We start from the raw sequence: 144179 nt of genomic DNA on the forward strand, positions 1-144179 counted from the left end.
ATAAGCGTGATGCTTGGGGGAGAAGCAAACAAAACAGGAACAGCAAACCTGTAGATTGCTACAAATGTAGCGACTGCTAAATTTCACTGTAATGTTGTCTTTAATTTAAAATGATCAGCAGATGGCTTGCACAACCTGTCAGTTACCAACATACTGCTAAGAGCAATGAAAGCTTGCAGCCATTCCTAGACTGGCTCAGAGGACACTATTAAATATTTATCAGTCTTTCCATATCTAAGAACTCATGGAATTTGCTCACATTACGGGAAAAAAAAAAAAAAAACCAACAAACAAAACACAACAAGAACAAAAAACCCAAATGCAATTGCAGAGATCTTTCATTAGTGAGTTTTCCCAGTGCCAATTCTGTGCATAAACACAGACTTTAACATTAGGGAATCTGGCTTGAAGTTTGGGTTGCACTGCTGGAAAACCACATCACACACTGGCACTCAGAAAGAGGCGTGCTGGAAAGAAATTAGAATTCCCAGAGGTCCCACAAAACCAGTGCTTAGAAGAATAAGAATTTCAATCATTTCGTGTATTTTAGGCCTCTGGAATACTGAAGGGTAAATACCCAAAATTCAGATTAGTGTGGCAAATGCAGAAGTACAGCTTCTACTTGTAGGATACTAGGTTTTTATTTTGCCACTGTGCTTTTATTTCCTCCAGTGTTCCTGTGCAGCTGGGCTTCTTCACTTAACAGTTTAACTATTTTCGCCTTTGCTACTTCAATGCAGTCTACATTTTTTTTTTTAAAAGTGTTACTGTCTGCATTCATTGCAACATAGTCCTTGAAAAGCGTAAGATTGAGAACTATAAAAACCATACAAATGCCCACAGTTGATCTGTGATGGTATGACTCTAATAGAGTAAAAACTTGATTTTCCATTAAAGGTACTTAAAAAGTCCCAGAATACTAAAAAAAAATAATCTGATCAGCATAATAATAGTAGGCAGGGTACTTAACCATCTGATTGTAGGATAAGAGAGAAACAAATAACTATACAGGTTGTATAATTTTTTTGTTAAAAAAAAAAATATAGAGGCACTAGATTACAAGTGTATATTTGATATTTATAGCTGACAATCTATTTCACTTGCTCAGAACTACCCAAGGAAAATGTTGACATTTGCCCTGAATCCCTAGTTCTCTGTGAAGGGGGAAATGCGACGCTTCATTTGTGCATTAGATTGTCTAGGTCCTGTACTATATAAAATACAGATTAGAGAAATGTCTATATGTGCCAGCATCATGTTGTAAGTGAAGACTCTTCACTGGAACAGAAAAAAACTCAGAAATTCAACCTTTTACCTGAATACTTTTGATTCAGGTGGTTCACAGAGTATCTGAAATACATCTGTACAAACACAGCGCTGAATTTTAAAGAGGCAATAGGAAGAAAAGCAAATAAAATCCGTAAGAATGAGGGTATCGTCCCCAAAGCCTGGGGTTATATTTGGTCATAGTATATACACTTTCCCAACAGAAAGTCCTCTACTAACAAAATTTCAGTCTTTTTTAAACCTGTACCATGCATTATTTATGGTGTTATCATTTCTTCCTTTTCCCTGTCCAATTAAGTATTCTTGAACTTTACAGTGTAGCACTACATTTTCTGTTGGGTCTTGAAGGATTTTCGTGACTGTGCTCATGAATAAATTCAGGAGCATAAGAAACTGAGGAACTCAACAATTAGGTCATAGGAGATTTTGTTTATGTTTTCCTATGTTTTTCATCATAACACAAACCACCATGTTGGTTCCAAATCAGAGAAATATCCATTTGGGCAGCACAGATAAAATGGGTATAATCTGACATTTGCAGACAATAGCTGGATTTCCACAATGTAATGTGAAATATGTTCCCAAGGCCAAGAATTTCTTGAATATGATTTTGCCTTTGTTGAGCTCCAGTGTGAAGTAACCCATATTCATGAAATCTTGGATATGAATTTTCATCAGCTAGAAGCAAATAGAGCCACTTTTGTCATGCTAAATGGTACCCAGATCCACAGACACTTCACATAAGCTTGGCCATCAGTCAGAAGGTCAACAACTATCCCAGCATCCATCATCTGAACGTGTGCGTGCTCACATACACACCTGAATGAGCTGCAGATTCACTCCCCCACATACAGATAACAGTCAGAAGCAGTATTCATTTTAAAAACACGTTAGAAAGGGAAATGCCAGGGTCTTTTACTTGGTGAGCAATGAAATACAAGAAAATGAGGAAAAACAAATAATACTTTTAAGGACTTGAGAAGGTGTCTGGTCATACTTTGTAGGTATATTACATGGTAATTATAGTTGCATATAAAAAGCAATAGAGCTAAAAAGTACTAAAGAAAATGGAATTTTATTACTTAATGCTGTATTTTCCTGGAGTAGAAATACAGTATTTTTGTTTAGATTTATGTAGGAGGTGCACACTATTATGGGTTATTTCATTAATTTATAAGGAGAAATTTCTAAATGGATTTTGTTTGCTAAGTCTGCATGTCTGAAGTTTAAAACCTGTTCTTCCCTCCCCTCCAATATTGCAAAAAAATAAGTGAAGATAAAAATATAGATTTAGCAACAACATCCCTTCTGTGGCCAACAATTTATTAAGGAGATGGGATTATTTATATTTTCACATTTTAATTGCACCAGAAATAGCTAACAATATCCTATAATTGAAGTGATATAATCCTTGCTAGTAGCTGCAGTCACTACAGTGAGTGTGGAAAGCCATGCTGAAAAATAGTACTTACAGTATTTATTGAACTATGAAGGAAATTTAGGTAATCAAAATTGACTGGTTTTATCCAATAAAATTACTTTGTTTTGCTTGTGGTAACTTAAAAAAGGGCTGAAGTGAATCTTCAGAAATTACTAGGATGTGAAAGGACACTTGCATGTACAGTTTTGACCTCTCCTCTTGCTCTTTGCCCATTAACGTGTCTCGTCTGTTTTTTTTAACATTCCAAAACTTCCAGTAGATTTTAAAAAAAGACATGGATGTGAAACTCATTAAAAACCTTAAAAGGTGGTGGATTAACTTCTAATACACATGCAAAATTTGTCAACATTTGGTATTTAATGTATTCACCCATATCAAAATTCGAATGTTTTTCTCTTTTTTCTATTTTCTTTTCCTATTTTACAAATGTACGCACCCAGTCATAAGGATAGCTGTTTTATATTATATGATCATTGTCCATTATTGCCTCTTAACTTTCACAAATCCACCAAGTCATTTAGAGAGCAGCATGTCATTTTTATATTAGTGTTCAATGTTCATTCAATTTCTAGTTTGCTTCTGCATGTAGACAACAGTACCTGACAGTCGCCCTGCACTATAAATTGGTTTAAAACCTTGATTAAAACATTTCAAATGGCATGTAAGCAAAAATGGAAATATTCATTGGAAGTTAAATTTCAGTATTAGTCAGTTGGAGGGTGAGAAAGGGAGAGAAAAAGTCAATCAACATTGAGTTTTTCCCTAAAAAGAAACTACATCCACAAACAAGGCAACTGGGGTTGGGAGACTAATTTAAAATTAGCCTAGTAGTCTCTTTTGTGCTAGCACAAATATCACTGGCTTTCAGATACCATTATAATGACAGACTAATTTAGAACTGGTTGCAAATATGTGTATTGTATTGCTGGAATAAGTTTATTTTTGAAGCCATGTGAATCTTCAGAAATTACTAGGATGTGAAAGGACTCTTGCGTGTACAGATTTGACCTCTTCTCTTGCTCTTGCCCATTAATGTATCTCATCTGGTCTGTCTTTTAACATTCCAAAGCTTTCAGTAGCTTTCAAAGCTCAACTTTTCTCAAAGAAACCATGCTGCTTTTCCTTTTGCCTCCCACTCTAAACTCTGCACAAGCTTGCTAATAGATTTAAAGATATACTGCTCCAAAATGGTCAAATGGTACCGGACTGAAATTCAAATGTTAATGTTTCATGAACTGCCAGGAAAGGAAACAGCGTCTGTATCTCAGTGGAAATCTGGAATTTCTTGTAAGTGTTTAATCTTGGTTGTCAACAAGATGTTGGGTCATTGACTTGTAAAGCCTTGAAACAAAGATATTTATTTTTAGACATTTTAAATACATATCCTACTATTTCTCCAAGAACCACACTTGCTAACTTCTGTAATTTAAGTTTTAAAAATTGGTAGAAACAAGGTTTTTTCCTAAAAAAAGAGTCACATATTCTTATTATAGCAGAACACTCGTTTCAATGACACTTGGCATCCTTTTTGTAACCCACTTTTTAATTGCCTTGTTCACAAATAACTCGGGTCACTTCAAGAAAAAGCCAAAAGGAAGTCTGTTTCATGTCCATTCCTGAACAGTATCTAAAGCTATAAAATCAACGCAGAACATACTAAGAGCAGGATTATACAGTCTGAATACTTAGAAGCTTTGAGAACTTCAGATGTAGATATGGACTTCATTGCCTAACGTCAGGTGTCAGAGAGAAAAGACTGATATCTACATTTTTGAAGATTCATAGTGCTGAGAGGGAAGGGAATGAGGTACACACTGGGGGCCCCCAGGACCTTGAATAAGTACTCAGATCCAGCATGAAATCAAAATAAATACATGTTTGTGTACAAGCAGCAATACAGAAGCAGAAAACACACAAATACTATATTTTTTTATGTACCAATATTCTGCAGAGAAATATATATGCACATGAACACTGACAACTTTAACCTAACTAATATGAGTCCTGTATCCAAAACTAGATCTCCTTTTTCCTACTGAAATACAACTAATAGTTTAACATGTACTACATAGATATACATCACTTGACAAATAGGTCATTATATTGTTAAATTTCCATATGAAAACAAAGGAGATGAGAAACTTTCAAAGCACCTTTTCCTTTGCTTTTCTAACTGGCATTATCTGTTCAGATCATGATAGGTAAAGTGAAAGAAAATGAAACTTCTGAAATTAAGTTACTCTTTACCTTTGTAGCTGTCCCCACAACAATCTGTCATCCAGGAGCATCATTAACACCAGACATGTTGCACCGACAGAAGACATTGTTTATTGCATGGGAAGATAAAAGATTTTAATTAAACCATTTAAGCACACTAACAAATATAATAGCATCCCAGAAAGGCAAGGGATGTTGGGGTGTGGGGGAGGGAGTATTATATTTACAGACTGTCTTTCAAATTTCCAAATTGCAGGGGAGGGGGGAAGGAGATGCTTAAATCATATATCCTTAACCTCTTTGTAGCCAGTCCAAGAAAATTTCTAAAGCTCTTTGCGTCCCTGGTAAGCATTGATTAGTACTGTACTAATCTTTGTCTTTGCCCCTTCAAGAGGTAGCTCTCACAATTCAGAGCTGCCCTAGCTATAAAGCACTAAGCAGCGCTCTGCACAGCGCCACAGAGCAGGAGGGAGGTCGCCGCTCCATGCTACACACATCTCCCACCACATCTTAGAAGTCCTCAACCACACTCACCACACCGTGACCCAACACAGATGAGGTTCATGCTTTGAATGAAGATATCTGCTGACATAAACAACTAAACATGACTTCATCCAGTGGCAGAAATGCTTCCTCTGTTTGAGCCACTGCCACATGCAGTATCAGCAGCTGGTCTCTCCAACACAAAACAGTCAGGAAGGACGCGTTCTTACAACATAGATGTAGCATGTACACTTCACAGTAAAGGATCTTCATGGTATTGAATCTTCATAATACTGCTGCTTACCTAAATTACTACCACTGTACATGGTGTTCCTCTCCTACTTGCAGTGACCTGCCAGCACCTTAAAGTCTATCTTTTTTCAGCCATTGATATGCAGCAGTCATGATCTTGCTGATGGACTCAGTGATTACCAACTATTAGTGATGTTGCTTACTGTGGCTGAGGTAACACGATTCAAGCAAATTAACTGCTCATTTTCAAGATGCCTACAGATATATACGCGCATCATTTTCATGACTGTATGATTATAGAGTATCTATACCAGATAGCTATAACCATTGTGATTATTAAAGTGAAGCTAAACAGCAGAACTAAAGCAATGCCTCAAGAATACAAACCAGTATCAAAGAAGGTACAGAAAATCTATCTCACTATACAGGGGGTACTTTCAAAGTTAAGTAGCTCAACAGATTTCTGGGTGGGCATATGAAATTGTTACTTCAATGTAAATGTGCAAGAAGCTTATGATATGGTTTATTTCCAAACAGAAAGTGGCCAGCCATGGGAGCGTTTGGAGCTGCCAGGCATGTATAAAGTCACATTTGGTTTCTGAATTCAGCAAGGGCATTTATTCTTATCATTAAGATTAGCCACTTCTAGTTCACTTGATGAAATATAAAGTGCTTCCAATTAGGCACATGATCTTTCTTAATCTTTCAAGAATACTCTCATGTATAGGTTTTGCTTTTAGGATTGCTGTTGCAGTTTTAAGATTGCTGACCGCTTCTGCCGTAGTATTTGCTCTGAGAGGTGAAACTATTCTCACACCCCTTCCGTACAGCCTTTTCAGGCTCAGCTGTTTCCCAGCGCTTCTTGTTATAATTAGTGTTTTTGTCCAGATGCAGGAAAGCGGAAGGCAGCTCCTTCTGCAGTCAGTGTCAGCAGGGAGCACTTCTGCACGGTTCCCAGGCCCTTGGCCAGCAGGGGACAGCTGAAGGCCCAAAGTCCCTCACTTTCTGGAATTCTCTAAGAATGATCCCATTGCGCCCAACATGCTGAGACACCTGCAGAGTCTCTCTATTCAATTATTTGTCCTGTATAGCAGCATTTAAGTAGGATTATGACTTAACTTTCCCCAAGTAACAAGGGTCCTTGCCAGTCTCACCTATCAGTGACACAAGAATTGATTCCTGCTGTGCTATTTCCTGCTGTCATTTTCAGCCTCCCTCATCAGAGCAGGATGGAAAACCTTAATACCCAGAGAATAGAGAGAACTTTTGTTTTTCAATCCAGTGCACAGAGCATCTTCCACTGAGAGCCTCTGCCATTGTTTCAAGACAGTACTCTTCCTACAAAATCAATATTCAAATACTGGAAATGCCACCACTACAATTTTAGCTTCTGCCTCCCACCGTTTCCTCAGTAAGCAAATTAGATTAACTGAAGGGACAGTTTCAAACCTGGTTAAAGGGTCGATCCTCCCCCCTTCTACCTTTGCCACGTGTTCCCATTATACACACACACACTTTTGCTAGCACTAGCTGTCACTTGGCTACAAAGGTGGTGCATCAAGGTTTTATCCAGATGGACACTTTTTGGTATGGTTATTTTTCAGCCAGACCACTTCCACTAATCCAGCTCACCGCACACCTGCTGGTGACAGCATGGAGGAGGTAGAGGAAGCACAGTGCCCAGAGAAGACACATCTCCAGGAGGTTTAAAGCAGCTGTGAAAAACACAGCTTCAGTGAGAGTTTTCACACAAACCGACAACTAAAGAGGTTGCTGCCAGGGACACAGATGGGTCTCCTCACCAACAATTTTCTTCCACCCAGCCCCCCGCCCCTTTCTAGCCATAAGCGTTCCTTGGTTCAATGCCCTTGTTTCATTTGCAGCTGATTCAACTCACAAAAGGGTCAGAGAAGCACCAGAGTCAGCACAGGGATGGCAGGCATTCCTCTGTGACAGGAGTCGAGGGAGAAGGGAGGGAAGAGGACCAGCGTTTTGGCAGCCAAAAGCCACTAGGACATGTGGGCCATTTGTCCTGCATCTGGACAAAAACATGGAGCTTCCCCCCAGCCCTGCCTGGTGGCACCTTGCTGGCATCAGGGACTGAGCATCAGAAGGGCTCCATGCTAGCCACATTTTATCAAACACCCACCCAGAAATAGGACGTGAGGTAATTAAAATAAAACTTGCTCAGGTTATGTGGGGGCAAGAGACTCCGTCAGAGGTAGGGAGGATCCTGGAAGAGGCCTTGTACTCCCGCCTCAGCAAGCGCCTGGTGCACAGGCCATGGCAGAGAGGTCTGCTCACTTAAGGATATGCCAGGTAGAAAAAACAGATTGTTTAGGTCAGAAAAGATAAACTAGAAAGAAACTGCATGTAACCACGGGGCCAAGGGAGAATCTTGTTTTCACAACAGCATTGTTTTAATAAGCTAGACACAGAGGGGCACCGCTTGACTCAAATCACCTGCATGCAATTATTGGAAGGGGACGCAGGTAGCTGGAAGCAGCAGCTGGGCTCAGATATGGTTCAGCCCTGTCAGAGGGCAAGATTATTAAAAGAACCTGACAGTGTAACTCCTGTTAGATGTCACTATTAAAGTGCATCCAGAACTGGTCAACAGCCTAGTGCACTCCCACCTTGGGCTGAGCCCTAAGGAAAGGTCAATTCCTAAAGCACCAGTTCTGCTTCCAGCAGAGCCCCATTCTGAGGACATTTCTGCAGCGTGTCCTGTTCCTTGGAGATCACAGTTCACTGGTATCTTGACTACAGACTAGAAATATTTTCCAGGCCGTTAATTCTTAGATGTGGCCAAAAATGGAACTTTGACACTTCAATATTTCCTTTTGTTCTGAATCAGAATGAACAGTTGCAAGTTTCCCATAAAAGTAAAAATAAAATGGTTTTGGAATCACTAACACAATAGCATTGACATGCCTCATTTGGGCCTTTTACCTTATATTACAAACATCAACATAAATTAATTTAATTTTGCCAAAATTTTTTATACATTCTTAATCATTGATGAAGAGAAAGGAGTTCTGAAAAACAATCTGTTTTAATTGATGGAGCATATTTAGAGATAAATGGTTCTGCTGGAAGACTTTCAGCTGGCCCTTCTGAATTCTCTTTTCTCAAAAAAATAATAGTCAGGCTTTGTAATCTTGCAGCCCACATCAGCAGCACATTCTGCTGGTTTTTTCCTGAGGCTAAATTTCTAGTGGTCATAGTTGTTATTTCTGTATGTAGTGACTTGTTTCGTTTTTCAAACACTAAAGCCCATTTTAATTTGCTTAAGCACATAGCAGTGCATCATTATAAAGATGTGGGAAGTGGTTTTATTTTCTGTGTTACGGTAAGCGTCCTTTCAATAAGGACATGCAAATATAGAGCTCAGCCCACAGAGCATTACACCGTCAGTGAGAAAGACAGTATAATTTTTGAAAGAACCTTGGAAACCTCTTATCTCTCCATCAGGTCAGCCTAAGACTAATGGGGACACCCACGTTCTAGCAAAAATAACATGAACTTTTCCATTGCATGTGCTAAAAAGACAGATTTATGTTGCAGAACATAAATGTCTCAGACCAAGGCTAATTCTGCAGCCAGCTTTCAGGGAGGGAACCATTCATTCAGCATGTGAGATTGAATATGGCAGGTTTAAAAAAAAGTTTTAGACAGCCAAGTGTGAGCAAGCAGCTCCTGGGGTATAAAACGGTCTGGAAACCCCGGGTCATAAACAAATAAATCATAGGCAAACCCACTCATAACATATATGAGAACAAAGCATCAACTAGTTTAATCTTTCATTGGAGCTCTTTCAAAGTAAAACTGGTTAACCTTAAATGTGTGCACTTTAGGTATTAATGCAAAAGGCAGTTCCCTCAAACTAATGTATGTAAACCACAGGGATTCACTGAGCTACTACTGCAGGAAAATATCTTTCTCTCAAAGCAAAAACAAGTTTCTAACATCTCAACAGTTAAATAAGTGTGGCAGGGTATGTAGTGCAGACTCCTCAGCCTTGGACTTCTGGCAAAACCATACAGTGCATCAACGCATATAAAACCTAATCAAATAATTCATAAAAAAAACTTGGTTTTCACTTGAAATGATAGAGTAGCAATATTACAAACAGATCTCCATCAATGGTGCTAAAGTAATCCTAACTTTCTTAAAAGATATAAAATACTCTATGCTCTTTCCGGGACGTTATAGATCTAGATCTCAAACTCCCATAACACGCTGAACGCAGCTTTTAGTAAAACAACATCAGATGAGCAGTTTTGTTTAACTAAAACCATGCCTGAGGACAAAATAGCAGCAGCACTTCCTGATAGCTGACAAATCCACAGTGGACCAAGAAACCCATCCCCAACGGTCCTATTTACACCAAGCATTTCCCGAATATATTCCCTTGCTACTAACACCGCTCCCACCACAACTTCATTTGTACTATGTGAGGTCTTATATAAGCCAAATGCAGAGACGGCTGCTGTGAAATCTTACAGATATCATATCCATCAACAGTTCTGGCACTACTAGCAGGACTTATGCGTTCACTTATTTGGAACAGCACCAGTGTCCAAGCAGCAGGGAGAAGCCCCAGTGAATAGAGACAAAGCCAGAGCGACTCTGCACATAGCAATTGGCCTCGTGTCATTGCAACCGCTCCCACACTCAGATCTGAAAGGTCAGAAGTATGTTAGAACTGTTAAGCGCCCGCAGTGGATTACCAGCTTCAGGACAGATAAATCTGCATCCCCAGCTCTGGCTGGCACAACTGTTAACAACTAATCTTGTCCTTACAGAGCAGCTCTGCAACAAACAGGATTGCTGCTTACCTCTGCTCTCACGTTAAAGCAATGGGCTCGCCTATCTGAAATGACAGCAGCTGTTTCTTATACCACTTCTATAACTGTGACTTTAGTTTCATTCCAGAATATCAACATTTGTGTTCAACAAATACGATTCAATGTGTTTTGAAAGTAACCAAAATGGAATGATAGAGGCAGGCAGCATAGCATGATTCACCTCAGCCTTGAAACTGCATAAAGCTATGTTTCACTAGAATTATGCTACCAACATTTTTTACCTCTGAGATATTCACAACAGTTATTATGAACTGAGGAGACTGTAAAATAAATATTTACAAACAAAAATCAGCCAATATAGTTTGACAATTCTTGCCACAAACTGCCAACCCTGAAAAAAATAAACTATGATTTTTATATCCCTCCCCCCCCGCCCCCCCTTATTTTTGCCCATTTCTAATTACACTTTCACTAAAGCACGTTCCCTTAAGATTTGTCTGTCTTCACCCAGCCTTCTGTTGCTGATCTCTTTCATTTTATTGTCTGGAAGATAGTTTTGAATGGTGCTTTTAAATTTGCCCACATTCATTTTAAATTGCATCACTTGACTATGAATATGGCACCCCAAAGCCATATTTTTAAATAATTTAAAAAATAATTACTATTTCATTTTTGCATAACTTTGTTTCCCCTCCCCCCCCTTTATTACTAATTTATCCATTATGTATATAGTAGCAGTGGAGGCAAAGCTAAATTAAAGCCTCATTGGGGTAGGTATCACACAGAGTATTATCAATGGTTTTTCTTCAAAGACACTAAAATTGGACTAAGCTAGACAAAATGTGGAAGAAAATAGAAAAGAAAAATATTTTTTTTAAATGCTATTTGAATAAAATTATGAATGGGAAACATAGGTATCAACCATGACTCAGCAAAACAGCTAAGCACAGACCCCAGGAAATGAACATATCCTCTTGCCTTCGGTGGGAATGATTTAAGCACATGCCTGTGTGCTCTGTTGATTCAGACCCTGCATGTCTTGCCTGAATTGATCTCAGTTTTGGCCATGAAGTCCTGCTTCCCCTCCCAGAGAAGCTTATGCTTATGAGTAATGCCATACCTGAGACACGCATCACAGCTCGGAAGCCTGACTTCTCCTGGTTCTTCATAACAGGTCTAAAATTGGTAGCTGCCAAACAATTTCCTCAGTGACCCAGCCAAGATTCTTTAACCCTTATCCTCAGGTTTTTGGATGAAAATATTTTAATCCAAATGCCCCTTCCAACCTTTTCCTCTCTAATGAAACTGCTCATCAGGATGACACTTCTCTAGCAGGAGTCCACGCATCCATAAAGGCAAACAGACACCACCACCTCGCTTCCCATGAGTGAGATATTAACTAAAAGGAGCAAGATTTAATTTGAAAGGCTCTCTAATGCAAAGAAGCGGGATGTGAATTAGGCTGAAGTACAGGGAATTGCAATTTCAGTATGTAATATAGTTACAACCTGATAATCTGCTATGCAAACTGCTCTCACTTATAAAGCCACTTTGCACACAAAGTGCTGTTGCTACCACTAGATGTCAGTTTTACACACTTTAAAAATGGATAAATACGTTAAAAATAGTAATTCTCCATTCACAATAAAAACCTATTTCTTTATGATGCCATTATTTCCGGATTGACCTTTGATTTTAAGGATTCCACATTTTATTTACCACCTTCTCTTCTGCTTTTCTGCCCCTGTGGGGCACAGTTCTCCTTTATCTAAGAAAAAGCCCTAAAAAATTTCCACTATGTATTTATTCCATGATTTACTGAGTCCGAGACAATGACAGTTTTTGCCAGATATCACTATCAAAAGTCTATAGCTCAGGTTGTATTTCTAGAGGACAGCACTGAGATCTTATTTTTATTCCATAGGGATATCTTTATATTCCATAAAAACATTTTTACTAAGAAATGCCGTATTTTCTCCAACTAATTACAGATAGTCTACTATGCCAGTCAATAGAGGATATCTTAACATGTATTATTCCAATTCTATGATTGTTCAGATTTATTTTTTTTTTACTCACATTGACTGCCTAAATGTAGATAATTTTTATTTACACACCAAATTTCTGTCTCTCGGAAATGAAAAGTGTAGCTGTAGATTCATCCTAATCCTGGCTTCTTGCATGTCTTTTTGTCAATACCAAACAGATTCCATAAACATAAACAGGTCTTAACATAAAGAAGTCGATCATACTGAATACAGAGCTTTTGTAATATATTATGGATTTACTTTGCCATAACAACATGAAATCGCTTTACATCAAGTAAATCTGGATCTTTACTTCCCCCCAAAAAACCTGAAGAAAATTAGGAGGAAGTCACACTCATTATACCATAAAATATTCAAATATATATAAAAAGGTATTTTTTATATATATATAAATATATACACACAGACACACACAAAAAGCAACAAATTCATTTGACAGCAAACCTCTCCAAACTGGTCCATGCTCAGAACTGGCAATGTTACAGAATGTAACTCAGCATTATTTTAAAGTAATGACAAGACTGTCACCTTACATGCAGCTTTACTGTTCAGATATTGACAGCTTACCCTGCAGCACAGTATGTTTGTTTATCAAAGTCAAGGGAATCCCCTCATCCTCATTCACATCAAAATTTGACCTTTTCAGACTCTTACTGATCCTTCAGAGCTCTCCTGGATTGTTCAGGTATTTTATTTGTACCTGCAGCCACAACCATCTTATACAGGTGCTTAGATACAAGGAGGGGCTGAAAAGGAACGAAGGGGAAAGAAATGTGCTTATATGAACTTCAAAATATAGTTGAAAGGACTACATCATACAATCAACTATATTAACAACCTTCCTCAAAGACATCTAAAAACTTTTTTGAGGCAATTACTAAATTAAAATATCCCTTAGCACAACCTCAGCTAGGAACTGTGAAAGCATGACAAAATAATCTCCAAAGCAAGCCTGGAGGCCAAAAAACATCAGGTCCTATAACATCCAACAGCTGCATTTGTGACTCAGAAGCCTTCCTTAGAGAAGTGCTAAACCTGGGGCAGGTGAAGCTGCCATATATGCTACATGCTGTGTTACAACATTTTGTCCCATCTAAGAGCCACGTTCCCTTTACCTTCCTATTACACTCAGTTTCCTCCAAACCAGACTCCATTTGCATGCTGACAACCCCTTATATCCACCTACCAGTCATCCCCTACATGTCCCCAAGTCTTCAAAATGCCATCAGTCCCACCCAGCCATGGCATGTAAGCCACATGCACACGTGCTGGCCATTTGCGAAGCACATGCACAGAACCAGAGCACCTCAGACATGCCAGCTCACCGTGTGTGTTCTGCACAGTCCACAAGCATGAGTCAGCCTAAACTTTTCCAGACAAAAACGCATAAAACCTACTTACAGGTCTGCAGCTCCAGATCATACAGAGATTTAGGTTCTCTTTGCTTTTGATGTAAGGCTTCCCCTTCCTCAGCACCCATGCTGGCAAGCACCTACAGCAGGATAGGCTCAGATCCAAGACATGCCTCTGCAAGTAAAGGAGCGGGAGACACACCTCAAACACTTGCACCACTCCAGCATTTCTCCCCTTCCACAATGCTACCTGCAGAACAAAGCTGGTCGGCTTGATTTGCAAGCTAAGAGTTTTGGTTATGCTTAGCTACTGAGAAAGTTGGTGTCAGGTGAATGAAGCAGCCAGTAGAAAAGAGGAAATCAATAGTGGGTTTGAAGAGAACATAGTTTTTATATGCTTTCTAAATTGCGCTCTAACATGAAACTGTAAATACAAAAAACCCAAACACTCCAGTCTGTCCCTTTAGTTCCTCATTGTATATTTGGCAACTCAAATCCCTCCAGGAAAGAAACTACTTTAACTTCTTCTTTATCACACATATTCATTTGCAATATATTCCATTCATGCCAATATGAATCACTAACAATGTATATCATAAGCAACAACAGGAGCAATGGATAATTAAAACCTGGAAGAATTAGTCATCTTCTTACAGAAGCTACCATGTAATTTCAAAAATGTTGAGTTTGCAAGATATTTTTATGCTCTTTCCTATGATCAGGATTTTGTTGCAGCAGCAGCTCTTAATTTCAATCAATGCTGCAATTTACTAGGAAAAAAAAAAGAAAAGAAAAAACAACAACATACAGAGTAAGAAAAGACAGCTTTCAGCTGGACCAATAGATGCCGATCTCCTCAAACTTCAGGGAGGCTCATAGCTTAATCCCTTTATTGAAGGTTTTTCAGGAAAAAAAAAAAGAAAAAAGGAATCAAATTAAAACTTTCTGTATAAAACATTCACCAGTATAAGAAGTGCTTAAATCCATAGCTTCCTCCTCTACCAAGCTCAATTGCTAGTTTAAAAAAGCACTTGATCTGACCATACACACAGCACTTGCCTGTGTGGAAAGAGCTACTTACGGCAGAGCACTGCTTGAGCAGCACATTCCAGCAAACATAGCTTGGAAGGGCACAAAGAATTACACAAGCCATTTGGCTGCAATCACCAAGTAATTATACCTCAGCAATCTTAATACACACAAATAAAAAATCTATTTTGCAGAAAAAAAGAGAGCGAACGAGACTCAAATCCTTACAACAAAAAGCATAGCTGCTTCCTCCACTTATTTAGAAGGTGCAATAATAGGGGAGGAAATGGCCCTAATATTGATGGTCATTGATCTGCAGAGGCAATTTGGTGAGTCATCATTACAGCTGACAAAGTCTGAACGAGCCCAGATGGGCCTGTGTGTCAATCAGGCAGCTCAATATAGTTTTAAATTTCCTTGGGAATTTGGTGATCTGCTAGATCATCTGCTTATTACCATATACTCTGCATGTAGATATGCAGCTGCTTTTTGTTACAGTATAATTACAGGCTAAGTATTAAATGCAGGGTGTTCTCTAGTGTCTGAAATGGCATATTTTCACAACAAATATATCAAAGAAATGCAGAGATTCACTTGAATTTAAATATAGACTGAGGAAATATGTATTCTCTGAGATCTTAAATGTTTTCCACTTGTTCTCCTTGTCTCACACACTTATTATTAATGTCTCATTTTGTATGCTTGATACAAACTCATCTATCATGCTGATGAGGTGGTGAGACAAAATGGTTTGGAATGGGACTGATGGCTGGGGGGTTATTCAGAAAACCAGATAGAGCTAGGCAAACATCAATCATATTACAATGAACTCAGTGTCACTGAAGTCACCGGAAAGTAGTCATTTCAGAGATTTCACATCCATTATAGGTGTGTGTAGGAAGTCTCAGGAAAGAAGCAAATTCATTTCCTTTGCCTGACACAAAAGTAGAAGGAGGGTTAGAATTGCATCTGTTAAACGCACGTTTTCAGCCTGACCTATCCCCTGTTGAAATGTATGCTGAGAAATAGAGCATTTTAGTATTAGCAGGTTTCTGGATTGAATCCCTGCAATTACACACTTGATCTGGGTATAATCCAGAGATTTCACTGGAAATATTGCACTAAAAGAGAATCAAGAGAATCCATAGATTTAAAAAAAAAAAAAAAAAGAAAGAAAAAAAAGGTTTAATTTAGACTAGTTTAAAACTCTGACTTAAGAAGTTCAGCCACAAGCTGTGTACTAGCTTGAACATCAGAAGTACTTCTGCTGCTTTAGTGCGGTGCATGGACTCTGGCACATTGAGGTGAAAGGTATATGGAGCTAACACCAACTGTAGAAATGATTTGGATAAACTGTTTCCAGTATAGTGCAGCACTATAATGGGTGCTGTATGTGCCAAGGTGGCAAACTAAAAATTCTATTTCTTTTTCATTCCCAGTGTTTCATAGGTTGAGGAGTCACACAGAAGTCTAGCACAACAGGTAAAACTGGGACTTAATAGTCTCCCAATCATTGTTAAAGTAATCTTCCATTCAGACAATTGTTGTACTAATCCGTTGATTTCAGAAAAAAACCCAAAGAAATTCTGTGGTGGAGCTAGCGAGAGACTATCTAAAATAGCTTGCTTATCGCTTCTTTGAATGATTCATTAACTAGCATAATTTAATCTGCCGCATGCCTGGTTAAATTCCAGTTTAACAATGTAGTGTGTGCTACCAGCTTTCCAGAAATGTTACAACAGGCCAGTAATAAAAAGTTAAGCATTAACCAAGATGAGACAACAACGTAGCTACAAAACTAAAAAATATTTTTTAGGGTTTTGCTTAGCTCACTATGAAAAATGTCATGACATGCAATTCACTTAATGGATTGGTCTTGATTAAATTGATCTATATCTAAAATACAAAACCTGTTTTCTCTCTTTTCAGAATGTATCAGATTATGAGCTGAGCCGATTCAAAACAATGCACCAGCTGTAAGTTTCTCATTATTTTCTGCTTCCCCATTAAATGACTAATACTCTGTTGTACTCTGACAGTTTCTCTGTTAATAAATAAGGAAAAATGAGAACTGAAACCTCCTGCTCATGTGAAGGGCATTAATTGATGGGGGGTGGAACTTCCTCAGGATTAGGACCCTGGAAGGTTTACAAAAACTGTGCTTCAGATCAGCTGACAAGAAAGTCTGTTCTGCACCAGCTGCTGGGTGATACTCTTCCTCAGAATGGACAGGGACAACCTTAATATTAGGAAAAGTACAAGTTCAACTTCTTCCAGAATACAAAAGCTCTTTACTTGTGTAGTATATGAGGTCAAATTTTCAGAATTGGTTCATCTGCTGCTTAGCAACCAATTTAAGTGATCTGATTAACAAAGTGCTATGTTGAAAGTAATTTAAATAGAATTTGGAGTACTGAATAAGCAAATTCGGGTATAACAGTTAGGAAATGCCTTCATGTAATTTGTGACAAATCAAGTTCATTTAGAAGGATATCCCTAATGTTAAAGTATATTAATTCTCTTGTATTACTGCACAGAAATAATATTAGGGAGTTTTCTCTATGAGCCAATGAAACCAAGTGGTTTGTGAAACCTAGTGGTTGTCATTATTCCATGTAGCATATTTTTTCCCGAGCTGGGAAAACATTGTATCTAGTTACAAAACCAGAATTGTTTTTTGAATCCCATTCTATTGGTAAGAAACTGGAGGAACTTGGAGGGATTTTTACCTGTTAAAATCCTACTCCTATTGATAAGAATTTGATGAGATCATAAGTTATCGTTCTTCTGGGTTTGTTCTGATAATTAACTAGGTGAGTAAGGAAAATATCAAAGGACTTTCTTGCAAAGTAATTAAGTCTAATGGGACAACGTTTTGAGAGAAAATGTAGAGAGCATGAATGCAAAGTTACCCTCTATTTCTGTGATATACGTGAATCTGATCTACTACAATATCGGGGCAAGCAGAAATCTACTGAACTGGGGCCAAGAGTTGTGCTTCTACTGATGTGGGTTATTCAAGCTTTGGATTCTGAAACCGTATATTGGAATAACAAAGGTGTTCTGAAATATGAATTCTTTTGCCAAGTACAAAACAAAAGACCAGAGATGACCAAGATGAAAGTAATAAAACTCCTGAAATGCACAGTGTGGATGTCACGTCCTTAGCACCAAGTTTCACTCTAAAATCTGTTGCTCTAACATCTTACTGCTTGCTATCGCAAAAATTACCTGATTTTCTAGCACTCCAACAGTTTGCATGTTTTCACTAGGAAAGGCCTACATTGATCCACCTAAACCAGATGAACAGGCCTGTTCCTACAGCAGGTAATCCCCAATGGATCAAAACACTAAGGATAGATAAACAGAAAAATACTAATCACCACACAAGGTGAAAGCAAAGTTCTGTGTTTCTCCTGGCAGTGGCCAGTGCTTCAGGTCTCTGCCTGTTACGAAAGTTTCTTCATGGGGCTTCATTAGACAGAAGCTGGGTCCCCTGACATGCCACCATCAAAAGCTCTTTGCCTTTTCCATTCTAGTTCTCATTAGTGCAACACTTGAAGTTCTTCCTTTCTGTAAGAAAGATTCTGAGTCTAGAAGTGTGTAAATGCTCTGTGAACTAAAACACACAGTTATTCTACATTCTGCTATGAAATCCCGTCACAAATGTACCAGGAGCAATCTGCAGTCATGCAGGGGTATAATTCCCCGACTTCTGCACCAAATTCCTCCACTAACTCAATGGAAGGTGCTTTTCCCTGTAGTCAATCCTATACCTATTCTCTAAGGGGGAAAAGATAACAGGTAGAAAAAAGACAAAATGTTTTCTCTGGGAAGAGATTATGATAGTAATTCTGTTTTAATACCGCGAAATAAAATTTTTTTGCACTACACTTTTCATGAAGGCTCTTATTATATTCTGTTATTTCAATTAGCATTGGCTTTGATGGCCTAATGACAGCCTGATGTAAACTAGTTCTCATCAACACTTAAAGCCACAGGTCTACCTAAATTGCTTCTGAGCACCTACTGAATATAGAAGTGAAATTATCAAGGTGCAATCTCTACTAGTGTCCTATCCTATCCCTGAAATGCAATAATGAAAGATTCCTTCCCCACTTCCCAAAACAATAACAGAAGAGAGGTGCTGCTTTCAAACACGGGACAGCAGAGTACTGAGGCACTAGTCCAAACCCTCTCTGGAGCTGGCTGCCAGGGTTGTGCAATAAACTGCTCTCACGGGTTTATATGTTTTCAACAGTCCTGACATCATGTTGAAATCTTGAACTTTGCTTAAAGCCCTTCCTCCTGCAGAAGCCCCATCGTAACTTTCATTCCACACAGCAGACTCGGTTGATACACCTGCACCCTGAAAGTCTGGGGTAACCCAAAACACCAAACAAGTTTGCTCTCAAGAATGGCAGTACAACAGCACTTTCCAGATATTTCCCATTGGAGAAGTCTCAAACATCCCACTGACTACAGTCATGGGCTCATTTATTCAGTGTTAAAATTTATCCCAGGAAGAACACTATATAGCGTATCACCCTACATTCAGGAGTACTCTTTAAGAGAGTGCAGATATTAAAATTAACCTCATACCACAGATGTTTCAGAATACTGGAACTTGAGTGCTTTCCAAACACGCTGTCTTGCTATCTTTACTTAATATTTTAATAAGCAGTGCAAATAAGATTGGTATTTACAACTGTATTCAGCAAAACTGGCATATAAGCTATAACTCACTTATAAACATCCATAATCTAGAAGCACATCTTGAGAAAGAAATGTAATTACAGCTTAATCACCTCAGTGTAGATAGTCCAAGACTTATAGCATCGGATGTTTACGCAGAAGCTGTTTCACAATGCTTTCAGCTTACTCAAGTTTCACTTTCCCAGGGACCGTGAAATTAAAAGGCCTTCTTTATAGCTAATGTGATTAGAAATTCATCCCAAATCAAACTCAGAATAAATTTTGCTCTCAACTCATGATCTCTGGGGACAGTTTTCCAAAATCAGGACTGGAATCTTTCATCACAAAACCAGTGCTCTCTATCACATGTGCAAATTCAGAAGCCTGTTCTGGCTGTGTCGGATTGTTCAGTAAATGAGAAATCTTCACCTGCAAATCAGGTATGAGATGTCAAGTCTTGAGTTTACCATTTGTATATAGCAACATGCCGGTACGGAAGATCCTGGATACTAAGCGAACTGTGATAAGGAACACATAATTATGGTGTAGGCAGCATTTAATCTTTTCTTGAAATAAACATCTACCAATTTTCACTGTTGTGAAAAATGTTACTAGTTTATTTTACTAGGATTTTATAGTAGATGCAGAAAAAATTGCTATTCATAAATCAAGTAAGGGTTCTGTAATTAAGATTGATTTCTAGATTAGTTTCTAACATCTTTCTTTTTTTAATTGGTCATAATTTTTAATAACTCCAGATGGAAATTTTTCATCCTTGCCTTCCAAGCAAAGGAGATGTCTTTTCCTGAGACATGTGAATAAATTCTCAATTGTAAGAGATGTTACGTATCAGGAAAGTACCTTTGTAATGCTGAGATGTTCCCCTTAAAATGTCTGCACTTCCATAATTCAAACTGCAAGAACTAGAAACATTACACATTAGCTCCTTTTTCATCCTTCCTTCACTTGCATTTTTTCTTTTATTTCTTCAGTAAGGAAGGTAAACAATCTAATATGGAAAATTCACCTTTCAGCTTTTTCTCGGCTATCAACATTTAAATCCATGGACAAGTTCTCCATACACCAGGTGGAAAGGCCTGGATCCCCTCTTAGCCCCTTTGTAGCTGTGTCAGGAGAGACTTTCTAAGGCAAAATCTTTTGGAGTGATGGTCCCCAGTAATCAGTACGCCTGGATTTCATAAATGTGGATTTGAGACCTTGCTCATCTTGAATAAACTCAGCTAAATTATTTTAGCATTCCCTGCTTCCTTTCCCACCTGCACTGTGGATATAGTAGTATTTCCCTATCTCACAGGGTTGCTATAATGGAAAAGCATGAGGAATTGCAGTGTCTTTACTTAATATAGTAAGGCAAATGGTACAATTGCACTGCAGGTGAAAGCTGTGACTTGCTTCCCAAGGTCCCATCCACCAGCTGTGATGCCACAGGGCCGCAGGAGTTACATGTATTGGGGTTATCTGAATATTGTGGATACTACTGGCCAAGCAGTGGCCAATACTGCCATCACTGCAGCCGCCAGACAGACCTCTGTGCTCCCAGGGGCCACTCCAGGTTTGCAGGCAACAAAAGAGGACGACGGTTCAAAGGGCAAACAAGCCTCCGCTGGCAAAATTAATTCTAATCTACTCTTGAGAAAGATTTACATCCATCTTCTCTCAACAATTTAGTCAGGCACTTCAGTGCATTTTAACTCATTGTCCATGCTTCTAGCGAGAATCATTGTCTCAAACACTTGCATGCATAATGCATTTCTTTCCGTTACATTTTTACTTCTCATTTAAAAGACAAGAAAATTGAAGCCATTAACATTAAGACAATAGTTAAAATTAAGAATAAAATAAAAAAGAAGGCAAGAAATAAAATAGTAGACTTCTAACAGACTACAATGACACTCAATTTTCACATGTAGAGAATTTTCTAATCCTGTTTGGAGAAGGGATTACATAGGCATTATTGTTAAATTTATTCTAAATTACTAAATGTAGGCTGTGCAAAATGGTACTTTCAGTTTCACTTTGAAATATTTTGATTCCTTGCTCCTATATTTTACTTCAGTGGATTACTTTGTCTAACCAAAGACAAATCCTAACGAAAATACTAATAAAATCAATGAGATTTCTATGAGACTTAGACTGTTTCCTTAAGAAATAAAAAAGACAAAGAGCTTTTGCTGTCTCTTTAAGCAAGATGCAGCAGTACAGAGATCTTGTGACCATCTGCATTTGGACTCCCCTCACTCCAGAGAAAGCTTGAAGCTGAAAAAGCAAAGGTGGTAGATGACTTCTATCCCAATACTTAGTGAGCAGGAAAGGTTTTCCCCTCTCCTTAGGATATACCATAATGGATTTTTAATTACTCTATATCCTTTAAATACCAGTGCTGACTCAGGTTGAATATTTTATATCTAAATATGTAGATTTAGCTCCGTGCATTCCTTCATTTTTGATGTAGCTTAAATGCCACTTTAAAAATCTCCACTTATTCCCAAAACTGGAAAAGGCCAGGGCTGCAAATTCAGAAGATACATCTTCATACAGTGACCTCCCAATAAAAATTATACCTAAAAGAGCCCAAAAGAGGTTTCCAGTACATAACCACTCTAGTGTCACAGAAACATACTTCCTTGGTAGCTATATACACTCCAAAGAAAAAAAAAAATATCTGAATTTTACTTTAAATCACACTTTTATATATTATTTACTCGTTTTTAGCATAGAAAGGCTACGACAAAAGTCTATTCAGGCATCAAATAATTACAGAGGCAGCCATTGCCTGCCCATTAGAATTAATTCTGGATATTCTGTTCACAGGAGGATCTAGGAAATACTTGCTCAGCAAAGCAACACCATCTTGCCTCCTTTTACAGCAGCAGACAATATTACACTCCTGCAGCAGAAAGGGGGCAACAGACACTTGCATTACAGCAGTTTCTCCTCCATCCTGCCATAAGCAATTGAGACTTTTGCAATGACACAGGTTACTTGAGAAGAAGGAAAGATGCCCTCACAGCTCAGGAGCATATTGTGTTCCAAGTTCTTCTAGGAAGCTCATTTCTGCTCTTGGAACTAGACTGTTCACTGTGCTATCTTGGATCTAAAGCCAGGAAAAACTGGCATTCTGACATTATTTTTGAAGTGTTTGGCCAAAGCTTAACAACGAAAGAACGGAAAGATCACAATGTTAAACACCCCGTGCCACCACCACAGACCGCATGGATTTGAACCTGAAACAACATTTAATCATAGCACCTTCCCCATCTCAGCTCCACGTCAAAAGAAGTACATAGTCAGGTGAACACAGACAGACACCTTACAATGCTATGAATCTATAACTGGGCATTTTTCTTAGTACTAAGGCAATCCAATCCAGTCTTCCAACCAAGCTTTGCCGTATTTTTGAGCTTTGCCAAGAATGTATGATAGTCTATGGCAAAATACGCTGTTCACTATTTAAGTCAATAACATTTGATACTTTTCCATAGATAAACAGTGAATTTGTATTTTATGCAGTGCTTTATATTGAAAATAATACATAAAAAAATTGTACAAGGAAGAAACTATTTCTGTACATCACATTCTCCTATGACTGCAACCACACAGAAGACATTTTCAAACAATCTTTCTAAACTGGACACGAACATGCAAGGTGGAATTACATTAATGGTGTTCTAGGTAGGATGAAAACTAAAGCCAATATAGAAGCCATTCAAGCTAGCAATATGTCCAGCAGAAGAGCAATGTATATCACCTTATGTTCAGTCCTGTGCATTGTGGCTTTTAGATCATGCGTGACTTGCCTCCTGTCAGCCCACCATCTGCTTATAGTTAGCAATTAAGACAAACTCAGAGATGCAGTACTTGGGCGAGTACTTAGCTGTTTTGCAGCATCCCTTAAGATTTTAAATGAAGGATAGTTTAAGCAAACACAATGTCTAAAAAGCCCCTACTTCAGTGGCCTTTCTCACTAAACAATTTCTTCAACTGCAGTTGTATAAAGATACTAAGTAAAGTTGACAGGAAATAACCATGATTACAAGGCTGTCTTTGTTACCAAAAATAAAGATGTAGCTAGAAACCACATTTGTCAGAGCTTATAGAGAAAAAAGAGACACCTGTATACAAGAATAATTGGACATCACCAGAGATTGTAAATAAAACAGCATTCCATCTTTGAAAAAGATACTACAAATAGTAGCAATCCAATTACCTCAGAAGTTGAAAATATACAAAAATACACAAAATACATAAGTTCATATTTTGTGATCAAGTCCCAATATCCAGATATTTGCTGGGGTCTTACTTCTTTCCAAATGGCAACGGTGGCAGTTCAGATCTTACCATGCTACAGTAGTGGAAGTGTGGTTAAAGTGGAAACTAACTCGGGAATGTTTTAGTTCTTGTGGTTCTGTGGACCATATTCCTGCCTCGGGCTGCGTAGAGAGAATATACATCAAAATGCTTTCTTTATGCACGTACTCCTGTTAGACTGAAGTATCACTATTGCAATGACGAGGAATGCCTCGCAGTTGCAGATACATTGTCCGAGTTGGAGGGTTTTTTCTATTTTAATGAAAATTGCATCCAGGAACTCCAATGAAATAAAAGAATTTTGTCCTTTTTCACATCCGTTCTTACTGAAAATAATCCTATTCTCAAACAATTCAAATACCAGTTGATATTATCCGGAGGTCACCAAAGAACTGATAGGATATGAAGATGGCTTGATGCCTGCTATGGAAACCAGTTTCAAGTTGTCTGAGTATCTTCCATAGCACATTTTATCCTCCCTACCCCAGTTAGGAAAATACAGAGAGAGTCACAGAGGTTGCAGTCATTGCTGGCTTATGTCTGCATAGATAATAAATAAATCAGTACAAGCTGAGAACTGTCTCCAGAGTCTTCTCCTCTCTTTAGCCACATGATTTTCCATTACTCGCTGTTCTGCAGCCTGTTGAGGATAACTTCTAAATTAGAAAAATTTAGAATTAGTCAGCCTTGCCCAGTCTCCTTTCTTGGTACCCTACCATGCTCATCCATCTATGGAATGCTGTTGGAAGGGTGTTAACAGTATAAGTATAGACGCGTTTCTTTAAGATTGAAAACACTTTGCTCATTTTTAGGGACATTAAGCAATATAAATAATAGACTCTTTTTGATAACAGTGTGACAGAGTAGTGCAAACTGATACTAGATGCCTATTAATGCTCTTTGAAGATCAAAAGTGGATCAGCCTCTGAGAAAACAGCATGTGCTGGTCCAGCCATAGGGACAGCCAGGTCTGTAACACTAAACCTGTACATTTTAGTGAAAGTAGAAACATTTATCTTAGTTAGTACTCTAGACCAGCCTAAATAGCAAAAGAATATCAGTCGTGGAGCAACTCAAGTTGGGTACCAACAATCAAAGAGACAAGTCACCTTTTTAAGACACAGACCCAAATGACCTGTTTATGTTTGCACACAAAGCCAGAAACAGAACCAGAAATGGAAGCTGTTGCCCAAATCACAAGCGTGTTCTTCACCATCATCATATGTCTGGACAGGAACTTTTCCCTCCACCCTGTCAGTTGATGTGCTTTCCTTTTCTCTATTACATGGCTGTACTCAGACCACAGAGAAGAGGTTGTTGTAGTTTCGATTCACTGGTCTTTCTTCCCTTTTAGAAATTCATATTTGGCAGTCAGAAAGTGCTGCACCTGGGACTCAAAACTCAGAAGAAAATAACTTCTGGCTCATTCAAGCAATGAAGTGTGAAGGACTATTAATTTATACTCTCATTTTAGCAGAATTCCACATGTGCCCCAGCTAAAGCACAGACCAGGCAGAAAACAGAGCAAATGTCTTGTCTCATTTTGATCCAAGGCTCCAAACTGGAGTCCTCTCAGTTTCTGAAAGAAATACAATATTTCATTTACAGTGTGTTATTAACACATATTTATGATCTCTGCAGGAGAGACATTTCATTCCTCTTGCTTTAGACCAGCCTCTGTGAAAACAAGTGAAAATATAAGCTCTTTTTGCTTTTGTGTGAGCATGCAGAGCTCCATTCATTAGTTCATACGTTTGTGCTGTGATGGCAGGTGGTCTGTGCGGTATTTCTAAAATAATGAAGGAAAGTATTAAACCCTCTCATTCAGACTTTCTTGAATTCAGGAATGAGAAGAGAACAGGCAAAGGGATGAGATAAGATACTAAGCCATGAAAACTGCAGTCCTTAAAATTGGGGTCAGCTAGGCAAGCAGGGTAGCGAAGTTACAAGATGAGCTGCAAGGAGAAGTGAAGGGCCTGCGGCGGGAGGGACCTGTTGCAGCTGCAAGCCAGACAGTTGGTGCTGCGGCGACCAGTCACTTGAAACAGCTCTAGGAGAGGCTGTTCAGCGCAGCTGGCCTGGCAAAAGATGAAGTGCAGTTGGTAGGAATGCCGCAGCAGCCCTTTGTGCAACAGCATTCAATACCTGAAACCCAACAGCCTGCATAGCTACAGGTGGCAACCCATAGCTTTAATATATTTGCCAAAAATATGTATTTCAAAGATTTCCCCCAAACAAACGTAGAAATTGCATTCAGCACACAAATAAATACCTCTTTACTCGCACCTTCCTCATAAACTCCCCTTCCAAGAGCAATGCCAATATGAGGAATGTAGAACTACCTTAGTAACACCACAGACATTGCCATGATGGTACTTGTGTATATCTACATGACAGATGGTATTAACACCCATCAACATATGATTCAGAGCATCAGAGAGCCACTAGACAGATCACCTGTAACCACCTAAATACAGACAGTATCATAATGCACGTATTTGTGAAATTAAGATTCACAGGCAACCTTCATGCTACCTTTCTCTAATTTTCAGTGCTTCAGAGCACCTGTACACTTGCGGTGGGTGCAGCGTAGGGACTGAGGAGCTAGCACCAAGCACAGGAGCTGCTCAGCTGCCAGAAGCAGAGAAGCTGCACTGCCAGATGCTGTACACGATCTGAAATGCCCTGTCTCAACATGCAGCTCCGTTACGTCTTGTTCCAGAGACTGCTCAGTTGTCACCAGCTCTGGCACCGTGCTCCACCGCACAGCATAAACACTCTTTGACTTTACAGTCTTGATGTTTGTTTACAATTCTTAGAAGTAAAATTCAGATATGCTCTGAATTCTTGAAGAGGTGAAGTGTTTTCAGGCCAGACTATGGCCCATCTCTTGCCACACTAACAGGAACATAACGGCAGCTTCCCTGCAGCATGTTACAGTTTAGGACTACTCAGACCACCTCTCGCAGGTTATTTTATCAAGCTTCTGGAGGACAGAGGGATGAAAGCACATTCTCCAGAGTAGGGAGGCAATTCAGTCTCCTTGCCCAAAGCTGTCTTGGTCTGGGCTGAGACTGCTGTTAAAAATTATAATGGAACACTGTTGCCTGTTATTATTGTTTTAAAAAATATTTTATTTTATTCTTCCACAAGCCATGCCTGATTTTTCAAAGTCTGACAATCTCCTCCTGTTCCCAATAGTCAAGAGTTCTAAGGGGAAAAAAAAGAGATTTTATGTATTTTACAGTCTTATACTGGCCTTCCTGTTTTCCACTCTCCTCCACCGACTGCCATTGCACATTTTAGGTACTCTCCAATGATATCCTTGACAGAACACTAAGTCTCAGTTTCTTCTTCACAATTCTGGCACTTCAAGTTTCCCCAGACACCTGCTACCACAGCTCTGTCATTTCTCCTATTTAGTTCCTCACTGCCCAGTTTCATGGCTTTTTATTATTTTACAGAGCTCTCAGAATACAGACAATAACCTAAAAATACCTTACCATTTCAGTTAATTTGCCTTACCATACATTCCATAAAAGTAATCAGATCCTTTTCTAAATCCCTGATCTGGCTGATACAATTAATTACCTTTATCAGTATATATCTTCCTTATCTCATGCTTCTGACTTCAAGCAATAATATTCTGAAGAGAATACAAGGGAATACAAGGCATATCCATGCTATTCCTTTAATGAAAAAATAATACAGTTCAAGATCACAGAAGTAAAAGGATTGTTTGCATTGCTTGAAATGTCAGCATGAATATCATCTATATTCCTTTTAGATTACTGGTACAAATAATGTTTAAGAAATTATTCATAACTAGATGGTTTTTGTCCACACATAGATTTAAATATACTCTGAAAAAAATTGCAAAGTCAAATATTGCCTGTCATTATTTTTTCTTTTTAAAGGAACAGAAGTACAAATCACACGTACAGTCTTACAGGTATTCTCTACTAGCTATTCCCTTTCCAGGGGTTTATTGAAAATTACAGATAAAACAAAATTTCAACTATTTCAGCTTTTAACGAAGCAGTACTAAACATGAAATGTATGCCTCCGTCACATCGGTAATTTATTGGTTTTTAGATTATTTTTTTTTTTTAAAGAAAGAAAAAAAGAAGTGGGTCTAAGAAAACAGTGAAAAATAACAGATGTAGTTAATTTCAGATCACAGACCAGAGCCCCTACAGATGATGTCTTTCTAGCAATACTTCTCTACCATCATCAAGGTAGATGACATAGGATCAGATCCCCTGTTAACCATAATGTATAATGGGAATAAATTTTTCAGGACTAAAGATCTAAATGGTCCAGAACCACACTAAGACAAAACCAACACATCAGTATATGTCTATACCTATCTTGCACCTTGCAGAGTCCGCAGAATGGAACACCAGTTTCTGGGAAAAAAACACTTTGTGTACGGACTTGAAGTGTTGTTCATTGACAACCAATGTACCAAGAACATTTTGAAACGCAGCCTCACGGCACAGCTCCAGCAGATTCCTGGGCAGTCTTAGAATTTATTCTGTACCAAGCTCAAAATTTTGCTCCTCTATTATGGCATTTCGTTCTACTACAATATTCTTGAGTATTGACTTACTTATATTTAAGGTAAAGCAATCCTGCATCAGATCAGAGGTCTAATTCATGTGACATCAGCCAGCGTCAGGTGCCAAAGGAAGAAGATAAGGAGGTGGCAAATGGGTGTGGGTGGGTGTCTCTGTATGCATGCACGTGAACAGTACATCACTAGCTGAGTTGGTATAACACCCCAGTGAACCATGCTGAAACAGGTAAATTTACACTTTGAAATTTGATTCAGGAAAGTGTTGGTGGTATCAGTTCCACGAGGAATAAGAATAATAATAGAAATCTATAATTTCTTTAGAAGCTTATGATACTTTCAGGAGTCTTTTTCATAAAAGGGGAAATTCTCCTGTGAACAGAATGATGAAAGTTAACCAACCTTAAAGAAGGCTTAATCTTGGAAGAAATCACAACCCTTAAGGAAGAGATATCTTAAAAACCAATAATTTCTCTCTGGAAGACTCTATGGTATCACTGTTGTCTTCCTATTTGCTAACTAACATAAACATTTTACAGCAAAATCTATACAAATAATATATACCTTGTCAACAGTTTAAAATTAAAAATAGTGCATAGCAACCTAGTCTTCACTCATCAGTCTGTTTATAAACATATATACTTCTCACTCAAAATTGTTGTGGCAAGAACAAACAGGACAATTTCAAACGTATAACAAAGGTCCCCAGGCAGACACAGAGAAGGTTTAAGCACCCAAGTCCATGCTGCAGATGTTGGTAAAGTGCACTGGTGTCCAGAAATGAAAAATCTCATAAGATTATGTATAATCTCTATGTATATTATTTCTAAACTACCAGTCAGAAACTTTCTTTAATCCCAAAATATTGTAGAATGCAATCTCCTCAATCCAGTAAACTTCTTGTTCCCTATTAAAACAACATATAATGAAAAGAGATAATTGTTTATGAATAAGACTACTACGTGCTACTGCAATACAATGAATATTCAAATTTACATATATGTGTTTCTTTACGTGTAGACTTCTATCAAATTTTCATTCTTCTTTCACTTCTCCCCAAGTTCCCTTTACATTTTAAATCTGAAGGGATGACCAAAAAAGTAGAAACAGTTATTCTGAAACCCAGTGTTTGCTACTAAATGTAGATTCTTTTTTTCTCCCAATATACTCTGAGAGTAGAAAGATGCAGGCTCTTATGACCACAAACTCATGAAATAACTCTTAAATACCGTACTACAGCAATAAATGCTTCAAATTAGGATACATAAAAAATAATAAAGCACTCTGATATAGCATGGCACTCCTATGCATCTGCTACAGTTTTGTAGTCCTAATGCAATTAAAGCTACCAACTGTGTAAACATAATATTTGCAACGATTCACAAAATTTTCAGTTTAGCCAACAGAAAAATTTCAAGGCTATCGTTACAAGTCTGAGCAATTTTTCTCCACAGAAGAGAGTATTCCATTAAACTTTATCTCATTTCACAGCCATATAGCACCTTTCATCATAAAACGTTATCTCTTTATTATTTCAAAGTTTGCTTTGCTATCAGTACTTTGCTACTTAGTTTGCTACTTTTTTAATTAATAAGATAACAATTTGTTTCTTTAGAAAGTCCCCCGTCTCCTTGATCACTGTCTTTTTTTGAAGGTGGTATTTCAAATCCACTATATTTTTGGGTGAGAAGGACTTCCGGAACTTTTTCTGTTCAGCAACATTTCTGCTCCCAGAACATGCTGTTAGGCAATTCCAGTTATCCAAGAAACTGAAGAGAGCAGTCTTAAGAAGATGGAAACATATGACGCTCAAGGCCAGGCTTGATGAGGCTCTGAGCACGTTGAAGATGTCCCTGCTTACTGCAGGGGGGTTGGACTAGATGACCTTTAAAGGTCCCTTCCAACCCAAAACATTTTATGATTCTATGAAAGCAGAAAAGACTACAAACAAAAGTATTTTTCCTGTTCCTAAGCAGGAACAGAAAGATGCTCAGACAGAAATTATTATTGTCAGTGAAGCAGTTCAGGTTTACAAATTGTGCCAGAGAAAAGATGCACCAACCATTTTCCTTGGCTGCATGTATTAAAGTTCAGTGCAGGAAAGAAGCGGTTTAAAAACTATTGTTTTTTCAGCATTTTCCAGGTACTGAAGGCATCACAATATGTGTAAACAGTATCAGCACTATACAAAAATAAACTCATTTTAAGACATCCCTTTCATTTTGAAATTTGAAAATTTTGGGCAACCTTTTGTCTGTGTGAGTATACACACCAATTTTGTCAGCAGGGACACAAACATTTTTAGACCATTCACTCTCTAGGTCTGAATTCTGACTGATGCTCGGTAGGCACACGCAGAAAGGAAGGATGCAAAACACTTCTCCTCCACCATCCTCCTCTGCCTTGTGCAAGTCTCATTCTCCATGCCAGGGCCAAATAACCCTCTCTGCTAAGCACACCCACTAAGGCTCTTGGGTACCCTCCAGCCTAAGTCAACACCCCTCACAGGAGAGCAGACTGCAGCACAGGGAAGCAAACTTGTCAAAGACTTCATCCAATTGCAGCAGGAGATGAGGAGGAAGGAGAGCAGGGTATACAACCCCCAGAGAAAAGTCAGAAACAAGAGTGTCTTGCCAGCATGCAAAGAAGCCCGTGCCCCTACGCCCTCCCTTCTGTGGTTGGGATCAGAGCTAGATTACAGCTGGCCAGTTACGAGTATCTCCGTTGCAGTCACCCTTGACTGCTGGAAGGGGATAAGGTTTGCAGACCAAGCAGCAGCACTATTCTTGAGTCACTGTAGCTGTCTGTTGGCTCCAAAACAGGCCGCTGCCTCCAAGGCAATCTGACCTCAATTGCTTTCAGTTTAACATCACATAATTATTCTGTCTGAAGGAGCAAATTTTGTGTTTTTGTGTGCATGTGGAACAGATGACAGTAAAACTGAAAAGCAGAAGTTCAGCTTTTTACACAGCGGGTTTGTCCCCAGAGAAATAAAACACATTTTCTCTACAGGTGCTAAAATGAGTTTGTTCAGAAGCCCCTTCATGAGAAAATCCAACTAAATTTACTGTTTTCACATCTTTGCCTACCCCGCAGTACATGCCTACACGTACAACCCGTTTCCTCCAGTGAGCCTAAAGACAAACCCAAATCCTGTTCAATAAAATTTAGACTTGCATTTTCAAACGCATTTCCTACTACTATTACTATATGAACAACTTTGAACCCACCATTTAGTACCCAAAGTGATAACAGATTAAAGCTTTAAGATTTCTACGAGTTGCTAGGAGTCTTCCAAAATTGGCACTGTTGCATTGAGCCATTTGACCCACGGTGAGGACTCACAACTTCTGAAAATTAGTATTATTTAAAAATACTTGGGACAGAAAAGTACCTTCCTCTCATCTGCTAAGACACAACTAAATGCCCACGTGTAACTTTTCCTGTATGAGTAGTGTTTTAATGTAGTAGTTTAAATGCTTATACTGGAAATGGAAAAAAATCCATTCAAATAGACTAGTTAATGAGAATCTGAGAGCAATGCCTGGAAAAAAGAGAGATGTATTATTTTAAACACGAAGCAGCAGTGTTTCACCTGTTTATAGCAATCAATAAGTAATAAATACAGAGAACGTCATGAGAAATCATGTTCCATAAACTCATGGTTTCCAAATACCAGCTATGGGACACAGAATGGTAAGTTAAGTAGGCAGTGTATCAACCAAAATAGAAATCAAGGGGAAACAAAACTACATCTAAATTGGCATAGTTTTAAACAATAGAGTTTGAGTGCTCTTTTGGCGTGGTACCAAGTCCCACAAATTTGCATTCAGACCCATATGATCAAGCACAAAACCTTCCCGGGCAGCATGTGACAGTCTAGGGCTAACCCTCCATTTCCCCTCCGCTCTTCAGCCCCACGGCGTATTGCTGGGACATCTTCCTATGGACATTCTGAAAGCAGATCAATTATATACAAAATACTTTAAAATAGCAGGCCTTTAGGAAAAATTCAAACCTGCAACTTGGCTACAGATTCCAGTTCAAATTCAGGTGGTATGAATTTGGGCTGTTTTCCAATTCAGATGTAGGTGGTTTCAATTTGGGCTATTTTCACTAAACTTCCACAGCCTTGAAAAGCAGAACTGTAGCAATCATTTAGTGACTTTCATGTGAACACAGACTGATCAAGCCAAATTCCTGCTACTGACCAGCTACATTTGCATTCACATTATATTGCTTCCGTGGTTGGAGCTCTCTCCTTTACTGCTATCCCAGTAGAAGCATGAAGTCACAGCTCAAGCAGTAGACTCAAATTTTAAATAGGGACCCTTACATATGAATAAATACTCTCTTTGAAGCAATTATCAGTCTGAGAGAGGTTTAAGAAAGCATGTAGATATGGGCTAGGTGAAATACTATGACCTCCAGACAGTAAAATCAGACAGACATTTTGAAGTGAATTTTCAATCATTTTACATATTGCTCAGGAGAGCTTACGTTGCTGCTCTTTTGTCAGGACTTCCTGAAGAAAAGCCAAGCAAAAGCTCAGGAAGCTGTCTTTTAAAGAGTAAAATGTGCAACATCTTGTGTTTCCCCACATTCCCCAGAAGTGGCGAAGTGAAAATGAAAAAATACACTAGCTACTTGGCAAGACAGGTTGTACATGAAATCCACTTGAAGAATTCTTTCCTATAAAGAACAGTTGCATCCTTGACTCCTGAGTACTTCTAGGAAAAAATTTTGGCACGGTCTTCTCTATTGATGTTGGAGACAAAATTTTGTTAATTGAGAAGGGGTTAAGAAATAGGTTTTCTAGCATGACTGAGAGAAAAAGTAAGTCTTATATGGTCATGTTATGAATAAAATTGAAACCTGGTTATCAAACCGATTGCTTCAGATCAGGTTTCTCAGCTGTTTTATATACATTGAAGGTACTAGACTGTAACTATGAGCATTAATGTAATCTGTAAAAAATAGCTTCCTCTTGAAATAGTCATGCATAGTTCATTGAGATCCTTTGATGCAGCACTGTCTCCTCAAAGCATTAAAAATAAAAATAAACATTAAAAAGATTTACTGCAAACTGATGTTTTAAACTAATCTATTTACAGATCTTTTTATTCATCTTCTCATTGCTAAATTTTTATGCTACATGACACAGTTTACAATAGTCTGTTTTTTCTTTCAACTGTGTGAAATCCCAGAAGTTCAGAAATGGCAACTGAGAGCCAAGGCTGTACCTATTGACTGGATGGGACTTTTCACACTCTTTCCTGCAACTTGATTGCCCATCTCTCCTGGGTGCCACAGCTCCTGTCCAGGACACATTCCTAGGGTTTCTTGTCACGAGAGGAGGCTACGGCAGATGCTGTTGCTTCACTGAGCCTCACCCCGTTAGGCAGTCAGGATGTGGCTTCAGCTGCCAACCCAGATCAGGAACTCAAACAGGCCCCTGGGTTCCCTAGACTAAACATAGCCATGATCTGTAATCCGCATTTAGACAATGGCATGAATGGTCTCCATAAAAAGCTGTTAGCATCAAAGCTTAGGAATTTAAAAGGAAGATATGTACAGATGATATTTTATATAACATTTAACATTGTAGTATGAATATTAGTGATATTCGTAGCTTCACCAGGAATCCCTGACAAACCCAAAATCAGCATACAAACCATGTACTGGAAGGTACTAAACTAGAAAGCATTAAGTTCAGTGGAAATCAGAAAAAGCAGTGATGAAAGGAGTCAGAGAGAAACCTTCAGCCAAGAAAATCCATCAGTCTCGTCAGTGATAGCAATCAAACTCTGGATTTTGCCTAATGGTTTCTCTGCAACGATTGGCTCTGTATGAAGATGCTTGTTCTGATCTAGGAACACCACTTACCAAGGACTTAAATGCTTCAGACGAGTCTTCCAATCCCTTGTTTCTGTGCAACAGGAGTTTTCTACCTACTCTGGGAAGCAAAATCAAACCATAAATGACCCTAACAATGGCGTATAGAAAACTGGAGCCCTGAGCAAACAGGAAATATCTGGCAATTCACAGCAATTTTTGACCAAATGAAGGTAGGATACTCGTAGTCTCAGACAGAGTTTGTTCCACCGAGTCTGGTTTTGCCCATGCCTCAATGACCTCACTGCTCTTAAATAGAAACCAGAACACGCCGTCAGAGTGAGGCAGCGTGTACAAGGAATGAGCCGGTGGGAAATAAACAGCAGAAAATAGCAGAGGGGGGAAACAATAATTTTAGTTTCTGAACATACAAGATAAAGAAGTTGCTTTCTAAAATCTTTTTATTTATGAACATAAATGGAGACTTACACGGTCATACTGGGAGAGGATCTCGGAGGCAAACCCAGACTAAGCCACAACGCTTGCAGTGATGAGGAAATGATGTCGCAACAGTTAGTGACATTTAGGAAATCTGTACAAGCATTTAGAAGGTCTTTTCCAAAATTTCAATGGCATTTTGAGCATCAAAAATAGAAATAAAAAAGCATGCCTATTCTGTGAACCATCCTGCCAAAGGAATTTACTGGCAAATCCTGCATTACCTGTGTTAAGTAATGGTGTCGGGAATTTATGCTGTATCTTTTGTAGCCATTCACAGGAAAATAAAGTTACCGGCTATCTACATCATCACAAAAATGGCAGAGTCCACATGAATGTGGGTTCTTAAAACATTAGATAAGAAAATACCATTTAGGTAAAGGGCTTGAATGATGACGCTCCAGAAAACCAGTACTGTGGGAACACCTCTGCAAAAATGCTCATCCAAGACATCAAGATATATTCTCCTGGGATACCATTATGCCCCACACCCCTGGGACCTGTCCCTCACCTCAGCTGGGCAGCGCAGGCTGGTCCAGGCTGCCAGGCCACATCTCAGCAGGCAGCAACACTTGCAGGCTGGTTGCCATGCCTGTCCCCATTGGCCCCAGATGTGCCAGGGAGCAGGGAGGTGGCACATGCATCCCTCGAACCAAATTCCTCTCTGCCAAGAATGGCACTTTTGGCTGGGGAGGGGTTTCACATTAACCATCACTGATCAAAATGCCACCCACGTGGTAAAACAAATCCCAGTTCCTCTTCGGCATTGTCCAAATGAGTGTATTAGGTCAAAGAGGGACAGTTGCTGGGGTTACAAGTACAAAAATAGCATGACATTATGTTCGCTGCGTGGCTCAAACCTGCCACCGCCTCCAGGCCCTCCCGGGGTTCCTGAAGAGGAAGGCAGGGTGTTTTCTGGAACAGGGGTTAGTGAGGTCCTTGTCCCCCCTCCAGACAGGGCCCCCAGAGACACTGTTTTGGGGTGATGAGTAACACTGGAGGGATGGAGGAACTGCTGCCACTCACCTGCCCCGTCCCTGGGGTGTCTTCCTTGCCAGCTCCAAACTTTGGCTTGCTCCTCTCCATACGGACTACACAAAATCCCTCTTGAACACAGACAGGATCATTCCCAATATGGGCCACAAGTTTGGACTCTGAAACCACCTGTTGGGCAAAAGAAGAGGCCTAGGGCTGTTTGGAAGCAATTGGGTGTGTTCTTCTTTATTTAAGGTTTTTCTCTAGTGGTTGTCCTATCTTGTAGCACCCAACCAAGCTTTCTCATCACCAAGGTAGATGGCCAGATAGGCTGAGTTGGAAGCAGATCAGAAAGACCTAAGCAGGATGTACTCGTTTTCTGGTGAGGCTACACTTTTTAGATCCAGATGTTTTTGATGCATGTACATATTTAAAACAGGGAAGAGAAATTTCACTGTAACTAGAAAGGCTTCTTTTGACATTTGGAGAGGGTAGTTTCCTTCTCTTAACTTCAGGACTTTGCCCTGCACTTGACTCTCCATTAGTTTCCCAGGAACAGCATATTCCAGGAGAAACCACTCTCTCAGATGCCTTGGGTTTAAGATAACTGTGGAATACTGTGTCCTGTATATGCTTTTTCAGGAGGAATTGGCTAATTTATTCTTTGCCTATGTTCTGCAGGAGCGTAAAGAACCAGCACAGGCCACATCCCCGGGTACTAGTGACCTCTGCTAATTCTTGGCCAGGAGCCTTTCTCCCCAAGAAAAAAATCCCACCGTCAGTGTGTCTTGGTAGGAATGGATATAATGGGAAGTAAGACATGCCCTGTGTAAGCATTCTGAGGGCCAGGGCTGTGAGGACAAGCATTTACCTCCTTTCCCTGTGCTGCATTACAGACAGGTAAAAACAAGCCCTCGTGGAGTAGTAGGAAAGGATTGGTTACAAACTGCTTGTAGCTATTGAAGCAAAGCAGGGATGTGTATTGGGCCATGCGTGTGCATGGAAGAAGCAAGCAGGCTGAGGTATGACCGTTGGGCAGGCCACACGGCAGATGCCACAAAACCTCACGAACAAATCTTGTGCAATGGAGACTTTCATAGGAGTAACTTCTTGGCAGTGGTACCAGTATAAGCAGTCACACACCCTATTCCTCCCACCCTGTGCTGCACCCTCACAAACACCTGTGCACCAACCAGCTCAAGGAACCGATGCAGTTAAACCCCCCTTTTTTATGACTTTTTGCTAGATCGTTTGTAGCGGACTCCTTCCCCAGTCTGTTTCACTGCACAGCTACACAAACCCTTGGGCCAGCAGATCACAGGGATGAGAGATCCTGCGTGAGCCGCACTGTCACCAAGCCCTGAGCACAGGGGACTCAGGGACTGCCCTGAGCACAAGGCATCAGCAGCGGCCCCCTTACCGGGAGCAGTGAGGTGACAATGCTGCGAGGACAGGCGTGGAAGCCCTCCACGCTGGGCACTGCAGAGCATTGAAACTAAACCTGTAAACTGTTGAGTCGGGAAGAAACAAGGCGAAACCAGCAAGGCAGTGCAAATGACAGGCTGCCACCAAAGATCTCAAAGGGAAGCGGTCTGGGATTTCTGCGACAGTCAGGCAAGAGGTATTTGTTGTCTAAGAGAAATCACTGCATGAGCCTGCTGAGCAAATCCCGTATTCTGATACATGTTTAGATATAGCAGGAAGACCAGATAAGCAAAAAGTAAAGCGGCACTGTGATTTATTTACACCCTCTTCTTCACGTTGCTGGAGTGTTAATTTTAACTAATTCAAAATTCATCTAATTTTCAAAATAACTTTGAGGGACTAAACTCGCAAAGATGTCCAGCTGAAAACCAGATACAATGCAGGGCGGAATTCCAAAGATTTGTATAGTAAAAAACATTCAACATTATTATGTTATTCCTTAAAGCCCACAAACTTTAAGATATCACAAAAAGGGCAATTTGTTCATGATGGGCCCTCCCTAGAGAAATCCTGTATGCAAATTACCAGTGATTTCCATGTTGAAAGCTCAGAGACCAAAAACATCAGCCATGCCAAGATCAGAGCAATACTGTTATCAAAGACACAAATCTCATGGCAGGCTGTTTCCCCACAGTCATCTGCACTAACCAGGAAAGTCTGTTTTGCCGCTACATTTTCACAAGAAAAAACTATAGTCAGTACAATCTGGGGAGGAGACACATCGACATGAAAATCTATACTAAGTGGCAACGAGAATCTCCCCAAGAAATAATTTTGGGGGTCCTCAGAACATATTGCACTTATCAAAACATAGCAACATGATGCATATGGACATTTTTTAAAAAAGAATGAGTAGATTTCCTGCCTAGAGCAGCCTTAGTTTATCAACTAAACTGCAGACAGGCCAAAGACACAGAAAGAGGCCAAGAAGAGTCATCCTCCAAAGGTGCAGAACTCAAATTAATCAGCAAGGGCTGAACATGAATATCTGCTTATATTGCCCCCCAGACACAACCAGCTACCTAGAAAGTTCATCTCTAAAGAGGAAAAATGGTTGAGCCCAAGATTAAGCAAAAAAACCCCCAGATTTAGATATCATTATACCCATCTCAGCTGCCTGCATCTTGGGTGAGAACGGCCTCAGTGTGTGCCCCTATAAGGATCTGTGTTTGCTTCTGCCTTAGTTTAATAGGGTGAGGAATTTTTTATTTTATTAATTTTTTTCCCCTGACAGTGATATTGAAAAGGATGGGGATAACAAGGTGAATTTCTCTAGTTTTGCTGGAGAACCTCTGGGAACGGAAAAGTTCCCAGGGCAGCGTGTTGCTCCCTGGCGCATCTTCACCGGGAAGCGCAGAGGAGTGGGGAGAAGGATGGAGCCGGTCCCGGCAGCCTGCGAAGCCACCTGGGGCCGGACGCTGAGTCTCATCTCACTCCAACCCACTGTAAAACCGGGGACCCGAGCTGCCGGCTCACCTTCCGCCGGGGCCGGGCCAGCGCTTCCCCAGGGCGCTCAGAAAGGTCTAAAGGGAGGAGGGGATTAGGGAGGTCTCGCGTTTCTGTTTCCAAAGGCTCCACCTCGGCTCCCGGTTCCGCAGCCACCTGTGCGTGTCTCCGGACGGGAGACGGGGCGGGGGCGGGCGGCGGGGGGTGGTCCGGCCCCCTGCCAGCGCCTGCGGGTAGGACGGAGAGAGGCTTCGGCACCCCGGCGATTTAACCCAGCGGAGGCACTCCTGGCAGACAAGTTTCCGCCGCGCTGTGAGACGCGGCAGCAGGAGGAGCCCAGCCCGGCCCGGCGGGAGGAAGCGGCCGCGCCGGCAGGTGCCGGGTCGGGACGACCGCGGCGTGTCCCGGCGCAGCGCGGAGCATGGAGAAGCTGAACAAGCTGACCGTGCCGGCCGGGGAGAAGTTCAGGTAGGGGCTGGTCCGTGCTGGGTCTCGCCCGCGAGTGGGGAGCGCGGCTGTGCGGGGGTTGGTGCGGCGACGGAGCTCGGCGGGGCCCGGGCGGGCGCCGGAGCCGCTTTCCCCGCGGGAGTCGGGGGACACGGGGAGGCTGCGAGGCACGAGGAAGTTGGCAGAAGTTGGCAGAAGTTTTAGAGTAAAAGGGCGTTATTGCTGGTCGCCAGGGCGGCACAGGGAAGGGCGGAAGGTAAATACAGGTCTGGAGCGGCGAGTCGGGCGCAGATTTCAAAGCGAAGTGCGTGTCTGCTTCATCGGCAGCGAAAAGAAGAATGTTTTTAAAGTGTTTTCAAAGCTGTAAGAGTATAGTCTTTGACTCACTGAGGTATATAAGGCTTATGCAAATTAGAAAAACTTAATTAATTGCTTAGTGGTTTAATCACAACGTCCTATGTCCTATGGAGATGGCAAAAGCCATCAAGTTCTGTAATATTTCCTAATCTTCAAAAGAACGGCTGGAATAGAGGGAACTGGAAAATGGGAAATGTTCCTAAGTGAAGGAGAACAATGTTAAATACAGGGCTTGAGAGGAAAAAAGCAGAAGCTGACCATTACTGAAGTATTTTTAGTGTGATTCTCTTGGTGTGCTGGTGGAGTTGGCAACTCGAGGCTCTTTCATTGTGACTTTTTTTCTGAATAGTTAAAATAACTCACTCAATAGTAATTTGTAAACCATTCTGAAGTCTCTCTCGCTCTCCCCAGAAGCCTTCAAGCAAATGAAAATAATCCCTTGTAAACCTAATTTTGATGGAACAGCATTTCTTGATACCTGTTGAAATACTGGGGGAAGGGGAGGGAGGTGCAGCATCGAAGAGCTGCAATGACCCTTCTATTCCTCAGCCAGCACACCTAATAAAGCCTAACAGACTGCATCCTATGGCCCAGCCAAGAACTCCGCAGAAGGCTCAATGGACAGGGGAAAGAAGACAGTGAATTTTCTCATTGTCTGCAGTTTATCACCTTCAGTAGTCTAAAATGGACTAAATGGTGTCAGGGCTCAATGTTGGTCTGAACTAGCTATCTGAAGATAATAAGCTGAGTGACGTTATGGAAAGCTTCATGCCATCAAGACAGTTACTGGTATGTAAAGAAGTAAAACACACACTCTCTGCTCTGAGGAAATCGTAGCTGGGATGCACATTCTTTGCAAATGATTAAAGCAGGATCACTTTCAAGTACACAGAAGTGGGCTACACGTGAGGGTTATAATGGTCCACAACTTGTTTGTGAACTGAGTCAAAAGCCCTAAACCAGAAAGGCAACCATCACAGCCCTGCTACATCTTTACACTGGCTGACACTCTTCATCTTGTCTGAAGTTTTAATACTGTTGTAAAATAAGGAAGAGGAGGAGGTAGCTCTGCTTTCCTGTGTTATCTTGAAATATTAAAAGCTACTCTTTCTTTCCTCCTCATGGCCCTAGTTGTGCAAGGAACAGGGGAGCACACATTTCTCAAACTTGTGAGTGTTCTTGCTACGTGCAGTGGAAGTGCACTGGAGCATGCTTCACTTTGAGCACGTTGAAATACCTCCTGAAACAGAAACCTCGGTGTTTGGCTACATGATCTTACTTACAGTATCAAGATTTTAAAAACTTAAGGCAGAACTTTCCATGAGTACATATTCATAGTATAAATTTAGGGGAGAGGTGCAAATATAGGAAGAGATCGGCGTAACATGGCGGCAGCTATTTTTTCCTTCTTTGAAACAGCCAAATACCCCTTTGCGCTACTTGACTTGTTGGCAGTGCAGTTGACTTCCTAATACAGCCGCCTATCTGCATGGAAGACACATAGATGGTTCGGAGTTTGTACTGAACGTTACGTGAACTAAAAGTAAAGCCCTCCTTCTTCCATATGCCAAGATGCAATGCCGAGAAATATTCCTACCAAACATAGTTTCAATTGGTGTAATTATAGTTCACGTTTTTCTAAACACAGCTTTCTTAAAATTTCTGCTTTGTAGCAGCAAAAATTAAAGTAGCACTGCTGTTGAGTCAGTGTCTGAGAGTAGAGCTTTTGATTTTTTTAAGTGTAGACCTGAAAAACTAGATATTATGTGGTTTTGCCAAGCTCGTCTGTTCTCTGTGGGTATATCTGAGCTTACCAGACCTAGCTTTTTATTGCATTAGCAAGTCTTAGGTCAGATCTGAATTCTTAACATATTCCATTCATTTATTTATTGCAACAATAAGAACTATAAGTGTTCTTATGTGCCTCTTTAACTACCGTGTTGTGGTACAGACGTTATTTGCAGTTAAGCCACTCAATTAACTTCAGTATTAGTTGGACAGGAATGATGGAACTTTGTGGAATTCCAGTATTATTTTTATATAATGTTTGTTGTGAAGTGTGCACAGTATTATACAAGTATTCCCTCAGAGTACATTGTGTGTTCTAATTGCTTCCATATAGTCAGGAAAAATTAATTCCAAGACTTGTCGTTTTTTATCATCAGATAAATTAATTTATGTGGTGCATACAAATAATTTGGTACTTTGAATGGTTTTCTAAAGTGTGAGTACTTGAGCAATAGCCATGCTGCCACGGCAGGCTCTAGTGTGCCTTGATTTCAGCCTGAACTTCAGAAAAAAAAAAAAGTTATGCTGCAGACAAATGTATAGATAAATAGATGCAGTCATAATCAGGGATGGTAGGTGTCAAAAGTAACAGGAAGTTAGCAGCTCAAAAGATACAACACCAAACTTGCAGACTCTTTTTGGTTCAGCTTCCTTAGACTATGAGCCTATGATTCCTGGTCTTTAAGTAACTTCTAGCTGCAATATATGACTCTGCTCTAGCATCTCTTCAGACTTGCTGCCCTTTTTTATTATGACCCCAAACCTTAATAATGACCCTCTGCTCATAGCTGTCTTTAGCTGCGTATCACAAAGTCTTTTTCAGAGGCATCATTACCATCACCACTGCAGTGATGGGCAAACCATGGCACAAACCAGAAGTGCACCACATGCTTTCACTTGCCTAAGGTCATGCAGCCAACAACTTCCAGATTGCAAACAGACTTTTCCAAGAGCAGAGTTTCGTGTCTGTTTCAGATGACCTCATTAATTTGCAGCAGTTCTTTCCCCCTCAAAAAACCCTTAAAATCACCATCTCCAACCATAAATCCCAAATGAAAAGCAAGGGAAAAAGAGCAACTGACTTTTTTTCTCGGGTTGGACAAGTGTGCCCATTTACTTGCAATATCTTGTTTTGACATCCCTTGCTTAAACAGGAGGATTTAAGTCCTAATTCTGTTAAAATCAAGATGAGTTTCCTCAAGACCTGAATGTCTGCTGTTGTTCAGTTGTAAACTGAAACCTTCTACATATAGGATGTTGTATCATAGGGGATATTTACTTTTTGAGGAAAATGAATGGGGAATATCTGAATATTAGTTTTGCACTGTAAGAAAATATTTTTATTACAGTAGTCCTACTAATTCCTGTTAATAGTCAATTGTAGCAAACAGACTTAGAAACTAAATCTGTTTTTTCAAGTCAAATTTTAACATAGTTTATTGCATCAATGGATACGAACAGGACAAAAGAACAAAAATAGACTCAAAGGAAAGAAACTGGAGTTTCAAAGTAAGCTAGAGAATGCCCCCTATGACAGAACCGGGCACCAAAGTCCACATCCAACTTTAACATTTGTTCCCCTTTTTAGTTACATAGACTTTGGAGGAAAGGCTATGCAAATCCCTTGTTATGCATATGTTGCTCAGTGGTCTGAAGGCCCAAATCAGAACTGTTCCACATATGAGATTTTTCTAAACCAACTCCTTCTAGTTGCTCATCACTATCTCTTCTTCACAAGTCATGGCCCCCTTGCTTCTCCTCTTCTACCTGCTCTATTCTTCTCCTCTTTATAGCACAAGCCTCAGCTGCCTCCGCTCTCAGGCCCTAAGGGCATAATGACCATGAAGGTCCTGTGGGTCACCACCCGTTGCTACCTCCAGCAGCCTTCTTTCTCGGCTTCCAGTTTCTCCTGACAACTTTCCACTGCACCATAACACTTTGTCACAACAGCAGCTTTTATGGCGTGCCCACGCTTTAGCCCAACAAAATGTAGTAAAGTCACATTAAATCACAGTGCCGACTGTATGCAGTCTTTAAAGTTGAATTTTGCAGGCATGGGGGAAAAGGAGATCACCTGCTATATTTGCCGTACAAACAGAAGTTCTTTCTATATGATTGTTAGGTCCGGTTTGCCATACAAAGCACGGGATTGTGGTTAAGTGATGAAGCTGTATAATCTTTTTCCTCAAGCTTTCTGTTAGTTTAAACAGTTCATGAATCTGTCTCACCTCTGGACTTTGGAATGGAATGAGATACAAAATGCAAACTTCCCCAAATACCACTGTAAAAATCCCTTTTTTCGCCTCCAGTGTGACTTCTCCAGTCAAGTCTTCCTGTTGCTTCTCCCTCCACCCTTGCTTTGGCATAGCATAGCTTCCACCCCATCTATATTTGTCCTCCTTTCTTCCCTTCTCTCTGCACAAGCATTTCATGATAACAATCCCTTTAAAGTTACTTTTTTTTCTTCTCTCTCTTACTATCCTTCTTTCCAGCTATGTCAGCCTGCCTTCATCAAAAACAACCAAAAAACACTACTTTTTTTAAACCTAAATTGCCACATAGTAAATTATTCTCATACAGAATTTCCTGCCTATGACGCTGTTTATAGAAAAGCATGTTTAAGTGTGAGCTACCTATGTTTTAAATGAAAATATGTCAATGTGGACAAAATGATGCGGTGTAATATTGAAACTCTGGTCAAGAGCCCTGGTTTAACCGCTATGTAGGAGCAGCGTAAGAGTATAGCCTGTTCACAAGATCAGCAATGCTTATATAGTACCTATAGTTTCACTCTACTTGTACTGGCAAAACTAGTCGGTTACTGGCATGGCTTATTCCAGCACTGCCTCATACGCACACTCTTCCAAATAAAATTAGATCCTGTAGTGACACTGTAGTTTTGCCAAAATAAGAGTAGGAGCATTTGCCAACTATAGCAATCACAACTAACATCGTGTTAGGCCTGTGACTGTCAGTCATTCAGCAAAAGCTAGTAATACAGAATGGCTCTAAAGACTAGCTTTTTTGTTTTAAAGTCGAATAATAAATGACCAATAGCCAATCAAATAACCCAATAAATTAATTTTCTTAATTTTCTCTGAAGGGGACAGGGGTTAAAATATATTACCTCTTTATTTAAAAATAAGTATTGGTTTTAGTGGCTTCCTTGCTCACCCTGGAAAATGCCTCTGCTATTTGATTACCTCTCTGAGAGCTGTCTTGACAGTCTTGGGAAACAAAGCTTTTGTAGGTCAACAGTTGAAAAAGTTAATCAAGAGTAATGGAATCAAGTTTTAGTTCTGCTTCTCGTGTATTTAGTTTTGGAAAATCATTTAACCTGATCAAAAATCCTGACTAACCATATTCAGGTTTGTAAAGGGCCAGACAAGGTATAACTGAAACGCTTTTAAATATCCTAAGAATTCCATTGGTTTTGCTCTCTGTTTATAGCATGAGTGAAATCTGGAGTTTCAACACTGCAGGGATTTCCAGCATTGTGACCAAACCGAGGGGAGAAAAAATAAGATTTCCATTGTCTGCAGAAGAGAAACTTGTAGAGTTGAGATCACTTTACTTAACGTTGACACTGTTACATTAACTGAAACTTTTAATACATAAAAAACGTGAATGTTTCCTTTTAGTTTGTTGGACCAGTATAGTTCAGGATTAAACTGTGCTTCTCCACTGTAGCACAGTGTCCACTGTGTGCACGCTGCAGCGAGGGAAACTTGTGACCCAGTTGTGACCCAGACCCAATGTGATGCATTTAATAGAAATGCCTCAAAACCACTTCTTTCATAGGTAGAATTTTACCGCAGGAATCAGTTAAAAGTAATTTTTTTAGCCATCTTCAGATGGCTAAATCATCTTTTGCAGATGATTTAATACTCTCTGATCATTAGAAAATAAAGAACGTATCTGCTTGCTATGTAGTTTTTTTTCTTATACATTTTCTGTGGTTTTTAAAATGACTGCTGCATTAGAGGACTGATTTTAGTTTTAGATAACATCTTTTATAGTCTAAGTACCCTAAAGCATGTTACAAGGTGATAGAAAAGCAAATATCTATTTTAGAAAGTAAATATCACCGTCTTTATGCACCCAGTAGACAAGAGAATTGGAAAACTGATGTAAAAGAATGACTGAAAGTGACAGTATTTTCTGATTTGGCTGTAGGGACCCATCTTAGATTTCTGGTAGACTGCGGAGGACTTTACATACCGTGTAAATAAGTTTGTTTTGTGATGGCCATAGTAAAGGACTGAGAGGTAAAAGAAGCTTGGAAATTCTGTTAGCATCTTTATGCCTAATCTGTTAGTATACACATTTTGGACAAGTTCATTTTCCAGATGTAAGCAAAGCCAGACATGCAATGCTACAGGTTTATGACCTCAACATAAATGATATACTACACAGTAAATACTTTAGAATGAATTAAAACAATGCATCCTGAGGCAATAATATGAAATACATGAGTATATATTTTTCAAGCTTAATGCAGGGGCAACTGGGTGAAGTAGGCTATTAATACAAGTGGCTATACTATATGGCTAAATGATTCCTTTATGTTTTAAAATATAGACAATCTAGGCATCTATGCAAGAAGCACAGAGGCAGCTAAGTGCTACAGAAGCAGTAATTACACGGCCGGTTTAACTTGCAGTAAGTCTGAGTTGCTGCCAAAAGAGCAGGTCCCTTTCTTCCACCCTCCCAGTGCCCCTGCTCGCCCTGCCACTTGTCTCTGCCCTCACACCGTCACAAGGGTTCCCATGAGCATGTGATGAAGCTGGATCTGATCCTGCTGATATCTAAATTGGCAGTAGAAAAAAGCAGTTAGTTTCCCAGCTGGAAGTTCCATGAGTCAGCATAACTGGGTAAGCTCTAAGGGCAGAGAAGAGCAGAATTTCCCCTTTCAGTGGCAGCCCAGGTGGGCTCCATTAAAGTGGCGGTATAACACTAGGGAACAAAATACTTCTCCAAAGTTGGAGACAGACTTCAGTAGAAAATAAACAAAACAGATATATACACAAGTAGCCTCTATTAGATCCCTGCCATTGCCACTTCTCATAGAATAGTTTGGGTTGGAAGGGACCTTTAAAGGTCATCTAGTCCAACTTCCCTGCAATGAACAGGACATCTTCAACTAGATCAGGTTGCTCAGAGCCCCATCCAACCTCATCTTGAATGTTTCCAGGAGTGGAGCATCTACCACCTCTCTGGGCAACCTGTTCCAGTGTTTCAGCAACCTCATAACAAAAAAAATTTCTTCCTTATATCTAGTGGAAATCTACCCTCTTTTAGTTTAAAACCATTACCCCTTGTCCTATCACAACAGGCCCTGCTAAAAAGTTTGTCCCCATCTTTCTTACAAGCACCCCCCCTTTAAATACTGAGGGGCCGCAATAAGGTCTCCCCAGAGCCTTCTCTTCTCCAGGCTGAACAACCCCAACTGTCTCAGCCCGTCCTCATAGGAGAGGTTCTCCAGCACTCTGATCACTTTTGTGGCCCTCCTCTAGACCTGCTCCAACAGGTCCATGTCATTCCTGTGCTGAGGTGGAATGTGTGAGGTCATTCCTCCTGCAGAGCTGGACAAAGCACTCCAGGTGGGGTCTCAACAGAGCGGAGCAGAGGGGCAGAATTACCTCCCTCGACCTGCTGGCCATGCTTCTTTGGATGCAGCCCAGAATATGGTTGGCCTTCTGGGCTGCAAGCACACATTGTCAGCTCATGTCCAGCTTTTCATCCATGAGTACCCCCAAGTCCTTCTCAGCAGGGCTGCTCTCAATCCCTTCATCCCCCAGCCTGTATTGATACCAGGGGCTGCCCTGACCCAGGTGCAGGACCCTGCACTTGGCCTTGTTGAGTCTCATGAGGTTTGCACAGGCCCAATTCTTGAGGTTGTCCAGGTCCCTCTGGATGGCATCCTGTTCTGCAGGTGTGTCAATTGCACCACTCAGCTTGGTGTGATCTGCAAACTTGCTGAGGGTGCACTTGATCCCACTATGTCACTGATGAAGATATTAAACAGTACTGGTCCTAGTGTGGACCACTGAGGGACACCACTTGTCATAGATCTCCATCTGGACATTGAGCTGTTAACCACTACCCTCTGGATGTGGCCATCCAATCAATTCCTCATCCACCGAACAGTCCACTCATCAAATCCATATCTCTCCAATTTAGAGAGAAGGATGTTGTCAAAGGCCTTACAGAAGTCCAGACAGATGACATCCATAGCGCTTCCCTTGTCCACTGATGTAGTCACTCCATCATAGAAGGCCACTAGGTTGGTCAGGCAGGACTTGCCCTTGGTGAAGCTACGTTTATATCCACCTCTATGGTGGATATAATCCTTCTGTAGCTTGAGCAAAAATGCTTTCAGACCAAGTACAGCAGTGTTTGTTAGTCTTCATCAGATGTGTCAAAAATGTGTCCGCTATCCTGTACCCCTGTCATTTTTAATTCTCAATAGGTGGTAAAATCACTTCAGCTAAAGGGAATTTAATGCTAAAGACATTCAGTTTAATAATATATAATAATTTAATGCTAAAGGCATAAAATACAATATCTGCAAATTTTGCTATAAATTTACATGACTTGAGCAAAAATACACAGAGGAAATCAGTTGCTATACTTCAATTACTAATCGGTAAGAAAAAAAATTGAAAGCCAAAAAAAAGTTATGCTTTAGAGAGGAACAAGAGAGAGTTCCCCTCTCCTTCCAACTCGGGCATTTCCAGAGAAACTGCCTGAGAAGGGAAATATCTGGTCAGAGATTGGAAAGGGAAGTACTGGGGCATAAATGACAGTTTAAAAAATATGCTGAAAGTCCAGCTATGAACAGAACTAATAATGCAATACTTTTAAGAAAAGCTTTGGTTCTTCAAAAAGCAATGCAAACTTATAAAAATCCTGAAATTAGTGATTCTCTTAATTTCTTACATCTACTCAGTGTGTCTGGAACCTATACACATAAAAGCTACTGTCTTGGAACAATCTTAGAGACTTGTGAATATTGGGCAGCATTAAGATATCTGGGGTTATTTAGTCTCTAGGAGTAGGCTAATGGGAGTGTTTAAAGTTTAATGCCATATCTAGAAGCTCTGCTCTGTTTTATTTGGCTGTCAGAGCTATTTGGTAGAGCAAATGCAGACCATTATGCATATAAATGCACTTTTGGTTTCAGGAGAAGAGTTAAGAGGCTGTTTAGAAAAGCCTCCCTTTTCTCCGGTGCGCACAGTACCTTGCCTTCAAACTACTGAGTCCACAAAGTTTTCTAGCTCGTAGAAAAATCACACAGTTTTTTCTATCCTTTCACAGTCTGTGAATTTACTGGATTAAAATCACAACATTAGAAATGTATTTTAGTAGCAGTCTTAAATGACACAAAGACACTGATGAAGACTGCACTCAGATCCTGAAGTAAATTTATTCGTCTCATGTCAGCGCTTATGTGCCCACATTAGCAAGACCTTAATACAAAATTTAAGTATTTACCTAACTTTAAGGTACTTGAAGTTAGACGTGTGCTTAAATATCTGGATAAATCTTGGTCAAGACCATTACATAGTTAGATATAGACTTCTTTGATGTTCTTCAAAAGGTCACCAGAACTAAAATGGCAGATTTGAAATTCATAGAAGAGGTAAAAGCAGAGGAAAAACGGAACTCCTCAGTCTTTTGGAACATCAAATCCAAGTTAAGCCTTCAGCTTTCTGTCTTCAATTCACTCTGTTTTCTTACTTTTTCATTTAATTTCATGTTCTCCGTGTGACTGTAACACACTTTCAATCTACATGCCTGCAGGAATGACAGAAATTTTATCTTGCCCTTCAAAAATGCTTGTAGAATTGTGACTAAAAGTAATGTTACCACTGACAGGCATAATTTTCTGGGTCCATACCAAGTCCTGTCTTTATTCACTTCCCTGCAATGACTTTGTGCTTCCTCTTTTTGGTGAAATATAAAAACCACTTTACTCTTTTAAATTTCTGTCCTTGCTCTCCTTCACCTACAGGCTGTAGGGTACTCGTCCTTCAGGGAGGTACGATGCTTAGTTAGTTTTAACTGGAACAGTATTTCAGAGTAACCTAACGCATTTAGCTTCCTTCTGCTGCTTGCAAACCATTCAGAAAAATGGACTAAGCCTTGTGAATGTAGCTTCTGTGTGGATTTTGTGTTTTTTAATGCATCAGCTCACATCAGACAGCTGGTGCATAAAAGGGATCAGTTAACCAAAAAGACTCAAAACAGAGTAGGTCAGTTACAGAACAGAAAATATCTTTTAACTCTTTGTGTCAAAAAGTGATGTGCGATACTCACTTAGCCTATCATAATAGCTAATTATTCTCTGTACTACTTAAAGTATCGCTATTATCCAGTTGGGAGAAAGGGGAGAGCAAGCTGGGGAAGAGGTGTCCAGACCTGAAATGCCTTCAGCTTTTATTAAGTATCTATATTTAAAAAGCTATACTAAAAACTGCCTGGCCGTCGCTTTCAGGTATTCAAAAACAGCTGTGAAGCCCCCACAAGCAGTAAAGAAAGATAATAGGAACCAGGTCTACTATACTCCTCTGCTAAATAAAAGAAAAAAGTAATTGCAAAAAAATACTGTATGATGTAAACACATGAAATCTTTGGTATTACTAAAATGTTCATACACACTGAGAACAAGCCTCAGCCTTGATCTAAAATGAGGAAGCAGTTGCACCAAGTGTCCTTAATAGGGCTTCACTCTTCTCAGTCCCCCCCAGTAAATCTGCATAGGTTCTTTCAATGAGCAAAATTCCCAGTCACCTCAAAATAATTATACTATTTAATTTTATGTTAGGACTGATTTGTGTCAAAGATGTATTATGCCTTTACATGCTACATTTTTTCATTTACTCAGTCTATATTAGTACTTACTAGTACAAGAGAGATTGACAGCTTCTTTGTGAAGATTATGTAGAGGGCATATGAAGATGAAGAGTATAATCAATATTCAGCCTTTGTGCTTCTCTGTGTACCATGTAAACACACACCTGCTCTAATTATGTGGCTTGTTTTTAGACAAAATAATGGATGATTGAAAAGTGAGCAGAATAGGATGTTGCTCAGACTTAAAAAAAAAAAAAAATATAACAATTAACACTCTTGAGGAAACTAAACTATTTATAGTCCTCTTCTCTTGCTCATGTCACGAACACAGCAGAAGACAATTCGTTGTTCCTGGTTCCTTGCAGATAGGTGTCTGTAATTGACTTCTGCCCATAAGCAAGCCTCTCTCAGCTTTTTTTCACGTGTTTGAGATATCGAGCCTTTGATCTTTATCTGTAAAGCTGCCTTGAACGGATGGTTTGATGTCACAGATTACCACCTCCAGTTCCAGACTTCTTTCTCTCCCATCATGAAAAGCATTGCAGGGGGTGGGCTGCGATAAGCCCCTAGAGTGGATGAGGGCCAGTAACCCCCTACCCAAGACCAGCGGCAACTGAAGCATTTTATCTGATTGTACCTCAAGAATTCAGCCATGTCTTTATGCATTATACAAACGTAACAGACATAGAAAACACCAGCTCCAGCGCTGCCAGCTGATGCCAGCCTGTGTTTCACTGCAAGGGAATTCTGCTCTCGCTGTTCCAGGTAGCATATGACTTAGGGGCGTGTGCAGGTGGAGATCTGAGGCACTTGAAGGAGGCCTAACGAGAGGAATTAAGTGCTTTCTGTATTTGGGAATTTCCTTTTGCTTTCTACTAAGCAATTAGAAGGGCGGTGGAAGGTGGGGAGAGTTGTTGTATATAATTAATTGGGTTGTTTTTAAATGCACAGAACTGGGAAGTAATAGGAAATCACATTTTAGAAGACACTCATCCAGTTCAGAGACCCATATTCTTCCATAAAGACTGTGTCGGGAGCACTGTGTTAATGAAAGCCTATTGTAAGAGAGGTGGTTCTTGTCCAGTTTGAGAAGATTGTCCAAGATAAGAGCCTTCAAGCTTTTAAAAATCCCAAGCAGTACTCTTACAAACCCCCTTCTAGGTGAGCAGGTTTCCCCTTTGTTCAGAAACAATAACTTTCTTTCTTAATTTGGTCACCTGCACACCTGTTTATAAAACTAAAAGCTAATAGAAACACAAAATAAAGTCCAGCTGGGGAGAAGGTGATGGAATAATTGTGCTGTGAGAAGCAGTAAAGGAGGGGGCTGGGCATGCTGTTCCTTCTTTAGTTTCATGTTTTAATGTGTTTTTTTAAAATAACAGAGTCCCTGTAGTAATTCTTAGTTTTCTGTTCTTTAATTTTTGGGTTTCGTCTTATAATAACTTAGCTTTTATTCTCCAAATTCCATTAAATTCTTCACTTTATTTTCTTTTTTTTGTGGTTCATTTCTGTAAAATTTTATAGCTGAAGGAGGTGGGGTTTTTAGGGGTGTTTTTCTTCTAAGTCTAAATTTGTGCTTACTAAATCCCAGTCTAGGTTTCCAGTGCTAAGCATTTGAATATGCCTGAAAACCAAGAAATAATTGCCTTTTTTTTTTTTTCATGTGATCTGTTATGCTGCCTTTCTTAAGACAAAAATGAGGGTTTCACCTACCTACCGTCTTAAAGTGAGTGGAGGTACTAATGATCTTCACAAAATGGGACTTTCTAGATTCAGAACTACAAGGTGCCCTGTCAGTGAGAAACAGATGTACCCAAAAAGGTATAAGAACTGAAACTGGAGTTCAAACTGACTGATTTAGTGTGATGATTTTTTTTTTAAATTATTATGCTTTTGAAACCAGTTCAACTTATCAGTTAAAGATCTAACTGATATTAGGAGGAGGAGAAGGAATATACAGGCCACTTAATATTGAATGTGTCAGTATTGTTTATAAGGCTTCCCTTGCAGACCGTCTGTCTGAATATCCTGTTCAAAATTCTGCCCTTTTTCTAACTACAGAAATTGGTCCCAGAGTGCAGATAGGAATTTTTCAAGAGGCACAACAGATAATTCAGACAGTTGTGTAAGCACCAGAAACTTAAGAGGTATAATTCTAGTCCTCCAGATAAACAGAAATAAGTACGCTTGTAATATAGAAAACTTCCTGTGATTCATTTAAAACTGGTTTTTGTTTTGCTACCACTCCCTACTGACGCTGCAGTCAGCCCTGTTTCCAAAAGCATTATCAGCACCACTCCCAGCTGCAGCACACACATCTGTGCTCGCGGCCAGAGGCACCCAGCAACTGCGCCCACTCTCCCCACCACGGAGACCACCTAGTGCCCTCTTGCAGCAGAAGGGTGTCACTTGCTATGGGGCTGTCCCTCGCCACATGCCGAAGGCAGCTGTACAGCTAAAACGCTTACAAGCGGTGTGTGTGCTGAAGGTCCAAAGTCCGGGATTTTCTGTGCACAAGTTGGTGAGCTGTGCTGTTGGCGCACGTAGGAGATCCCTCTCCATTCTCAGGAACAGGGGGATGCCATGGCCACTGTGGAGCCATTCATGCTGACTGCTCTGAGCCATAATATATGTATTTATATAATATATTTTTGCAAATTTTTTCACAGATCTACAATACTGCTAAATACAATTTCTCAAAAATTAGTCTAAACGATGGGAGGCTTCCTTATTACGCAGCTCTGTCTGAAATTAAGACAGACTCCTCTTTCTCAAGTCTGGAGACTCTGTACCTCATCTCACATCTGAGTTGATGTCACACACTTTATTTTTCATGTTTTTTATATTTTTCTCTCTTTTTTTTTTTAATTATTTTAACTTTGCAAAGCTTTTGTGAGATAGCTTGTGGGCAAAAGAGCCAAAAGCTTCCAGCTGATGTTTGAGAGTGAGGATGTGTCACAGGCCAGGCCCACCCATCGCCCTTCACTTGACACACATTCCTCATACGCTGAGCTGTGACCAGATCAAAGAGAAGGTGGCTTTCTTTCATTTTGTTTTATCTCAAGGCAGTTCTGCCGGTCCTTGAGCACAGCTAGGTATCTGTGACACTGCATGGTAAATGCACAGTGTGTTTCTCAAGCATTATAAGCTACATGCTGCTTGTTAATAACCATTTGTGACCCTTCTTTCAGGGTATATTGTATTTGCAATGGTAAACCTTTCCGCCTTCCCTTACATACGTCTCACAGCTAGTGACCCCTTTGTCAATACATCTGATAATCCTGAATTGCTGGAGGTCAAAATTGATAAGATATGAAAAATAGCAACACAGGGCTAAAAAGCGTTTCTTTTTAGGATTCATTGAACAGTCCTTTTTGCTATTCCATCCAACGTGTAAATTTCTAATGTATTTGTTAGAAACCTAGAACTTTTTAGAAACACGTACACCCAAAACTTCCAAACTTCTCATCTGCATATTTGAAAGCCTATTCTGTGCACACTGAGTTCCTGACCAAAAGGTCGTATCCAGTCTATACCTGTCACAATTAAACTAGGTCTCAAAATAGCTATCTGTTGCTGAAAAGTGTTTTCAAAGATCAAGTGACACAGACTGCACCTTTATCTGCAAGCCTGATTTTGCACAAAAAGCTCTCAATCAAGTTGAATGAAGAGTTGGTGCTTGTAGTTAAGAAACAACTCTTAAGTTTGACCTCTTAATTATCTTTAATTAACTGCAATGCAAGGTAAAACTAACATTACTTCTTTTCATTTACAGTATTAGCTGATTGAGGTCCTTGAATATTTCTAGTATCTGTTCATCCCAAGAAAACAACTAGAGAATAAACATTAGTTGGTACAAGGTCCTGACTCAGCCGTGTTGTGAGGAAGGAAGGTTGTCGTTACATACCTGAAGCAAGGGCGGTCTGCATTGGGCCATTGAGCCTCTATTTCCTAGATACTCTCAGGGCTGCTGCTCTGATAAGCTCCTCCTACAGTGAACCTCTTTACTTGCAGTATTGTCTGAAGTAAAGTATTTGAGAGTCAGACAAAAAGTAGTTTGAGAACTACTTAGATATGTAGATCCAGGTAAAATGTTAAGTGTATAAATGTGCTCTCGTGCTTCACTTTTCCTCGTCACCCTGGAATGGCCTTCAGGCTTGGGTTTGAGGCTCTTAAGATTTGGAGAATCCTCTTGCTGTAGGCTTTGCTATCTGCCTCTCATCTTTTCTACTGTCTCTCTAAAATCACAAGTCAAGACAATTCTTTGTAAAACTTGTCAGTAGTAGCCTATTATATCGGCTGGCATCTCAAGAAATCTCAGCCTCCAGTTAACTGGACAGACTGGTTTTTGCAGCTTGTTCAACTTCACGGGTCAAAGGGGATTTCACTTGATCTGAAGATCATCCGTGCTTGATGACTTCCTACACTCACCACTATACAGTGCACTCGTTATCTGCTTACTCTCACGGGCTTCATACAAGTTAAGTTGTCCGGATGTAACAAACTAAGTATTCTAGCAACTCCTACAAGAACTATGTAACTTTAAAATCTGAAAAAATTTGCACAAAACTTATTAGACACTCTCTATTCTATCACAATTCGTAATTACAAAATGAAATGGCTTCAGAAAAAGAATAAGAAGCAGAGATTTTTAAGAAATTTGATTATGCAAAAATGGGAATGTTTTGATTTCAGCCTATCTGTATGGGGAAAAATAACTGATGGCACCAGTAGAGGCACATGTGATTATCTCCAATTTAAATGCATCTTTTTTTAAAAAAAAATGGAAGTATGTGTTACAATGCTCTTTTAAACTATAGCCTTATTCAGCACACATGGAACACCGATGATAGTCTTATCAGTTCACTTAAATATGATCAAATGAAAAGCAAACTGTTCAGGGTACTTGTAGTTATAATTTTGGGGTGGGTTTTATTTGCAGGGGGGTGGGTGGTTTAGAAACCAAAGTGACAATATAAAATAAAATCAGTCATGTGAAAAATGAAACACCTTTTTTCAAAATAAAGCCATAATTTTACCATTGTAAAGATATATGAATGTCAGAGATGAGCAATAAGCAATATTCAGATCTAAATCTACATTAGGTTATTTTTTTTGTTTGGGTCCTATCTCTAACAAACAATAAATACCGGAAGAAAAATAACTGATGCTTACGTGCACTGCTAATTAAGGGCTGACAAGCCTTTTTGAAAAGGACAGAAACACTTGCAAACAACCATTCTCCCCAAACTAGAACTAAACCATTTAAATCTTCTCTCATTCTTTTCATTCCTCATTACTTTTCATTTATAGACACTGCCAGGTGCCAGCTGGGGCACAAGACAGAAACAGTAAACTGCAGAAGATGGCTATTTGTGATGTTTCAAGCATAACCAGAAGCTGAATCTATTACGAAAAAAAAAAAACCCAAACCCCACAGAAAAGCAGAAGTTCTTCTGAGATCTTCACCCCAGATTTGCAGATTTAATGTGTCTGGTTAGTTTAGATAATAATCCAAGCCATTCTCATAGATGTAGTGCATTGTTGCAGGGAATCTCAAACCATTTTGCTGTGCACCTGTTTCTCACATCTATAAGCAATATTATTTTTTTAATATCAGCAGGTAACACTATATTCTTTTGCTGTAAATTAATAGTATGAGTTTTGATCAAGAGCTGATCATGTGCTTGTGAATTATTTGTCAGTTATTTTCATGATTCTTTTTTCCCCTGAGTTGAGAACCTAAAAAGAATAGGTTGAATTGTTTTTTAAGTAAAATTGGGCAAAGATTTGGGGTTTAGGAATATCAGACCCATGACCTAGCTTGTCAGAGCAGGATACTGCATGTTGTTGTATTACAGGGCTGCTGAAAATGTGGAATATCCTTCAATTCCAGCTGGTACAGTGAAAGGATCAGATTTTTCTATTATGTTAATAAACATCATTAAGACTAAAATTAAGATTTGTTATTTATTTCAGGATTCCAAAAGCTTACAAGTAGTGAGTTATTTAACTTTTTTTTTTGGGTGAGTCTCATAAAGTGGGGTTCATTGTCACTACCTACCACAATTGCTCTAAAATGGTTAGCAGAGGTAGGAAGGTCCCTCTCAGCATAAGCCTCATACTCTACTGCTACGTGATGCCTTGAGCGGCTGCATGTCTGCTTAGCCTGAACCATGGACCGCAGATAAATAACCACATAAAGATAGTGCAATTATTTCATGATTTTGTTTAGCTAATTCTCATCTAATTCCAATTTCCATTGAAAAAAGCTATTTTAACTTTTAAGAGGCAGTTGTCATTACTAATGATGAAGCTGGAAGATAGTTTCTTTCTAGCAAAGCTCTTTGTTACTCAACCTTCTGCATAATAGAGTTTAAAGAAAGCCTTAAAAAAGGAAAGAATACTTTGTTCGTACTTGTCTTTGTAAGTAAAGTTTCCAAGAGTCTTTTGGTAGCCTGATGGCGCATCAGAGTGCGGTGGGCAAGATTATAACGTGGAATGACATAGACAACTTCCAATGAAGAATGGAACAGAAAAAAATTTTTAAGCCCTCTTTGAAAAATATCATTGTTTTCCTTTATTGGCTGTGATAAAATCTTCAGCACAAGTCTAATAAAAGATACTTAGTTCAGGTGAGCAGGAAGAACGTACACTGTGTCAAGAAACTAAAAATATATATACATTCTATATATGTTTCTGGTTTTACCAGACTTCAAGAGGTTTCACAGTAAAATGAGTCTTTTGCAGAAAGTTGTATCTTGTGTTCCTGACAGTGACTTGATTTTATGGTGTGGGTTTTTTTTTAAAATGAGAAAGGAGGCGGGATTCTAAATGATATTTGCTGAGTAAAAAACGAGATACTTAAATTACCTTTATTATAAGTAAAATTTAAATGAGGTCAGTGCAGCTAATGAATAAAAACAATCTTTGATTCCAGATATCAGTCCATGTAAGTGGAGTCCTGAGATCATGAGTTTTTACGGCTCAGTCATGGATACTCCAATTGTTTCTCAGATGGCCTGGGCCATCCTATTATAACTGCAAACACTATGGGAATGAGGTAAACTGTCCGCTGATAAAGTGACTCCTGTAAGGTCAGAAATCAGAGGGCATTCCCATTATAGCTGTGGAGCATTGTAAAGTCAGTTCTCAACAAAAGGTTAACATTCAAATATTCTAAACTATTAATTTAGGCAATGATGTTCTTTCCTGATGCACTTACTCTAAAATTGATTGTTTAAACAGCACTTAATTGTATTAAGGAGAAGGATAACAAAATCATGCCAAGGAGCCCTGTTAAAAAGGGAGGGAAGCTTCATACACAAATGATTTGGCAACTAAACTACTTATTGAACATACATTAAGCATTTTCGATGTGTGAAATATTACTGGAAATGCATTTCCTGTATTTTTCTTATTTTATATAAATGTGTGTTTAACCACATGGTAATTTAATGCTGGCTTTGTTTAATATCCTACAGGAAGCTTCAAAAGATGGTGCATGACATCAAGAAAAATGAAAGCGGGATAATAAACAAGTTCAAAAAGTAAGTTTGAAACGCCAACCTTTGTTTTATCAATTTGGGGAAGTTCCGATTCCTAGCAGAGTGTATAATACTTTAATGACGGGACCATGTTATTCTAGAGAGATGTACTTCAGCGTATGTACAGAGCTTCAGTCCAGACTGCAATGTGCAAAATTGTCATCAGTATTAAGAGTGTCACAAAGTAGTGGCAGAACTGGCCTTCAACAGGACGTTGTGTTTGTAGTCCTGAAAAACAGCATTTGGCTAAAGTGCATTTTTCTTATGTATTCTTTGGGAATGATCATTGCTTGTTGTTTAGGTGTGTGCCTTTCTCCTCAGGCTACCTGCCGCCATAAAGTTTTAATTTGAGCTCTACCTTGAACCAACTGGTCAGATGTCATAGTTAGAATTCCCATAAAAATGCTAAGTCCTCCTGTGTTTCAGTCCCATAAGACAAAACCCAGCATTACCTAACATCCTTATTCCAGTAAGAAGTGCTAAACAGCACGCATATTGATGTCACGTGCATATGAGGATCATAAAATATTCATGTGTATTTATACATAGAAAGAAATTCCAGTAATTCTGCATCCTTGTCAAATGAATACACCATTCAGTGTTTCCAGTCAAACATCTATTTAAGCCAATTAGCTATTTAACATACTTTTTCTTTTTCTTAATGCAATAGCTCATTTGCATTGAACTTCCATTTGGATGCGATTTTCTCATTCAGATGGCTGTCTTTACATGGGTCATTGACAACAAAAGTACAAAGTACTTTTAGAAGTTAATTAGTACACAGTATCTGCAGTGTTTCCAGGACAACCATAATACATTCTAGAAAATCAGCTGTCCTACATAAGAGACACATATAAACACTGTTTAAAAGTGTTCTTAAAAGAGTGACCATGACAGCTCAGATCAAGGAAAAGAAGTAGTATTGTTTGAACGAGAGCTAATTTTAGGTATATACAAAGTGGTCAGTAGGCTGGTGGGAGAGGCCTAGGCTCTGACTGCTTTGGCTATGGAAGAGCTTGGGAAAGCTAGGCTGGCTACAGCTACTGGCCTGGCTGCCTGCCCCCAGGGCTGGTGTTTGTGGGGCAGCTGTGGTCCCTGGCAGAGGAGGGGGATATGCTTCCAGGAGCAGCAGCCACCACCTGGCTCACCCGTTCCCCAGGCAGGAGTGACCTGAGGTTGCAAGCCCTCCTTTGTGGCCTCTTTATCACAGATGTGTTTTTGCTGTCCACAAACCTTGAGCAGGCTCTGATGGTGACACCTAATATATCAGATAGATTCTTGAGACAGCTTTTTCCCTTTACTCATTCTCTGGCGCTCTAGCACTGCTGCAGTTTGCAGTAAGTCACAGTCACGTGGTATACGTACTTGTTATTTCTGCACAAAAGCAAATCTTCCCTTAAAATGACCCTCTTTAAACAACTTGGATCTTTAATTTAATCTAAGCATGCTTTTCTTTTTAACGCATTGTGTATGTAAATAGACCACTGTGTTCAGAGGTCCGTCTGCAAAAAACGCATAGTTTCACCTGGGACTTGCGCACAGGGCAGAGCTTTTAGGTTGTCAAAGGTTTTGGTGGGTTTTGGAGGTAGGGGAGATGAGGGGCATCGGGTGTTTTTTGTTGTGGCTTTTTAATAAAGGATGGCTTACTACTTCACAGTAGTAGTTTAAGTGTAGTTAATGTTAATAATGTTGTGGTGGGACTGGCTCAAATGCCTCGGAGAGGAAAGCAGATGGCAGAAACAATAGAAGCATCTCAAAATTATAATTTGAGGTAATAAATTGTCTCCCATAGTTGCCAGGACATGAATTCTGCTGTTAATCAGTATTGCTCTGACTGTGTGTCCTTCCCTGAGAGTAAGAGGGGAAGGACAAACAAGGGAAAAACAACAAGAACTAAATGTTGCTGAAGCTTGGAAGGTCAGAGGTGCCATCATTAAATGTCAGATACAAGATTGCTGCTATAACGCAGCAATTCTTTTTGATTCTCTCAAGATTAAGAAAAAAATCCACAAAAAGAACAGGCTCATAAAAACTCTCTTAATGTATGACTGCAGCACAAAGCTCACATTTCACCGCCCCCAGCTATAAGAATACAAATTGAGATGTAAAAAAAAATCTTTCTGATACTTCTATGATTCATCTAAGCCATATTAATCTCTTCTGCAATTATGAAGATCAGAAATTTATTTTTTTAGAAGTTGAAGAAAAAATTCTTACATTTGCACGTGACTTGGGAACTCGAATCTTGAACCCAGCACATAATGAGACTTGCAATAAAAGCCTGAGTTGACAACGCTGATAAGGACCTGTACAAGAGATGCCAAGCTTTGCAGAATTAGAACTGGCTGTATTCGTCTGAATGTGCCCTCTGGGGGCTTTTGTTTTATTTTAGTAGATGCTGCTTCTAAAAAAAATGCAGTTATCCAGTTGATCACTTCCTCCATTTCAGTTAAAGGATTACTTTATTTAAATGTCAAGGATCTGAACATGACTGAAGCAGGAAAATTGTACAAAAAAACTTGCTTTATGTAGCACAGATTTGGAATTTGTCTATATGCTGGAAAAAACATTGTTTTGTCTCAAATTCAAACCTATTATAAGTAGAAATAATCTTAGAGAAATCAAATAATGCACTTGTTTATCTCAAGCCTACAGTTTTCACACATGTATACTCTAAGTCTCTGCTACTGAAACTGAAAGAATCATGAAATACTCATTAAATACATTTGACTTATTACCAGTATTTGTTAAGACACTTGTAAAATCTAGATTGGCTCTTGATTGTGCAGAAAAGTCAGACAAGTTCTTGCATCAAGTGGTTTGCTCTCCAATCGAGTTCATCTGTGGGGTGCCTCTGGGGAGGGATATGTCTACCCTCCATGTGTGTCTTAAAGGTGTGCGGAAAGCAGTCTGAACAGTGGTGCTAACAGGAAACTACAGATTGTTTCTTCATTGCTTACAAGTTCCTACTTGTTTATTCCCTGTCCTGACTCAAAATTTTCTGACAGTAAAAACATTGCCTGCTGCAGGCTACCATTCACCTGCTCGCCCTTAGTCACATGCAAGACTGTTTACAATATGGGAGTCCCAGCTGCTGTGAGATCATTATGCCAAAGAGGATTATGTACCCAGGTGTAGGAAGCACTAGGTATAGCCCAAGTTGTGTAAACAATGGGAGCTGGGAGCATTTTTTCATACTCACATCCTTGGTAATACAGAACAGGGAAGTAAGAGAGAAATCATAGGTTTCTCCTTGCAGGATGGTTGCCTATGCTGGAAACGCACTGTAAAGATGTAGTACTCATCTGTAAATGATAAGCTTTAAGCCTCTAGGCTTTGTTAAGTGGAATCCTAGCTCTGTTGAATTCGATGCTAAAAGTCATACTGCATATACCGCAAAGTCAGGATTTCACCCTAGAGTTTTGGTACGTGCTGGCCTAGTGTATCAAATAAGAAACTAGAAGTTCTGATTAGTCATCTTACTGCAATGCCCCATCCTACCAAAGCTTCCTTTGCAAAGCCATCAGAAATCATACAGTTGTAGTTGTTAGTCTAACTGCACACAATCCAAATATGTGCGTTTCTTGAAATCATATTTGCCATGTGACCTGAAAAATGCAAAGAAGATATATCTTCACCTCATCTGCTCTACCCAGTTTTTTAATTGGATAAGTTTTTATTTCAGATTTGTCTGGTCTATTTTCCTGTACCATTTATAACTTAGGTGGTAACTTCAGGCAGAAAAATGGAGTTGTGTCACTTAAGGTCTCTTCAGCCTGCATAGCTGCAACTAGAAGACATCCATCATCAAACTCATGGCAGAGGAAAAAGTGGTATTTTTATGAACTAAACAATGAGAGAAAAGTACTAAAATCAAGCTGTAGCACACTTAGAAACATAAACCAGGGAAAAGTATAATACCTAATTTAACTGTATTCTGAAGACTCATGAATTTGAATGTGTAGCTGGATAGAATGTTTTGAGTGCCAGAATTTTTATTAATATAATAATATTTCATCAAAGTGAAGATAAATAAATCGCAGCTATATGCCATTTTACTGCCACAGCACACTGTAAAGAAAATGTGTGGAAGAGTACTAATAATACTTTTAAAAAAAAAAGTTTCAGATTAATTTTATTTTGTACAATCACATACTTCCAAAACTGTAACACACTATTCCACTGGGTCATGAGAATACAGCTTGGGAAAAGTTTATCTGTCAGTTGGATTTCACCTGTTAGGAATTCTGGAAAAGTTTTTGGCAAAGTTACAGAGAATCACAAATAGTTCAGGTTGGAAGGGACCTTAAAGATCATCCAGTTCCGACCCCCCCTGCCATAGGCAGGGACACCTCCTAATTAATTAATTAATCCTTTAATCACAAGTATGATGATCTAGTGCATTTAGGGCTAATAAATACTATAAATACTCAACTCAATAAAGATGTCAATATAACATCTGTAAATCCTATTAAGCAAATATGGTTCCTAAGAAGGGAGTGGATTCTGTACGGAGTTAACAACAGGAAAATTGGCTACATACAAAGGGCTACTACTGTGTATGTTTAGTTACTTTTCTGGATGCTGCAAAAAGTGTTGCTAGAGTCAAAAATCCAGACCTCTGCGGCAGTTTATTGACCAATTCTCCATATAGTGCAGGAAAACACAACAATGTGATATTAACTTTAAGTATATGATTAATACTTTCATTTCGTATCGGAGTCCTTACATGACTAAAGTTAAGCACATGCCTAAATACTTCGCTAGATCAACCTCAGTATGCGGCAGAGGGAGAAATCTCAGAATATATTGTACTTTAAAATAGTTTATTCTCCTAGAAGTTATCGTGAATTTCTGTACATTGCATTCTGTTCTTGTGTGAGCTGCATCTAGATCCCATTATGTGACATGTCTCAAATGCTACCTGGTTATTTGTTGAAGCTAAAATGTATATAGTAAGATGCTTTTAAAAACCTGTAAACATACTCTCACAAATGTACTTTGATTTTATTGAGTCCTTTAGAACTGAAATTTCTTAGGGATATTTCAAAATCTCCAGAAAATTACTTATTCTCTACTAAAATTCAGAAAAAATGCTGGTCCTGTTAAAGTAAATGAAAACTTGAACTATTTAATTGTGTTCTATCACAGCTAACCCAGAGATACTTCACCACCTGTAACATAAGTCCAGAGCAGAGTAGCACTAGAGTATTTTACTTGGAAATTGCATTTGCTATAATTTTATCTAACTCTGGTAAAAGATATGTTAGGAAATCATTCTTTCTTCCACTTGAATATGTATACTCAGTTGGCCGGCATTTGGTTCTTTCAGTCCCTTGTCATTAACTTCAGGGGAACGGGACAGAGCCAGTTGTCACTCTGCAAGCATCTATGCGGATAACGACATCGGGATGTGAATCAGCTAGGTAACCACTCCTTGGCGTAGGGGTTATGTCTGTTGAGCTGGGTTGTACATTGGGTGAGTTCTGGCTCTTGCAAAGCGAAGCTCCAATTGACTTCAAAAGAGCCTGGATTTCAGTTCCGGCACTCAGTAAATCATACCAGTACAGTGAGAATTTTTTTTAAGTGGATTTGAATTTTAGAATAAGTAACGTATTTGAAGGATTTCTAAGAAATATAGATGTGGTCATAAACTGTTTCAGCTCTGTGACAGAAACATTATTTCTTTTTCTTCTATTGATATTCAGGTTCCAAAATGAACAAGTGGCCTTAATTTGCAAAACTGGGAAAGATACTTGGGATCGGTATGCTATTTCAGAGCCGCACGATGGCATGATAGGCTGCTTAGACACAGACCTCTGTTCTGTGCTTTGTATGCTTTCGTATAACATATTTACATTTTCTGTCGGGGCCACTGCCAGGATTTACAGGGCCTGGGACAAAGGGTTGAAGTCTTCTGCTTAGCAGCTTGGAAACACATAATGTGGCTTAAGCCACGTACTTTACACTGCGACCCAGACATCCTCTTCCTGGTCCTTCAGTTCCACTATTTTCCAAGTCTCTGCCATCTCTGAACAACTCACGATAGATGCGTTGCAAAGTACATTAATAGATTTTGGTCTACCCTCCTGAAGACCTGAGATCTGCCCTGGCAGTGGCCCTGGGTTTTTCTTTCTAACATGCCTGTGCTAACCTGGACAGGAGACAAGAGCAAGGCTGATGAGAATGCTTTTTAATTTACTGTTCGTACACTGTTATATTGTGCTGCGGGAAGTTAAAGACTTGGAGGAAGCAGCTATCCACCATAAGTGTTGTTAGTAAGGAACAAAACAGGTAAACACTTTAAAGAATAATGTACCTACGTTGTTTTTTCTTTGGTTTTGGGTTGGTTTGGTGGGGTTTTTTTGAGCTTTAGCAATGCCTGCACAATTTATTCGTTGATTCATGCATGTGCATGTATTCTTTTTTTATCCGAACAACAGAATTCCATTAATTCAACTCAAAAGTAGCCAAAGCATTTCTCAAAACCGATGGGGGAAAGTTTGCAAACTGATGTGTTAGTGCCACACCTCCGCCCTGAGGTACATTGGTACCTGAGCAGTGACACCAAAGCACGTGTCAGGACCTAAATACTGAGTGTCAAATTCTTGTGGTAAAGCAAAATTTGTAGACATCACTATTGCTCAGAGATCACAAGAAAACATTTTAAATTCTTTTTTTTTTTTAAATAATTTGCTTATTTTTGCAAATGAATTTGTTAGGACCTCATTGAAGAATGAATAAAGCCATCAATTCAGGGGATGAAGGTTCAGGTCCATGGCGATGTCCCATCAGTGCTACAGGGAGGCTTTTACACAATGTTCAAAAGTCACTTTGAAGAATCATTTTAATATAAATTGTGTTAATGTTTTATATGGCTACAGAAAGCAAAGGTGTTTTTTCTCTTCAGATCCATTAGTCTGGCCTCTGATATCACACATGCACCATTTGTTTTGACTTTAAACCCAAATTCTTCTCTGTTTTTACAGGGTAATAAAATAATTGATATATCAACTGACTGTAATTCAGTGTCTTCTCTGGACAGCTGCAATTTGCCAAACAGGAGTATACATGTATATACACATACATATGTATGAACAGGAGTACACACATATACGTGTACACATATTACATATATGTATACTTCCATTTTGCTGAAAAAATATATATGCACATACATATACATACGTGTATGTGTATAGCCACAGAGATCCTTTCAGTATTTCTACAAATTATCTTTTGATTCACTTGGTATTACAAATACCACTATAACAGTATTCACTAAAAAAGGAGCATAACACCATGAAACAAAAGTAAGTGGAAACAGAATCTGTCCACAAGAGACCTGGTATACATGTAAACATCAATTAGAAAATGAAGTGCAAGCAAATTGATAGTTATAAAAATATGGCTGGAGAGTGCTGCACCACTTTTTTTATGCCATAGTCTTAGCAAGTCTCTCTGAGGCTGAACAGATTTTCATCTTCAGATAGCTGTGCGTTTATCGCTGACCCCTCTGTTATCTATTTCTGCATTGGAAATGAAGAGGAGAGTGGGTGGGCGAGGAAGCTGTTCTTTCAAAGTATGTTCTTAGCCAAAAAAAATTTTTAAAAATCCCAGATTAGATTCTAAATTCTTATCTGTTTCTAGCTTTTCAAAGCATTCTCCTGCAGCTATTTGCTAAGCATCTGTGATGGTAATCTGTATTTCTTCAGCTGCAGGTATCTTTTGTTATCAGCTCTTTTTATGTGTCTGGCTAATGCTCCCTTCTAGTGAATGTTACTTATTAGATCATAAATGTAATAATTATTGTTTACAGGCTAAAAAAAAAACCTCCACCAAGTCTACCACGAAGGGATTATGCTTCAGGTAAGACTGTATTAATGTAAATTTAAACAGCAGGTCTGTGTATGTTTGATACCTATACACCTAGCAGTATTTCAGCTATACTTGTCCTCATAATTTGTTTTTAATGAGAGTACAATATACCATTATCTGCAACTCTGAAGGTAGCTCACACCTCTGAAATGAGAGGCAAGGAAAAGGTATCAAGTTGTCCCAGAATGAAGAAAGAGTAGCAAGTACTTACTCTTTCAAAAATCAGTATTTACCAGGGTTGTGCATGTAGGCTGCTCTAAAAATGGAGGAGAATTCACATCCAGTCCTCTCTGCCAGAAGTTGTGATGTAGAAATAAATAGGGAAAAAAAACTGAACAAATGGATCATCCCAGATTCAGAATCTTAATACTATTAATGTGACAGTGGTGACATCATGAATTTTATTAGAGGTAGATGGTATCTGCTTATCATACAGCACTGCCCACAAACTAGTTCATGCCCATTTTTACAAGTTAATAGCTATCGTGTTAAGGAAACAGCAATATGAAAACTGAAGCAAAGAGGACAGAGTTTAGAAGTTACCAGATTGTTCTATGTTTAATGTAAGTACTTGTAATTAGTGTGCTGTCCTGGAGCTTTAACTGAGAAACAAGAAAGTGCAAGGCTGAGAGGTCAGCGATAGATCCATTACGTAGAAATTGTTACTCCTACTTAAAAATTAGATGCATTAGCAGGACACTCTGTGTAAAGTGCATGCTCTGCTGTTCAGACCATGTGCACATTGGCATTTTCTAATGCTTTTCCAACAGCTCTGAAACAATTTATCAAAAATAAGCAAGCAGGCATTTAATTTACTATTCAGTCTAAACCAGATGTGTTGCTCTGAATTGTTTAGGAAATTTTGACCGCTCTTTTTTTTGAACTGAGTATGATTGATTTTTAAAAATTTATTTATTTATTTCTTCAATCTATACTTAAGATAAACATTTATGTTCGCTATTACATGTCCTTAAATAACTCTAATGCTTGGTTTAGAACATGCAGACAATGAAGAGGAACAATGGTCAGATGATTTTGTAAGTACTTATTTTGGGGTAGTAAGAGGTTACTGTAGCAACAAGTTCAGCACAAGCAATAATAATAGTTTATTTTTGAATCATCTACTTGTGGTTGAACTTAATACTACTGAAACGTTATCTTATTTGTTGTATCAGCATTATTTAAAAGTAGCCACTGGTCTTTAGCTACCTCAATTTTTTTACACTCAACTTAGCAGTACACTCAGAAACACTGTCAGTGGTAGCCATGGATGCTCAGCTTTTTGGATAAGTAAGCACATGGCATCGATTTGAAGGACTTCTCAAACTGAACAGTAATTTCAGAAACCAGTAGTAAGATCATCTGTTTGGGAGAGGGAGGGTGGGAGGGGTGAGGATGGGAAAGCCACTTCTTCCTAAAAATTAAAAATTTCTGATAAGACTTTAGAGAACATTAGAATGAAGCAAGCCGTGGTCATCAGCCACGTAAAGTAATGGTACAGCCATTAGCCTGAAGTGACTAGTTTCCTTCTGGAGTTAGATCCCGAATACCCTTTTAATAGGAAAGGGAGAGGAGGTGACAGGACACATCAAAGAGTGACAGCCAGAACTAGGAAGGAACTGTCCTGTGAAGGAAAACAAGCTGTTGGTCCATAATTTGAAGACTGAGCTCTTGGTGTGAAAGGACTCCTTGGAGATAGCAAGGAGACAGGGAGCAGGAAGCTCCTGGGAGGAGCAGAAGCAGGGGGCAGGCGGGAGTGCCTGTTTGTTTAGAGGGAGCACTAAAAGGGAGTGAACGTGTCCTTTGAAGGATACATTCTCGTAACTTAGTTAATTGTACTCCTGCAAGGATACTTGTGTCATATACTGCTATGAAGGTGGAAGTATGTTATGAGATGAGAAATGGGAAGTTCTGCCTTTCCAGGACAGTGATTATGAAAATCCAGATGACCACTCTGACTCTGAGATGTATGTGGTCCCCAGTGAAGAGAATCCTGATGACAGCTATGAGCCACCTCCAAGTGAGCAGGAGAAAAAGAAGATTCCTTCTGCATTCCCTATTTCTAGGGGTGAATACGCAGGTAATTATGGAATAGTTGACTATGTCAGCCTGATAATTGCTTATTTTCCAGTACTGGAAGAGAAGTGGCCTCAAATGGACTAACCTGTCCTTTCCTCAAGAGTTTTCTTTTAATTCTGACAATCAGGTCTTTAGCTTTCAGGGATATGATTTGTTATTAGAGCATGAAACAGGTTAGTATTGCTGGTAGCAGTGTTTAGAATTTTAAAACAACATGTCCTAGAGACTTTGCTAGACATCTACTAACTACAAAATTCAAGCAAAGGTATGGGAGATATCACTAACTTGGCTCCAGATTCATCTGCGTATTTTAATGCAGGAATTCATGTTGAAGATTAAGCACATGATACTAGATAGGTCCTTTAATCTTTTCTGTGTCTGAAATCATTATTCCAAAAGCAGTAAAACAGAGGACAAAGCAGCCCAAATATTCACTCCATATTGTCCTTCAAGATTGGTACTGGGGAGGATAAACATTCTGAAAAACAGGACAGGATCAAGATTTTATTTACATCAGTCCAGCACAAAGGTGTTTTTTGTTCCTGTTTTGATTCTTTTCAACCATGGGCAGACTGCGCTGAAATGAATGAAAGTTGGTTTCAGTTAGACGAAGACTTGAGCCATTGTGAAAAGAAACATTGGCATGATGCCTGCTCTCATTTTTGTATGATACAAGACTGTTACTGGTTATAGAATAATCATCAATGTGCTAAAATACCATATATGTACTCATAGAATTCATAAGCATTTCACCTACATGCTCTTTGAAAAGGGGAGGAATTTTTAAAATAATACCCCAGAGGACCTGGCATGATTTGTGTTTCAGTCCCACCCTTTGTGCTGTGTAACAGTTGTTCTCCTTATATGTCAGATACATTCTTTCTCACTTCCTATCAGCAAAGTTCATACTAACTAATGCTACACCACCCAGCCACCACCTTTTCCCCAAGGATTTAAACAGTTGTTCATACAACAGTCAGTGTCTAAGCACCCTCTGCAGCCTGGCAGAGAGGACTAGGTTGCTACCTTGAGCGATGAAATAGGACCAGTTTGCTCACAAGTCTCAACATCAGGACCAAAATAAACTTAGGTCTGCCTCTTGAGCTGAGCTGCAACTACAATAAAAACTTGTTTGCACGGGTAGTAGAAAACGGTCCAGAGGCTAATGTGTAATTTTTACTAAAATAGTTGTTTTCTTCCATATTAAAAGATAATCGCACCAGTCACCAGCAGCTTCCTCCCATCAACAAACCTCTCCCAAGTACACACAGTCCAGCCATGTCCAGACCTAAGAAACCATCTGTGCCATCCCTGCCGTTGCCATCTCCTGCTACAAAACCAAAAGTACCACCGAAGCCTAAGGAGTGTAGTGATGATGAGGTAATGTTTATAGATGTACTTGTTTTGACAGTTTAAATGACTGATGACCCCGCACCGGTCATAAGATAGACTACACAGCAATGACATGGCCTGGTCTCCTTATTAGCCTCTACAGTACAAATCATTTTGTACATCATAAGCAGTGACCTGCAAGTACCGTGCTGATTCCTAGGGGATATCTGCCTACTTTAGGAGGCTCTTAGGCCACAGAATAGTTTCTGCTCATCCATAAGAAGCTGCAAGCAATGGGGAGAGCAACCTCAAATGCTACCCCAGGCCCAAAGGGAAGGGAGGGCTTTTATCCACCAGTCCAGAACTGGAGTAATTTGGTAAAGGGTTTTCAGTCTTGGAGAATGTGATCCACATAGGACGATAAATGTCTGAAGCAACAGTCATTGTGAAAGAGCAACTATTACAAGCTGCTGCAAGGGCTTCAGTCCCAACAGTTTGTTGTTATGATGGAGGTTTAACTGTTAGGGTTTTTTGGTTTTTTTTATCCTGCGTTTCTCATAGGATAATTACATTGTGCCAGTGGACAATGACGACGATAACTATATTGAACCCACAGAAAGCAGCACGTCGCTACCTACAAAATGTGAGTTTTAGTCATTTAAGCTAATAATTATTGCCTTGTTAGGAACAGTAGTGGAAAAAAAAGGATCAAATTAATGTCTGTTTCTAGGGTTCAAAAAGTGGAGGTGCATGTATTAAAGAGAACACAGCCTGTAAAAAGGTAGTTGGCTACTTTGGCCCATGACAAGGCCAAAGAAAATTATTTTTAACTTTATTGGAAGCCATGTTTAATTCCTGTGTCTCTCACTCAGCTGTTTCAAAGTCCAGCCCTTGTACAACCAGGAAGCCTTTCATGGTGTGTGATCTCCCCCCTCATCCAAGGGAGCCACAGCATTAAAATTCTCTGTTAGCTGAAGTGCCTCAGGAGAAGAACAAGCCTTTTTAGATTTTCAGTCAATAAAGACAGACTCTGATTCACTTTTTTACCTGACTATTTGAAGTATATTTAGCTGGAGAGTGAAATTAGTACAGTCCAAAGATGAAAAGTAAACAAAGAAGAGTATGTAGTTCTGCTCTCTGACATTACTGACAGTATCAAACCTATTCAGCAAGGCATGAACACTGAATAAAGTTTCCCTCTTAAAATGAGAGCTGCTTTCTGCCTCAGTTGATTTGTTGAAGGTCACACAAAAAGGCTATCACATGGACCTACTTAATGTTTATTCTTATTGTATAAATGCTACACTGTTAATTTTTAATATTTGTGTGTGTATATATAAATAAGTATGTATATAAACACAGATCTATGAATATATATGCATATGAATATGTTTTTAGCTCCTGTGAACAGATTTATGAAGACGACAAAGTCAGCCCCCCCTACTTCTCCAAAGCCTTCTCTTACTTCTGATATGCAAGGTATGTGGAGTTTGTATCACTGCAAAAATAATCTAAGACTGAGGAATATTAAATTACGCCTGATGTATTCAAAACACAAACCATACAACATACTACAGTAAAACAAATATATGTTGCCCTTTAGGTTTTTCTATGTTGTAGCAGTTGTTTTGCCTAGCTTAAATAGTAAATCTGTTTTAAGCATGAGTAAAACAAGTCATTTGCCCCAAACTAATTTGTTTTAAGTCTTTTGCTCTAGCAGAGGAATGCAAAGGGATCGATACAGCAAAACCAATTATAGGAATCAGTATGTTAGTAATCCCATTTCAAGACTCAATACTTTAGAACACATCAAGATTTAACCTTAAAGAAATTCTGTACAGGCTGATGTTTTTGCATGTCCTGTGATAACAGTGTTCCTATTTAAGTTCTATAAACAGCAATTTATTTGGAAAAAGAAACAAAAGCAGAAGCAAATAAGAGGAATCATATTTGCCTTTTTAAGTGCAGGTACACTTGCTTAATCTTCTTTAGTTGTGGTAACTCTGAGTTGTTTTGCATCCTCATCATCTCATTAATTGCTTGGAACGTAACCTTTACAGACTGATCACACAGTTCTTTAAAAGTCTTTGCATATTCATTAGCAATGTGTTTAGCTTTCACGTCGTAAACTACAAAAGTTTTTTCTGAATGACTTAAGATTTTATGAGTTACTTTTCAGAGATTTTAAAGTGTCCTTTTCAATTTTAGCGTTTCTGTAAATCAGTGTCAAGCAACAACCAGCTCCTGACAGATGTTACTAAAAAAAAAATAAAACATCTCCCCCTGGTGGGAACTCAGACATTTTCTGGCGCAATAAAAGCAATGAAGCCTGACATGAAATTTGTCAAAATATGATTCAATTTTCATTGAAGAAACTGGACATAGTCAAGTATGCTGGTGCTTTTGGCTTTTAATAGCTGTGAATTAAAATAGACCTGTGTGACAGAGCTCAGGGCTGGATGCTGGCCACACAAATGAGCCAGCTTGTATTTATGATTCACCTGATCTTTCTCCCTGAGAGTCAAGGAAGGGCTAAATGCTACCACAGGTGAGACAACACGTCTTTTCTAAACTGTCCTACTTGCACAACACAAGTATTCATCTTGCTTTGGGGGTGGAAAAAAACAAAAACGACAACAACAAAAAGACTGTGGCGTAGGGAGAAGGTTCATTAATACAGTTACTGTTTGCCAGACTTCCTGGGACTTTTCCTGAAGATCTCACTAGAAGACCAGGGGTGTAGCTATGTCAGGGTTTTGGAGGCAGAATCAAGCTCTGAGCAGAATTATTTTTCCAGAGGCAGAAGTACAATCAATACAAACTCTGATCTGTTTTTCTGGTAACGTGCAGTACCTTTTTGCTAACCAAAGAACACAATTTTTTTCCTCCCTATCCTACAGAAGTGTACGAGGTTCCTGAAGAAGAGGTAAGGCCTTTCTATAGTTTATGACTTGCATTGCCCTCAGGCAGGGCACAAATGTGATTGTGTTTAAAAAAAAAAAAAAAAAAAAAAAAAAATTATGATAATCAGCCTTTCAAAGGGGGAAAAATGGGAACAAATCTCTGTCTGCACTTAAAACTTTTTGACACTTCCTTGACAGAAAAGCTGGCAAATTAATTCAAAAGGTCTGCAGAACAGAACAAATGGGAAGGGGCTGAAGTTTCCCAGTCCTGTGTGATAGCGATGCAGTCTGGGAAGCAGCAGCCTGAGAGAATACTTTCCAGAAGCAGAACTGCAGCAAAGAAGGAATGACAGTTCTGACACAGTAATTTTTTTCCCACTTGCTGGTACTGACATGACATGTGGCCAAAGCACTGTGCTCAGGGCTTCACAGACTTACCGGTGGTGACTTCTTGCCTCTCCCATCCTAGTGCAGATTACCAGGCAGAGTTCTACTAGAAATCTATACCACAATGCTAAAATAAGATACTGCTGTAATAACATAAATAGGATCATACAAATCCATTTTACGAAATCAAAAAGTGGCCAAATAATTCAGTGCATTTTCTCTTACAGGAAAAATCATCACCACCACCAGTAATCAGGTAACCCATTGCTATGAATATTTATGCATTATTTAAAACTTGTCAGAAAACATATTTTCTCATTTAGATACTCTTTGATAATTCTCTCTAGAAGATATGCATATCGTAACTTTCTCTCTTTAGATTATCTACACAAAGATTGTATGTGTTAATTTCAGTAACTCAAACATAACACATATTAAAAAGAAATCTCTTAAGGGTACTCTTTAGAATTTTGAGGGGGTAGGGGAGGAGAAAAAGAGGTTGCCTTTGTATGCACTGTTATTAAATATAATTTTCATGTTGTATTACTAGGTTCACTAAGCCACCTCCCTCTATGCCTGCTCAGAATACAGAGCACTCCCACATGCACAGTATGACCAGAGTGTCACCTAAGCTGGATGCTTCCAGGTAAGTCAACAGCAGTTTATATCAATAGGAAATATTAGCAAGAGACAAAATTTTCTCATCTCTATTGTGTAGCCTTCGGAAAATAAGCAATTGTCAGGACACACAAATATCTAGGGATGTTGGCACAAGATAAGAATTGAAAGTTCTCATTTCCTTGCAAACTTTTGTATTCAAGCCAGTGTGACAAATGGATACTGTTTTCTTGAATATCCCTTTAGGGATCTAGTGCAGGGGTAAAACATCTCTGGAAGCCAGTTTAAAGTCCTTTTACCCATCTCTGCACCCTCACAAATGAGATGTTTTTGCAGGGGATGGAGCACAGGACTGATTGTAAAAAAAAAAAAAAAAAAAAAAAAAACCAACCAAACTGGACGCAGTTAATCCATGATTTGTGTTCCAAGTCTCTGGAGGAAAAGAGGCAAAGGAAACTTGTGTATGCAGCCTATTTCATTCCTGTGTCCCCAGAAGTGTAGGAAGTGGCTTCATAAGCACTGTCTCATCTCTAGGACATTGCTCTACAAAATAAGCCACATGCCCCAGGAAGAGTAGGTGGCACCCACAACACTGCGTCATGGTGTTTGGTGAGGTCCTGTGGACGGTTGCGGGGGACACGAGGTCCAGAATAGAAGCTTTTCTAGAGTAGTTGCACACCAAGGGCACAGCATCACCACCACCACTGCAGCAGTGCATAGCTGCAATTAAATCCATTTACTGCAGACCTCCTCCTCTCTAGATCTTGAAACACCTATCTGAGCCAAGCAATTAAATCAGTAAATCCTACTCATCTTAACTTATTGTGTATATTTTCCAGAAATATTTTGCCTCTTCCCAGAAACCGTCTTCATCCAAAAGCAGTGAGTAATTAATGTTACACTATAAAAGAATGTGTTAAACCTAGGCTGTTCTGTGTTCTATATAAATAGATGGTTGCTTTTTATTATCTGGATTAAATAACAGAAAAAGATTACTCTGAATGTCAGATCGATCTAATACTGCAATTGTGGCTATTAATCTTTTGGACAAGAGGTGCATTGGACATCTGTATCGATCCAAGAAAAACTTCAAATGTTTTGATATATGTCTGGTTCACAAAAATAATTTCTTGCACTAAAAAATACCAGTTGCACTCCAGGAGCCCTACTTTCAGTAACAATGGGCAATTTTGCCCAATCTGAGGCACCTTCCTTGAGCCTCATTCCACTCAGATGATGAATGATTAATACTTTCTGAAAATTGAATCCTTCTAAAATGTCAGACAGGATAGCCTGAGTAACCTGTATCACTAGAAAATGCAGTCTATGAAGGAGTAATTGCAAGCTTTGTGTTCCTAAGGCTGTGTTTAAGTCATTCCTCTTCTTCCTTTACTCTTGCTGCCAGTCTGTCCCATGTGCTGGAACAGAGGTTTTCTGAAGCAAACTACCTCGAAACTTGTCTACCTGCAGCAAATGGGCAGAAGCAAATGCATAAAATGTTCCTTTTCAGCCAGATTAGTTCCATAAATTGTTCTGCACTGTAGCTCTACTAACAGTTGTGCCAGCACAAGAGAGGGTGCACAAGAAACAGGGTGACAGCAACTGCATCAGCATCTGTGCCAAAAGCTATGTGCCTCAAACTCTGTCCCAGCCCAGTGGTCTGAATTGTCCCTAAGAAATAATCAGTCTATCAATAACTACCTAGAGAAGTTAGACACTTAAAATTAGGAATTTGGGATCATACCACAGCATTAGATGTTACAGTAACATAATGCAGGTGGTATAAGAACACCTTATAGTCTTACTTTCAATCCTGAAATTTCTAGATATACCAAGTATTTGGTGGGGGGCAAGCAGGATTTGCATACCTCTACATGGTTTTATTTATCAGATTTTCTTAACAATATAAGATTAGGAAAAAAAATCCTTCTGAAGGGAGAATATTGGACAGAAATTCCACTCTCTGATCGGCATTAACAAGAATATTCCTGCTTCAGAACAAGCTCGACTTGCCATATTGCAGCTGAAACCTCTCCATTAATTCATTCTCAGGGCTCACTTCTGAGATAGGTAATATCCTAGCTTTGCAGAGAATCAAGAGACTATCGTTTTGCTGGGGCCACACACTGAGTTGGTTACAGCACCAAGGATGGAGCTCCCAGACGAACACTCATCTGTACAAGGGGTGTATTCAGATGACCACGCACACTGACAAAGCAAAGCAATAACTGAAACATCTGTTAACTGCCCCCACTTGATCCATTCTCAACACCAACCAGCACTGATCATGTTAACAAACTGTAACCCTTGTTCCTCTCAAAGACCTGGGCTGACTGCGAGAAAAATTTCTCCAAATGTCACGCCCTCAACTGTTTGATGGTGGATTACACCCCTCCAACCAGAGAATGGATGCATTTGTGAGCAACATTAGTGAAAAGCCATTAACCTGATGGATGAAGATGGCCAAATTAGTAACTGGTGTCTCTTTGAAAGGTACTTATCATATGGGAGTCTGATTCCCTAAAAGACAAGAAGTGGGAGCCAAAAGGAAGCACCTCCAAAAGAAGCCAGGAAATGAGCTGGATTGTTTCCATTCTAGCATGGTGAAAAGACAGTCTACTCAGTATCCTCTGTTCAGTGGAAGATGTATTCCCGGTATATTCAAATCCGCCGCAAAATTTCTGCTTTCCAGCTCAGAAATGAAACATGAACCAAAAGGTCTCACTGCAAAATTCAGGGCCAATTTTCTCAATACTGTAAGCAATCCCAAAGTTACTAGAATGTTGAAATTAGATAGAAGTTTGCTAAAAGATTTCAAACGCCGTCATAAAAGCCGATGAAAAGTATTCTGGATATGCATTCTGTACAAGTATTTCTTTAAATGTTGCTACAGATTACCAAGATAATCGTATTTATTTATGCACTTCACATTTAATAATAATTGGTTTTTTTAATTGCTTCTTATCAAATCTAATGTATCTTTCCATTACAGGACCATGAAGCAAAAAATAATGACGAAAGTAAGTATTCTGTATTGAAAATATCGCAATATGAGAAGGTTTTGTCATGGTGACCTTAATATAGCATGTAGTGAAGTGTGTCACTGTAAATGTTATCTTTAACAGTCAGCAATAAGCAAGAAATAGTACTGAACTGTCCTCTAGTATAATCAGAGTGAAAACATGTCAAGACAAAAATTAAACCAATGGATATTTTTTACTTTTATTACATAAACACTGAAATGGCAGTGAGGAAACCCTCTGTTCAGGTACAGCTAATATTGCATACAAATTATGTTGTTTGCATCTCTAGATCACACCTTCAGTAACAAACAAGAATCCAGATTTCCCCCTGGAGCAGCTCCATCTCCATTACCGAGGGGCCTGTGAGTAAAAAATTATAAAACTATGCCTTTGATAGGGATGGGGTTAATTACTAGGTGTATTAGGAGCTAACTCCCATCCTTGCCTATGGCAGTCGGAATTCGGGAGTAATTTTTATTCATGAAAGATATCCTGACAAGGTAAAGGCAAGCTATTCTTTTGTCACATCTGGAGGAATACTGCTTGCATGCCAGCGGCGTTGCCCTTCACTGCCTGCCACGGATGGTGGCTGCTGGCTGGCATGCCTGATTTGATCAGGTACTGCAGCAATAGCATGTGCATTGGCTATAAATGCAGAAGGCTGTGTTTTTCATTAAAACTCTTCTGTCCCACCCAAGTTGTCATCTTAAGCCCTAGACAAGAGTTGTAGCTTCCTTGCATGTTATAAGTATCTTTTCTGAGTACCTATGTTACATCTGATACCCTGATTCCCTCCCCGCCCCCAACTGCTACAGCTATCCAGTAAGGAGATGTATCCCATCTTGGCCAGAAACATCTTGCGAATCAATGAACCTGATGCTTAGTTGCTAAATGAATTAATGTATCTGCTAAGTAACAATACTCTTTTTCTTTTCTTTTTTCCTCCAATCTGCAGAAAGAAAACTTCTAATGCAGTAAATTCACCAGTAAGTTGACTTGTAATTACATAATCAATAATTTTACGGGTGATTTTTAATTTACGGTAAAACTTAATTTCATCATGACTTTGGGTACAACACAAATGTATAGAAAGAATAGGGGAAAGGGTTATAAAGAAAGGAAATATTTGGGTGTAGTTATATGAACTAAGCAGCAGTGAGAAAGCTCAAGTAGAAAAATATTTTGGTTAAAGGGACATTTGGATTCGGTACTCTAGGATGTAACAATAAACACAGTACAAGAACTGAATAAAATGAGAAATAAACGGAACACAAGCCATTCAGAAGTATTCAGGCTTGCATACAGGGAAGATGGATTTATTTTAAGAGTGACAGCTCAAGAAAGATGCAGGATTTTATGAGAATTTGTCAGAGGGTTTTTCAGTAAGTATTTCATCACTAGAAGAAATATCCCAAAACCTCTTGTGGGAGACAGTGACAGAACTGGATGAAATTTTCAAAGAAATTAACTTGAAAAATGTTTCAAAACTGACAGTTTATTATCATTGTTTCAAAGTAAAATAAAAAAAAAATGAAACTGGAAGGTTGGGTGAGTTTTTACTGTGAGCTAAAGTGACAGTTTAACTTTCAGTAAAAAGAAACGTGTGTAGACATTTGTGAGCATAGCTTGACAAAGATGAAAATACACAAATTATTCCCAAGTATTTGGGATGGACTCTTAATTTTTGGACTTGAGATAAGAACAAACCGTTTGTTACACCATAAATTTACTGATGTGAGGTTAAAAAAAAAAAAGCATGCATCTAGATTTTACTTTTGTCCATTAATTTATACACACAAACTGCGATTCCTTCCAAATCTACTTTGCAAAATCCCAAGCTTCAAGGTTATACAACTGGAGGCTCTTCACAGAATGGCCATGTCCCTACCTCCTAACCTCTCCAGGATGCTGTCGATTCTAAATGTAAACTAGTTCACAAAAAGTATAAGATAAACACTTGCAGTACAAGTGACATTTAATATTTAGTTTCCTTCTCTTTTATTGCAGAAACCGTGTTTACCTTCCAGAGAGACCTTAACGGCAAATGAAGGTAAATTATCTCCACTATTGTGAAGACGTTAACATTTATCAGAATTTAATTTTCTTTTTATTAAAAACATGAAACAAACAACACCACATTCAATTTATTCTAGGTTTTTGAGGGGGGTTTGGTTTTAGCAGTTTCAAACTGGATCTGGCCAGCCCTAGTTGCACTGAATATCATTGTTCTCTAAAAGCAGTCACAGTAAAACTATTGAGGTTACTGGCAGGGTAATGCACGACATAATGGACCAGCAATGTGCTCCATAGCCCTCAAAGTGGAGAAGGGGGAAGGGAGGCGAAGTGCGAGCGCATCATTCTGAACTCGGCAAGAACCACCTCACGCAGAGCCGACTCCTGGCAAGAGCCAGTTCCCTCCCACAGGCCGAAAAGGCATCTCGCCTCTGTGCAAGGCGGCAGCTCCTCCAGGCAGAGATCAGCGGGAGCTGCTGTCGAGCACGAGGGTGGGAGGCAGCCTGGCAGCCGCACCTCCCATGGCTGCGCTCCGTAGGCAGCCTGCCCCAGCGTCCTCCCTCATCCCACGCGGCTCTCCTCTCCAAAGGCAAGTCTCCCACTGAGCTCCTGCAGGCGTTCAGAGCCGCAGCTATTTGCCTAGACATTTGGTGAGATGCCACTAGTTAATAAACAAGCAGGGTGGCAAGCTGCCACGTAATGAAAAAAAACCCAGTTATAATAATAAAAGAAAACCTCCTTCAACTACTGGGACTCTCTTATCTGGGACAATATGTTTCTGAAGAAATCTTGACTCTACAATTTGTTTTCCCAAACTACAGAAAAACCTACAGCAGCAGAACGACGACGAGGTTCCAGCCATGATCTTCTGCTTCCACCCCTACCAAGTGGTGCCCAAAAGTAAAATCCCTTTTCATCATCTTTTGAATATTTCAGTGTGCCAGCTCCTACTGCTGGGTCTGAAGTTCAAAGAGGAGCACTGTCTTCTCTGTAGCCTTCTGTTGCTTTTTGAAAGTCATATTTCTTGCAGCCTCACAGTATCAAAAAATAAAACCTGGCAAATGCATCCATATACTATAATCCATATACTATAATCACCACCAAAAAGCATATATAATCGGAGGATATAGCCTCTAATTAGGTGATGGGAGATTGAAACCAGATGTTTAAATTCCTAGTTGTCAGTATTAGTGGGATACAATTTTTTGAAATACCTGTATCTGGCCCTTATTTCTCAATGGACAAATGGGTGAGATGGAATACATTCTACCACTGCATGCTTCAAATACACAATTTTAATATTTTCAGAACTGGTTAGATCTCCTCAAGTCTTTCTGTAATCTCTTGATATTTATTTCAGGTCTTTGCTCCAAAAGCCCTCAATTCTGCCAAGTAAGTATAATTCATATTTTGAATTAAAATGGGATTAACTTGTAATTTCAAATTAATCTTTGAATTAAGACTGTTTCAAGATGCCATGCATATTCATTAGTGTGGAATTAACATTTGTCTCTAATGCATACAAAGAGGAGATCAAGTATCCAGGGGCTTAGCTCGGATAGTAAAATTAAGGGACTGTGGTGGGGTTATTGTGTAAATTGATGGAAATTGGGTGTTTCACTGCTGTTTGTGACTACTGGAAATTTCTACCAAAGGCAGTTCGGGTCAGTTCCCATCATAATAAAGACTCTATCCATCTTCCTTGCCACAGAAGAACCCTAAATATGACATTTTTGGGCTGGTCCAGGCTTCTGCCTAGAAGCCAGACAGATTTTTATTGCATCCAGCCATTTATTCTTTCTCTACAGGGGAAAAAAAAGGAAGGTATTTTTATAATGGCAAATGCTAAACCTCTGTAAGTAATACTTTTAAAGAGGGGACTTCGTTTCAGTTCACAGTATAGAACAAATTAGGTAGTATGTATATGAACTCTCTTTGCACAGAACTGTAAATTAGATTTAACGGTTTGCTAGTCTCTTGTTACCAGACGTTTGTCTGACCTTCCCACAAGCCCTTTTCTGCACTTATTTCAGTCTGAACATATCTCTTGCACTGTAAATGGATGAGAATTGCACATAGAAATCTGCATGTGTTGTAGCTTAAACTTTATATGCTATTATAAGTAATTCTCTTTCCTGAAAATGTTTGCTTGATGTATGTTGCAATTATACCTCCTATGCTGGGGGAGTATAATAATGGTTCATGTTCATGCAACAGACTGATGTTCTCAAGTTTGTCTGTTCCTGTCACACAATTGATGTGCTTCAACTTGTAGTATAAATTGTTACTTATCCCTCAAGTGTAACTCTATTCTTCCGGGTTATCTGTTGCTAAATGATGCTCTGACTAGTAAACTTCCTTTAATACACTCTTATTTTGTGCCAGGTCCAATCACAACTTAATCACAAATACAATTGCTCCCGATCACTAATGTTCCTTAAGCATAACCTGACACTTTTCCTTGTCAACATACAAGCTTAGTGCTACCTTTCATCTTTCTCATAAAAAGTACTAATTTCCCTGACGGCACAGTATCAAATGCTCTACTGCAGTCCAGAGCAAGTACAGCACCATATTCCCTCTTTGCAAAACTCTGCTACTTTATGAAAGAGCTATAGCTTTTTATCTACTTGGGTAAATTTCAGGTTTTCTCTTTCTAGTTGTACCTTTACCTCTAAATCTTAATGTTCTTTCCTTCAAATTCTCTTCTAGGGCCTTGTGTTCTGTGGAGTCAGACAAAAAGGCCTGTAGTTGCTCAGGTGACGCTTTCCACTTTAAGTATAGCAGTTATATTTGGTATTCGTTAATCATACAGTACCACCCTGACCCTATTTATTTAAAATAATTGTTACCAGCCCTGTAATTTCATGTCCCAGTCTTTAAGATTTCTAGGATAAAGATTATCTGGGCTCACCAGTTCAATTGTACTAAGCTGTTTGAGTTTGTTTCCAATTCAGTTGTGGAAATTTCCATTTCTGTACCAGAAGTCCTATTGATTTAGTACCTAGATTATCTTTAAAATCAATAAAATTCTTACTGCAGACTGCCCCATTTCTTTCCTTTTTTACACAGCTAAGGAATCTCTCATTATTTGTTTTAATTTTCTTTTGTGAAGTCTAATTCAGCCTGACTTCTGGCAATTCTTACTTTATTTATACAGCGTACTTTTCAGCTGTAGCTTTTGCAGCTGGTCAGTCAAAAATTGACAGAAATACCAAAATTCTTAATATTGAATGGCTTTCTTCAGGTGATTATTCATTCATTGAGAGCTGGAACTGCTCCTTACAATGTACTTGGAATGTAGCTTCCAGACAGTTGCATCTTTACTGCAAAGAAGTTCTAAACCTACTTTATGCAGGTGTCTTTGAGCTCTCCAGTGCAACTAATTATTTTTTTTTTTAATTCTGAGTCACTGTATGATCTCCTCTATAACATTCTTATTGCTTTCTGAAACCAAAATCTAAATCACAATATTAGTGAAGATTTGATAAAGCAGTCTGTAAAGTATCATGTCCAGGACTAGGTGAATGCTAACAATCCTAGAAGCACTTCTTTTTTCCCTAATAAGTAAAACAAACAGGACATAAAACCTCCCATAATAAGAGAATAAGTAACTTTCTACAGTCATCTTCTCTTTTACAGATATCAATCTGTACCCAACTCTGATCACAAGTACCTAGAGTGGACACCTATACTATCTTTGGCCAAGATTCTCTTTTATCAGAAAACAATTATCTATACTTATTTCTCATATCTCTATTATAACATTAGCATGCAATACTACTCAACCATTTTCATTCTAATTTCTTAAACTCTTCGGCATCTGTGTTTCAGCCCTAATAGCTATTTTCTACTATACTTTATCACAGTTCTAATAAGCTTCATAGTCTTTCCTACTAGTTCTGTCTCTCTAAGTTGCCTAGGCTTCTTGCACACGTTTGCAAACATTTCAGTTGGATTAAATCAGTGAAAAATGATCTCTGAGCTACATTTGTTTTCCTGACTCCCTCATCAGTATGAACACCTCTCACACCAAACTGAGTGGTTTTTTGCACTGTTGTCCTGCATTTTCTTTATCCATTGCAACATTGATTCACTTGATTGTGTCTCTTTTTTTTTTTTCTTATGTATTAAGTCTAGCTCTGGCTATTAACCAAGTTGTTAAGCAAACTGTTTCTCCCTTTATAAGCAAGGCTCCTCCTGAGTAGGCGAGTGTCCCAGGCGCTTATATAGAGCTCATCCACATATAGTAGATAGCTTTCCTGGTGATACCAAAAGCCAAGCATTTCCAGATCTTTCAAAGTCCTTGTAACAAACCAGCATAACATACAGCATAACAAAACATCCTTTGAAAACTTAAAAATGTTGTTCTCTCTTTCTTTTCTAGAAGTGCCAGAAGCTGCAAACCGTTCCCTGGGTACTTCCCCTCACAGCAGCATTTCATCCATTTCAAGTACTGCAGACCAGGTATAATGTTAGCTAAATTCATATTACAGAAATCTTCTTATACTTTACTTTAAAGTAGTATTTCCACCCCTCTCTGAATAAAAGTCATACTCCTTTGCGGAAGGTATATACATTCCCATTTGCAGTGAAGATTTTCTGTGGTACAAATCATTTGAATGTTTCCTTTCATATAAAAATGCTGACAACATATAGCATAGGAGAGCTTTAACTGTAGAAAAATATGTAAATAGCATTATACCAAACTTTAGCTTTCTACCAGTCACTTTAAACAAAACCCAAAAAAGCTTCTTAGTTTCAGGTCTTCCCGACTCCCCAGTTCATAACAGAATCATAGAATCATTTTGGTTGGAAAAGACCCTTGGGATCATCAAGTCCAACCATCATTTCCACTCTACAAAGTTCTCCCCTACACCACATCCCTTAACACCACATCTAAATGAGTCTTAAGCACATCCAGGGATGGTGACTCCACCACCTCCCTGGGCAGCCTATTCCAGTGTCTGACCACTCTTTCTGTGAGGAATTTTTTCCTAATGTCCAGCCTAAACCTACCCTGCTGCAGCTTGAACCCATTCCCTCTTGTTCTATCACTAATTACCTGTGAGAGGAGACCAGCACCAACCTCTCTACAATGTCCTTTCAAGTAGTTGTAGAGAGTGATGAGGTCTCCCCTCAGCCTCCTCTTCCTCAAACTAAACAGTCCCAGCTCCTTCAATCGCTCCTCAACTTTGACATCATTTGAAACATGTGCGATATACTTGTCTAGTCTCTGACACAGATGGCTATAAAGAGTTTTCAGCTGCCTACTTTTTTCTAACGTATAGGCATACATACTGAGTCCTGAAAAAAAATAACGTGCACCAAGCAGATACAATGAAGCCATCTGCAGCTATTAGCATTAGCCTGCACTGATGTGATGTGCTAAGAAATCCCAGAAATTTCTAGGAGGAAACGGGGATGCTCTGCTGTCTGGCCCAACACAGCAGGCTGCAGAGGGTAGAACCACTTTTATGAACGTTGCCCTATTTATTGCAGTTTGGGGTGTCAGCAGAGTTTTAAGAAAGTCACAGCTGCCGCTCTCAGAGGATGCTGTGATGCCTCCCCCCCCACCCCCCGACATTTTTTTTTGTCTCTCCCAAGTCCTACTCCTTGTTGTTCCTTTAAACAGATCTCTTCTCATTACAGTTACTGCTGTCAGTTTTACAACCAATTCTTTTTTTGGTGTTTCGTTGCAACATTAAGGTTTGAATAATCTAAGCAAATGCAAAGTTATTTTCATTTCAGTGCTATTGTCTTTACTCTCATTTTGGATGAAGGGAGACTACAAAATGCCGGAAGCCATTCTTATTAGCCTAGTAGTCACAAACAAGGTAAAAATAGTTCTGTTGAGTGCAAAACAAAGGCTGTATTATGCACAGCCAATAACATTAAATGTTCTAAAGTATGACATGGCAAAGATAATATAACAGGGAAGAACACAAAGGACTTGAAGTTCTGGAAGAATCCTAATGGTATGTCATACTGGATATTTATTATAAAAATTGCTTTCGAATAAACAATCCAGCAGACTTTAAATAAACAGCTTGTAACAATTACATTTGCAGCTTTTCTGTAACAGCCATGGGCAAAACCAGAGCTTAATAAAACATCCATTCTGTTTTTTTTTTTTAAAAAAAAAAAAAAAAAAAAAAAAGAAAATATATTAACTGTTAGTTAGTGTTATTTCCCCACCAGTTATACAGTGGTATCACTTGCTATAGCATTCTGCACAATACAGGTGCTTGCAGACATGATTCATGCGCATAAGGCTTATTATTTGTTTGGTTCCCATCCACTTTGACAGCAGCTTCCAGATTACAGGACACAGACAGTGCTAGAAGAAAGGTCTGGGGGCAGTTGATTTCCTTGTTCTGCTGAACAAAGATTGGTTTCCTGGCCTCATTCTCTAAGTGGCAGACTACCTTGCGTACTTGCAATTCCTCTCATCCTATCTTTTTCCAATGAATAGTGTGACTGGAGAAATACATGGAAGAACTTTGGAGGTAAAGTTATGTATTATACCTTAAGCCAATCTAAGGATTTAGTGCAATGCCCGCAAAATGGAGGCTCTGTCCTCACTGTGAGCTCTCCTCCCAGCCACAGGCTTCTCTGGTGTTCCTCTGATCCTGCAGTGGGCTTAGCTAACTCATTAAACTGACTGAAAAACAACCTGGCAGTCAAACACAAAACAAAACAAAACAAAACAGGCAACTCTTTTTTTTTTTTTTTTTTTTTTTTTTTTTTTTTTTTTTCCTGTGAGATTACTAATGTGAATTATCTCACTGTGGGATCAGATGAGCCACAAAATGAGCACAAGGGAGAAGCCAAGACATTCCCTTTTTGGCAGTGATAAGCCAGCTAGGGAACTTCATCTTTAACTTGTTTTGTACAGAGGTGACAAAAGTTGTGTGAAAATGAATTTCATCATTAAGCTTGTTACTAAAAAGTTGGAGCAAAACTGGTCAAATGCCCAGGAAGATCTGGTGACCCAGAAATATTCATTAGGAAATACTCTCAGCACTATTTCTATAGCCTCTCCACTCACTTCAGTTAGATTATTTTTTTTTTTTTCATCAGCTTCCTCAGCAAGAGCTCACTTCTTATGATTGCTGGTTTTATAACCTGCTAGTTAATCTTCTAGCTATTGAAGTCTGATAGGTCTCATGTTGCTTTTAATCCTGTCCTTCCCTTGAGTATCATTTCTTTTCATAATTCTCTAAAATCCCCCATACCTTTCCCCTGAACTCCACTCCTGTTCCCAAATGTGCACTCGAAGCTGCGTCTCTTACTACCCAGTTTTCTACCGCTTTTTCTCTTGCTCAAATTGTAATTTCAGACCACTCGTTCCCAACTGCCATCACCTCCTCCCATCTTTTTATCTTTGTGCATCCTTTGCTATGAGAGCTTTTATCTTCTAAAACAGAATCTACCCATCTTTAGGGTGCCAGTCTTTCTACCTTGTATCTTTGGGTCTGCACCTATGCCCCCACCCACGAAATGCTTTGTCCCATGTTTTCCACCAGAAGAACAGGTTAAGTTCAGTTACTGTTCAGAACGCTGCCAAGCATTTAACAGAATGGAGACGAGAAGGATGATCTTGGTGAGGTGTTCACAGGGGATAACATACAGAAATGAGGCACCCGAGAGATACATTATGAAATATAAGCTGCTCTTGTATGCTGTCACAGAGGTAATCCTTCTCCACAGAAACATGGTTTTATGGCTTTTAGATAATGGCACTGTTTCAAATGTAAGGATGTATTCAGGCTCAATCCAACACAGAACCAGAACTGAATCCCTATCTCATGTCTCAGGTGAAAGCACTGGGGGCTGAAGTGCTGTATTAGTAGAGAAAAGACATTAATTATGCCTCTGTTTTGTAGGGCTCCATCCATTTGTCCTTAGTTAATAACAATCAAAAGAGCAAAAGGAGCACGTATCTAATCTCCATGCTGTCCAGATGAAGGCAACCACGATCACGTTCACAACTAGCATTAAGTATATGCTAAACTTCATTCCCAAAGCTTAGATGCCTACCAAATCTGGCACATCATCGGCTAGCCCACAGCTGACAAGCATTTAAATTGTTAATGGTCAATTTATTCCTTAACGCTTCCTGGACACCCTTTTCAAATTCGACTAGAATAGCTTCCTACTTTAAAAATACCAAACTATCCTTCAGTTGAACCTAACTGCTTTCCTCAGGGCATCTTTCTCTCTTCTGTCATATATCAGCCTTCTATCACACATCTGTGACCACTGTTTTGACATGCTAGTTTTTCTTTGTCCTACCTCTGTCCAACAAAAACAGCAAGCTCCTGGCAAAGAATTTTCTAAATCCTGTGTTTTCAAAGTATTCTGCATTTGAGTTCTTCACAGCTGTCATTCTTTAGTAGTAACTCCCCTACAGGCCATATTCTTTCTTATTATAATTATTACTTTACAGGTGAAACGCTGTTTCTCTCTTTCTAGGATGCTGGTGTTCATAGTAAAGCATGGTATGCTGCTACCTGTGATAGGAAAACGGCAGAAGATGCATTGTACCGATCAAATAAGGTAGGTCACCTTTAAAGAATGTCTATTTTATGAAAAAAACTTCAAATAAAAGAATCAAAAGACAACTAGAAGTATTCTAAGAACATTAGTTGTATTCTGAACAGGTTAAGAATACTGTGCCAATGCAAATACTGTCAAACATGATGTTATTGTGGTGAAACTAAGACAAAGTTGCATTAGTGTAACTCAATGACTGGTACACTGCAGAGAAAGCTACTGCAGACTAGAAAGCTGAGGAAGATCCGATAACTCGTGTGCATCCATTAAAATGGTAGGTAAAGCCCCATGACTTCTAAATGATCTCCACCAATGGCTCATAAAAAACAGCTATTCTTTGGAAGGGCTGATGCTGCTATGCATTTTGAAGTAGCAACACTATGCATTTAGGTTTTTGGAGAATTTGAATTCTCTCAACTATTCGGTGTACAAAACCTAGTGTCACAGAAGGGAACAGTAACATGTAGAGTTGTATCCTCAGCATCAGGTACAGTTCCACTTCTGCCCAACTCCACAAAGCAGGATCAATGGGCAGAGCACTGGGGATATCACCAGTGTAGGCTACTGCTAGCTAGTGAGCGCTGGGCTACCATGTCAGTAGCTGTAGCTGCTCGTCTTCATCAGAGTGCTTTTTACAGCTCTGGAGAAACAGTATCTCCACCTCTCACTGCTTTCTTGCCTACCTACTGCCACTGATAGTAATATCATTTCCTAATAATCTGTGGACCCCAAGAGACTGCTGCCACTGCGTGTTTATTTCTTCTTTCTTGCTCTGGTTGAGAGAGAACAGGCAGAAGCAAAGGTGACTCTTAAATGATGCTTTTGTGAGCTACTGTTAGACAGCAGGAATACATCCTACTTTTCATCTCCTCCTGTACGGTTTTTCTAATGGGAGAAAAGGGTTTAATGCTAATACAGATTAAAATATTAAACTAAAACCACGCTAACTTCTTGGAAAAAACAAGCTGAATACACTTACTACTTTTCTTTCTTTAGGATGGATCTTTTCTAATACGAAAGAGTTCTGGACAGGATTCACGGCAACCATACACACTAGTTGTGTTTTACAACAGAAGAGTATACAATATTCCTATACGATTTATTGAATCAACAAGACAATATGCGCTGGGCAGAGAAAAAAGTGGTGAAGAGGTGAGATGATCTGGTTTTTGTTTTTTTTTTTCCTAACAGTTTTCAGTTAATACTTTTCATAAGCAAGGCTTAGGATATATTGCACTATGACCAAAAGGATTCTTCATGTACCAAGACAAAAGTAACCCTGTATAACAACTGATCTATCAAGCTAGAGAAACCAGTGTAACATCAGCTCCTGCGTACTGTCAGTAATTCAAACCACAGATCAAGTTAAAAACACACTCATAGAACTGTTTTGAAAAGTTATCAGGATCAAAGCTGCAGCTGCTAGATAAATTCTCCAGCTGTTCACAGTCCTATAATCACTATCTACTTAAGACTCTACTTAAGTTTCTTGGAAAATAGTAAAGGAAGAACAGCTACACTAAAAAAAAAAAAAAAACCCAAACAAAAAAAACCCCACCTCTATCAAAAATGAGTGTGACAGTACTTTTAATCCTATGTAAACATAAAGAAAATGTTAAACTCCAGCTCTAGAGTGCAAAAATCACTGGTTGGCTATTATGCCACACAGATAATTACTCTGACAGCAAAATAGAAACTCAGAACCCAAATGCCAATAAAACCTGCTTGTTATCGCTGCACAGAGTAGGCTTTTCAGGGATATGAAAGTAGGCTTGCCTTAGCCTAATTATCTGCCACCCAGGCAAGGGATTTGAGGTTACAGAATAAATAATAGCCTGGAGCTCATCTGGCCTTCAACAACGGGTCAAAAATGACCTCAGGAGTGAAAAGAGAAAGGTAGTCCAAAAATTGTATTTTACCAAAGACCAAAAGGAAAAGCAACAGACCTAGCAGATTCTGGGTATTAATTTACAGTGACAAACATTAAAATTGCATAACTAAAGCAGGCTTCATTGATGGCTGACTGTACCATATTACTCCTGGAGATTGCCTTCCCTCTAACTGAGGTAGCTGAACCACAGATGAAGCAGCTTCCAAGCTGCCAGTCTGCAGCCTGGTATGTATTAAGGTAAACTGAAAGCGGTGTCAGTTTAATATGCCATGTGGCAATGTCTATGGTTCAGTTTGTGCGGGTGGCAATCACAAATGGAAAGGAGCATGAGATGAGACAGCTAGTGGCCACAGTATCTTCCATTGTCCAAATTTAATCTCTTTATGACTAGAATCAGGACTAAGAGCAGGATCACCGCTCTTACTAAAAGGCAGAGCATCTCACTTGGTAACAGTCATAGCTCTACTCTCTTTAATGCTGGCAGAAGAGAAAAAGATGATGCAGTGATTACTGTCAATATTAGAGCATCAAAGGAAGCCAACACTAATTAATTCCTCTTTTCTCTATCCAGCGTTTTGACAGTGTTGCTGAAATAGTAGAGAATCATCAGCGCACCTCCCTGGTTCTAATCGACAGCCAAAACAACACAAAAGACTCAACAAAACTGAAACACATTGTAAGAGTTTCTTAATCAAACCGACCTCCTAAAATGAAGACTTATTTTAATCATTTCTGTCAACATCCCAAAACATGTGGATCGGGTATTAAAAGAAGAAAATCCAAAATGATGGAAAATACTTTTTTTTTTTAAGAGCATCTACTGAATAGTAAGAGATGCAGTTCATAAAGTTCAACCTCATGTCACTTTTACCGGAAAAGCACTCATATTTAACAGAAGAAGCCAAAGCAGATCTACTTTCATCTGCGATTTTCATCTGTGACAACACAGGTATTCAAAGTTGTGTGAAGAACAACTGCATACCACAGCCTGGTCCTTTGACTGCTATTTAAGATTTCCTGTAGGACATTTTCACTTTAAAAATGACAATACCCACAGTGATCTGCTCTTTCCATTTGTTACATTTACCACAGATCACTGCTTTCAGCAATTTCTTTGTAAAGTGCACAGTCCCAGAAGCTAGAGCAACTCGACTTAATGTACTGCTGTGTACAAGCTGGAACTAGGACTGTACTTCATGTGATCAGTGGCAATAGCGCTGTCTGAATGTTTTAGATTAATGGACATGTGTTGTCCTCTTCCTTGGCTTTACTCTGTTTCATTAATATTTTTGTTTGTATTTTCAAATGTGCAAATAAAGTTAAATATATTGTAAAGTCAATGGTGTATGGAAGCATTGCTGGATCATGTTTCATTGCATCCTTCCACCAAGAAAGCATCACTTCACTGTCCTTGAAGTTTTAATGTATATATTTGTATGTGCTCCTTCACAAGTTCCATTGTTATGAAAACTATTGCTATTTACAGCTTTAGCACATGTATTTGCCTACTGTTGGTGACGCAAGCACATGGCATCACTGCTAAACCAACTACCCACTCAGTTCTTGCAGAATTATTGTTTACAGATACACACACAAAAAAGAAACTTTTTTTTTTCACCAAGTCTGTTCTATCATAGCGGTTTACATATTGTATTATTGCGAACAAAGTAATTTCCACAAAGATTAAAGTGGTGAAAATTAAACTGATGAATGTGTAAACTGCACCAATGGAAAAACTTTTAGGAACGGTTGTTAATTAGTTCTAGAGGCGTTTGATTTCACTGGACCTGAAAATTCATCCATCTTAAAGGCATTTTCAAAAACTGACACTCTGTACACACCTGCTTTCTTCTTTTTGTTTCAGATTAGGCAGCGTTCTCTAGGATTATCTACGAGGTATTTATGGCAAGATTGAGCCAAGACTTGCAGTTTCAGCAAGTCACTTAGAGCTGTGTTGTGACTTGTATTCTGCAACTACATTGTGGTTTTGATCATTTACTTTTACAAGTAATGCACCTGTCTTCTAGAAAGTACTGCACCTACTTTTCATGGCTACCTACCATACTATGTCTCAGTTGCTTCCCTCTGCAACACAGATAATAGCCTAGACGCAAAGCAAATGAGACACTGGCAAGTAAGAACCAATATATACAGACATTACACAAGCCTGCTCATGAGAGACTATTCACAGTACTACATAAATGCTATGTTTAGTATATTGTTCAGTTGGTATTAATTAGTATTATACTAATATTGCACTTAGTATAATGTTTAGAATGTAAGTCAAGGCCTCAAAATTAACAAAACTAGCCTCTGCAAGCTTAATTTACTCCTCCTCTATGTCTATTCTGATATTATTTAGTTACGTGAAGCATCACTTTACAAGGTTACCACTTCAGGGAATACTCACAATGGAAAACACTCTGTGGAAAAAGCGGCCATTCGATATTTAGCTTCTTTGCAGTCATGTAGACTCCTTGCCTTATTCACTGATGGTACTGCACAGTATTTAAACTCTGTTCTTAACACAACTCCGTTTCTTGTTAACTTTTATATGTTGCTCCTCACAACTGTGTCTACGTTCTTCAAACATTTCTTTCTGAGTTAAAGTATTGTATCACCATCGTTCTAGAACTGGAGACGAAAAGGCATAAAAAAAGTGAAACTGAAGTGTAACTATAGGCTTCCATGTCAAAGACTAAGATTCACTTTTTTAAAGTAATTAGCAAGCCTTTTCATATTCGAAGCACTGTTGCTCCTGCCTCTCAGCTCTAAGTGCTCAGCATTACATACTACTTTGTGGCTGATCTACAAACAAATATGTTCTAGATAAACATATAACTACTTTCATTCCCAAACCCTTCTGTTTTTTTTTTAGCCATGTTCTACATCATTACAGGGGTACCTTAACCGTTTCAACAACAAAATGAGGCACGGATTCCATAGGCAACACCACCTTCCACAAAATAATCCATTCATCCTGAGCTAAGAACACACTGGGCACAAAATAAGGCTCGGGGCAGGAGGAATCTAACTACAAACAAACACACCAGTATGTGATCACCTATTTTACTATACTGACAGTTTTACACAGAAAGCAGACTGGTTACTCTGCTTTCCATACCCAAGCTAGATCTTCTATAGCTTGGGCAAATTGTGGTGTAGGTGTATTTTGAAACACTATTTTAGCTGGAGAAGAGAAAGGTTTGAGCAAGGGAAAATACAAGCTGCATTTTGCATGGATGTAAAATAAACTGGCACTCAGGATGGAGCATGCCATGTTAAAAATCCCAACACTATTGATTCAGCAGCCAATATGGAATCTAGGAAATAGTAACTTGGTGCCATCCTATATCTGAAACTTTATCTTGCAACTGTTGCAGTGCCACCAGCTGCCACTAGTTACTGGTGTCAGGTGTTTCCACCAGGTAGCAGGTATGTCACGTCTGACCTCTGACAGACATAGCAACACACTCTCCCCCCATATTTCTTTGATATTGTTAGCTAATTTCTCTTCCATATAATTTTCATTAAATTAATAGCGGGGGGGGGGGGGAACCAACAAAGGAAAACCTAAAACTAGAACTAAAAAAATTGGCTTTAAACTGAAGTAATTCTTTGGTCTGAGAACTCAGGGCAAATTATCATATTTACTAATGTACAAAGGAGCGGAAGTGTTATCTGCCTACCTGATACAGAAAGGACAGTACGAGGCCTGCAAATCATTCCTGACAATGTTGTTCCATGAAAGGAGTAAGAACTTGCAGTCTCAAAAATCCCAAGTGTTCAGACATGCAAGTTACAAAACTACATTCCTCCTTCAATCTAAACCACCAGCAGCAGGCAGGGATTCTTAGGAGCTGTTGTAAAAAAAAAAGGTCTCACATGACAACAGCCCTGGAACAAATACTGAACACAAGTTTTTTGTTAAAACATTGGAATTACTAAGCAAAGGAAACCCTGACTTACCGATGAATACACATCTTGCAAAGAATACAGAACAGGATAGATTTTAGGCCTCTTTTAGGCCACTTTACACAAACACATGAATGCTGTACAAATAAGGCTTAGGCCAAGTATATATTTACAAAACATTTTCTCAGAGGAAAAACACTTGTCAACCCTGCACTTGCACCTATTTCTGTATGTCCCAAAACACTAGAACCAAGTTTCGGTTTTCTTATCTTGCTACATGTGCAATGTTACAAGCTGTCTTAAAATATTATGGTTCCAAAGTCAAGCCTCAAAATCAAGACACTTTTCAAATCAGGTTACCTGTGCAACCTTAATTTGTCACATCAGATATATCCATTACAATACAAGCATTAAATATATGATCATTTACTATTTTTCCATGTAGATTCATATATTTCACTTGGTTCACATGATAGTTCAGGGATAAATCATAGCTGTGTAACCAAAGACTGCTGTTTGTAGGGTATTTGTAAGATACCTTTCCCATTTACTGAAAATGCTGAGAAATGCGCAAACATTGCAGGAATTAGCCAGTCAAAAGGTAGCCTCATATTGCTAAAGCAGTTGACCATTTCATTGAAGAACTGTATATTGTCCCTGTACTATCCACTGTGATGCTGGTCAGATTGTTTAAGCCAGACTTTCTCCTGATGATGATTAATTGTGATCTTAATTTCCTGGAAGTCTCACTTGAGATTCCTTGAAATCTGATTTGCAGAAGCGCCAACCTCTTAGGATCTCAAACAAAGTATTATGGAAATGCGAAAAGCTCGTAAGAAAAAAACAATTATATATCCATAACAGTACTTGAGCAATATGAGCTAAATAATACAAGGACATAATTAAGGGTGGGGAAATAAAATACTAAATCACTGCTCAAGAGGGAGCAACAATTCTCTGCACTGAATGAGATGGATGTCTATGGATAAAGTGACACATGACAATGAATTAAGATTGTATAAAGCAACCTTATTTCAACATTTTCTAGCTTTACAATGTTCTTTTTCACAGTATTGTTTAAGGTTACCCAATTCATAGGAAAAGAAGCTGGAGGGAAAAAAATTCCAATGACAGTTGTCACTCTCATGACTCATTGATATAGAGAAACCCTAACTCTACAGCGCAACTTCCACCTCAATGCTGTCAACGAAAATTGGTCATCCTTGGTGAAGTTGCACTGAGTAGGTTTTAGCAACAAACTCCACAGATATTTCTGCCAAAGAAGGCAATGGCAATGTCCAGAATTCAGGGGTTCAATTTCGGGTTTATCAGCAAGCTGAGGCAGCCAATAGCTCCTTCCAGTGAAAAAAGCTTAAAACGGTTTTGTCCTTCCCTAATGCTGTTTCTCCAGTGTGTCAATGGCGCCACACAGTTTGGTGGTGTCGGCAAACTTGCTGAGGGTGCACTCAATCCCACTGTCCATGAATCTGACAAAGGCGTTTAACAGCACCAGTCCCAATACTGACCCCTGAGAAACGCCACTCATCACTGGTCTCCTCTTTCTAACGCAGTTCATCACCACTACGTTAGTCTTCTTCAGAAGTTCCTAGCCAAATCCATGTCAGAGCTCAAGCCCATTGTGCAGCACAAAATGATCTGATTTTGATACACGCACCAACTGTAGATTAATTCACCCGAACTATGCTGCCTTGACTGTCTCAGGTACTTCAGTTGACTCGCATACAAAACTCACTAGCTACACACATAACTCACTAGCTACAAGGCTAGTGTGCATCTTCCTGACACATAAGAAAAGACCCCACATATAGCTACTGAAGTAGTTTTTTTAAAAATAATTTTCATTATAACACTTTTTAAAACACAACCTAAGTCGAATTGTGTTACCAGAATCCCTGTAACATCCATAAAAGACTTCTAATTGTTTCACTGGTAGCAAGTCAATCTTCACTTTCACCTTATGAAAACAGTCAGAGAGAACTACCCCGGGCTTGCATACAATCTAAAACCTCAGAGATTTAAATGCCCCAGTTGTCTCCAAGTCCAGTATTCAATTTTGACAGTATTTCCATCAATACTTAGGGAAGGACAAACCTCTAAACATAATTACTGTAGATAATAAGGACCTTCATTTGTATACTCTCAGTCACTATCGATAAGGTCTTTTGTTTACAGACTTTCACATACACATTAAGAAATGTAAGGCATATTCTCCCTTCATTGTTATCCCAAAAAAATTTAAGTAGGAAGCAAGCAGGCTCCTAGGAACACTACCCAGTAAAATGAAGGAGGAATAACTTAAGCCTTGGTTTTGCCAAACCCCTGGTGCCCTAAAAGGACGTTCATCTGAATAAACAATAGTAGAAAATACTATTTATTGATTATGGGGACAAATTACATCCACCTGGAATAAAACTACAATGCAGCTACAGGCCTGAAATGGTGCTTTGCACTTCACCATATCCTGGCCTTACTACAGGGTTTGTGGCAGACATAGTATAAAACAAAATAGAAATATTTCCTATAAATGCTCACAGTCATATTCTGTAAACACAAGTTATAGCAAATTTAATAGTGACAGAGTCAATACAGATTAGGAATGTTCACCATTCTTAAACACCATATACATTATGAATATATATACTGTATATTTTCCACTGATTCCATTCTCAGGCTCACCGTATTAACACAATCGTAACATGTTTTATTAATTTATATGAAAAATACTTCACTAAGAAAGTAGACAAACTGCACAGAAATAGTACAAGTGTCATGTGCATAGCAATATAGCTTAAAGCATTCACATATGGCTTTGTTTAAATGAAACTATTGGGGAAATGGCCCTATATGGACCTATCGTTACACAGTTGACATAATGTAAACTGCTTCACATCTTTTAGGCACTTGCTAACAATAGTGTTCAATCCCTGAAAAACAAAATCAAGAGCTAACAAGTGAAAATAACAAAAATCCCAGGATAACAGCTGTCTGTAGTTGAAAAAATTTTAAAAATTGGTTTTAGTAGTGCATGCACAGAACTGAAAAATAGGGAGGGGGATAATTTCTGTGCAAGAATTATACCAAATAACTGAAAAATATAAAAATATTTACATGTTTAGGTTTTTTTTAAATATGTACAGAACAAAAGCCCTGAAGACTCCTTCTATAGAATAAAAATATAGGACATGATAGTAGTAACAAAAAATAATATATATTTTTGTGGAATTGTATTTGCAGTTAGTTACAAGTTATCTAAACCACAAAGCTCCTTGATCTATCTCAAAGCTCGATGGCAATAGAGAATCTGCTCTTCCTTTTAAAATACAAGCACTTTGCATCATTTTTAAACACTTCAGTTACAATACTGAAATACAAACCAAAATGACTTGTGCATCCCAATTCAATTGATTCTCTTTTTAAAAAGCTGTAATGTATGATACTGAAGTTTTATTTTCTTAACTGGTCATCATTACGTTAATGAATTCCAATCTCGAGTAGCCTCCATCAGGTGCCTCTGTCCATGTCCTACCCAATTATCCTGATTGTCAAATATTCTACCGCAAAACCAGCAGCTAAACTTAGCTTTCAAGGTATTATCAGAGGTAGTTTTCACAATCTGATAATTGTTTTTGCTAGTCTTTTTCAGTGTCAATTTTAAGACAAATCTTTCTTTTACAGGGCTAATCGGTTTTATTGTCCTGTGCCTTTTCTGAGAAAAATCATCAGTAGTTACATCCAAAGGATTGCAAAAGGCTGGCTGCAGAAGCGCTTCAATAGTTCTTTTTGACAATGAAACCTTAAGAACGTGTCCCTTAAATTTAGCAATGGTTTTCATTACATTTACAACTTCTGGAACATCTGCATCAGGATGGTTAAGCACAACAACTGGCTGATTTCTCCGGGGGCATTTTACAAGCTGTTTAGAGTTAAAAGGAAGTAATTTCAAAGTCCTCACAGTTTCTTTTGATGCCCTTGGTTTGTAAGGGCCACCTGATTCACTAACAACTTCAGCTTGATTCTTTTCCTTACACTTTCTGTGCAACATTACTTTCTTTCTTGGAGGTTCTGGGCAATTATCCTTACTTTTCCGTTTGAAATTCTTGTTTCTTTGCACACCCACAGTTTCTGAACTTTTAGACACAGTTCGTTTTAAACGAGGTTTTACTTTTGCTGTTCTGTTTCGGGTGCTCCACGTGGACTTCTGACTACCAAAGTTATTCCTGTTGTTAGCAGTTATTACTTGTGTACTCTCCATAGAACCTTTTTGCAACTGTGTCCCTGCAGACTTAGTAGAATAAACAGGTTCTACAGGAGGAACACAACATGCTGGATTAGAGCTTGCCAAAGAGGCATTTGCTGGCGTTAACCTACCTGGTAAGATTAAGGCATCATTAGAAGTAAGACGAGTTTGTTTCTGTGCTAGTGCAGGAGTAAGGGACTGCAAATTATCCAAGTGTAGTGAGGGCACTGAGTTGCTTACTGACTGAGTGGTATCAGCCAGTGTATCTGAAGTCTTAATTTTCAGCAAAAGCTTTTGTTGCATGGCTCCAGTTTTCTTTGGTTGACAATTCTGATAATGAGCGTTATCCTGAAAAACACTATGTTTATGAACTACAGGCTTGTTTGGTGTCATACATTTCAGAAAAACTGCCTGCTGTCCATCAGGCAAAAGTGCATAAACGTGTTGTTTCTGTTTAATTTCCTGTTGATTTACTGACTCCAAGGAACCAAAGACAGCATCCTGATGCTCTGATAACATCTTCACAGAAGAAATTCCTTTCACAGATGTCTCCGATGAGTTTGCAATTACAAAAGATCCTTTGAATGGCATGCTATTCGATGAGTCATTTGCTGTACTACATGCTCTCCTATTGCAGGAACTTCTTACACTTCGGAAACTGTCATTTTTCCCCTCCACTTTTGAAGCTGGTATGGTTATTTTACCATATTCCCTGGATGCAACCTGCCCTAAAACCTGAGAACTATCACTAGGGACATTTGCAACTGTTCCAATTGCCCCGCTAAAAGTCAATATCATTCCAGGTCCTTTATTTAAAACAAAAGATGTTGGTACACCTTTAGTTACATGCCCATCTGACAAACTGGTTGATGGAAGAGATTTTCCTGAAACCACCTGTAGTCCGGGCTGGTTAGCGAGGTGCAAAGGAACAAAAAATCCCGATGAAGGGGACTGAACTAAAAGGGGTTTCTTCTGTTCCTGAAGAACTGGTGAAAAGCTGCTAGGATTCTGGGTTGCAGATAGTATTTTGTCTTTTACTAACTGCTGTGTTACGATTGCATCTGTATGAGTTTTTAGCAACGTACCAACACCTGGAGTTCTGGATAATTTATCCATTCGCTGCGAATCAAATGACGTTCTGGGCGCCTGTCTTTCTCTCCCACAATGCGTACCTTCATTTATGCCACATCTTGCATTCAACTCTCGCTTGTATAAATGAAAGTCTACATTAGTAGGAGGCCTCTGAAAACCACATGCAGTTGCTGAGTTTTTTATATGTGTAAAGGCTTTATTCCCTGGCTCATGACCAGAAAGCAGCTTGTCACAATGAAGTTTTACGCAGTTATTTGACTTGCTGTGGGATTCTTGCTGAGTAGTTGCTTTCACTTTTAACACATCCTGCAGTAACTGGTTTATTTCAGGAGATAAATAATTAGCTGCCTGTTCACTCTGCAACGAGAAAACAGATGTGATTTTAGGCATTAAGACCGAGTTAACACAATCAGATCCATTTTCTTGAAATTTCTCAGCTACGTTCTCAAAGCCTTGATGTATGTTAGCGTCCAAATACTGCTGGCCATTATGGTGGTCCTCCATAAAACACTTGCTGTCAACAATACATTTAGATTGGCTTTTAGAAGACACAGAGTTATTCCTAGTGTTTATGCGTCCGTAAGTTTTATTAACATTTAATTGGGCTGGTGCGACTTTCTCTGGTTTTAGGCTTTTCATCAACTCTGAATATGAAGATGCAGATTCATTTCTACTGTTTTGAAAAGAAACTGTTTTGCTAGATATAAATTCTTTGTATCTGTCATCTGTTGACATCCACATGCTACATGGATTATCCGAAGTGTCCATTTTGGAATAGTTGTGAAAAGACAGCAACCCTTCATTAGAAGAATCCACTGAAGTTGAGTAATAGAGATTATTAGTTCCATTACTACTATTCAGGCCACCATTTTGTATTTTCATTTCAGGAAAGAAGGGCATTTTCATAGGGTCATAGTGAAATGTATTTGTAATAGTGGGCGGTAATACCTGAGGATGACTTGGAGGACTATAGCTTCCCCACGAGATATTACTTCTAGTTCCAACTTTTGTCACCTCATCACATGGAGGTACAGCTGAGCTCAGCTTCATTGGCAAATAATTCAAACTTTTTCCTACAGCTACATTAGAAGGTGCTACAGTTTGAGAAACACTCCTCCCATACAATAAGGAGTTATTTTGTTTTTCCACTTTTGTTTTTCCTGAATAAGGAGAGGAACAAGAAAATGGAGGGGAGGTTAATGGGTGAAGAGAATTGTTCTTTAAGGTTGACTGATCAGTTATATGTGGCATAGCACCTGAAGATAAGCCACGGGGATCAGCAGTCTGCAGCAAAGGCGTTGTAGAACCATCTGTAACAGGATCAGCTTTCTGACCCAACAAATGTGAGTTTTGCTTACTTGTAGGTAATAACTTTATAACAATATGTTGTTTTCCATCTACCATTTTAAATCCCATAAATTTAGCACTGTAATTTGCTGGAACCGATATTTTGTTGTTTTTGACCATCAACACCGTTGGCCCATGAACAGCATTTTTCAATAATCCCAAGCCATAACTTGTTCCATCATCTGCTTTACTGTATTGTGCAGCAGTAGCAGAGCGCATTCCACCCGTGACATTATGCTTTTCTGTACATAGAATTTGATCTTTTTCTTCATTTGTTTCCACATCTCTCATACACTCGTTCAGGTCCTCAGATTTTGTTTGAATTTTATTCATACTTCTCAGCACTTGTCCATTTTTTTCTCCAGTTTTGTCACTTCCACTGCTTATTTTTTTCCGTCTCCAGAGTGCTTTTTTCGATGCTCCCATTTTATATCTTTTTAACACAAGCTTCAGTGCCGCTGGAGTCTTCCCTATTCTTTTTTCACATTTATCCTTTTCCAGTTTTTCTTTTGCATATAAGTGGTCTCTATGCAAAGCTATGAAGTGGTTTAAAAGATAATCTTTCCGTGATGTCCTGTAACTGCAATATTGACAACCAAATGGAAACATACTGGTATGAACAAGAAGATGTTTTTGGAACTCCTCTTTTGTAAAGCTTACGTGATGGCATTTTACACATTTATATGGAATTTCATTATGTCTGTGAATGTGCTGAACAAATGTGCCCACATCCTGGGTAGAAAACCCACATTTTTCACACTGGAAGTGACCATTTACACAATGCTTTGATGTGAAGTGTTTTGTCAAATCCAACAAAGTGTACATATGCTCATCATTACAGAGCTCACATTTTACTAAAGTGCTACGATGGGTGCGTCTATGCTGTTTAAATGACTGAAAGTCATTAGCTGAGAAGTTACACATCTCACAAGGATACAAAGGCAACTCGCCATAGTGTAACAGCTGAAAATGTTTCTGTAGATCATTTGGGCTGTACCTAATGTTATCCTTGCACTTCGTACAAGTGAAATTCAGTATCTTTGCTGTAGTTTTCAACCCTTCTTCAAATTGCACTTCTGGTTTATTTTGCGAGTGGCTTCCCTCTGAACAATTGGGATCACTTCCGTTTATTTTCTCTACACTTAAGGACTTCCTTGCAGTTTGCTGTTTACACTGAAAGAGTTTTCTAAATCTATCGACTTCATGTTTCATTAATACTTCATTTGGAATGTTCACCTTGGGTAAATCAATTTTCACATTTTTTAGTTTGTAAGAGAGACTGACATCTAAAATTGCTGGTTGAGTCATCATACTTAACGGATCATTCACCAGTGCTTTTTCCAAAGTAGCATCTGTAGAAAAATTATTCGCAGCATTGTGTTTTAACAAATTAATTTGCTTTTTATCAGGAAAAAACTGTTCCTTTTCAGATGGCATGATTTTAGGTTTTCCTTTTCTTTAAGTGAATTCTTGAGACTAGTCTTACTTCCTGCAGCAAACAGGACTGCTGCGACGAATTATTCTCAAGGTTCTAGAACTTTCTCATTTTATTCTCCTGAAAACAGAAAACAAACAAAGCAAATATTACATTTAGAACTAATGCAATTAGAACGCTCATTACAATTAATACATTATTGTTACTAAATTAATTTATTAATAAGTTAATAAATACATGCCAGTCTTGAAAGTTGTTGATTTTTACAACAGCATTTGAAATAGAAAAGGAAGAGGAAAAAAATGAGACATTACACTAATTTTGTTTGTTTGTGTTAGGGGTTTTTGTTTGTTTGTTGTTGTTGGGGGGGTGTCTTTCCACAAAATATACATAAATTTTGAAAAATAAGCTTTAAAGGACAACATCTACTGAAAGATGAAAACATTGAAATTCCATGCCATCAAATTTGGATTTTCTCCCACCAGGCCAGTCTGTAAGTATGAAAAATCCCAAGAGCTGCTTTTTTAAAATTAAGCTAGCATTTACTACTTATTCAGGATTTCAAGCAAATATTAACACAGTACCTCCACTGTGACACAGATCACCAACTGAAACCAGGTGAAATACTAAGAACAACTCAAATTCAGCAGGAGTGTTTGGTTTTTTTTACTCAAGTCTGTTACTCTCTTAGTAGCTAACTATTGTGCTTAAACATAAAAGGAAACAAAATAAAAAAATGACAAAAGATCTGCTTCACTAATGGAGACATTACCTTTACCAACACCAAAAAACCCACCACACTCATCTACAAAGTATTTTTCGCATGGCGACCTTCAGTATCATTCAAGTCTGACGTAGTCAACAGATAAAAGTTAACTTTGGTTTCTCACTGTGTGTTCCTGGGTATAAGTTAATCTTTTCAGAACAAGAGCCCCAACCGACAACAGTATTCCTCTATGGATTAAGAGGCTCAAATAGGTACGGTCAGCATCATTGCCTCGCTAGATTTAATGTCAGTGTTCCCATAACTGGCTGCACTGACAATTTATAGCAGCTCAAGTCTATGCTCAAACAACACTCCCATGTGTCAACATAAAATCAGCAGAAATGCAATAGCAGTGAATCAAAATCATTTGGATTTTGAAAAGTGAAACTGAAAAGGAAGAACTGTTTCTTCACTAATATATAATATTTTTACTAAAAACTTTTTCTATAGCAGAAGTCATAGCATCACTTTCTTCTTCACTAGCAAAGTGTTGGCTGAAATCTGATCAGCAGCTCGCTCTCCACTATTCCCCTGCCCACCCTGAAGCAACGCAGCCATGGAACTCATTAGATCATCCTATTTATTCACATTCAAACTGCAAGAACGATCACATCCTCTCCCTCATTGTGATGAAGTGCAAGAGCTGCTTCTAGAGCTCCAGGCCATCATAAGCATCACCACTAAGGTCTTCCAAATATTTTTCCATAGTCCTGTGAGAAGGAAGTATCTAGCATTAAATATGTAAATACCTGACAAAGAAAATGGATACTGAAAATTTTTCAAGGCTGTGTTCGTGTATCACATAGCAAGAAAAGAAAAAACACCTTTAAGCATATGCTTTATTCACTCCTTTGGAAAAGATATTAGTATTCCCGCACAATTCTTGAAAATAATACAAAAAATTGACATTTTATACAGACTTCAATATCAAATAAATTCAATTAATTGTGTTCTTCAGCTATGACACCAGCAAGATTTCAATTATACATCTGACATTCAAAAAAACCCACAAACCACAGACACATACACATGCACACCCTCCTTAGCAGCCTTCCCAACTAAAACACTTCAGGTACAGGATTTTTTTTGTGTGTGTGGTTTTTTTGGGGGTTTTTTTGTTTTGTTTTTTTTTTTGTTTTTTTTTAAACTCAATGATACATTTCCCATCTTCCACACAGGAGATTAATACATGGGATACTACTCTAATTTGAGCCCTCAGAAGAGAACAATTCATCTACATTACACTCCATCTTCACCAAAAGAGTACTGGATTGTAATGCTTTCTCTTGTAAACAGTAAGCTTGAACAGGAGCAAGCTGAACTCAGCATAAAGAGTAAGTAACTAAAAATGACTTGGACTTAACTGCTGAAGATGCTTTTTAATGCACAGATGCAACACATGAAGATTACAGGTTGCATGATGCAATACAGCATCCTGATGGCAGCTGCTGATCATTCAGATTAAAATGTTATACTGTCAAATACTGAAACCTGAAATGTGTGCAATTAACAGTATAAAAAACAGAAGTGGGTGCAATATGCTACAGAAAACAAGCCTCAGGCTTTTAACATGGGGCCAATGTGGCCCTCAATTTGGCAACACTTCACTGACTGGATAAAACATCTATGTTTGGCAAAGTGTTTCAGTTGTGTATATTCAAACCTGATTTCAGACCTCCTTTAACTAATTAACCACACAAATTACAATTTAACATTGTTATTAGTGGGTAGCATGCAACTATAGACAAGCACCTGCAGCCCGATAAATAAAAATATGTACTAGAAACAACCAACTAGTAAAAAAAAAATCCCAGGGATCTTTAAATGTACATTACCAAAGAAGTCAGACTTACACATTAAGTAAAGACTTGACTTCAATTCTTCAATAGCCTTTTTAACATTTTTCCACACACATAGAAGACGTAAATATGTAAGACTCAGAAAAGGCCACAGTCAGGAGGAATAATGAAAAAAGGTCTGGAAACAAAAGGAGAGATATTTTAAAAGGTGCAAATACAAGCATAACTGAAAGAATAAGCTGAAAAGCACAAATCCTTCACAATTTTACATTACTTGCATTTTTAATACATTGAAGACAGAAAAACTGTAAATACATACCATGTTCTCTCTCCAAAAGCACCAAACACAATACAAATTCTAAATTAACGAGTGGTATTAAAAATCACTAGCAAATTCCTCCTAACAAGGCCTATTTTAACCTTAGCTTTGCCACTACTTCTCAGGCATTCATAACTGATAAGTATAAACATACAATAACTTAAAAACAAGACAGAAAGAAGTAACTGGTACCTTAGTCCATCAAACTTTAACTTGAACCCAAAAAAAATTTAAGTAAAAACTGTAACAAATTCTATAGCAAACACCTAATTATAATTTTCTAGAAAGTTTTGCAAAAGTTGGGAGGCATGGGGGTGGAATATTATATTCACAATACTTGAAACAAATAGGTAGATTATAAAGCAGATAGAATGAATGCAAACCCTGAAAATACATAAACATGTGTCAAAGTTAACCCTCATGGAAAAAAAATAAAAACAAAAAAACCCACCAACACTAAGCACAAGCATAAGTAACCACTTGAGGCTCTAAGCCTCAATTTTCTTCCCTCAGAAATGCTCCGATATGTCAGTATTTTGCTTAAAAAAAGTACACATGGAGAAAAAAAGTTTTAGCTATATACTTTAACCTAGTGAGAAATGACAGATAGGAGTAAGACACTCCTAAGGTAGGGACCTTTTACAGTTTTTCCATTTAAAACAACAAAAAAAAAAAATTCAAAATACATTTCCAGGCAGGTAGTATTTTCAAGATCACTGTAAAAATCGTATATGTTCATTTAAGTTTTGCTAAAACAACCTGTTATGCTAAAGTTACTTTCCATACTTGGTCCCATCCTACATGTGTCTGCAAATTCAGAGCCTTCAGCTCTACAAAGATCCGGACACATGCAGGAACTCACAGAACTAGATCTTCAGGAACCCATGGAGTTAGAGCTTCTGGTGGTCAGATACAACCTGATACAGCAAAACGCTGCTTTTGTCCAAAAATAAAAAAAAACAAAACCCCAAAAAAACCCAAAACAACTCTTTATAAAAGAAAAATAAATTACCAAATCGTTCTCAAAGCTAACAGAGACACCCCACGCCACACAGAAAACTTGCCCTTTAGGAAAAGAGCAGCTCAAGGCTCCGGTGACACACGGCCACCGCCAACGTACCTGCAGACGGCCACTTTCTCAGCCCCCCTCTTGTGATGTCGGGGGACACCCCACGCCGTGCCCCCGCTGGGGGCTCCCGGCCCCGCCGTTAACGGGCAGCAGCGCCACCGGGCGCTGCCGGGGCTTGCCGCGGGGCAGGGCCAGGGCGCGGGCTGTCCCCTCGTCCCCGGGGCAAGCAGGCAGGGAAGGGCAGGGACACAACACGAGGCGATGCGTGACGCCGGTCCGGCGGGGGTCGGGGAGCCCTCGGGGCTGGCACCGCCTCAGGGCCGCGCCGCGAGCTCCACCCGACCCGCAGCGGCAGCGCCGGGCGCTCTCCGAAATTGGGGTGGGGGCGGGTGGGGACGCTCCCCCTCCCCACCTCTTCCTTGGTAGCCACCCGGCTCCTCGGGCGGCCCCAGCGGGCAGCGCTGCCCCCGCCCCGCCGGGCCGCCCGCCGCGGGGCGCCTACACGGCCCTGGGGGGTTCGGCGCTGCCCGCGACGCCTCGCCTGGCCCCGCGCAGTCCGGCGGAGGGATACGTCGCCACCGGAGCCCCCGCCACCGGCCATGAGGCATTCCCGCCCGCTGCCCGCCCCGGCCGGGCGCTGCCCACCGTCCCCGGCCACCCTGCCGCAGCCCCGGCCGCCCCGCGAACTTCCCGCGACCACAGGGGGCGGGGGGCGCGGGACTATTTAACGGCTCAGCCCTACCACGGGGCGGCTTCCTGCCCCTCCGCATCTCGCACCTCCTGCCAGCTCCGAACCGCCGCGGTCCGCGCCGGGCCTCTCTCTCCTGCACCCCGCGGGCCCCCCCTTCTCCGCCCGGCGCCCCTCGCGGAGTTACCTCTCCATGCTCCATAGCCCGGCCAGTCGCTGTTGGCGGCCATAACAGTTTCCATCCGGGGACTGTGGGGCTCCGATCCCGGCGGTAGGGGCGGCCGCGGCGGAGGGATACGCGTTCACCTGAGGAGACGGACGGTGGCCGACGAGGCCCAGGGTGGGGGAGTGCTCGGGCTGGGGGAGGCAGCGGCTCCGACAGCCCCCGCTGCTTTCCTCCTCCTCCTCCTCCTCCTCCTCCTCCTCCTCCTCCTCCTCCTCCTCCTCCTCCTCCTCCTCCTCCTCCTCCTCCGATGTGGCCGCAGGGCCAGGGGCGGGAGGTAAGCACAGTGCCGGGCCGCCCAGCAGGGGTGGGGGTGAGGCCTGCCCCCACCCCTTCCCCGGGGCCGCCGCGGCCTGGCGCCGGCCGAAGGCCTACGGCCGGGCGGCCCTGGTGGGCCTTGGCCACATGGCGCGGCCGTGGGTACAGCCCGGCCGCACCCCATCGATACCTGTCAGTGCCGCATTGTGCTTCCCTCCGCCCGAAGGTGTGTGCGGTCCAACGGCCGTTAATGGCTCTGGGCAGGGAGAGCTGATGCCCCACCATAAAACAGCCATAAAGAAAGGTCCCTGCCTAGGGTGTTTGTGGTCCAGCCTAGACAAAGACCTACTGAGCTGCGTAGATGGAATATATAGGGGGTATCTGTAGAAGATGGCAGCAGTGAAAGCACTGAGAACGTTCTATGTGGATTAGATGAGTTGATGCGTTTTCATATGCCCAAAATAACAGAAAGCTGCAAATCACTACGAAATGTTTGCCTTGTTAGAGACACAATATCAGTGCTGCTTAGAAGAGACGTTAACTGCTCTTGTTAGTAGTAGCCTGCTTTAATCATTTGTGCTAAGTTTCAATGCACACGAAAGATCACCAAAAGTAAGATGACCAACGAGTGTGAAGGCAGATGTGAAATAGGAAATTCAGGTGAAGTGTGGCCAAAAAGTGACAAGCAACCATGGCAGAAATAGGCTGTAAAGATGAATTGTGAGTGACGAGGTCACTGAAAAGGAAAGCCTCTCTCCACTTACGAAATAGCATTCAAAAATCAAAAGGAAAGAGGAGAAAGACTTAGGTTCCCAAAGGAAAAAGCTTAAACCAACTCATGAGCAATTTAACTGAGCAATTCAGCTAAAGTTTTCTCCAGAAATCCTGTCACATCTTACTAGTTGCAACAAAGTTTAAGAAATACACTCTTACTCATGATTAAATTTGAGAACAAGGAGGAATGTTGCTGTCTTTGAGTAATAAAGATACATTTAACATAAACATATTTTTAATTCCTCTTTCAAACTGACATCGCTTATGTCCCTTGTGTTCTGGACTGTAAAAGAAAATCAATAGAAGCCATTTTGGGGTGGGGTTTTTTGGCCCTAAAGAATATTTTCAGGATTAGAATTCTATTATTGATGGTTCAACTACGCCCAAAAGAAACAATCTGTGCCAAACGCAAGCAGAGAAATATAGTGGTGATTTGCATGGAAATCTTCACCTTCTGGCCTCTAATTCATTACATTTTTTCTAAATGGTCAGACATGGAGTTTGCAAATGTGTGCCCGTAGTGTTTTGAAGGATCTGAAAACTAACTACAACTGAAGAAAACAAATGAGAAACAGCATAGTTCTGGCTGCAGACCTAAGGTCAGAAAAGATAACGGAAAAGAATTATCCATGAAAGTTGTCAGTCTAACACGCAGCTACAGTATCAAATTTGTGTTAGAATGCTAGTATTCCTAATCTGAAATTAAAATCTACATCATATTGTCAACTGTTCATCCCAACAAATTCACATATAAAAATAGAAACAAATATTTTATCTGTAGTGTATCACTTCATAATTCAAATTTAGAACACATGTGGATGTCAAGCACAAGAGAGAAAAAGAAAATCTGTGAGATAACACCAATAAGGGAAACAAAGAAGAAAAGCTAACATCTGATTTATCATACACATTGAGATTCTTTGCAGCACAGGAGGAATCAAAAAAGATAACATCAAAACACATGCTTGTTTTATAAGTTTATATTGGGATTAAGATTTGTATAGGAATATATGGAGAAAAGAAAGGTGACAATCTGATGAAAAACGACAAAATGGCAAAACCCACCAAAAAGATTGACATACATATAATACCTTCTCCCCAAATTAATGAAAGAACTTTTTAGTCACGAGAGTCGGCATCTGCAAAAATGCTCCCCAAAATTTCTAAGTTATGTTCTACGACCTTCCCATTTTGCAAAAGTACTGGGAACCCCTTGTAAACCATGACATGAGCAGCTGCCACAAGGATCTTTTTGAATCTACGTGCTCACCACTGAAGAGATGAGCAATGAATACAGCAACTGCCATCCTACCACGCTCAGAGTAGAAACTAAACCCAAGTGAGACCAAAGTCTCTTAAAGTGTTTCAGAAGCGAGCGCACAGCACTCGACAGCCCACACGTTTTCTGAGTATCCTGGTACTGGCAGTTGAACGTCCAGTGGCACCAGGCATGAATTGTGACGAAGTGCATGAAAGCAAACTTAGATATTTTTAAGTACTTTTATGTTATCCTTAGAATATGATTTCTTTGAAGTAACATCAGGTGCTTTCCTATTTCAAGGATCAATGAATGCTGCATGAGGACTAGAATATCTTCATATTCTTTTTCCTGAAGACAGAGATCACACATGATGCATCTGGATAGGCATGATACATACACATCACTGTTAAATTCCCCCACTCTTAAAAAGCAGGGACTGAATCCACGTAGTACTCCACTCCTTCATTCTTCTTCAGAAGATAAATTTAATTTGGTCCACTTTACTATGTGAGATCCTGTGAAAAAGATGTTCAACTGTGAGACAGTCTATGTTCTGTGAAGCACGAAATATCCCACAGCAGTTGTCACCAAAATAAGTTGCTCTGACATCTGCTGTCAGGCTTTGTTCTGAGTATAGGCTATTGTCTCCAGAAGCATATGTAAGCTGTGTAGTATTTTGGAAACCTTAAAGGTATTGGTACTGTCCCAGTGCACATTACATCATGTTATTCCGTGCATCTGAAATGGCAAACAATTACAGGACTTCCCATTACATATGTCATTAGCATTAGGTATATGGTATATATAAATTGGTAGGGCAATTAAGTGCAAATAAGTAACTTTCATAATTATTTTTTTGCTATTGTAGCTGTTAGTTCTGTATATGTGATGTTTTAAAATTGAAAACTCAACGCTTTCCTCAAATACATGGGTGTCTCACAAACAACGGGAGTATTGCAGCCCTGGTTTCAATTAGATATCCAGCTTCTTTATGAATAGCGTGACGGATTGGATCAATTTATCGCATAATGGGCTGGACTGAAATTGCTTATATCAGAACTGAATCCACGCCAAATAATTGGGACTAACTTAAGGATTTCCTCAGAAATACTCTGGGAAAAAAAAAAAGATAATTCAGTTTTGAAAAGTCTATGCTGAGGCAAATACCAAGCATGGTTCACCAAATGAAACTGAAGAACATTCCATTTTTTAAAAAAAGACACTTCTTTTTAATGTGAAGTTGCTCATGCATTTGAATCATTGAATTTGGTCACAGATGTGAAAGAGTTTCTTTTAGAGTTAGCAACAATAATGAAGTGTTACTGCTAGTGTGGTCCATATTTGAATTACAAAGTGGGAATACCTGGCTAAAAGTGAAAACATTATTTCATTCAGATTTTCACATTTGTTGGTATGCGTAGGAAAATAGCCAAATCTCAAAAAGCGTTTTGATCTATGATAATTTTTAGTCTTGGTTTTCTCCTGGTTTTTGTTCAATATAAGATGAATTTAAATTAATTTCTCTTTCTACAGACATTACCAATGCTGCTGCTGTTTTCATTTGAAGTTTTATTCCTGCAATTTTAATAATCATGATTTAGGTAGCTCTAAGACTGATTGGCACCATGAAACCCACAAAGCAAGCTAAATTATTGACTTCTTTCACTATTACGTCACTGTAGATGTGCAGGTAAACCCATAATGAGAATTGAGTGATATTCTGATATTAATAATGGTACCATTAGGTATCAGCATTAGTACTGCTATATTTATAAGATAATGTATTGTGAAAGGGAAGCCTTGCCATTATGCTTTCCTACTGTTTTAACCAGTGAAACAGAAACAGGCTATTTACCATAAAAGAACACAGATAAAAAAGCCCTAAGATGTTTATTTTACCTCACTGACAGTTATCTATAAAGAGCCGTACATTGCAAAATATTTGATCATCAAAGTCAATAATTTAGTGTATCAGAAATTGGTTTCTCATAAAAAGACAATTTTCTTATTTTCACGGTGTACTGGCATTTTATCTTAGAGAAAGATACATGGAACTTTTCTTATAGTCATCAAGCAGCTCATTCATAGAAGCATTGTTTCAAGTACACTGTACTTTATGAAAAAAAATGAACTCTGCCTGGACAATGTATTAATTATTTTAGTGAAAAGCACAGTTGGAGCTTTTTGTAAGCAGATCAGTATGCAAATAATGGACTTGAAGCTTGAACTCAAAAGGCTTTTATGTAAGAATACATTCATAAAAAAGAATAATACAAGAAAGTCAAGTTAGCATCTCTAACAAAAGTACTGGCATGGAACAGAATAGAATAGATGTGTTTTCGTTGAATCTTCCATTCACAGTATCTGTTTATCTGTAAGATTACATTTTTTATTTACTGGTCACTATAAGAATTTGAAAAAACCATCTAGCAGTAACTTGACTCAGGCTTTTTGTTGGTGTCACAACAGATCTTTTCTAAGTCTTAAGAACCAGATATTCTAAAAAGAAACAGCAGAAGCATCTCAGTTCTTTTTTGCTTTTACTTCAAAGACTGTCCTCCTAGGCAGTTTGCCTACCAAGGCTCAGTAAGGTCTGTCAATTCCTAATCATAATTTTCCTTTATCTAAGTATGTTTAGTCCATGGTTCCTTCCTCCATGGATTTCCAGCCTCTGTTATCTGTGATATTGCCCACCCAGTTGTACTATGCAGACAGACGTATTTTTTGCTTACTTATCACAAATGTATTCAGAACTTGCTGCCTTCTGGAAAAACAGATAATCGTTTGAGCTGTTCTGGTGATACTAAGTAGTAGCTGTAGCTGCCAGGCAGTACATAAGAATATGGTTTATAATCTCATTATAGACAAGCCCAGAAAGAAATATCAATAAATTACACTTTATAAAGTATATACTTAATAAATATATTAAATGCTGAAATAGACAAATGCATGAGATTAAGTTTTACTTACGGTTACTAAAAGCCACAAAGTGATTCAGAATTCTATCTGCTATAAATAAGGAATGATTTAGCCCACGTCACAAGAAAAATATCAGAAACAGGAACTCTTCCAGAAAATCTGTACAGCCAATAGATGAGCAAGGTACAAAATGAGCACTCAGAAGATCAAGCCACAGGAGGAAACCAAAATGAATTATTTGCATCTGTAAGAACAGGCTTGTGGAGGGTTCTGCGTTAGAACTCTTCTTTATGGAATATGTATAAAAGACTGTTTTATATTGTCTCATGGTGGCAGTAGAAAAGGTTATAGAACAACCAAATGAATGGTAGCAAAGTCAGTAAGACCAGAGCCAGGAGTTCTCATGGAATAAAGAATGAAATGTCTGCACGGTTATGTCTGAGGTGGAACTTTTCACTTCAAGCTGATGTGGTACCAAAAGAATAGAAGATGGCATATGGGACCCAAATTTTTTACATGATTTATGAGGTGAACCAAAGAACTGTTAACTAATAAGTCTTATGTCCATACAGAAGAAACTGATAAAAACTCCAAAGAAAGCACAGAATACATGAATATATGGATTTATTGTATAGTATTTTGGAATTTAAAGTTTATTTTCTTGGAAGTTACCGGAGTGTCCCACAAAATTTTCTGTTAAGGCCTGCGCTGCTCAGTATATTCATGGAGCAGAAGGGTGAAATAGCACCACACCAAAGTTTGATAATGACAGTAAGTTTTTCAAGTCACAATTTTCTGCAGAGAGCTGCGAACAGTGCTCATAGTGCTGAAGAACTGAGTAATAAACTGAAAGATGAAATTCAGTTCAATATCAAGTAATATATAAAAAAGGAAAAGCAATAGTAATTTTGTGCTGAAAATTATGGGCTCCAAAATGGCTAATACCACACAGAAGAAGTATCTTTGAGGTGTGGTAGGCATTGATATGAAAACAGTGTCTGTATGCTCAGTAATAATCACAAAAGCAAATAAAATCTTAAGAACCAATAGAAAAGGAGTAGAGAACAAACCAGTAAGCATCACAGTGCTGCTACATAAATCCTTGTTATGGATCTGTCTTCCATGGTATATGCAGTTCTGCCTCCCCTTTCTCAATCTGGATGTCACAAAACCAGGAGGGTTACAAAGAAGGAACCCAAATGCATGGAATCACTTTAGTAGAAGAATGAAGAAACTCAGACTTTTCAGCCATGAGAAGGGATAGTTTAAGGGCCGATACGATAGAAGTGATATGAAGGAGGGGAGGAAAGGATGACTGCTCACCATTTCTTATAGTCAGGGAATTAGAGGGCATAAAGTTATCAAGAGGCCAGTTCAAAACAAATAAATGGGGTGCTGTGTGCAATTAAATGTTAAATCAGGGAACACACTCTCACAAGAATTGAAGGATACTAAGAATTTACATGTATTTGAAAAGCTATGAGACAAATTCACAGAAAAAAAACCCCATGAATTATTAAAATGAAAGGTACAGCCTCTGAATCAAGATGACCCTGAGCCTCAGATTGCTGTGCACTGGGGGAGCAAGCTGGGAAAACAGCAACATTTGCCCTCCTCTTCTACAGCTCTGTTGGAATCGACCAGATGATGCTCTGCCAAATAGGCTCTGTACATCAGTTCCCCTTGTTAATTATTTTAATACATCCACCAGATGGACACATCCAGTTAAGAGGCCCTGCTATAACTGGATATCCTACATACACCTATTCTCAGCTTAGCTTTTTCAAATACAATTTCTGATCACTTGCATACAAAGAGTCTGTAGTACGAGTGAGGAAACGTTGTTAGGAAGTTACTGAGTCTCCCTTGGAAACTTGTGGGGAAAGCATCGCTCTGCTTTCCCATTATGTGAAGTGATAAGAGACTTTTTTTTGTTACTGTCATTTGGGCATGGGGGAGTGTTGCCAGACAGCAGATGGAAGAGGCATTCTTAGAAATGTGTAAAGAATTATTTTTAAAGTTTATCACTGTATTTATGGCTCTACCACATGTAACTTAAGCAGTAATAATCTGCTCAAAGATGAGATTCACCTTCATGAGTAGCTTGCCTTGGTACCAGAAATAAAATTTCTACATATCTGTTTCTTGATTAGACAATACGAAAGCCACTGTCCTCAGAGTATGTTTCAGTCTCATGAAAACTAAACTTTGCATGGTTAAGCAAAGATCAGTTTTGACTCATTGTAATTTTAGCCTCAGTGTATCTTCAGCATTTAGTCTCAATGTGTCTTCAGCATCGGGAACAGTCATGGCTGAAACAAGGGCAGGCAAGCTAACTTAAAGCAGAAACTAGGGCTGGAAAAGAAAGAGGCAAGAGCTAGGAACCAAGACTGAGCAGATCAAGGGCAGGATTAGGAACCTGCAGTCAGTAGGAAGAGGAACTAGGACAAGGTCTAGAAAGCAGAAAATTGGATCAGGATTTTAGGCAGGAACCAACGTTCAAGAGCAAGAATCTAGAAGGCAGTATGCCACCCAGAACATCCTGTCCCATTTCCTGTACATCAAGACAGGTTCCACTAATCAGCTGGCTCAGAGGTGAGGCCATTTCCCTTTGGAAAACTAGTTATGGCCAGACGACTAAGAGAGAGATGCCTGAACTGACTGTGGCAGACATCTTGACTTTGCAGCTTTCAGTGACAGATGAGCTAGCAGGATGTGTTGGGTGACACAAGCATCTTCCTCATCAGCAGGTACTAATGGAGGACCCCAATAGCCTTTTTATCAGTAGTGAAGACACATGAGAGCAGTGAGCTGGAACACAGTTGCCCAGATGAGATGAGGGGGACTGGCAAACCCAGAAAAATTTGAATCAAAGCAAATTGCAATAATCTGTAAATGCACAGAGATGATGAGAAAGCAAGACAATCTTCAAGCCTTTCTCAAAATGGGGAAGATTTTACTCTTGGTGGCAAACAAACTAGAAACCACACACCATTGCACATACTGTCTTTCTGATGCAACATTACAAAACACATCCTGAGTACTGGTCTTGTTTTCTTTAGCAAGGCGGGTGCTAATTTCCCTTTTGGAAGGTGGAGATACACAAACTGAAATGTTTAAAATCACTAAGTTCTTTTATGCCGTAACGTAAGACATGGCATTATATATTCTTTAACACCATAACTTCTGCCCATTCTTGCATTTCTAATAGTATCTGTGAGTATCTGTCAGTAGAGCCCTCTCATAAGTTTGTACCACCTAGGCACACATGTCTATACCTGCACATTTCAGGTTGGGTTGTTTAATGTCTCTGCCTCAGTTTATCTGTCAGTTGGAGTGAAGGTGTACACTCATGTGGGTCTTAGAACTAATTAGTTCTTTATCGGATTAATTTGTTCTGCAATGAATGCTATTATATTAGCTTAAAGTAGTTCTTTGTCTTACTCAACAGACCAACAGCTTTATATCTTCTTTGATATCTATTAGGAAATTCTTTAGGTTTTTTTTCAAGAACAGGGTGACATTTCTAATATACATGTTTTTCTCATGAATATCAATGTGATTTCCTGCATTTTAACCTTAGATATATACATTCACTTCAACCCAAAATCTAATGGGAGAAGTAAACAACGTTTATGTATGAGTGTTTGTTTCCTGTTGAATTCTGTGGAAACTGTGGAAATATCTCTGTGCAGAATTGGACATGACTTGTTTCCTCCTTGCTGCTTGAGCAATGGTAACTTCCATTCCAGTCACTGCTGATAAACCTCTCCTAACGAATCCCCACCAACCTTTAATCTAATGGGAAACTAAATTTCTTTCTTTCACTCAGATACCCTTGTATGTTTTTGTACATTTGCTATATCACTACATGCTGAATTTTAACTGTCTTCTAGAAATTGCTCTGAAAAAGTCTCCAGCTGATTCAACACCTCATCATGTCATAAGTCAGACATTGACAGAAATCTCTTCAGTTTTATGCAGTTTTACTCTATTTCATTGGCTCCCTATGAGGTTTCAAATGGATTTTAAAGCATTATTCTTAGTCTAAAATCTAATAATCTGTTGGTTTAATATAGTCAACAGTTGCTAAATTTTGAGTAATCTTGCGTTTTGAATCTTTAGCTAGCGGATGCTCTACTGCATTCTGGCAAAGGCAGCAGCACAACAGAAGTTTCTCTGTGTAGCCCCACAACTATGTCATTGCATTTAATTATCTGTAATCACACTGCAAATGAGACCCACTTCCATATTCATTCATCTTTGTCACTTCTGCTGAGATCATTAATATCAAGTGGTAACTTTTGAAGAGAGGAGATAGAGATAAGACTCCCTCTATATAGGGAGTCCAGGCCGCATAGTACTGGTCTAAATGTGAAGTAGGAACCTACCATGGAACATCCTTCATATATCATCCTCAATCCCTTGATAAGACTCATAGTCTCTTCCTAGCTATTTCAAAAGGTGCATTGGAGACAGCAGGTGCCAGGTTGCCTTTTAATTGTGTCCCGTGGCTTTGGATCTCACTGCCTAATGGCAGGAGATCAGTTACACTATGTTGACGTAGTTTAACAACAGGCTAAATAAAGACATTTTTGTTTTCTGGCTCCTTAATCCATGTGAGATGTGTTAGCTATTATTTTAATTCTGTGCCCCATGAGGCTTTCCAAGCAGTTCTCCAGACATGCGCATTGTACCCATTCCTGTTTACAGAAACAGAGCAGACTACTGGTGTGAACATGTTTGTTGGTTTGTAATGAAGTGTCTTTGTATTGGGGAAACTAAGCCTTTAATTAAAACCAGCTGGCACTATAAACTGTTTCATGCTCCATAATACTGACCACGGTTTTCAGATAGAGATTGAAATTCAGGGGGTTTCCTCGTCCTAACTAAAAACTCTGATGTGGGTTTTCCTCTCAAAGATGGACTACCGCATCCCACACAAAAGATGAGTAAAACAACTACATTATAACAACTTTATAATTCTATATGCTGTGGTATTTGCATCACAGAGTTTTACAAAAAGACAAATAAGCCATGTGACAGCCACCTTCTTACTGTTTCTACATTTTAAGTCAGGCAATTTCTTTGAGATATAATAAAGGTAAATACAGACTCCAAAAAGTTCAGGAAATAGCATGTTCCTTGATAATGTATCTATTGACAGTTGATAAGGGAGAGTGGCCAGATACACACAGTTTTGAGAAATAAGAGATCAAGAAGAGAAATACAACATTGCCATTAAAATAATAGCTCCCATAAGCAAAATCCAGTCTTAATTATTTTCCATTTCAGTTACAAGTTAGCTTTGCTAATGCTATCTCATTATTTCCCTTCTCATGAAATCCATTCCCCCAAATTAAGTGAGTTTGCCCATAACATTGCGTTTGTAAATCTACAAATATGAACTTGTTAGGTATTTGCAGAAAGAGACTACAGTGATTAATAAGGCAAAAGATTAGGAGCAAGGAAAATCTGGGTCCTAATCCCAGCTGAGCCACTTATGGTGTAACCTTGGGGAAGTTACTTGACCTTCATGTTTCTCAGCAAACTCTGCTGGAAATCGGATACCAGCTGGACCTCAGAGAATACCAGACACGTCTGCTGAACTCCTCCCAATTAGCAATGTTAAAATAATGGTGAGCAGGCTTGCTTGATTGTGGGGCGCTATGCACATAAATACAGTCAAGGATTAATGACCCTCTTTCCCTTTCCTAGCAGGGCTAGGTTGATGTTAAAAGGTGGCCTGCACACTACACGTCCTGTCCAATTGTCAGCTATATCATAAATGAAAATAATGGCACGCATGAGGCAATTAGACTTTAAAAGGATTCCAGCTGTTTCCTTCCACCCAGCATTCCCCTGCACTTCCAGCAAGGACATTTATCAGATTATCTGATTAGAAAGATTAGATTCATAGGGCCAGACTCTTAGCTGCATCCATGGTGAACTAGCTGCAGTTCTTTAATATGGGATCAGTTGTACGCAACTGGAAAAGGCAAGTCCAAGAGTTGGTGAAGTATCTTTCTGGCCACATTCACCCCAAACACAGCTGCCAATAACTTTATATCATCAAAGAAATTCCTCATGTGGAGTGTATCCCAAAGTCCTTTCATGCAACTAGGGGATTTTCCTGAACTGAGCCTAAATTTTCTTCTGCCAACATTTGTTGTGTTATTTATTATAAAAAAAAAAAAAAAAAAAGAAAAGCAAGAACACAGGGCACAATGAAGAAAGGCTCGGCCTTTAGTCATTTCAGCAATAAAATGATACAATCCCACATAATCCTCAGACCTCATGGTTCACTGGAGGAGGACAGTGAAAAGAAGGGTGTGCTCATGTATGACTGCCATTATATATAATTCAGACATGGCTTCATTGCATGTATCAAGAACATTAAATACCTAAAACATCACCATGGAAGTCATTTGAAAACCTAGATAACAAAACAGTACTATATTATCATATGAAGTCTTCCGTACTTCCTACAAGAGAAAATAGTTCTCAATAAGCAATTAGGACAGTAGCTAGTACAGCACAGTATAATAACTAATACAGTATTTCAGAATGATCAAATTGCAAAGAAGCTGTGATGTGCAGGCTTAAGTAAAATGCCCATTACTTTACTTTTATTGTGATCTTCAGTAAGTATGTTTGTTTGTTTATTTATTCACTAGGATACAGAGCTATACTTTCCAAAAGAAACATGCAGCATCTTCCATACAAAAATTTCTTTGAAACTCCTCCATGACAGTCCATGCTCCATTTAGCCTGGTGTGGGAGGGAGAGTAGGGATTTTTGACAGATAACTGCTAATTTGCTGCAAAATTCTCCATTCGTTATTTATTGTTCTATTATTTTACAACCAATTTATTTTCCAGTAGAGCCATGGAGACAAACTCACACACCCTTGAGTGCAGTCTCGTTGGTAGTGCTTATTTGTCTGCTAAACGAAAAGCCAAATACACCTATATAACTTCTTTTAAATCCTCTCTATAAGGGATCATGTAGGACCATATATGACCTCCGAGTATGTTGGTCAGTATGTCAGCAGTAAATATGCTGCAGACATAATACAGCTGAAAATACTACACTAGCAAAGGAAAAATAAAGAATAAATTACATCCTGGCATCCACTGTCTGATAGGATTTTTTCTGGAGTTTGTATAGCTCATGCCTCATCTATTTTTGCTCTATGCCAGGACCACTCACATTAGTTTGATCTGCTGGTAAATTTTGCAAGGATTAGCTCTGCAGGAAAGCCCATACCATTTCAAGGTTCGGCACCCAGCATTGCATCTTCTTAGACAGAAGATGTGCTGGCACATTCCCGCTGCTTTCTGAGAGACTTGGGAAACGGCTACAAACACAGGATATCTGCAGGAACATGGGAAAATCTCATATTTCTGCAGTGCTGTGGAACTTCCCAGCTTGGAATTTTATCCAAACAGATAAATCACACTTTAGTCCATCTTCTAAGTGGCCCTGCTCTTCAGTGTCCCATTGTCATCATCTAGTTCACAGTAAATTCTGACATTTGCTAGGCACTACATTGTCTGTGTCAGAAAAGGTGTAACTGCTGTCTATTATGCTGTGATAGCATTTATTCCACCTTTCAAATTCGTAGTTTTACACCTTATTCTACACCTGACTGGACCTCAGAGAATACCAGACACGTCTGCTGAACTCCTCCCCATTAGCAATGTTAAAATAATGGTGAGCAGGCTTGCTTGATTGTGGGGTGCTATGCATATAAATACAGTCAAGGATTAATGACCCTCTTTCCCTTTCCTAGCAGGGCTAAGTTGATGTTAAAAGGTGGCCTGCACACTACATGTCCTGTCCAATTGTCAGCTATATCATAAATGAATATGATGTATCAGTCTCTCTGACTGAGAAGATCTCAGAAAGAACTAGTACCTTATTCCTAATCCACATCCCTGATGAAAGCAAGGAAGAATTTGAGCCTTTGACAATAAGTTGGAAAAACTGAAATCTTGTTCTCAATAAAACTGAAGATTATTTTGTGCTTGAAGTTTAATTGGGTAGAATTCAACCTTAAAGACATGGCATACGATTTAGAGAATTAAAAGGTACTAAGTTATCATTCCCTAGGACATCAAGGGTAGAATTAATCCAAAATAAGTGGGATGAGTCAACTGGAGATGCCTGTCTTTCTCCATTAACTATAGAGAGAATGTAAACAACTATTCCTTAATTACATATTTAACCATTAGATAGCTAAAGGTACTGGGCTGAATACCATCTTTAATGGGTTAAGAACACTGTAATGCACACGTACACACACACAGACATCACATACTGACAGCAGCACTTGTTACAAGCCATCTTCCATCCAAAGCACCAGATTTCAGTTGGTTGGAATTTGGCATATCATGTTTGATGTGAGGGCTTCAGTCTTTGGCTGAATGTCTTGCAAAATTTCAGTTGGAAATGAGGATTGGGTTAGGGAGCATTTAAACCAACCGGACGTACACTCCGTGGGACCTGGTGGGATGCACCGTATGAGTGCTGAGGGAGCTGGCTAAAAGCCATCACGAGACCACTTTCAACAATCTTTGAAAAGTCATGGAAACAGGAGCTTTCCTGTCACTCATCTTCAAGAAGGGTAAGAAGGAGAATCTGTGGAACTGCAGGACAAGCAGCCTCACTTCAATCCCTGGGAAGGTGGTGGGGCAAATAATCCTGAAAAACCACTTGAAACATATGATGGACAAGAGGGTGATTGAGAGTAGTCAGCAGAAATATGCCTGAACAACCTGCTAGCCTGCTAAGATTACGAGGATGTTGTTTATCTTGACTTTAATGAAGTCTTTCAGCACTGTCTCCCACAACACCCTCATAGGCAAACTGCTGCACTGTGGCCTAGATAAGTGGACAATGAGGTGGGTTGAAAACTGAACTACTGAGAGGTGCAGAGGCTTGAAATGAGCGGCCTAAAGTTCAGGCACTGGTGCTGGACTCCAGGGGTCAATACAGGGTCCAATACTGTTTAAGTTCTTGGATGGTGGGGCAGAGTGCACCCTCAGCAAGTTTGCAAGCCATACAAATTGGGAGGAGTGGTTGATACACCAGTCGGTTGTGCTGCCACTCAGAGAGACTTCAACAGGCTGGAGAAACGGGCAGATGGGAATCTCATGAGGTACAGTAAAACAAGGAGGTTTGAACTAGATGATCTCCAGGGGTCCCTTCCAATCTCACCAATTTTGTGATTCTGTGAGCCTGAAGAAAGCTAAGAAGGAAAAAAAAATATTTTCCTTCCATTAATACATATACAGAGAGGCACTTTTTTGACAGAGATATCTCCTCCTTATCTGGTTTGAAGCAGCAACTTGAAATTTGGCAGAGACATATTTTTTTTTATCCAGGATGCTCCTATTGCCTTCCAGATCAACAGTCCCCTAAAGATGATCAATTTGTAAGCTTATGCAATATCTATTTTTACATAAGATCAGTAGGAATTTATTAGAGATTAATAGCTAAAATTCCAAAGATACTGTTATCCCTGAGCATGATAAAACTTCCTTAAAGCCGCAGATGAAAAGAGTTGAGGGTACCCGTTTTCACTTCTCTCTGAAAGGCTGTTAGAGAATTTCACTCCATGGATAGCCAGAAGCCTTCTAGTTCCCAGTCTAATTTGCTCATGCTGATGATGCATTATAATCTTTCTCTCTTACACTGATACTGGTATTTCATGGTGAACATCTTGTTTAACTTTGTAAAATTAAGGTTGAATGGAAAATAAAGATTCAGTAAATGCTTTGGAGAAGTAGGTATCAAAGAAGCAGCAAGTTCTGGACAAAGGGTGTGGCAAGAAAGATGCAAAAGCAGAGGAGAGACTGGCTCGGCAAGGAGATTTTGTTAGGAGCTACCGGTGGCAGAGACAAACTAGGATTAGGAGTTGTTGAGGAAACCACCTGAGGGGAACCACAAGCCCTGGGCAGAAGAGATGGGTGATGGGGCATTGTGGCTAGACAACTTACTGAGGCAAAGGTATGGAGACAAGGAATCAGAGTTGAGGAATATGTGAAAGAGAAGGAAAACTTACTGACAAGAACCTGAGGGTGGAGAGACGACTGGAATGGGTATTGTGAACAAACTGAGGGGATGAGGAGAGGGGGGAGTCTGAGACACAGGCAAGAGTTTGTGCGTGAGACAAACTACAAGCTGATGACAGAAGTGAGTCAGTACGTTGCTATCTGATACAATCACTCAGCTGGGGAATTTTTAATAAAACTGGGAAATGACATTTTTAAAAGAGTTACTAAGTCAAAAACTTAAAGAATAGTGGAACTAATGTTGTCCCTGAAACCTTTCATTAAGCTTCTCTGTGCATATGCCCAGTGATGCAGCCCTTTCTCCAGTTTCAGAGAACAACTCAGGATGGCTGTGTAGTGAGGGACAGCATTGCCTGAGAGCCAGGAAACGTGACGTGGGCAGAACATGGGATTATAGCAATAGTAAGAACAGCTTTGCACGGTCAATGAAGCTTCATGGTATGCTGGGGAATACAGTTCTATCCCTGCCTTTTCTAGAGGTCCCCTGACGGTATGCTGACCAGGCCATTGGAACACCATTTTACATCTATTCATAATTTAACTGCTTCTTTTTCTCAAGAAAATCTGCTTACGGTCCCAACGCGCAAAAGTACACAGCAGTTGGATCTGCTACCCATGCCAGTGGAGAACACTGTCAATATGGGGGATTGTGCCATTGGGGAATCATGCTGAATTCTCTGAATAATTACCTTCCAGTTTTCTTAAATCAAGCACCCAACACTAATTCCAATTTTATTCTCCTCTTACCCTAGAACCACTTCTGTAAAGGGAAGACAGAACTCACCTCAAAGAGATTTTGTGAAGATGCCTATTAACGAAGAGACAAATATCCTTGTAACCATCACACACACCCATGAGATAATTCATACCTATCTTTTCAAAAGGGGTCTAACTAGACTGCAGTGAATAAGGTAAGGTATAGGTACAAGCTTCATGCAGAACAATGAGAAAGAAACAACAAAACTAATAGCTATTCAGTAAGTAAATGCTGTTATTCCTCTGTATTGAGGGAGGCAGGAATCCTGCAGGAAAAAAGCAAGGCTGTTAGGGATGTGTGGTCTGTCCTGCTCCAGGCTGCATTGATCAGGCACAGGACTGCTCAACGGGGGCCCCACAAAAGCCCCGTCTGCTTTACTTTATAATCTTTCCCCACCACCACCCTAAACAAGCAACCCACCCCGTTTTACTCTTTCCCCGCTGCCCTCCATTTTGCTGACTTTACATCCTTGCTTGGGAATCAGAGACTCGGCCAGCGCATCCCTGCCACAGTCTTTGAAAATTTTTCACCCACGGGGAGTTCCCCACACTCCCCGTTCACATCTTTTGTCTGCTAATTCCTCCTGCTACTGTATTGCTAGTTTAGCCGTGGGTTGGCCCGCTACTTTCCCCACCTGCAATGCCAGCAGTTTCTCACGCTGCCAGCCCGTGTCACAGGTGAGGAGTGAGGGTAGCTGCAGCCCAAAGTCCCGCTGCCGCCGCCACCACCACTGTGACCCTTGAGAAGCGACACAGCCCACATACAAGGAGCCACTCTGCAGCAGTAATCAGCCCCGTAGAGAGGTGGCTTTGGCTCTGGTGGGACATGCCACATCTCCCTCACCACCACAAGTTATAGGGCCATTGCAGTGAGGTGGAATACACTCCTCGGGCTGGCTGGTGACACTAGATCTGGTCCCTCTCCATCACCTGTTCCATGGGCAGTTCTATATTGATCACCAAATCCTGTAACATCCCTCTGGGTGACACACTCCTGGGGCCATTGGAATGTTGTTTTTCCAGCTGATTCACTTTACACTCCCAATGCACCCAGTCACTTAGTGTAAACCACCCTCCATCTGCCTGCACACCCTTGACAGTGATGATGTACATAAGTAAAGGCTGTATCATAAAGACTGTGCTGGAAATGTGAGAATATAAAAACAGTAATAATGAGTCAGATTAAAGGACCACCCAACCCACCATCTCCAACACTGGCTGAGTAAATTCACAGGCAGGAGCACAGACCAGACCAAGATGCTTCCCAAAAAATCCCAACATCTAAGGATTTGTAGCTTACCACCAGCTAATGGTGGTATCCTTGCACGTTGTAACTCTTAACAACTTTTAAATTCCATTAATTTCTCCAATCACTGTTTGAAACTGGGTGGTTTTTTTGCATCTAACATAACATCATGTTTCCCAGCCTATGGGTTATGGAAAAAAGTGGCTCCTTTTGTCAGTTTTGAATGTACTGGTTCTGAATGGGAGAAAGTTTTATTTTTAGTTTTATTTGATGTCACCTAGCTGTTGGATGAGAAGACACAGTGAGCAATCATTTTCTGTTCTTCTGTGCCACTCATGTTTTTATCATACTCTTCACCGATCTGTCTTTTATCTACACAGGAAAATCCTGGTCTATTTAATTGTTCATCATATTCAAACTATCCCATATATTCAATCATACTTACCACTATTCTCTGCTCATCTTTGAGAGGGGACAACTGAACTGCATCCAGTATTCAAGATGTGAGCACACCAAGAACGCCTACCAGCAAAACTATGTTATCTCATTTCGGTTTTTAGTATTTTCCTAATAATTCCTAAATTCTGTCTCCTTTTTAGTGGCTACTCAGCGTTGAGTTTTCATTTCTATGGGCTTGCTTGTTCAAGTTCCTGAATAGTTCCAGCTAGTTCAGTATCCATCGGTGTGTACTTAAAGCTGAGATTGTTTTTGACCATGTGCATTACCTTTACCCTTATCTACATGAATTTCATTCACCATTTAATCACCTGATAATAGCATGAGATCTTTCTGCAACTCTACAGAAGAGCCTCTGGGCTTTATTAATTTGGTTTTTACTCAGTATCACCAGCAAACTTGACTTAGCAGCCTCAAATAGATTTTTAAGTAATTAATTTGCTAAGTCTATAAACATATACTTAGAGACAAGTAGATTTTTTTTCTAATAATAATGCTAAAAGTTCCCCAAAGATTAACAATGCTTGTGACATGCATTTACCTTCCTGAAGCGTAGTTCATTAATTTTGTCTGCATGAAGAGTCCAAAGGCAGATTCCTAACCTTTCACGGGAAAGGTAGCAGAAAATTTTGTCTGAATAATGAGTGCCAGAACTCTGTATTTTTTTGTTTGTTCCATCTTTGAGCATTTCTCTTGCTCTGTCTCCTCCTTTCATATATTTTTCTGCAAAATTTCTCTGCCTTCTAGTTTTGTTCCTTCCCATCTGTTCCTGTTTACATTTTTCTCTTGAAATTTTTTCTTCGTTTCAGTGTCCTTTTTTTTGTTTATTCTGCTTCTTGAGTTTCCACTTCTTTTTCTGCTTGTTTTGTAGGATCCTCTCCAGTTCTGTAGTTTTCCATTACGATTGCAACCATTCCGTTGTTTAATGCTTATTATTTTTATTGCAGAACTGAATCAATAAGCACACCTATAAGCCCTTGTGGGCCCTGTCCTTGAACACTCAGTCTAAGTTGGTGACAAAACCTAGAAGGGAAAAAGAGTGGATGTGGAAGCACAATTTAACAATGAAAGAGTTAAGGGGAGTAAGCTGAAATCCCAACACGCCGGTTGCTCGGCTCTGTTGACCAGAGATGGTACAGAGACATTGTTTGAAAGGCAATGTGGGAATTTCAAGGAGTTGTTAGATGCTCCACCAGTATATAAGGGACACTGAGGGGAAAAGTGGTAGAAATTTAGTTACAGTCATTTAGAAATTGTAGAAAATTAGTTACTGAATAAATTAAAAAATCATAGGAGAAACTGACGGGTGATAGCAGTAGGCAGTGGTGAGGCATGCAGATCGAATCAGCAATGATGGATCTATGCTTGATACTGTAAGAAAGGAGGAAGACAAGAGGACACTCAAATTATGACTTTCCTTCTCCAGATCCATGTTTCTGGACATGTTTCTTCTACTGTGTTTCTTCAGCACTGGAAATACCACCTGGCAACTCTAAACAGTAAAATTTCTCATATGTTTTCACAGGAGCCATGGTATGTTTCACAAAAGAACAAGAAAACTGACTTAGTAAAGTGTTAATTTATGCTTCGCAAGAGTAACTCTTGGGCAGGTCAAAGCTAACATATCGGCTTGGTGCCAATCCCACCTAGCCCCCACTTACTGTGATATAATTGGGGAAAAGTGACACACATGTTACTCCTCGGAGATGTGTTCCCAGCTGCCTTTAGGACTTATTATGGAAATTGGACGTTGTCCCCTGATATTAAATCTGCCCTCAAACCTCAAAAACAAACTTTTTAATTACAACTAACATTCTCTCCTTATCCTAGTTACTTTGTTGTCCAGATACTTGGGCCTCTGGAGTTTCTCAGACAGACTATAGCTCACTTATTCCATTTTTTACCCCCCAAAAGATGATTTCACTTTAAAGTTTTGACCACTGCTTTCAGTATAATTGTTAAAAATAATGGGGCGCGGAGGGGAAGAGCTGACCTGGGAACCTAAGGGGACTGGGGAATCTGCAGGCAGCAGATGGAAAACATGCACAACAGCACTAGGAAAAATGCGAAAACAGGGTCAGCAGGAAGCATTGAGTAAATGTAGCTTCCTCTATGGAAAATATATTTGCATTGACTTCATTAACTTTGTATAGGAGAAAGGGCAAACTTTAGGCTGCAGAGTTCCTCTTCCTTTCCCTTGAAAAGTTGGCTTCTACAGATTCAAGGCATTTTGTAACTATATAATTCAAATCAGTGACAAACAAATGGAAAATTAAATGTACTATAACTCTTCAAACCCTCTTCTCAGCCTGTATCTATACAGTATCCAGCATAATGGCATCCTTCTCTGTGTCTTCTCTGTAACTTCCCCAAGGCACCTCTCTGTTACAAACAATAAATAATAAAGTAGAAAAGTGGCTTGTGAACCTGTCCAAAATCTAAATTTGAAGAGTAGTGTGAAATTTTAGATGGGGAAATTTTACTTCTCTTGCAAAGTTAACTGGAAGCGTTTAGGCTCCTGCTCCCGCTGGGGTTATTGTCCCTGTGGCTGAACCACTGGACCTGACCATTTGCACTCATTTGTGTCAGTGCGTTCTGGCACCTCAGTTTTGGAGGTGAAACTCTCCAGGAAAGAAGCAGTAACCATGGGATAACAGCAGTAAGTGAAGGTGTGTCTGTGCCTGAAGTCTGAATATTAAATATTATCAGTGTGCTTCAGACTGTGACCCATTATTTTTACTGGAAATAAAGCATTTACATACCATGAACAGCTATAGATCTCAGCCCCACAGTCACTGGGCCAGACTACTTTTGCATACTGAACAAAAAAGGATATGAAATTACAGTAACTTCCTCTAAATTCTCTCCTTTTTGTGAAAAGGAAAACCAGCAAACAGTAATGTAATCTAATATCAGGCAGACATTTGCTTTACAGGACAATAAACATACTGGATTAAATTCATCCCAGAGCAAGTATGAAGAGTATTAAGTAATTTAAAGATGTTGATGTAGATGCCTGCATTTTTATTACCAGTGTTAATGACTGCAGAAAGTGAAAGGCAGTGAAAAGTCAGGATCACAGAAACATATTTACCACAGCCAAAACATTGCCCACAACAGTGGATTTTTGAGCGTGGTTCAGAGTCTCAAACAGACAGCTCTCAGCCCTACAAATCCCTGAGACCAGCCACTGCACCTCTGCAGGCTGGCCAATATTGATATCTACTATTCCCTTTAACCCACTTCAAAACTGTGAGAACTGTTTTTCCTTTAGTCTGGAGCAGTCCGTACTGCATTTCTTAATCTGCCAGCTAAATCCTCTAGAAATCTTGCTTCCTTCTCTGAGTTTGATGGGACAGGAAGAGCAGAAGGAAAGGAAGAAGCTAAGAAAAGAGAGTATACCACCAACAGACATATCAAATCTTTGAGACTTGCAGCATTCGGATAAGCTCTAAACATTTGATAGACATTTCTCTGAGCAGAAGCCAAGGAACAGAGGAGGTTCTTGTTACACCTCTGCAGAGGAAGAAGAAAAAGGGGTCTGAGGGTGGTGATGTGACATATGGGGCAGCCAGATCAAGGTTGCCTCCAGTTTCAGAGGCAGAAGGAGTAAGGAAGGTTCAAACAGTAGCTACAACACAATCTGTGGGCAGAAGGTTCATCACATTCCTTATTCAGAAAGTTAAAGTCAACCTTGTTAGAAGAAGAACAAATTATGGGAGACCTTATTCCATGTAACATGGAGGGACTTCTCCACACCAGTAACAGGTTTTCTTACCTTGGATGGGGGAACCAAGTTTTCAGGTACCTTTTTATTTTTATCTAAATAAAAAAAAAATGCAGCACTTCAATGTACAGGAAAATTAAGTAAGTGAACCATTAAAAGAAGGAGACACACAAAAAAAACCCCCAAAACAAAACCAACCTACATTCATTAAGGATTCCCTACTCACTCTAAAGAGGTCTGTGTATCCAGAACAGAGCAGCAGAGGCACTAAAGATAGAAGATCAATGTAAAATAGGCAGTTCTTGTGAGCACTGAATTTGGCATTTTAGAGTTCAGAAACCCCTGCAGGAAAATTAACCTCTATGCAGTGTTCTGTAACAAGGAAATAAAAAAAAAAAAAAAAATTGCCTGGGCATGCTGCCTGAAAGAATACAAGACTGTAACATTAAATATGAGAGCAAATAAAATTCAAAGCAGTCGGAAGTGTCTACATGTTTTTCCTTCACAGCAGCACATCTTGTGAGCACATAACTGATTTAGAACATAACTCTGCAGAAGCTTCTAAGAGTGTAGAAGCTGACTCGTACAAGTAAAAGCTTGCATGAGTTGGATGCTCAGCAAACGCAGGTAACAAATTCAGTGCAATAATGGAGACTTCAGCCCTGTTGGGCAGAAGAACAGGTTATTTTAGCATCCTTAAAAGCCATTCTATTTTGAGATGTTGCCAGCAATGCAGTAGCAGCACCTTTCTGAAGCTGCCGGTTGTGATACCCACATTGCGCTCAGCTTAATGACTGTAATGTCCCTTTGTGTAAAACGAGTTGAAACAGTGGAAAAACACTGGCTACAGAGAAGTCACAGCGAAAACTGGGACAGTAGTGCTGTCTGTGGGGTTTTTCCAAAGGTCTGATAAAGGTGTGAGAGGCAAAAGACTGGTTTATATAAGCAGGATGTGATTGAGAGAGAAAAACTGGAGAAACACCCAAGGACTACTCTGAGAGAACAGCAAAACCATTACCCAGGGCTGTCTCTGCAATTGTTCTCCTACTTTCTTTTTGCATAATTTTCAAAAAAGAGACAGAAAAAGAGCATGGTTGCCATGAAACTGCTTCCTGCTGTTTGGTTACTCTATATCTACAGGATGCAAGAACAGGATGGCACCAAAAAAACCCCCAACCATCTTCATCATCCCTGTCTTCTCCCAAGAGTGACAACCTGCAATACCCTGACTATAAGTGAGCTGGAGGAACATGAAAAGGTAGCAGGGAAGGGATGAGGCAGTTTTCAAGAAAGAAAATCTTGAGCTGTTCTTATAAATTCTTGGGGGGAAGACTATCGATGCTTGCAAAAACAAGTTCCTTGGGCATTATGATCTGAAGAAATTAAAGTGAGAGCTGAATACTTCACAGAAGGAATTAACCAATTTTAAAGGTTTCTTGGAAAGCAAATCTCATTCCATGATGGCATTGCTCACTGGAAAGCAACTGCAACCACCCAGCCACACGGAAAAGCTGAGTTGCATCGCTCACTGTTGGAAACAGCAAGACAGACCCGCAGGGTGGCCTATGTTCTGTGGAAGAATTTCTTGGAAAAAAGGAAAGTAAAAAAAAAGTTTTGGCCGGCTTGAAACTTGCTAGCCATTCTCAGCTAACTGGATAGGCAGCTGCATCAACCAGAAATTATCAGTTCAGCATTTCTCTGCCCCATGTGTAATGCACAGATACCCAGAGGGTCAAGAGCAGACTTGCGCCATGATACAGGGGCCCATTTCTTTAAATGCAGTTCTTTTTCTTTAAGTTGCCTTGCAAGACTATTTCAGGCAATTCAATACTACAGTTCAAATGAATGATTTTGGAGAGAGACAAAATAGGAGAGATTCTTTTGAGAAACCTCCTGCTTTTTGTTAGTGATGCAAAACATGTTGCCAGAAGAGAGGACTGTTCCCCAGATCCTTTTTAAAGGCATCTGGCTTGCTATCTAAGTGACCCAAGGTGAGAGTGGGAAAGAGGAGGCTTTCTCCAAACTGGCAAGGAAAAAACAGGCTTTTGCCCTGGGTAAATTCAGGTTCAGTAGAGATACTAAAAATTAACCGACAGCAGATCAATTTATTGCTGCACATAGGGCTTGGATGTGCAGATGAACAGAGACCATAACACTTTAAAGAAAATATTTTGCCATGAAGCATACCTTGCATTGGAACTGTGAATTGAAAGCAGCCAGTACTGACGAAGATAAAAGCCAGTCACTGGAAGAAAGTAAGTACAGAAACGTTAATACCCTTTTGTGAAAAGCAGTAAAAATGAGCACCTTACGAAATGGGCTACAAATGGGACTTTCCCTTAGCTTCAATACCAAGATCTTCTGAAGTGCAAGGAAGCTTTGCACTTGTCTTCCCCAGAGTCTTTGTATTTCATCCTATAATCTGAGTTCATTATCAGAAAAAAAACTTCAACTACTCTTCACTCACCTGTGCAACCTACTACTTTTTCCTTAAGCATCATGGCCTTTTTCTTCCTGTTTACTGGACACACAGGAAGTTGTGCTAAATAATCCCTAGGATTGAGACTGGCTTATTGCAAGACAACTACTGTTCTATACTTCTAAAGCAGATTAATTTCTTAAGTTCTCCCTGTGTGTATGTCACTGTATTTCTGTATATCTCACTGTATTTCAGTGAAACTTTTAAAATCTTGTAGTGAATTATGATAGATACACAGAGATCTAAGTGTAATATTTTAATTCTTGGTGGGGTGTTGTTTGCAGATTAAAGCCTGCTGTTCTTAGAGGATTGCATGAAATCCTCCCACCATCACCAAATAATCATTGAGCAGGATTTTTGATCTCCAGCTTCTGCCTTGAAGAAAAGCAGGTGCTTCATGATCACAGTAGCTAAAAGAACTCCAACAAGCAGGAAGGGCAAAGGAGACAAAACTGCCTTGTTATTATGCCCATAGAAAAACAAAATGGCTGTTAAACAAGGTGAACGGAGAAGGAAGGAATGAACTATTAGCCTAGTTTTACTGAACACTGAATAACTACTGTTAGCACTCTGAAACTGAAGGTCTTCAGTACCTGTAAACTGCTTGCCCGGTTCTCTGCTCAAAAAGGACCACCACCGTGGCCAATCTGGATGCAGTCCTCTCTTTCAGGGTTCATTTTATTGCTCAAATAGAAATCTCAAAATAGGCAAACGGGTGATGATGCCAACTCTCTCCTGCAACCACAGCCATCCCCTTACTTCCTGTGACTGTCCCATTGCTCCCTCTTTGTCCCTTTCCACTGGAGAACAGCTAGCTGAGAAGTGTCCAATCAAGCCCCGGGGAGACACAGCCCATTCCCCTAAAAGCCGCCAAAGAGAGGGTTTTCCCAGGGATGCGAGCCAAGCTGGTGAATGTACGTGAAGACTATAGATAGCGCTATTGAGTCCCACAGATGTTGGAGTACCTGTTGATCTTTGTTACTTACACAACAAAATCTATGGCTGGGAAGTCTCCTGAATTTAATGAGTCCAGCATGTTTTGCAGTTGGTTTGTTTCTGATCATCCATTTTGCAGGCACAAAGTGGTATTCCGCCCCATGCAGGCAGCTGCTCGCTTGCCACATTAGGCTGTTGCTGCACAAACTTAGACATCCTGTGAGGGGAGATGGGAATAAAAACATGCCAGAAAGTCACCTTCCTTCCTGTCTTTCCATGCTCCGGAGACATAGAAGCAGCACATAAAGCAGACCAGGGCTGACCAGTAAGCACAGCAATGCCTGCAGTGTTACACCAGCTCAAGGTTTAGCAGTGCTCAGAGCTCTACAAAGCATTAGACAATCAGTACCCTGAAAGCCTGTGTAAGTAAATGGTAAATGGAGCCTCAGAGAGATTAAATGACCTGCCCATGGTCAGATAAGTGATATCTTGCAAAGCTAACACATAAATCCAAATCATCAACTTCCCAGTCTAACACCTTAATAACAAGGTCATTCTTCTTCAGTTCCTTTAAGAGTTCGTCCCCGAGAGCTGGTGTAGAAAAACTGTACAAGTTTTCTTCCATTTTTTCTAGAGCATCCCTCACCCTTTTCCAATCTGCTGCAGAGAGGTTACAGTCAACAGACTGTCATGAAGGCTCAGAGATACATATTTTAGTGTAAACTTAAAGAAAGATGCCTAGTCCAGGCTTTCCATATGAAGAGAAAACAGAAGTTTCAACTCTCCAAATATCAGTAACTACAACACTAGGTCATCTTAGGTAGAACACAGCTATGTCAACAGTCAGAACAGAGCAACATAATTAAGAAAAACGTGCATTACGTTATTATCCAACCCTGACCTGGAGCTCTGAGCTGAAAAGGAAGGACTCTGTTTATCACACATTTCATTCAACTTAATCTTTTAACTGGCTGCATAGTGTTTTCATATGTATGTTTTCTATGTATCTGTATTTGCATACCTAAAGCTTTTTTCCTCCCATTTATGGAGGTTTAAGATCAAAAAGCTGAAAATGTAGTCAAAGCATTTCCCTCTAAGTAGTTATCAAAAGTAAATAAATCAGAGAGATCATGGAGACACCTTTGGCAACAAGTAGGAGGAAACTATGCAGAATTTTGCTTGAAAGAGTGTAGTCATGCTGAAGAGCAAGTTCAGACCAGTTTGGAGATACTGAAACAGGGAGACCATGTTCACCTTGATTTATGCTGAACAAGAAGCCAATGAGTGATTTTTCATTTTTAGTGAAGTGCTAAGTTTTCTACCCTAACTAGCCATAGCTGAAATTTCACACAGTGCAACTGCTTAATGCAGAGACAAAAATGCTACAGGGATCCCCAGACATCACGTAACCCACAATTTTCTGAGGGCTCATTCTGCCCTGACTGCGGTGGAAGAGGTCAGACTGGAGAGGGTCAGTGGTTCAAAGTGGTTTGAACCACAACTACAAATGAGAGAGTAATAATCCTAACGCATGAGTACAATCCTCTGCCTACATAGTCCTCTCAGGGGGAGGAAAAAGAGGAGCAGCCGGTACAGGAGACATCCAAGCAGTATGGAGAGGGATTTCTCGCCACTCTGAAGGCAGCCCAGTGTTCGCAGGCAGCATGCTGATAATGTAATTCTTGTCAAAATTTCGCTTCCTACAGTCCCTCTCCTTTCGCTATTTCATTATTATTGATCTGGTAACGCCTGGAGCGCTCTGTCTCCGGCAGAGCAAGTAGGGAAGAGAAAGGAGTGTGCTGAGCTGACTGCCAGCGTGTGGCAGGCTTCATCTCTGATACTGGTGGTCCCTCTAGAGGTAAAAAAGTAGCGCTGTTTCCAAATCTACTTCTATACATCCCTGCTGAGTTGGAAAACTAGGATAGGAGTGCGAGTTCTGAGACGCCGGCACGTAGCCACGCAGGTCTCTGGCTGGGATTCATCTACTATAAATCACCGGGTTGCAGTAGGCATCGAGTTGCACCAACTTAACATACCCATCAACTGAGCACCAGCTCTGGTGCTGCACTCACCTCTGCTTCCTTGCCAGCACCCTGAACCCCAAGGCTGAAGACTTCAGTATGCTAAGTAAGAACGCTTATACTCGATGGGTTTCTTTTTCTTTTTTCCATACATTCATCCCTTTCTCCCCCAGCATTCATGTCTTCATTTTCAGGCACTGAAGGGAAAACTAAAAACACTTCAATGAGGACTGTTATGTGAATAAACAAAACTTGATATTCTGGAATTTTTTTTACATGATCCAATTTAAGCTTAATTACACTCAGGCAAGATATCCAACTTACTAATAGAAAAAATATATATACATACATATATATGGAACATTGGATCTTCTGCTTCTTTCTCACAGTAATTACATATTGATCACAACAAGCTCCTCAAGAGAAGAGATAGTAACAAAAGCTCTTTGTCTGATTGCCCTGCTGCCAATTGACAGCATTTCACAGTATGCATACCCAATTTCACACACACATACACACATAAATACGTATGCCTTCTGCTCTGCAGACGTGCACAGTCAATGGAGCTCTAAGCCACCAGCTTGTCACTTACTGTTACCAGATGAACTGTGTGGTTCAAATCAGCAGGGCACCCAAGGGAGTTGCGCAGAGGATTTTGCCATTGCATTTCAGGGGGACTGAGCTGGACCCTTAGTGAAGTGTACAGAAAAAAATGTACACATACAAACCTGGAAGTCAGAGCTGAGGCAAGCCTGAGAGCAGCACCCTGCACTGTGTTTCCCCAGGTTGTGGCAGTCGATCTGGGAGTGAAGCCACATAGTCACAGGCTGCAGAACTCCAAACCTGAGTCATTGGTATCAGCGCTAGTTTCTCACCACGGCCCTTCGCTATCTATCTGGGCATCACGGGAGACTTTCCCAGGTAAGTGTTCTGGAGCCAACAGAGGTTTACAGCGATACCAGCCTTCTCAAGCCAAGACATGATTCATTAGCTAGCAAAATCAAATATTTGTGCATATAGCTTAAGTGGCAAAAAAAAGCCTCTTTATCTACCCTGCCAGCTATCCCTGGCTTAGTATGGTGGCTCCCTGCACTTTGCTGGAGTGCAGATACAAGTTTTCAATGGCATCCCCATGGCCTCAGATTTTATAATGGGCTCATCCAACTCCAAAGGAGTCTCCCTGACCAGCGACCATTAAAAGCTTTAATGTCACCAAGACATTAGTCTCCAGAGCATCCCACGACCTCTCCATTTACAGGCTGGCAGTTCTTACACCGTCATTCCTGCCAGACTAGACGTGATTCAGTGATCCTCATCCAGCCCATTCAATTATTTGGGGAGAGGCCAAACCACCGAGACCAAGAGTCAACAATTTTTTATTTAGTGGGTATGTGAGTCACACACCATTTGAAAAAAAAAAAAAAAAAAAAAGAGAGAGAACTGAAATTTCTACATGCTAACACTGAATATGGTACCAGTCATCCCTTGTCTCAGGCAGCTGCCTCAACTTTCTACCTTGGTTTAATTTATCTAAGAATTTAAAATGATAATTTGTCAATAAGGAAAAAAGATGTCTTTAAAACGCTTGGAGATGAAAACTGCTCTGGGTATTCTGGGTAGTATTGGATATTAGAATAATAGCAATGAAAATATATTCTTGCCTTCAATTTGCTCTGAAGAATCCCAAACAAACAAGACTTCAAAATAATCCTGACAACTTTGAAAAGGTATCTTCAGTAAAGTATTCCTGGCTTCCATGGATTAAAAGATGCACACGAGATAAAATTTCAACACAGGCGAAGGAGTATGAAGATTACAGATGGATAATGCATCTACTACATAAATTACTAAAAAAAAAAAAATAGACAACTCTCCAGCATCCTTTAGCTGAAGTGACTAATCACAATGACACACTCAAGATGACCACAAATGTCAGGAAGGTTCTGTAGCTAGAATGACATGAGACTCAAGAATCTACCAATTCATTCATATATGATGATGAACCTGAATCTAAGGCACTCCCATGCATTCTCAGAGTTGAAGTTACTTTCATCTTGGGAATACTTAATCACTTCTATTTCTTTTAAAATAGCACTGTGTATATTGTAACCCTGTTTCAAGTGAGGTACTTCAAAATACATTGCACACAAGCAAACCTGACAGGCTTCCTCACAGCAACTCCTCTGTTACGTTTTTGTCCGCAGCACATAGACTCACTTTTCTTTTACACTGGGCAAGCAGTTTCAAATCGCATTGTATTATCAAGAGCCTGCATAGATTGTTATTACAGACGACCTGTTATCTGTCATAGCTTTCTATTCAGCAACTCCAAGCTGAGCCTTGAAACTTAAATCCCTAAGAAGCATACAAGAATTTTGTCTTCAATTTGTGGGCACATGGCAGTCAACATCAAGTTGCTGTGAAGTAAAACCTGCCTGCTTTTGCGTCTCTCTCCTTATTCTCATTACAGAATTACTCTAAGAGTGAGTAACTTTGATTTCTGCATGTAACATATTCGTTTATTTGAAACTATTACATGCACATATTCATTTACCGAGATATTTTTCCTAATAATATTCAATGCCTTCTTTTAAAATATGTGAACACAGCTAGACTTTGAGATAGAATATAATTCTAGATATACGTCTCAAAAGGTTCAGTTAGTAGGAATAAACCTGTAACAATGGAAAAAGAGAGGAAGAGGGCTTGGGTTTTGCTTGTTGTTTTTAATAAATTGTTTCCTCCTTCTGTTTAAACCAAGACATTCTGTAAATATTACTGAGAGAGCAACATCACTAGATACTACTGGAGAATTAGAAGACAAGTGGCAGTACTAGATTTGACAGGTCTATAAACTGAAACATTTCATTATCAGGAAAAGGGCGATGACAAGTTCAGCGCATTTCAACCCAGTGCCTCCATCATTCTTGGCCAGGGTTTCACAAGTAGAAATCACAACAGTTCTCACAGCAGGCCATATGCTTATCCTAAATACTGGTCCTCAAAGTAGCCAGAAGCATGATGTTCTCCTAAATCCGTTGCTTCATATTGCAAAAAGCCTGTAGGCATGATGGTGTTTGGGAACATACGGAGGATGTAAGATACACTAAAGCCATAAACCACACCGAGGCAAGCAGCATCCTTTGGGCTTCCAAAGAGCTTCTATTCCTGTATCACGTGGGACAGGCTCAGGGATTGTTCAGGCAATTACCATGGTCTTTAGGCCCTCAAAATAGCATGCACGTATTACCATTCAGTCTTCTGCTTCTGAAGGATTTTTTTTTTCCTCAATTACATCATTAATATACCAGGTAAATAGGTTCTGTAAGATAGGGAGCTACTCAGATTACAGCTATTCCTACACCTGGGAACAGGAATGGTACCAGAATTGTTTCTGGTGCATCCAGCACTGAAAGTAATAAATTATTCAGTAAAGACTGTACAGATTTTTACAACTTAAGAACAATAATTTCTCAGTATCAAAACTCCAACTGACTTCAGTGAGAACAGCATCAGATTTAAAAATCTGGATTATGAGGAGCCCTCAATTAAACCTTGGTGATGATATGCTTATGACATGCTTAAAATATGCTAAAACAGCCTTTGAATGTTTATTAATTCCACTGAGCAACCTGGCTGTTTCCCAGACAGTTGGAAGCAGGTCAAAGTTAGGCAATGCTTCCAGGGCGGGCCCTGACAGACATGAGTAATTAGCCCGGAATCTTACTCCTGAGAACTCTAAATTACTTAAAAAATAATCCACATTACACTGCATTTTCCAAATTGACATTTTCTCTCTGTATCAGGCTCTTAGCTAAGTAAGTAGTTTAGGTGTTCATGAGAAAACCCTGGTTGGAATTATACCACTTATTCCTCTTATTTCAGGAAGAATCTAAAAATAGGAAGGCAGGACAAACGCTGTGTTCTTCTGCAGTACTGCTCAGCTCATTTAGCTGCTCCTCATGATACAGTTAAATAAAACAGTGATGATTCCATGACACTTAAATTAATCTCCACTTATATAGATATATGTTGCAAATAATCCAAATTTCAAAATAGTTGAAAACAGATGCATGCACTGCATGCAACTTCCCCTACATCCATGTATCCACTTTTCCTACTTCATAATCCATGGAGTATTACAAATCCATGGAGATTTCTCTTATCATATCCTGCTGGCTTGCTCGCTCATTTTCTCTGCCTGAAGTGCCTTAAGAAGTGAAATGCACATTGCTGTTATTAAATTTTACATCATGACTGAAGTAGTTTCATGGGAAATGCAAAATCCCAGTCAAAGCGGACGGGGACAGTGAAATAACGTTTCTCCTGTCATGAGGAGGATGTTGTAACTGTGCTGGAAAGCTCTGTCAATTCACTTTGTGTTCTGCAACCTCAGAATATTTCACTGCTTGCCCTCATTTAACTACTGACCATTAATCATCCAAAAACGTATATTTTGACTTCAGGAAGTACTCACAAACCACTGGAGAAAGGCCATGAAATAATATTCAGTATGACCTAATCTGAACTCAGATGCAAAAACGGTAGATTCTTTTATTACTTCTCCTGTGTTTTTACTCTGAATTCAGTCAATCTGTATTACAGTTCCGCAAAGTTGAGCAAGAGGGACATCATTCTATCCTTTTAAAATAATTTCAGCTTTCAGTCTTTTACATTGATGGTAAAAAAAAAAAAATCAAAGCCTTCATTGTCTTTTTGCTTCCAGTAACTACATTAATAGTTGCTCTATCTTATGTACTCTTTAAGACGAGGCCTGCCACCTCATCTCATGTTACTCATTTGATCTCTATGGAAGCATTTAGATGAGTTCAATTCGCGGGATTTGCATCCAGTGACTGCACAGCATGACTGCCACTCAGTTACTTGGGCCACAGCTAACATCTTTACAGAACAAAGAAGTGAAACTCAGAAACATAGGGAACATAAGTGTTCTTATCCATAGGTGAGACCAGGCTTCCATGGGCGCTAATACCAGATCTATGTGCTGTTGGATCAGCCAGCAGCAGAAATTTGATCTGTTTCAGGATCTATACAGATCGTATTTTTATGTGATTGAAATAGTAGGAGTATAAGTGACAAAGCTTATACTGGCTTTATAATTTTATGTTAGCTTTATATTGGCTGTCAGAGGACGGGTGATTCCTGTTCTTGTATAAAGTAATTGTAGCACTAAGAGACAATTGTTGATATAAACAGCACAAGCATAACCCAGTAAGTGTTTTAAACAAAGCTGAACTATCAGAGAAGCTTTATGCTAGATCAAAGCTTTGGGTCATGCACCAACACATTTTTAAACCACTTGTAGGAGTCCGAAAGTTGAACTTAATATTTTGTTAAACCACAACCCAGATTGGTTCCAGCATCAGTGGCTCTGTGTCTGCAGCATTATACCTCTGATTTTCATAACAAAATTAATAGATTTAAATTAAGTAAAGTGTGGGTGGGTTTTTTTTTTTATTATTTCACTTGTAGATCATCACCGTAGAAATGCTTGGTGATGATGGTGGTGCTATGGTGATGATGGAAATGCATGGTCAGGCAGTAAGACCTAACCATTGGAAAAGTCAGTCTAATCTGACATGTTTTTTTCCATATTTAGCCTCTGTGGTCTAACATACATGTTGATCTAGCAATGAATATCTGATCTTGTTTGAAGAGCCAACTTTTCCATGGCTACCCCAACCAAGCATGTCAGTGTTTGAGCATTGCTCTGAACATCGGTCTCTAAGGACTTAGCAGTTCATGGTCACTCCTATTAATCACCTGCTTCTGCTCTTCTCCAGCTCCATTCCACCATATGCCCCCCTCCCTGCTTAATCACCTGCAGCCACATATTCACCTCAGCATTACCGAGATGAATTTCCCTTCACCTTCTCCAAGTCCAGAGCTCTTGCTCTCCTACAGCTCCGTGTAGACACAAAAAGACAGTTTTGACCATGTAAACACACTGATGCATGCAACAGGATAACTTTAAATGGCACTGTTTATGCTCATAAAACTTTTAAAAGAGGATCAGAACTCAGTTCAATTAAGTTCTGGTGGTTATTTACAAAACACAACCAGGAACCAACAATAATTCCACTTGGCTTTTATCGCTAAGTAACTCAAAGTCGCTAAGTAATTGCAAACTGCAGATGGTAAACTCAGAAGAATTCTACAAGCCTTTTCAAGCAAAGAGTAATTTACGAAATATAACAAACTTCCACAAAACAAACAGCCAGCAGTATCAATCAAATGATTTCTTACAAGAAATTACTGCTCTAATCACAGTCACATACTAACCAAAGCAGTGACTCAAACACAAAGACTGACTTTTGCCATCTGTTTTGAAATTGTTGGACCACCACTTGAAGAAAAAACACAAGCTGGCATTTCTTAAGATTGAGGCCATTAGTGAGAGGAGAAACATGAAGTGCTAGTTTGTTTTCTTGCCAAAGAGAATCTTGTGCAAATTTAAAATATGGTAATGTATGAGTGTTTCACAGATATTGTTTATTTATCATATTGATATCTCTAATTTCAGACTGTGATTGATATCATTTTTTCATATGCAGTGTGTCTCACTCAAAATGCTAAGCAGACGTGACTCCATTTTGCCAACAGCACAAAAGAGATGGTTCTTACACATTGTCCTCAAAATAATCCTAAATGGGACAGGAAAACAAACATATGACTTTATTAGAAACTGCACACGATCACAGCTACACATGTACAAAGCCACTAAATAGAGCCCAGTCACAGATGCACACTGACTCTTGACAGCACTTGTCCTCCAAGGCTGAGGTTGGTTAAGGTACAGAATGAGCAATGTCTCACCAGTTCCTCTCATCTCTCTGTTCGGGGCACAGCCTTTATACAAGTCCGCATATGCGTTCATCGAACAGTCCCAAATGGAGACCCTAATACAACATAGGGGTCGTGGTTTCAGATGGGAGTACCACTGGAAATGAGCTATGAAACCAAACAGTTTGGGTTCATTTTACCCTTCCATCCAGATATACTTTCAACTGAATTGTTCATTTAACATACTTTTTAAAACCAGTCATTACAGTGCTTTTAACAATATCCAAATGGAGGTACGTTTCTGCATTTTTAATAATGCAGTGGGTGTAATGAGTCACAATGCAATGAGTGAAAATAAAGAGTACTGACTCATGTCTATTAAAACATGTCTCAACTAGATATGTTGTGACTAGATAATTATGCACAGAGTAGCATAAGATGATATTAGGAAGCAGAAGTGAAGGGTCTATTTGTCCATAAAGCTTGAGGAAAGATACATCCACACACTAACCAGATATGATATAGTTAATCAGCTCCTTCAGCACATGACCATGTGCCTGGCAGTAAAGTGTGTCTCAAACAAAAATCTCAAATTCTTTCTGCATAGTTAGACGCAAAGATTACATTAGAAGCCCCTGGGCTCTGACTACCAGATGCAGAATTGGCCACATTCATTAGACACTGTTGCAGAACCAGGTCCCAGATCTCATTGTGTCCATGATCAGATTAGGATACACTATTCCTACATACTGCAACCCCAAACCACAAGCTCATTGCTACCAACACAATCGAACAAGATGCAGCACTTCTAAATAACGGATCAAGGAGCACAGTACTTGAAAAGCACATAAACCCTATGGGATTTGGCAGGATTTACTCCAGACCCAAGTCTGCTGAAATTTAACATTCTTCATTTTTGTTTTTTTGCCTTGTGGACACAGAGTAAACCATGCTGTGACACTGGCAAACATCCTGGAAGAGTGTGCAACATAGACCAGCCAGCGCTACAGGGAAGCTGAAGACTCCTGCAGCAGCAAGGTGAACGTGAGCCAACAGTATGCCCTGAAGAAGGTGAACAGCATCTGGCCTGCATTAACAGGACCATAGCAAGTAAATCGAAAGTAATTATTACCCTCTACTTAGCACTCATTGGACCACACCTAGAATACTGCATCCAGCTTTGGGACTCTCTCCTCCCCCCAGTACAACAAAGACATTGACTAACTGGAACAAATTCATCGGATGGCCACCAAGATGGCTGGGGACTGGAGCGCGTGCCCCTTGAACAGAAGCTGAGCAATCTGGGCTTGTTCAGCCAAGAGACAGCTCCAGAAGGACCTAATAGCAGCCTTCCCTTACCTAAAAGGAAGTACAGTGCTCTACACATCCCTGCCTTATGCCTGTGCATGTAAATCAGGGCAGACTCAAAACAAGCTCAGTAAGTCCTCTGAACAAACAGAAGATATTCATGGTTACTTTCAGTAGTAGCAGTTGGGGTTTTCATTAGCAAGAAACTGGACGTGTGATGTTTTCTACTTGTGCGTGTCTGCGGAGCTGAAAACCTACTAGTCAAGTACTTCAACAAGAAGCACCGCAAAGACCAATTCCTCCTGTGGATGTGTGCCCGTGTCTGCATGCAGCTCTCCTCCATGGCAACCACTAGCAAACAAAAGCATTAACTTTGTGGTACTCTGCCTGGGCTGGCTCCTAATTTGGCAGACCTGGATATTATATTAAAAAAAAAAAAAGAAAGAAAAAAGAAAGAAAAAAGTCTTCTTTGTTGGACCTTCAGTTTGAAATGAAAAGGAACAGGCCACTTTTCCCCACTTAAATTCTGTGGATATAACTAAAATTAAAACATGTTTGACAGGAACAACATATCACTAACTGTGCTACCCCTCCATCCCTGAGCTAACTGCACAAGTAACCTTTCCTAAATTCCAGTCAAATAAGCTGAAGCCTTCCAAGCAGGAAGCACATATGCTTTAGATGCAAAATTCCTCTGGTCTTTTTAGTTACTGACAAAGTTATTTCCTAAACTGAGTGTGATTTACAGAAAAGAAACCTCCCCCCCTTAAATCTACCAACACTCTTCCACTTATATGAACATTTCCTTCATCCAACACATTATCAAGAACATATACATTTATCCTAATGCCAAATAAAACATTCATGGGCACACATTTTTGTAATAGCTTCCCAGAGGATGGGAAAACACTTAAAGACAAATTGTTTATTAAAATGCTTCATGAAAAGCATGCGTCGTTCAGGCCAGAGCATTCTCAGATGCTTTCTCTCTTAACAGCCATATTAACAACTAAAGTCAACAGTTCCAAAAGATATTTACCACCTAAGTTCAAATCTAATAATCACATTTTAGTAGCTATTCTGGGAATCCAAATCCCCAGACAACTTTGAAAATCTTACCCACAGAGTACCTTTAACATTCAATACAGGCATTTAAAAATAAACCCTGGAGTACTTCCAGTAGGAGACCGCCCTCACTAATGCTTCTGAAGTGTTATGACTCTTTTTACCGACATGCCACATTTCATCTACCACCATGCTGCAAAAGAGCTCTGTGAGCAGTTACAGTCCTGTCTTTAAAGTGATTCATTCCCTTTAATTAAATGCCCTTGAAATATTACTGCTATGAATGTCATCAGATGCAGCCTTTGTTTGAAAATAAGATCAACAAGTACAGTAACAAAAGCAGAGCTAACTTTCTCAGCCCTAAGAAACACAGGAACTAAGCTTGAACTATTTTTTTTTTAAATAATGCTCAGTTCTACAAAACTGAGATTCTCTTACATTGTAACTCAAAAAGTACAGTCCTTCAAAAATGCCTTTTATGGAATTACCATCTCTTTATTCTGATGAGAATGTCCAAGGAGCATTAAAACAAAAGCAAGAACCAATAAACAAAATAACAATTAACATAGTGATTGAGCCATTATTTAAATATTTCTTTCAGTACTATGTCACCCCAAAATTCAGTTTCATCCTGGACTCTGCTTACGTAGCTGAACTGACTGATTCTTCTAATTCTGCCAGTGAAGAGAAATCCTAACTTCAAAGATTTATCTTACGACAACAGGCACAGAAGTAAAACATTGTGTGAGTCTTTGGGAACTGTTATACTCCGTGGTCGATGTACCATTAACACTAAAACAATATATCAGAAATGGTATAGGAGGAGGAAAAGGTTTCTAATGTAGAGAGATGGTGGTTCTCAAGATCAGAGCATTTGCTGTATTTGGCAATTACCTGCAAGTTCTTCATTTGTATTTTAAAAGCCACATTTCTTTTTTCACAGGCCAAGAAGAACCACCAAAAAATTAGAGGAGGAAAGAGCAGATTAAACACGTAAATACATGCATGAACTCCTGAGATATAGATCTAAACTCCCAGTAACTACAAAGAGAAATCAGCTCACCCACCATGTCTGAAATTGTGTTAGGACTATAACCTGTGAGTTAGAGGTCCATAAATTGTAAGACTTCAGCAGCATCCTCTTTAGAAGATTCCACAAAAATGTTACAAGCATTTTAGTCCAGATTTCACAGGCTACCTTCTAGCCTGTTTTGGATGCAGTTCAGGGTCATAATTTTTCTTGGGGAATTCCAAGAATAACGGTGCTTCTTGCTATCTGGCACCTTTTCAAAGCACAGACAGCAGCTCTCACAGCCAATCTCATTTCCCCCTTGAGATGCACGTGCTTGCTTAGGTGATTCATGGCCATTCACAGAAAGAGGATACCCATTTCAAAATGGTTTCATAACATTTAGTTCTGTTCTCTATTCTCTCAGGTTCCATATACTACACCTAAGTGGAAAACTTCACACTGCCAGTTTCTTCCTAATGAAAACCTAACTACTGCCACTGAAAGTAATCTTTAATATCCTCTGTTTATTCTAAGGACTGACTGAGTATGTTTTGATTCTGCCCTGACTTACACTCAGGGGACAAAGGTGGAAATACTTAGAGCACTCTATACGGCCTTGACCACCAAAAGTAGGTAAAATCTGCACAGGTTAAAAAAATAACACTGGTTATTACTTTAGGACCAATTAGAAGACGTGCAAAGAGAAGCTGTATTAACCTATTCTCATGACAGTTGCACTACTCCCATTTCAGTCCCTAAACTCTGACCTTGGCAACCCTGGACTCTGAAAGCAATCGGCTTCAGTTTGGAGGCTCCAAGATCGTCAGTTCTTCCAGTTGGGGCTAAGGTGCAAACAGAGATGTATGCTTCCTGCAGATAACAACGTGGCTCTGTAAGAGTGCTCTGGCTTTTTCAATAGGATGATTTTCTGGATGTCTTCAAGATCAGAAAAACAGGAGCAATCCTGGCCTTGGGCAGGATGATAAGGCTCTTTACAAACCTATCTTTTGATTGCATGAAAAGCAGACACAGATGCAACTTGTTCACAAGATCAACAACTCAATTAAAACAGGCTGTAAGGTACATAGCAACTTGGAAAAAGGCAACAAAGCAGCATTACAAGGATCTGAAATAGGTAGTTTCACAGCTCGATTATCTTTGTAGTGTGGCAAGTAACTATGGCATCATTTTTCTCAATTATTATAAATAAATTAAATAGGTCTCTGACCACATAGCTTTATCAGGATGATACTTTCTATCCAAATCAGACAAGCGCATCTGAGAACTAAGCCAGCAAATATCTACTCTTCCACCTCCGCCACTTAACAGTTCAGCAACAGACTAATCCACATGGTGGTTAAGAAGCTCTAGGGGGAGGCAGCAGTGCTAACAGTAATTTCTTCCAATACTTAAGAGTAGAAACATGACTTCCCTGTTTGGGCCCATTGTAACAGGTTTTTAGCACGTTGGTGTTTATTAGCTTTCTCCTCTTCAAGCAGGCAACACATTTTTGAAGGCCATAAAGGTGTTGTGAATTACTATGTCTCCATTAGGAATCTGCTTTTGAGATTTATCCTACCCTTGAAATATAAAATTTGATATTACTTTTCTACAAGAATAAATAGTTTTAAAATCAAAATTAGCTTGAGCATACACTTGCCTATAAAACAATGTATAGAAATGAGACAAAAAGCCATCAGAACAGCAAAATGCTGCTTTGTCAATAG

General features: G+C 39.5%; 2 protein-coding genes and 1 long non-coding RNA gene across 7 annotated transcripts; 1 reads left to right on the top strand and 2 right to left on the bottom strand.

Annotated features, from left to right (window-relative positions):
* The first annotated feature begins 39098 nt into the window (after positions 1 to 39098).
* On the top strand, positions 39099 to 90069 carry BLNK (B cell linker). 3 transcript variants are annotated; one of them, XM_063338616.1, is made up of 23 exons: positions 39099 to 39227; positions 57695 to 57760; positions 63466 to 63522; positions 65577 to 65626; positions 66632 to 66672; positions 67559 to 67715; positions 68925 to 69094; positions 69608 to 69689; positions 70445 to 70525; positions 71947 to 71972; positions 72564 to 72592; positions 72887 to 72982; positions 73794 to 73836; positions 75947 to 75974; positions 76267 to 76339; positions 76933 to 76963; positions 77985 to 78027; positions 78812 to 78890; positions 79351 to 79382; positions 82378 to 82457; positions 86469 to 86552; positions 87546 to 87701; positions 89012 to 90069. In XM_063338616.1, the coding sequence occupies exons 1-23, from the start codon at positions 39181 to 39183 to the stop codon at positions 89129 to 89131; spliced, it is 1671 nt and encodes a 556-aa protein (XP_063194686.1). In that variant the 5' UTR covers positions 39099 to 39180; the 3' UTR covers positions 89132 to 90069. The 3 variants fall into 3 exon arrangements, with proteins under 3 accessions (XP_063194686.1, XP_063194687.1, XP_063194688.1); XM_063338617.1 differs by lacking the exon at positions 63466 to 63522 and having other exon boundaries at positions 89012 to 90065; XM_063338618.1 differs by lacking the exons at positions 39099 to 39227; positions 63466 to 63522; positions 66632 to 66672 and having other exon boundaries at positions 57702 to 57760; positions 89012 to 90066.
* A 4985-nt stretch (positions 90070 to 95054) lies between these two features.
* On the bottom strand, positions 95055 to 105489 carry ZNF518A (zinc finger protein 518A). Of its 3 annotated transcripts, none has more exons than XM_063339120.1 (3): positions 105316 to 105489; positions 103107 to 103230; positions 95055 to 100607 (listed from the first exon to the last, which is right to left on the bottom strand). In XM_063339120.1, the coding sequence occupies exon 3, from the start codon at positions 100487 to 100489 to the stop codon at positions 95843 to 95845; it is 4647 nt and encodes a 1548-aa protein (XP_063195190.1). In that variant the 5' UTR covers positions 100490 to 100607; positions 103107 to 103230; positions 105316 to 105489; the 3' UTR covers positions 95055 to 95842. The 3 variants fall into 3 exon arrangements, with proteins under 3 accessions (XP_063195190.1, XP_063195191.1, XP_063195192.1); XM_063339121.1 differs by lacking the exon at positions 105316 to 105489 and adding an exon at positions 104492 to 104621; XM_063339122.1 differs by lacking the exon at positions 103107 to 103230.
* An 18140-nt stretch (positions 105490 to 123629) lies between these two features.
* On the bottom strand, positions 123630 to 132485 carry LOC134517707 (uncharacterized). Its single transcript, XR_010071713.1, has 5 exons — positions 132315 to 132485; positions 130293 to 130459; positions 129015 to 129072; positions 126879 to 126922; positions 123630 to 124123 (listed from the first exon to the last, which is right to left on the bottom strand). It is a non-coding gene; the product is annotated as an uncharacterized LOC134517707 (long non-coding RNA).
* Positions 132486 to 144179: the final 11694 nt, after the last annotated feature.

This window comes from Chroicocephalus ridibundus, chromosome 6 (genome assembly GCF_963924245.1).
Source record: "Chroicocephalus ridibundus chromosome 6, bChrRid1.1, whole genome shotgun sequence".
Lineage (NCBI taxonomy): Eukaryota > Metazoa > Chordata > Aves > Charadriiformes > Laridae > Chroicocephalus > Chroicocephalus ridibundus.

Coding starts and splice junctions, on each gene's coding strand:
- BLNK (XM_063338616.1), top strand. CDS start 39,181: ATGGAGAAGCTGAACAAGCTGACCGTGCCGGCCGGGGAGAAGTTCAG. Junction 69,690..70,444: donor CACGTCGCTACCTACAAAAT/GTGAGTTTTAGT, acceptor ATATGTTTTTAG/CTCCTGTGAACAGATTTATG. Junction 72,983..73,793: donor CCTAAGCTGGATGCTTCCAG/GTAAGTCAACAG, acceptor TATATTTTCCAG/AAATATTTTGCCTCTTCCCA.
- ZNF518A (XM_063339122.1), bottom strand. CDS start 100,489: ATGCCATCTGAAAAGGAACAGTTTTTTCCTGATAAAAAGCAAATTAAT.